Source organism: Schistocerca cancellata, chromosome 4 (genome assembly GCF_023864275.1).
Source record: "Schistocerca cancellata isolate TAMUIC-IGC-003103 chromosome 4, iqSchCanc2.1, whole genome shotgun sequence".
Lineage (NCBI taxonomy): Eukaryota > Metazoa > Arthropoda > Insecta > Orthoptera > Acrididae > Schistocerca > Schistocerca cancellata.
In genome coordinates, this window is record NC_064629.1 from 680,303,968 (window position 1) to 680,448,146 (window position 144,179).

The following is a 144,179-nucleotide window of genomic DNA, read 5'->3' on the forward strand; positions in this document are numbered from 1 at the left end:
CATTGTGTCTAACTTTTGAAGCTTTTGCTGTGTTTGTCTCTGATTTTGTTCCATTTGTTGCATTAGCTGTAATAACAATGCATTGGTGTCTGGAATCTGTTCCTCTACGCTTTTCGGCAGTGCATTTGCACCGGCAACATTCACATTTTGACAAGCTGAAAATGTGTCTTGACTTATTTGAGAAAACGGTGAGGACGCAAAACCTGAATCTACAGTATTTATAAATTGTGTCCTGTCATTTCGGATTCCTGAGGCGAGCTGTTGCCGAGCTATCGATCGATAATGCTTCCCTGTTCACTAATTGTTTCACTGCCTACGCCATTGTTTGCCGCCCGCTCCATTTCCCTATGCACAATTACCAAATTACTACTTGGAATGTCTGTTAATTCACTACACAGTGGTGCTGATAAGCTACGCTCGTCATCACTATTATTTCTAAGTTTACTTTGGAGCCTAGTGTTACGTTTTTCACACGCCATTATTGTGACAATATTTCACATGATAACACAGAAAAACACAATTTGAAGAGCAAAAATAAGAGAACACATTAACATAGCACTGAAAATAATATCTAGTTAATTGCAGCTGCTAAATACTTGGTGCAAATCTACATGCATGCCACAACTGTTTTACTGTACAACAATGAAAGACTGCAACTACAAAGGAGATTTTTTCTACAATTACGCGCTAGCAATAAACAAAAGCTACACTAATTACACAAACTACAAGGAAAAAATCAGAAGATTCCAGTAAGGTATCCTCGGCTAAGGGTCGACGTATGAAACGTCCCCTTTGAACATTTATACACGACTGTGCTTAAACTGACACACAATATTTTTAGCGCAACGCAATCTGACTTTCAGAAATCCCTACAAAAGAATAGCCCTGACTAACATTAACCTATACCTTTCACAAATCACTTACCTCACAAAAATCTTCATTACTCGAACTACTGCAATACAGCGAGCGCCACTACTGCCAGCTAAATAAAAGATTCAAACTACGGAAGGCACTAACTACTGATAGGCATAGTTAGCAAAATGAAAGATTTTGGTAGAGAACAAACAATGTATTTACCTTAATAGTGTTGAAAAATCATAATATACTTAGCAATTCATAATATCCAGTATTACAAATTTCAAAACTCCGCCATCTCTCTCCCCACATCCACCACTGCTGGCGGCTCACCTCCAACTGCGCAACGCTACGCGCTGTTCACATCCAGCTGCCCAACACTACAATGGCAGACAACAATGCAAACTAGCCACAGACTGCACACAGCACAGCCAGTGATTTTCATACCGAGCGGTACGTAACGTTGCCGATAAGAAAACATAAACAGCCTACTTACAACCAAAAGTAGAAAGAGCAATAACAATACTAACTGAGTGGTGCCAACAAGCAAAAATGAAGGTCGCACCGCACAAGTCAACACACCTTCTTCTAAAAGGCAGTCTGATCAGAAACCCCATAGTCAGAATCGATGGAACACCAGTTCTCCAGCGTCGCGAAGCGCGATACCTAGGAGTAATAATTAATGAAAAATGGAGTTACACATCTCACATTGAAACCATATCACTACGAGCCCTAGAAACTCTAAACAATCTCATTAATATAGGTCATAAAAGGTTTCATCTGCTACCCGCACTAATCAAACTCTACCATAACAGTGTCTTATCATTAGTAATAGGATATGGGTGTGGGGTCTGGGCACACAGGCTCACGAGGGTGATGCCAGCCATGGCCGTGAGAAGGGTGCAGAGAAACATGTCTATGCGATCTGTAGGGGCACACAGAACAACTCCCGGGGGGGATTATGTCCACTAGACGTAAATATAAGAGAACAGGCAGCATGGTACTGGGTTTCCAATGGAAAGGTAGACAGGACGAGGGACATCTTAGCGGTTCAGGTAGGAGACAAGCTTACTGTTAAAAGAAAGGGGGAGGAGTTGTGGCAAATATCATGGGAAAACGAAGGAACTGGTAGAAGGGTCTTTCAACTGCTGCCTAACATCAAAGAGCGACTTGAGATAACCTACTTCGAGCCTAGTAGAGGATTACTGCACTTTCTCAAGGGACATGGACCATACCTGACATATCTATGTCGGTTTGGGAAAAGAGCTACATCAGCGTGTGACTGTGGCGCTCAAGACGGTACACCTGAGCACATCATCTATGACTGCTTGTTATACGAAGATGTGGCGCATGACGTAAGACCACAATTACCCAACAACGACACCTATGCCCCAATACGACGTGCTGATACCTTTAGTGTCCTTAACATTCTGGCAAACGAGGTATCCCAGAAGATCTTGAGAGACTTTCTAAGGAACCAAAATGGATAACAACAAACCTGGAATAGACTGAGATGTACCCGCCATACCGCTGAGTGCGGAACTGTCCAGTCGTTTCAAGACTGGAATCCGCCGCACTACTGGACCAGGCCAGTGGGTGCATCACCTCCAAGGCAATGACAATTGCACTCTTACTTAAGAGCTAGAACGTAATAGTAATAGTAGTAGTACATTCGAGCACTAACCAATACTAACAAGTAGGGACTGCAGCGACAAAACAGACTTGGCCAGCCCAGTGCCAGGGGCACGCTCACATGGGTTTAGCTCAGTGAGCAGGCCACATATAGTAGGTTTATACATCAACTGGCACACCTGTAATCGCTGCAGAATAGATCAGTTAGAAGTAGGATAGCTAAACAAACAGATGAACCTTGCTCATAGTTAAGTCAGTTGTAAAAAATGTAATGTAACAATGCTGTAGAATGTGTAGTATAATATGTAGACCCACTAATTATTAAGGTGGTGGTTTGTTTTGTATCTTCATGTTGTATTGATTGTATTGTGTTAGTAAAGATTTAAAAAAAAACTAGAAGCATTGTTGAGAAAGGCTCTAACTTTAGAATTTATTATTTTATTATTATTATTATTTTGAGCTTTTCCTCATTACAGAGGCTTATCTCCAACATAATAATTTACTTGGAAATTACAATACAAACAATAAACGTTCTTAAACAATATTCTCAAAATATTTCTCCAGGTGTTTCGATCTTGTGTGTCTTCTTCCTCTGCGCCCATTCTCCTCATTGTGTGCTGTACATTTTGGAGCCAGGTGGTCATAGGTCGTCCTCTTCTTCTTCTCCCCTCCTGTTCCCACTCCAGCATAAATTTTGGTATTCTGGTTTTCTCCATTCGTCGTACATGCCCGTACCACTGTAATTTCTTCCTATCCATTACGTCATATATTCTTTCTTTTATTTCCATTCTCCTTATTACTTCGGTGTTCCTTATCATTTCTTTCCTGGAGATTCTTGCCGATCTTCTACAAAAGTCCATCTCTAGAGCTTGTAATTTTTTAATGTGCTTCATGTTAACTGTCCAGGTCTCCGTTCCATACAAAACCACACTCTCTAATATGGATTTGTATATTAATTTTTTAGTTCTGCTCATTACATTCCTGCTCCATAAGACTGCGTTAAGCATCCCAATGACCCTCCGTCCGCTACTAATTCTTTTATTGATTTCTGACTCTGATTTTCCCTCGATTTCTAAAATGGATCCCAAATAACAGAAAGTGTTTATCTTTTTAATTTTCTTTCCTTCAATGTATAGCTCATCTGAACCATTAGTCAAGTATTCTGTTTTTTGGTAATTAATCTTCAAACCCCAAGTTTTGTATGCTACTGCTAGTTGATTGCACATATAGTTAGCATCCTCCCCATCTTGTGCTACGACTACTTGATCATCAGCAAATAATAAATGATGTAGGTAAACTCCATCTCTTATTTCTAATCCCATACTATTACATTTACGAGACCATGTTCTAAGGCTAATATCTATATAGATTTTAAATGATGATGGTGACATGGGACAGCCCTGTAAAAGGCCTTTGCTTGTTCTAAATTTCTGTGAAAGTTTATTACCAACTTTCACTTGGCAAATGTTATCTTTATACATCTGTTGTATTATTTTAATCAAGGAAGGGTTTATGTTTGCCATATGTAGTGCTCTCCAAAGTAATTTTCTTGGAACAGTATCATACGCTTTAGAATGATAAGGTAAAGTAAAGAAGTATCTATATAACTAACTACTGAGTGCAACTGAGTTTGCACCCGGAACATTTATGTAATTAAATTGATGGAATACTGTAGAACAGCGGTCATCAAACTTTCTTGATCAAGGGCCAATACTAACATTGTGCGGCGGCACTCCGTACAGCATGTATTAGGATCTTCTTATTAATTGGTAACCTACAAAAATTAGTATATGATGAGACTTCAATAGATTAGCTAAAGTAACGGTGCGGTAATTACGCCGCCTGTCCCCACGTAATGATCGTTAATAGTCGTCGGCACCATTCGGAACACTTCGTGCCGACTTATCTGTTTCAGACTGCTGCCACCCTCAACGATCCCAAAGCTGTGACACAGTAGTTGCCTGATGACGAATAACTGTGTTGTCTGTGTGGGCGGATGATTAATAACAGTAACTGTACTTTTATTTAAATGCATTATGCAGTGTGAGACACGATTACAAACATGTGTTTCATTTTTCTTCTACTCTATGTGATTTATTACAACAGCCTTAATTTAATGTTCATTGCTACACACGAGTAGTGAATTTGACGATGACCCTCTCTGTAATGCGCATTGACGAATCCATGTTGCTTCCGTGTCAACATTTATACAGCAGCAGCTGATCGGTACGATTCGCGCACGCCTGTGGGTTGTCAATACTGGAAGACAAACAATAAAATATTCCCCCTCTCACATCTCCTAACCCCGCAGTGGCCGTGTTGCTTAACCATCTGCCCCTAAGCCAAGACACCCACTTTAATTAAATCACGTCCGAAATCACCAAAGTCAATCAAAATTAAGCACATCTCAGAATATTACGGTCTCTATAAGTACTATTCTTTGTTACTGAGCACAAAGTGTACATCCTTACACCGTCTTCAAACGGACCGTGCACTCATTCCGACAGAGTACAATGTGCAGTGCGCCAACGTTCTACACCAGCCGTGATAGGCCAACAGGTTCTGGCGAGTTGTACGCTGCGTTCTACTAAAGGACTGTCAAAGACGGTGGAATAGTACTCGAGATTGCTGCAGAACACATAGAACAGAAAAAACGGTATCACACGGTCTGCTGCCAAAAAAGAAAGAAAACAGCCAGCTACTGGGATTGGCTGAGATTTCTAGAATGTATAGAAGACAAAAGGAGCACTTTTTCGAATCGTATACAGTACACCGAAAATATAGAAAATTGGCGTAACGCGTCGGCGAGACACATTGATGACCTCTGAAGCAACGCTGACGATAACTGTCCAGAAACAAATGAGTGTGAATCTCTTTCCCACAACACCACTTTTTGCCACATGCCAACGTCCTCCGACTAAAAAGACGAACGAAAGTGATGCCCTTTTCATACATTATATGAGTACAAAGATGGCAGCACCGCTTTAAAACCCTCCTGGAAGAGCTGTAGAAACCACCACCACCACCACAAGAGGATTAGCTAAGAATGTTCTTCAAAAGCATGGCTATGTCAATGTAAAATTTTCGCCCACACCAAGCCATGCAGGCAAAGACTGGAGTTTTCCAAATCTTCACAGAGATGGAAATATTAACAGAGCCAATACGATTCTAGTTCACCAAATGTGGATTATAACAAAAGTCATTCGTCCTCGCAGCGCTCGTAAGCACCGTTCCCACGGTCTACCACTGATACTGTGGTGTCACCGCCAGACACCACACTTGCTAGGTGGAAGCCTTTAAATCGGCCGCGGTCCGCTAGTATACGACGGACCCGCGTGTCGCCACTGTCAGTGATTGCAGACCGAGCGCCGCCACACGGCAGGTCTACAGACACTTCCTAGCACTCGCCCCAGTTGTACAGCCGACTTTGCTAGAGATGGTTCACTGTCAAATTACGCTCTCATTTGCCGAGACGATAGTTAGCATAGCCTTCAGCTACGTCATTTGCTACGACCTAACAAGGCGCCATTATCAATTGCTATTTATCTTGTGATGCCTGTACCGTCAGACCGATGTACACCAATTATGGATTAAAGTTAAGTATTCCCGCAGCAACGTACCTTATTGGCTATATTAATTACATTGTCCTGTTCCAGACCTTACGCCAGCCTGCGTGAGCTTAAATGCGTGCTTTCGGCTACCAATCATAGTGGCTTGGCTGTCTTGCCAAGTCACAACAAATTGGCGACGAGGATTTTGCGTTGGTCTTGTTATTGCCCTAATTTACTTGTGTAATGGCTTCGCCACAATCTCCAGATGTACTGTCCGAATTTTATCGCTTGCAGAATCAGCAGACGCAGGCCTTATTGGATGCCCTTGGACAGCTCGTCCAGGGTCAACGTGCACTGCAAACCGATGCGGCAGCCGCCGCTTCACCCTACCGCAGACACAACACGCAGTTGCACCACCTTTTCGTCCTTTTGATGCAGCACTGGAAAGCTGGACGGAGTGGTCACGCCAATTTGGATTTCATCTCGCCGCCTACAGAATTCAAGGTAACGAGCGGCAGCCTTTTTTGTTCGCATCCGTAGGCGTCCAGACGTACCATGTGATAGTGAAATTATTTCCCCGACGTGACGTAGCAACTCTGTCCTACGAAAAAATTTTGTCTGCATTAGATGCATATTTCAAAGAATCAGTCAATTTAGTTGCAAAAAAGGTATACCTTCTTTCGTACAAAATGTACGGCAGATCAGACTAATAGGGAGTGGGTTGCAACTTTGCAAGGCCTGACTAGGGATTGTGCTTTTGAGTGTGAATGTGGACTCACTTTTTCAGATACTATGGTGCGTGATGCAATTGCACAGAACGTTTCGGATGTTCGTATACGGGAACAGATTTTGAAACTAATCAATCCCTCCCTTCAACAAGTGATGGACATATTGGATTGGCAGGACACACTCGACTTCGCTCAGGAATCATTTGAAACTTCGCCACCTGTGTGTCATGTTAACCGGCCCGCCGGGCGAGCTGCACGGAACAGTAAACAGTCCTCACGCCCGGACGCGCCAATGCCACCTGGCTCTCAGCCACGTGTCCTGCGTCGGCAAACAAATGCAGTGAAATCATGCCCACGGTGTGCTACTAGACATTCGCATAAGAATTGCCCGTCACGCCAGGCTATTAGCTTTTTCTGTAATAAAAAAGGACATGTTCAAAGTGTTTGCCAGAAAAAGCTCTGATCGGACACTCACAACCATTCCTGGCCCTTTGCTTCGTGCTGGAATCAGAATCGAACCAAGGATACTCAGGCTCGTGAAACTTCGCCTATGGAAATTCATGTAGTTCATTCCACTCCGCCCAGTGCTACTCTCTCTAACAGTGACTGTGTTCGTCCCACAAATAGTGTGCGTCGACACTGCCGGAAATCCCGTCATGTCGCAAGTGATTCTGTACCGGTGTCAGTTCACGATGCACGAGACAGTCACTCTTGTCGTCAGCAGGACAATAAACTTTTTGTGGACTTGGACATTAACGGTAAAGTGATACCTTTCCAGCTCGATACCGGAGCTGCAGTTTCGCTACTCAATAACGACACGTACAAACAGCTGGGCACACCTCCGTTGCGTGCCGCAAATGTTAAGCTAACTAGTTATTCCGGACAAGCGATCCCTGTGTTAGGACAGTGCAGCCTCCTTGCAACATACAAGGGACAAACAAAACTTGTGTCATTTTACGTCCTTCGTTCTTCTGCTGCAGTGAACTTGTTTGTTTTCGATTTGTTTCAGTTGTTTAACTTGTCTATAGTCAACCAGGTCCTCTCCGTGAACCAGACTGTGCCTTCAGACAGTGTTTCTCGTCTCTGTGAGGAATTTGCAGACATTTTTGCACCGGGCCTCGGTTGCGCTAAGAACTATAAAGCACATTTGGAACTGAAAGTAAACGCGCAACCGAAATTTTTCAGAGCGCGCAATGTTCCCCACGCATTGCGTGATGACGTCGCTAAAACATTACACGATTTTGAATCACAAGTTGTAATTGAACGTGTGCAGGCTTCTCTCTGGGCATCACCCTTAGTAATTTTGCAAAAACCTTCCGGAAAATTGAGACTTTGTGTGGACTTCAAGGCAACAGTGAATCCACAACTCGTGACTGCAACTTTTCCATTACCCCGCCCGGAAGATCTTTTTGACAAACTGTGCCCGGGTAAATATTTTTCGAAGTTGGACCTAGCAGATGCGTACTTGCAAATACCGGTGGACGACGAATCCCAGCGCGTTTTGGTGGTTAACACGCATCTTGGGTTGTACCGATTCAAACAACTGCCATTCGGGTGTACATCCGCCCCTGCTGTTCCAGCAATATCTACAAACTCTTTGTGTGTCGGTCCCTACTGCAGCAAACTATCTGGACGATATTGTGATCTCCGGAAAGACGGAAGAAGAACATTTAGCCAATCTCAGAACATTATTTCAGGTCTTGCGACAAAATGGTCTTCGCTTGCGGAAGGACAAATGTGTGTTTTTTGCTCGTGATTTACCCTATCTGGGACACGTACTCAATGCCCTTGGCATACATCCCAGTCCAGAGCACCTCCGTGCCATACAAGACTTGCCTCCGCCGCAGAATTTGAAGCAGCTACAGAGTGTGCTGGGAAAAATAAATTACTATCATCGCTATGTGCGCCACGCCTCTTCCATTTCAGCTCCACTTCATCGCTTACGCCGTAAGGGTGTTCCGTTCGTCTGGACGACGGAATGCGAACGCACCTTTCGCCAGTTGAAATCGGCGTGGTTTTCCAATAATTGCCTTACGCCATTCGATCCCCGGAAGCCCCTTTTGTTGATGGTGGATGCATCGGATTTTGGGATCGGTGCTGTGCTTGCGCACAAAGATGGTTCGCACGATCGCCCTATTGCCTTTGCGTCTAAATTGCTCTCATCTGCGCAAAGAAATTATTCACAGATCGAGAAAGAAGCATTGGCTCTCGTATTTGGTGTTACAAACTTTCATGATTTCTTGTATGGTCGTCACTTTACCATCATCACAGACCACAAACCTTTGACATCGCTTTTTCATCCGACCAAGCCTGTACCTCCACGTACAGCGCAGAAATTCATTCGCTGGTCTATTTTCCTCTCGCAGTACCGCTACGATATCTTGTATCGGTCCACTGCTAAGCACGGAAACGCCGATGCGTTGTCCCGTTTGCCTGTTGCTGAGGATAGAGCATTCGATTCCTCCAAACTTGCTTGCATGCTCATTGATTCGGAAACCGATGACGTGGTCGAATCGTTTCCGATTGATTTTCGTCGTGTAGCTACAGCCACAGCTGCCGACTCTGTCCTTGCTACCGTTCTGCGTTTTGTTGCTACGCAATGTCCCTTGTCAAAGTCACGGATCGGGGATCCGTTGGTTCGCCGTTTTTTGCTCACAAGGAGAGAATTTTTGTACGACGTGGTGTTTTGCTGTTGCATTCTGATAATGATCAGTCCAAGGTCGTGGTCCCACGTTCGTTACAGTCCTCTGTCTTACGGCTTCTCCACCAAGGACATTGGGGTATAGTGCGAACGAAACAACTTGCTCGTCAGCACTGTACTTGGTTCGGAATCGATGCTGCGATTACGAATATGTGCTCTTCTTGCATGGCGTGTGCCGAACAACAATCCGCACCACCGCGGAAATTCTTTGCATGGCCAAAAGCCACTTCCCCTTGGCAACGCTTACACATCGATTTTGATGGTCCATTCTGGAATGCTCGATGGTTGGTTGTGGTCGATTCATTCAGTAATATTCCTTTTGTTGTCCGGATGTCTTCCACGACGTCTTCTGCCACCATCCCAGCGTTGTCCGCTATCTTTTGCATTGAAGGTCTTCCACAGACTATTGTTTCCGACAATGGCCCACAATTCGTGTCCGCAGAATTTCGGTCAGGCCAATGGTATTCAACATCTGACGTCCGCGCCGTTTTCGCCACAGTCAAACGGTGCCGCTGAACGATTGGTCAGGACTGTCAAGTCACAGATGTTGAAGCTGAAAGAGTCGCATTCTCGGGAGGACACGTTATTGCTCTTTTTTTCCTCGTATCGCTCTCAGCCCCGAGATGGTCGCTCGCCGGCTGAGTTGCTTCACGGTCGCCCTCATCGAACCTTGATGTCTTTGCTACATCCGCCGCATCAGGTTCCTGTGCAGCGGCAGACACCTGCTTTTGCCCCAGGCGACGTCTATCGCAACTATCGAGGTTCACGGCGTTGGCTTGCAGGGTGCATTCTTCGCTGCCTCGGCCGCGCTATGTATCTGGTTTTGGGGGCCTCTGGTGAGGTGCGTCGGCATCTCAATCAGCTGCGCCTCTGTCGTCGCACGGGATCTGCCGCTCCCCGTCTGCTTTCAGCGACGGTGCCGTCCGGTCAGCGCCCTGGGGACCCATCTACTGGCTCGCCTCAGCCCCAGGTGTTACCGACGCTACCTTCAATTTTGCCCCATGGCGACGCGCCGCCACCGCCGCCGCCGCCGCCTGTTCTCTCGCCGGCGACGCCCGCAGTGGACACGTCGCTGCAACCGCCGGGCGCCTCCCTGGGTCACGCGCCGCCGATCGCTTCCCGTGACCAGTTGTCCTCCGCCATGGAACTCTTGCCCGCTCCGGACCATCTGTCGTCTTCGCCCGTCGGGTGCTCCGACCCGATGGAGGTCGACCCTTCGGCCCCTCCTGTCTCTCTACGGGCGCGTACACCACATGTTGGCGTGCACCCTGGACTAGGTTTTCAGGCGTTTCCTAGCTCCCCTCGGACCGAATGGCAGGGTGCGGGTGGCACAGCCTCACCTGTTGTTAGGCTCCCCACCTCGTCGCATATGGCATCATGTTGTCCTCCCCACGGCGGGCGGAAGCCTTATAACACAACCGTTCGCCGATTTGCGGGAGAGATGGAAATATTAACAGAGCCAATACGATTCTAGTTCACCAAATGTGGATTATAACAAAAGTCATTCGTCCTCACAGCTCTCGTAAGCACCGTTCCCACGGTCTACCACTGATACTGTGGTGTCACCGCCAGACACCACACTTGCTAGGTGGTAGCCTTTAAATCGGCCGCGGTCCGCTAGTATACGACGGACCCGCGTGTCGCCACTGTCAGTGATTGCAGACCGAGCGCCGCCACACGGCAGGTCTACAGACACTTCCTAACACTCGCCCCAGTTGTACAGCCGACTTTGCTAGAGATGGTTCACTGACAAATTACGCTCTCATTTGCCGAGACGATAGTTAGCATAGCCTTCAGCTACGTCATTTGCTACGACCTAGCAAGGCGCCAGTACCGTCAGACCGATGTACACCAATTATGGATTAAAGTTAAGTATTCCCGCAGCAACGTACCTTATTGGCTATATTAATTACATTGTCCTGTTCCAGACCTCACGCCAGCCTGCATGAGCTTAAACGCGTGCTTTCGGCTACCAGTCATAGTGGCTTGGCTGTCTTGCCAAGTCACAACACATACACCTACAACATGTCTTGGGGAAATCACTCAAACAACTGACATTGTCATTCACGCACTCCAGTTTTCACCAAATGATCTTACTGATAGCAGTCCTACGCAACAAATAATAAAGAACAACACAATGTTTTGTATAATGTTCCATACTTTATATAAAACCTCACTGGAAACCTTTTGTGGTTATATGTATATGAGGTTTTTGTTTGATGTTACTGGCATGTAAAATGTTTCTTTTGTCACAGAATTTCTTGCAAATAAAAACAATTTATTCATAATAATAATAAATATGCTTTCACACAAGGTACAGTCGTGGACAAAACGAGCGAGACCCCTCGCCTTTTCGTTATGCTGATCCGCACAGCTTTAAAGTCTGCTACACAGGATAACAGGCAAGGCGACGAAGTGGTACCAGCATACTATGCGCAGGCGTGAAATTGAAAAACCATCCGAACTTTGTCAGACTGTTTTCAATCATGTGTAAGACTATATTAATGCTGATTACTGTGTTAAACACAGCACGTAAATATAAGACATAAATGAAAGAAGAAACGCTAATTAGTATGAACTGTACTAATAAAAATGAATTTCAGCTTATTGAGATAACATAATTGTTTTAGTAAGATAAAGTACGCCAGATCGCTACGAATTAGCAAAATATTATGCGCATTTGGCCGCAAAACGGTCTGTGTCAAAGTTCAGACCAGTCATACTAGATTACTGTTGCTGTCCTACCATCAAAGTGTGCAAATTTACCAATGCGTGGAGATTCATAACGAAATTCAGTTAAAAATCATTCAGTGCCACATTTATGTCAATTCAATTATTGACAGAAGCGGAAAAAGTAGGCAGTAACAAGTATGAAATTCATCAAGTGTTTCATATTGATCCACAGAATAAAGGTTGCTAATGGTTCTAATGGCTCTAAGCACTGTGGGACTTAGCATCTGAGGTCATCAGTCCCCTAGACTTAGAACTACTTGAACCTAACTAACCTAAGGACAGCACATACATCCATGCCCGAGGCAGGATTCGAACCAGCGACAGTAGCAGCAGCGCGGTTCCACACTGAAGCGCCTAGAGCCGCTCGGCCACAACGGCCGGCGTAAAGGTAGCAATAAAACGTACTGGGGGCACGAGAATTTCTTAAAATTGCTTTACTTGTAGTCTATCTGCCTCCATCGATATTAGAACCGGAAACAAAGCAGACCTTCCTTGCAGTAGCAAACACCTTTCACCACGCTAGCAGATAACCCAGGCAAACAGCTCTCTATTATTACCCCAGACATGAAAAAGCCAGCAATTTCGCAATGAAAATGGCAAAATGATCTGCAGTTTCTGTTGCATAGAGCTTTATGGACTCAAAAACATGAATTTTCTACCTTTATGTCACTGCTTATGTGACAATCATTCGGGATGTTTATCGAAATAACAAAATGCTGTTATTAGCGAGTAAATTTAGTTGGATGATTCTGCACCACCCCAGGAAATAAACGGCTACATAGCTGCCAAATGTATTCTACAATTAGACTCGCCACAGCCAGAAAACGTTCATTAGCCGAAGTGTTTTTAAAGCTAGCCATCAATGGGAATGCTCGCACTTCTAAACTGCGGTGGCATTAATACTGGTATCTGAATTACCACGTGTATAGGCAAATGGATTTTATTTGCATTTCTGTAAACGTACTGATGTGTCGACTGCAACTAGAACATTCCGAACAAAGAGTAGCGGGACTTATTTATGCGGTCCTCATCTTCAGTAACTGTCGTAGCTATTGTCGTTGTTAGGATTTCGTCACCTAAATCGGTAAAATTGGGACCCTACTAGTCTCACTTTCTTGACCGTCTATCTTTCTACCAAACCCTTAAAGCCCGTTTACCTCGACTACGGGTAGGCATAACAAGCGGAAATGTATCGCACTTCCTGCAGTATACGGTTCCTTGGTGGTGTAGAAAAGTGAGGTATGTCAACGCAATCTAAAGATACGGCCGTTTATGTAAAGAAAATTTACGCGAAAGGTAAAAAAAAAAAAAGATGGCTCTAAGAACCGTGCAACCAAACTGCTTAGGTCATCAGTCCCCTAGACCTAGAACTACAGGGTTATTACAAATGATTGAAGCGTTTTCACAGCTCTACAATAACTTTATTATTTGAGATATTTTCACAATGCGTTGCACACACATACAAAAACTCAAAAAGTTTTTTTAGGCATTCACAAATGTTCGATATGTGCCCCTTTAGTGATTCGGCAGACATCAAGCTGATAATCAAGTTCCTCCCACACTCGGCGCAGCATGTCCCCATCAATGAGGTCGAAAGCATTGTTGATGCGAGCTCGCGGTTCTGGCACGTTTCTTGGTAGAGGAGGTTTAAACACTGAATCTTTCACATCACTATACGTGAAACTTGCCCGCACGCGTTCAACCGTTTCTTCGCTCACTGCAGGCCGACCTGTTGATTTCCCCTTACAGAGGCATCCAGAAGCTTTAAACTGCGCATACCACCGCCGAATGGAGTTAGCAGTTGGTGGATCTTTGTTGAACTTCGTCCTGAAGTGTCGTTGCACTGTTATGACTGACTGATGTGAGTGCATTTCAAGCACGACATACGCTTTCTCGGCTCCTGTCGCCATTTTGTCTCACTGCGCTCTCGAGAGCTCTGGCGGTAGAAACCTGAAGTGCGGCTTCAGCCGAACAAAACTTTATGAGTTTTTCTACGTATCTGTAGTGTGTCGTGACCACATGTCAATGAATGGAGCTACAGTGAATTTATGAAATCGCTTGAATCATTTGTAATAGCCCTGTACTTAAACCTACCTAACCTATGGGCATCACACACATCCATGCCCGAAGTAGGATTCCAACATGCGACTAAAGCAGCCGCGCGTTTCGTGGCTGATACTCCTAGAACCACTCGGCCACCGCACCCAGCGAAACCCTTTTCACCTCATGTATAATGATAATATATACTGTCTCGTAAGGATAAACTGTATTCGCCAGCAACTCAGATCGTTTTATCACGGAACTTTTACGAAGCTACATTCAAATTTTGTTCGAAGTCGTCTGCAATGTCCACTTATAAACACCCTAGGAACGTCGTATGTGATATCCACTTCTGAAGACGCTGGCAGATACTGCAGTACCATAACAAGTAGTTAAGAATTTATTGTTATTGGTCCATGCATGACACTTTATTTCGGTATCAATTTAATGGACCTAGTGAGATTGTCTATGGCTGAAAATAACGAACAAAAAATAAATAAACAGCAAACAACTTCGTTGTTCAAATCAAATATAACTCACATGTTGTAATTACAACATAATTCGGTTGTTACAGCTACATCACTGCATCTACAGGATTTCTTTGCAATCCAGACTTACGTGCCTGGCAGAGGGTACATCGAACCACCTTCGGACTATTTCTCTACCGTCCTTAACAGCGTACCTGAAAAAGGACCACTTAAATCTTTTCTTACGAGCCCTGAATTACATTATTAGTGTGGTCATTTCTTCGTGTGTGAGTTCCCGAGGAAATAATGTTTTGGCATACAGAACAGATGTTGGTGATTGAAATTTCGTGAAAAGATCTCGCGACAACGAAAAACGCTTTTGTTCTCATGAATGTCACCCCAACTCGCTTATCAAATCTGGGACTCTCTCTCCCCTATTTCGTGACATTACAAATCGTGCTACCGTTCCTTGGACGTTTTTGGTGTGCACCGTCAATCACCTCTGTCAAGGATCCCATACCGCGCAGGAATACTATAGCAGTGGGCGGACAAACGTAGTGTAGTCAGTGTTTTCAGTAGACCTGTTGCGTATTCTTACTGTGCGGCCAATAAAACGCAGTCTTTCGTTTGCCTTCCCCACAAAAGTATGTTTGCGATCGTTCCAGTTTGTTTTACTGGGTACTGAGATGAATTGACAGTCTTTCGACTTGTGTTTTGTCATATAACCGAAAGTTAATTATTGTTACTGGACGCAGCTCGTGTGTTTAATGTATTCCTCATTCAATAGAGTACACTCCTCGTGCACAACACGTAACTGTTTCAAAGTATTAAATTGTTACTGATGTTACCAAGTTGCAGTGGTCATCTAAACTTGCCGTTTTGAAACAAAGGAAAATGTTATAGCGAAATATGGAAACTCAAAAGCGGACTATCCGGATAGACAAACATTTCCGGTTCAAGTCGTTGTAGTAGGTCTACTACAAAGTAACGTAAATTAGGAGCAAAGTCCATTAGTAGATCGTTATCAGGAAAGGCAGCCCTCATAATGTAAACTGCCAGTACAAGAACGAAAGTTTCCAAACATGTCAATGAGTGTTCGAGGAAAGTGGACGCATTCTGTCTACTGAATCGCAACGCACGCCACTTACGAGGGGACCCGCCAAGTGTCATACCCCGATCTTGCCGAAACTTCGCTCAGTGAAAGAGGGGACAAAATAAGCGAACACGTGTCTCGGCTTATCTGCATACACTCGACCGCTTCTGAGAAAACGACGGTCAAAGTTTTCAATGCGCTGTTGCTATAGTGTAGATATCTTTCAGCATGTAAGGATTCAATTGAAGCGGTGGCTCAGCGGCTACCGTCGCGACTTCAGAACTTCGCCTTTTTTTCCCCCCTCACTCTCTGAATTCCAGTTTATGTTGAAACAATGTTTTCGTTATTCGTCAATTAACTTACTGTGTAATGAAAGAAGTTAAAAAAATAAACGAATGAGAAAATGATGTAAAATATTTGTGAATGTCCCTGCAACCTTACTGATTGTAAGAAGGTACAAAAATATTTGACATATTTTCTCATTCGTTTATTTTTTTTTAATTCATTAATTACACAGAAAGTTAATTGACGAATAAAGACAACATTATTTCAACATAAATTGGAAAAAACATTTGTAGATAATTCTGAGAAAAAGTAATAATAAAAAAAACAATATGGTCCCAAAGTTGGAAATCAGAATTAAGAAGGAACGACGGTAGCCACTGAGCCAACGCTTCAATTGCATTCTCGGGCGCAAAAGGTATCTACACTATAGGAACAGCGAGTTGATAACTTTGACCGTCGTTTTCTCGGAAAGGGTCGAGTGTCTGCAGATAAGCCGAAACACGTTATCGCTAATTTTGTACTCTCCTTCATTGAGCTAAGTTTCCAGACAATCAGCGTATGGCACCTGGCGAGTTGCCCTTGTTAGTCGAGTCGCTTCTTACGCCCGGCAAGAACTATGTATGCCTCAGAGTAAACTGCGCCACTTGGAAACACAGCGAGCGAGGATAAACACGTTTTCCTTCTTATAAGGCAACCTTCTACAGCTAAAATTCACGGAGTGGTCTTCAGGTTGCCTCAGATATTTCAGAAATGTTTCTTGCGTTAGGCCTGCCGTATATGCAAAACGTAAACATTTCATTTCATGTAATATTTATCAGGATAAGACATGACAAGAGCGGACCAGTCCCTTCTGAGAAAAATTACAGATTGTAAGTTGCTCCGCTATGTAATGACATGGGTACGGGCTTGCGATCTGTCGTTTATACCATCGAATTCCGTATTACACATACTTGGCCCCTGCGTTGCGGCTGCAGTCGTGGAGGAGGCAGTCTGTTCCCTACTAGCGCTGCTTTCGCAGCAGATATTAACCGTGACGGATCATTCAGTCAACGCTAAATGGCCCATCTGGCTGAGCCAGACAAGGGCGCTATAATAGCACTCCATACAGAGGGATTTTCAAATGGCTATATAGTAAGAACTATGGGTCTTCACAAATCAACGGTAGCCAGGTGGAAGAGGGTGGTAACCTGAATGGAAGCGTCATGGCCGTCGCCGCAAAACAGCAGCAGCTCAGGATCGGCAGATACGCCGTTTCAGTGAGAACCACCCATTTGTCAACGCACGACAAATTCAGCAGACTTTGGGTCTCAATGTTAGAAGTAAGACCGTCAATCGGGAAGGTGCATTGCTAGCAAGAAGCAATGCTGTGAAAGAGAAACTGACTGTTTCACACAGAGAAGCCCGCCTTGCTTTTGCTGCTGAAAATATCGACAAACCTCTCCAGTTTTGGAGGCGAGTGGTTTTCACGGACGAAAAAGTTTTCTCTACGGCATCAACCGGAAGAGTACTTGTTTACCGGCCGAAAGGTGCTAGGTATAATCCAAAATATATTTACAGTTGCCGAAGGAGTAGCAGGGAGACGTTAACGGTATGGGCATGGATATCGGCCGAAGGGTGTGGGCTCCTGTTGGAAGTGGAAAGAAGACTTGATGCGCGCAATTACATATCAGTTCTGCAGAACGTGTTGTTGCCTTCTGTGAGAGCAATATTTGGCGATGATCAGATCATGTTCCCACAAGATCGCTCGCCTGTTCATATGGCACGTGTGGTTAAGAGGTGGTTCGACGACCATAGTAATATTACTGTAATGAAATGGCCACATACAGGAGCTGACATGAATCCCATTGAGAATATTTGGTCAGAGTAATACGGGAAAAGGGACAGTCACCGTCGACTCGCCGACAGCTTTCTGGTGTGATTCATGACGCTTGGAATGAGTTACTTGAATCTCCTAGTTATGTGGCTAGAATTGTGGGCACAATACCCAACAGACTTCGAGCCATCGTGGAAGCCGAAGGAGGCTATAGGCGATACTAAACAGCATCAGCAGAGGTTTTTTTTTTCAACCCTTAACCAATCAGATGCAACAGATGTTTCAAGTTTTTTTTACAGAAGTATATTTTGTATAATTTTAAGGAAACGCAGTAAGTGGAATCTGGGCAAACAAATTAATTCACAACAAGATATAGGCCTATAATATTTAATTTGCTAAGAGAAGGCATACGTTATATATTCATGTAGTCTCTAAAAAATACATGACACACGTGTATATGCAAGAAGGGTAAAAAAATTCAGCACAAATGAAAAGTATTGAGGAGAAGCTCGCCGGTGAAGGCGTAATTGGAGAGCGAAGGTTGGGCTAGAAGGGGAGGTAAGGAGGCCCGAAAAGGAAGAGAAAAATCAAATACCCAATGGACTTCGAGTCGTTGTCGCAGCAGAGAGCGGTTGGTATATGCTACTTGGAGGAACAGCAGAAGAATAGTTTTATTTACTGATTTTTGAGGCTTTATTTTGTGACGACTAAACAGTGCTGCTTCATGAGACCCACTATTTGTCCACATGTGGCTAAACATCAGAGGTGCAAAAAATTTTCAGAGGTGCCGAAGTTCTCTGGAACAGTAATGTGTTTTAGACAAGAAGATGATTTTTAGTTCATTTTATTTTAACCATTCACAGTATGCTTTGAGATTTTAATCTATGATTTCATTTTATTATTATGTATCTTTTCTTCAGTGAAAGTGAACGGTAGTAAGTTTCAAGATATAAAGAATAACTGGAAGCTTTTAATTTGTGGAATAGGGTATTTAACAGTTAATATTTTCAACAAATCTGTAGTTATAGGACATATTAAGAAGCAAGTCAAAAGTGGCATTGTGGAAAGATCAGGTTGGTCTCTAGTTATAGGACATATTAAGAATCAAGTCAAAAATGACATTGTGAAAAGATCAGGTTGGTCTCTAAAGGGTGACGACGGACAAATAGGAAATAGAAAAGTATGAGTAACAACTATTGTTGATGGTGAGGAGCCGTAATCGATATGCCACTATTCTGTAATTGTATTTCTGAAGTTTATCGTCGATCCTAGGACTGAAACCGATACTCTGTTTTTACGTAAAGAATATGACCTTTAAAATGTACGTAGCAGCGCAGAATATTAATACACAGTATATGGATCAGGAACCTAATCCCACTGCCTTTAATTTTATTCTCACGGATGACATTGAGACAGTTCAAATGGTTCAAATGGCTCTGAGCACTATGGGACTTAACATCTATGATCATCAATCCCCTAGAACTTAGAACTACTTAAACCTAACTAACCTAAGGACAGTACACAACACCCAGTCATCACGAGGCAGAGAAAATCCCTGACCCCGCCGGGAATCGAACCCCGGAACCCGGGCGTGGGAAGCGAGAACGCTACCGCACGACCACGAGCTGCGGACAATTGAGACAGTAAATAACAAGAGGAATAACAAAACTCTCAGAATCAATATAGAGAATTCAAGTGTCCAGTGTATTCAAAAGTCTGCTATAATAGCAAATAATTGCTTTCACTGACTCCTTCATGCCTACGTTTCCTCAGTCAGACAAGGTTTGAAACTAGGACTAGCAAGGTAAAACATTTTTCCATAAACTGTCAAACTGGAAGTCGAAGAACAAGTTACATAAATTAGGATGACAACAAACGTTTGTCAAGTAGACTGATCACTGTAGGCATCCAACGCTTTTATTGTGTGTTACATGTGCACAAAGAATGTAAAGTGGCAACACCACCAACACACAATACCACTAAGCTATGAAACAACTGTAGCAAAACAGAGCATCCTCGTTGTCAATGTGATGGATAAGACGACTAATTCGCAATGTAAGTAGCAATTTCTGTTAGAACGTGCTTCCTGGAGCAAATAACATATATTTCCTACGTCTTTGGTGCGAATCATGTAGCAAATGTAATTTAAAGGACATAAAAAATATCGAGTGGATTTACTAACATAGCTATGAACCACTCAAGAACGTAAATCGATGGTCACATAGTTGTCAAACATATTCTACGATGTTACCATTGTCTATTAGACTAGCAGCAGGAAGAAAACGTTCGCTCAGCTGATGTGCTTCGAAGACGCCACAGCATCGTCTGCCACCACTTCGTGGGAAACGAAATACCTCAAACCACTGTGTTGTACTCGCATATCTGTGACTATGACTTGTGGTTTTAGATAGTACGTATGCTCAGATTGCGAATCCCATCATTAACAAAAAGACAAGGCGAAAAGAATTAGGCGTCCTTCCTCTTCCGTAACATCAAATATATTTTAGTTATTCTATCTTAAATGAACTGTGCAGAAAATCATTCACCAGAAGTGAATAACTTTTTAGCAACACCAGATGATATTAAAAGCTTGCCGGCGCGGGTTAGCCGTGTGTTCAACGACGTCATACCGCGGACTGCGCGGCTGCTTGCGCCGTCAGCTCGAAGCCTTCCCAGGGCATGGATGTGAGTTAGGTTACGTAGGTTTTAGTAGTTCTAGGTCTAGGGGATTGATGACCTAAGCAGTTTGGTCGCATAGTTCTTAGAGCCATTTTTTGACCTTTCGCGTAAATTTTCGTTACATAAACGGCCGTATCTTTAGATTGCGTTGACATACCTCACTTTTCTACACCACCAAGGAACCGTATACCGCAGGAAGTGCGATACATTTCCGCTTGAAATGTCTACCCGTACTCGAGGTAAACGGGCTTTAATGGTTTGGTAGAAAGATAGACGGCCAATAAAGTGAGACTAGTAGGGTCCCAATTTTACCGATTTAGGTGACGAAATCCTAACAACGACAATAGCTACGACAGTTACTGAAGATGAGGACCGCATAAATAAGTCCCGCTACTCCTTGTTCGAAATGTTCTAGTTGCAGTCGACACATCAGCTACGCTTTCGATCCAAGTCACATTTACAGAAATGCAAATAAAATCCATTTGCCTATACACGTGGTAATTCAGATCCCAGTATTAATGCCACCGCAGTTTAGAAGTGCGAGCATTCCCATTGATGGCTAGCTTTAGAAACACTACGGCTAATGAACGTTTTCTGGCTGTGGCGAGTCTAATTGTAGAATACATTTGGCAGCTATGTAGCCGTTTGGGATAATAATAAAGGGCTGTTTGCCTGGGTTATCTGCTAGCGTTGTGAAAGGTGTTTGCTACTACAAGAGGGGTCTGCTTTGTTTTCGGTTCTAATCTCGATGGAGGCAGATAGACTACCAGTAAAGCTATTTTAAGAAATTCTCGTGCCCCCGATACGTTTTATTGTTACCTTTATTCTGTACCGGCGCCCTGTGGATGTCAATATGAAACTCTTGTAGAATTTCATACTTGTTACTGCCTACTTTTTCAGCTTCTGTCAATAACTGAATTGACATAAGTGTGGCACTGAATGATTTTTAACTGAATTTCGTTATGAATCTTCACGCATTGGTAAATTTGCACACTTTGATGGTAGGTCAGCAACGGTAATCTAGTATGACTGGTCTAAACGTTGACACAGACCGTTTCGCGGCCGATTGCTTATAATATTTTGCTAATTCGTAACGATCTGGCGTACTTTATCTTACTAAAACAATTATATTATCTCGATAAGGTGAAATTCATTTTCATGAGTACAGTTCATACTAATTAGCGTTTCTTCTTTCATTTATATCTTATATTTATGTGTTGTGTTGTGCTGTGTTTAACACAATCAGCATTAATATAGTCTTACACATGATTGAAAACAGTCTGACAAAGTTCGGATGGTTTTCCAATTTCACACCTGTGCATAGTATGTTGGTAGCACTTCGTCACGTTGCCTGTTATGCTGTGTAGCAGACTTTAAAGCTGTGCGGATCAGCATAACGAAGAGGCGAGGGGTCTCGCTCGTTTTGTCCACGACTGTACTTCCCAGATATCACGTGTGGATTGAATCGTTAATGTGCTTGTAATTTCATTACCTGGGAAAACACAAATGAGCTATATTTTTAAGTTTTGCCTCTCTGTCGACACAAAACTGTTTTGTTCGTTCAGAGCAAAATTCCTGCTTCTAGAAAATCACAGCTTCAACGTGGTATAGGCCTCCGGGATCACAGTGCGCTCCAGGCGCGGATGTCGGCTGTATCTCACTCGTAAATCTCACAGTTTGTTTGCGACATGGACGAGCGTAAAATTCCTACGTTACCTCTATTAAAACGCACATTTCTTCTCTTGTTCGTATGCTGGTCATGTTGTTCTGTCTGTAGTATACATAAAATAAGCTTCAATGCCCATGAACAGGTTACAAGGCAAAAGGAAAGTTCCATGTTCAGTCGGTAAGCGCATTACCTTTTCACAGAATTGATAAGTCATGGGATACCGATATGCACATTTACAGATGGCGCCAGTATCACGTACACAAGGTATAAAAGGGCAGTGCATTGCCGGTGCTGTAATTTGTACTCAGGTGATTCATGTGAAAATGTTTCCGACGTCATTATACCCGCACGACGGAATCAACATACTTTGAATGCAGAGTGGTAACTGGAACTAGAAGCATGGGACATTCCATTTCGGAAATCGTCAGAGAATTCAATATTCCAAGATCCACAATGTCAAGAGTGTGCCGACAATACCAAATTTCAGGTATTACCTCTTAGCGCGGGCAACGCAGTGGCTGACGGCCTTCACTTGGCGAACGAGAGAAACGGCGTTTGCGTAGAGTCGTCAGTGCTACATGTAAGGGCCGTTCAAAAAGAAACGAGCCGGAGGCGTAATTACAGAAACCAGTACCCGTATGTTAAAAGTATTGACCCTGGCTGTTGAGACACTTTTGCCATGGTGACAAGGCGGTGAATGGCTGTGACATAAAATTCCCGGGGCTGCGATGTTAACCAGTTCCGCACGTACAGCTGAACGTCGTCGTCCGAGGCGAATCGTTTGGTCCTCAGAGCCTTTTTAAGGGGACCAAAAACGGCGTGATCAAAGGGAGAGAGGTCCAGACTGTATGGAGGGTGGCCGAGAACCTCCCATTTGAATTTCTGCAGGAGTGTCGCGACTGTGTTGGCCGTACGAGGCTTTGCATTGTCGTGGAGCAGAATGATCCCACAGGTGATTGCCTGGTCATTTTGATTTGATCGCTTGGTGAAGGGTGGTAAAGTTTGAGAGTAATGCTAGGCATTCACTGTTGTCCCTTGCTGCAGGAAGTGAATCAGAAGGGGGCCATCTTGTCAAAGAAGAACGTCAGCATAGCCTATAACCTTTCTTGCACTCGTGTGGGTGACCTTGACTTTTTTTGTGGTGGTGACCCTGGATGGTTCCACTGGAGACTGTCATTTTGATTCTGGTCTGAAGTGTAGACAGGCCGGCCGAAGTGGCCGTGCGGTTAAAGGCGCTGCAGTCTGGAACCGCAAGACCGCTACGGTCGCAGGTTCGAATCCTGCCTCGGGCATGGATGTTTGTGATGTCCTTAGGTTAGTTAGGTTTAACTAGTTCTAAGTTCTAGGGGACTAATGACCTCAGCAGTTGAGTCCCATAGTGCTCAGAGCCATTTGAACCATTTTTTGAAGTGTAGACACCACTTGTGCCAGGAACTCATTCCCTTCCTGAGCATAGCACTGCAGGTGAGCAAGACAGTGGGCCATTCGACATGTTTCCTGGTGTGGTTGAAGACTGTGGGGCATCCATTGGGCACACACTTTGCCATTGTGCAGTCTTTCCTTCATGATGGAGTGAACACTTCCAACACTCAGTCTGACCACGGTGGCTATGGCTTTCACTTTCACTTAGTGGTCCTGGGTAATGAGTGCATCCACCTACTGGATGATGTCATCAGTAATGCAGTGTGGTGCTCCAGATCTTGCATCATTGGATAACGACACCCATCCTTCCCTGCGGCCCTTGTGTATACAGTGTTTGCCATACGCTTGTGACATTCGTCAATGAATGTCCATTCCTCCTCCTCCTCCTCCTTCCACTGTCAGATTACGAACAACACCTCTTTGCTCTTCTTGTGACGCATCCATGTCACTGCAATGCGACTGGCAGCATTGGACAATTGATGCATGCTGATGCTAGCTCTGTATAGTCACCTGATGTGCATGTGTGCCCTCTAGCGACGGGCTGTGAACTTCCACACTCTGGTCGGAACCACACCTAGTTACACACACCACATTACCCACCTGTCACTGGTTTGCACATTCCAGACGCCGGCTCATTTGTTTTTGAACGCCCATTATACAAACAACACTGCGTGAAATAATTGCAGAAATCAATGTAGGAAGTACGATGAACGTACCGTTCGAACAACGTGACGAAATTTGGCGTTGATGGGCTATGGTGGCAGATGACCGATGCAGTTCCTTTGCTCACAGTAATAAAACACGTGCAGCACCTATTCTGCGCTCATGATCATATTGGTTGGACCTTAGGCAACTGGAAAACAGTAGTCAGGTCAGATGAGTTCAGATTTCAGTTGGTAAGAGATGACAGTAGGATTAGAGTGTGGTGCAGACCCCACGAAGCCATGAGGCCAAGCTGTCAACAAGGCACTGTGCAATATGGTGGTGGCTCCATAATTATGTGCTCTGTGTTTACATGGAATGGACTGGGTCTTCTGGACCCCCTGAACTGATCATTGACTTGAAATGGTTATGTTCAGCTACTTGGAGATCATTTGCAGCCATTTGTGGATTTCATGTTCCCAAACATTGATGAAATTTTTATAGATGACTATGCGCCATGTCACCAGGCCACAATTGGTCACGGCTGGTTTGAAGGACATACTAGACAATTCGAGCAAATTATTTGGCCATCCAAACTGCCCAACATGAATCCCATCTAACGTTTATGGGACATAATCGAGAGCTCAGTTCGTGCACAAAATCCCGCACTGGCAACATTTTCGCAATTATGGACGGCTATGGAGGCAGCATGGCTCAATATTTCTGCAGGGGACTTCCAACGACTTCTTGTGTTCATGTCACGTCGAGTTGTTGTATCACGCCAGGCAAAAAGAGGTCCTACACGATTTTATAGATATCCAATGGCATTTGTCACTTGAGCGTAAATGTTCCATAACAAATAGTGCGACAAAAATTATAATAGTCTTTCATGTAACACAAAAATTATTTCATCATTCCCACTTTTTAGTAAACCCCTCTGTTTTTATTCAGTTGCAAAATCTGTAGAGTATGTGAAATAAAAGCCAAAACAAAACAGTACAAAACATTTTCCTGCAAGAAGTGCAAGCTCACTTGTAGGTAAAGCCAACCAAACACTCATTGGTGAGGGTGCACTAATATTTACGTATCATATATTACAGAACAGACTTTTATTAAATTAACAAGAAAGTCTCAGAATGGGCAGTGTGCCGGCCCCGGATCGATCGTCAATGTGTAAGCCAGGCTGGATATGGTTTTTAGGCGTTTTCCCTCATCCCACTAGGTGAATTATGTGCTGATTCCCATGTTCCACCTCATATACACGCTACACAAGCATGGAGAATACTTTGTCCCACTTCCACACAGAATTTACTCTACACAGTGTTTGTACATTGCTTTTGTCATGGGGGGAGGAGGGGTTGATGAGGAGGCTGACGACCTTCGCTATTTAGTCTCCTTCAACAATCAATGCGCATCAGCATCAGAAAACGCCAAGGTAAGTAAAAATATATATAGCTGTAGTGAGATACAAACCTGCAACAATCCATATCTCACTTTGTAACTCTGAGACACTCTTCACTCTTCTTTACGCTACGATACACTTCTGTATCACGTTACCTTGACTTATGTTACTATGTTGCCTTGTATATTACACCTCTTGAGGTCTTCAATCGCAGATACATTATTAACTGACATTTTGAAACGGCATAAGCATAGATTACAATTCAAAAATTCTTGACCACCAATATTATTAGGTCATCACAGTTGATTTAGAAGCTACTGTCTTCACACTGACCAGTCGAGGCATGCCTGCACAGCCTCATGGCCGACTTGTGAACACCTTTTGCAGTCTTGATCGATCCATGGTGGGTGACTATTCTCTGCACGAGAACTGGCAACCTAGTCCACCACTGGCAGACTCCAATTGAGTGCGCAACGGGATGGATCATCGAAAGCACTGAGGTGAGAGCTGTACAACTTCACTGGGAGCATGTATGGTGAGCCCCGTCTGCTTCACCCACTGCCAACATTTCTACAGGCAGCCAAGGCACTGGCCTGCAGCAGCAATGTCACAACACACTGACGAGGTGCCAGGATTCCTCTGCAGCATGTGCGACTGATACCTGGATGCTGCTGCAGTTCTGAAGAAGCTAAAGCCTTTGAAAACTTAAGACTGTTGAGCTTTTCAAGAAGGGAATGACAACAGGTAAACTCCTAAAAGTACCTTGCCAAATAGGATCTTGCTATTAAGCAACCAAAACACTCATTCTTGGACATTTTCTGTGAGGAAATTATGGCTGTCAGGGCCAACCTCGACAAAATCCTCACAAGAGTATGAACAAGTCCAGGAGGCACACTAAGGATGGATGACATTAGGTACACAAGGATAGCATATGAAATGCTGGATATGCTCCCCACCACTCACTTCCCTTAATGCACTGTGTCAGAGAGCACAGACCACCACTCAGTTCCTGTGAAGTAGTAGTTTACAGGTAACCACCAAATGGAGAACTGGAAATCTGCCAGAAAATGTGCTGATTTCAAAGAATCGAGTGGGCACTACGACCATTTCAGCCATTCAAGTCACCAGGTCCAGATGGAATTTTCCCAGCTCTACTGCAACATGCTGGAGAGGGATTAATTAGATGGCTATTCAGACTGTTCAGTCAGGCTGGCAGCAGGAATCATTCCTAATACTTGGAGGACAGTGACAGCTGTTTTCCTTTGTAAGCTAGAGTGAATTGATCATACAATGGCTAAGGACGAGACCGATCGCCATACATCGTCTCGAAAAGAAGTTTTAGAAACTGGTTAATGAGCATGTTATGGAAAGGAGGTTAACTGAGATTACTCTGCATGAAAACCAACACGCATACCGAGCAGGAAAACCATGAGAAACAGTTGTTCAACAAGGTTGGTTGGTTTAAAAGAGGGAGGGGAAGGAAACAAACTGCAAGGTCATTGGTCCCTTGTTCCCAGCAAAATAATTAAACAAGGGAAAGAAGAAGAGAAAGGAGACGTACAGCACAAAAACAGGAGAAAGGAAGAACCAGAAGAACGACAGAACAACAACCACCACTACCATGGACAAAACAGGAAAAGAAAACCACAGAGAGAAGCAAGAAACAGGTAGAAGGGATAAGAACAAGAGAGCAGATGACCGTGGCTGGCAGACCATGAGATTAAAAAGGAAAAGCCAGCCACTCCGTGACACATTAAAACATCCACCCTAAAAGTATTAGAGTGGAGAACACAAAGGGACAAATGACATGCGCTAAAACGTATACAGAATGATAAAACCCACCGTCATGTATAAAACATAAAACTAAATTAGCCGATGAGACGTTTTCAGCTAAAATTAATGGCAACGAGTCTGGTAACTTAAGAGTCTGTCACAGGGCAGCCAAAGGACAGCTCACCAAGATATGGGCCACTGCCATCCGGGTGCCGCACCAACACTGAGTTGGGTCATCACGGCACAGGAGGTAGCCGTGTGTCACCCAAGTGTGGCCAATGCAGAGCCGGCAGAGAACCACAGAGTCCCTGCGAGAGGCCCACATGGAGGACTGCCACACATTCTTAGTCTCCTTAATGGTATGCAGTTTGTTCTGAGAGCTGAAGTTATGCCGTTTCGACTCCTAAAGCCGCAAAACCTTGTGGCGTAGTACTGAACGCAAGTCAGTTGCAGAGAAGCCGATCTCCATAAGCAGTTTCCGCGTAGTCTGCCACTAAGTTCGTAACCTGGGATTCCGACGTGGTCTGGGGTCCAGACACACACCACTGAACGACTGGACCGTTCCAGGGCATAGATGGCCTCCTGGACGCTCGCTACCAACGGATGACGAGGGCAGCACTGGTCGATAGCTTGTAGGCTGCTCAAGGAGTCAGTACACAGAAGAAACGACTCTCCAGAGCATGAACGGATGTGCTCAAGAGCACGAGATATAGCCACCAGCTTGGCAGTGAAGACACTGCACCCGTCAGGCAAGAAATGCTGTTCAATATGTCCTCCATGGACATACGGGAAGCCGACATGAGCATCAGCCGTTGAGCCGTCGGTGTAAACCACTTCATGGCCTCAGTACATGTCACGAACCGAGAGGAAGTGGGTGTGGAGAGCTGCAAAGATAACTGAGTCCTTAGGGCCATGTTAAAGGTCCAGGTGAAGCTGCGGCCTAGGTGTACACCACGGAGGTGTAAGTGAATGGCCCTGAAGTATATGTGGTACAGGCAAGGACTCCAGTTCGGAAAGAAGGGATCAGACATGAACTGCAATTGGAAGCCCTGACCTGGGCCGCCAATGTGAGAGATGAACCACCATGAGTGGGAAAAGGACTGCAATTCGGATGCGCAGAAGAATTATGAACGTGTGCAACATAACTGGCCAGCAGTTGTGCATGCCTTACCTGCAATGGAGGGACTCGCGCCTCCACAAGGACTCTGGTCACCGGACTCTTCCTAAAAGCTCCTGTCGCTAGGTGAACGCCACAGTGGTGCACTGAGTCGAGTAAACGCAACGCTCAGGGCGCCGCCGAAACATAAACCAGACTTCCATAGTCAAGGCGGGATTGAACAAGGGCTCTGTAGAGCTGCAGCAGTGTAGAGCGATCTGCACACCAGTTGGTGTTGCTCAGGCAGCAGAGGGCATTGAGGTGCTGCCAGCACTTCCACTTAAGCTGATGAAGGTGAGGAAGCGTAGTCAGTTGAGCATCAAAAACCAGTCCTCAGAATCGGTACGTCTCCACTACGGTGAGCCAATCATCATTAAGGTAAAGTTCTGGTTCTGGATGAACAGTACGATGCTGACAGAAGTGCGTAACACACGACTTTGCGGCCGAAAACTGGAAACTGTGGGCTAGAGCCCATGACTGCACCTTGCGGATGGCTCCCTGGGGGCTAGGCGCCACTCAGCAACACCAGTACTGGTTGAGCAGTACGAAATGCAAAAGTAGTCTGCATACAGAGAAGGTGACACAGACAGCCCTACAGATGCTGCTACACCATTAATGGCCACTAGAAATAGACATACACTCAATACAGAGCCCTGTGGGACCCCATTCTCCTGGAAATGGGGGGGGGGGGGAGGGGGGGGAGAATACTACGGGAGGCACCAACCTGGATACGGAAAGCATGAAGCGACAGGAAATTTTGCATGAAAATCGAGAACGCGCCTCTGAGACCCCACTCATATAATGTGGCAAGGGTATCGTGTCCCCAGGTGGTGTCATATGCTTTTCGTAAATCAAACAAGATGGCAACCAGGTGTTGGCACCAGCAAATGGCTGTTCAGATGGCAGACTTAAGGGACACAAAGTTATCAGTGGTAGAGCGACCCTGGTAGAAGCTGCCCTGATGTGGAGCCAGTAGGCCTCAAGACTCCAGGACCCAACCCAACCGCTGACACACCATACGTTCCAGCAGCTTACAAAGAACGTTGGTGAGGCTGATGAGCCGATAGCTATCCACATCAAGTGGGTTTTTACCAGGTTTGAGCACCGGATTGATGGTGCTCTCCCGCCATTGCGATGGAAAGACACCACCGCACCAGATCCGGTTGAAGATGACGACATGTCACTTGTAGTCAGATGAGAGATGTTTAATCACCTGACTGTGGATCCGATCTGGCCCAGGAGCTGTGTCAGGTCAATGTGCAAGGGCACTGAGGAGCTCCCATTCTGTAAACGGGGCGTTATAGCATTCACTGTGGCGTGTAGTGAACGAGAGGACTTTCCCTTCCAGCCGCTGTTTGAGTGCGAAAGGTTGGGGGGTAATTCTCTGATGCAGATGCTCGAGCATACTGCTCGGCAATTGCGTTTGCGTCGGTGGATAACACGCCATTTATGTTAACACCAGGAACACCTGTTGGGGTCTGGTACCTGACAACAAGTTTGATCTTTGCCCAGACTTGGGAAGATGACACCCAATGGTCGAGACATCTCTCTCCCAACACTCTTGCTTTTGTCGTTTGATAAGTTGGCGAACTCGAGCATGGAGTAGTTTAAAGGCTATGAGGTGCTCCAGGGAAGGGTGCCGCTTATGCCGCTGTAGAGTTCGCCGACCCTCCTTAATTGCTTCAGCGATTTCTGGCGACCACCAAGGGACTGCCTTTCGCCGAGGGCACCCTAAAGAGCGAGGGATCGTGTTTTCTGCCACAGAATCGATTGTTGTTGTCACCTGCTCAACTATCACATCGATGTTGCCGTGTGGGGGAGATTCAGCGGTGACAGCAGAGGTGAAAGTTTCCCAGACAGCCTTGTTTAAAGCCCGTCTGGGCAGGCGTCCGTGGGCCTGACGCCAGGGCAGTGACAGGAAGATGGGAAAGTGGTCACTACCACACAGGTCATCATGTGCTCTCCAGTGATAGATGGGAGAAGTCCTGGGCTGCAAATTGACAAATCAATGGCTGGGTAACTACCATGAGCCACACTGAAATATGTGGCAGCCCCAGTATTTAAGAGGCAGAGGTCGAACTGAGACAGTCAAGTTTCGACATCTCTGCATCGACCAGTAAGCATGGTGCCACCCCACAAGGCGTTAAAATCTCTCAAAAGTAGGAAAAGTCGAGGGACTTGATCAATCAGTGCAGTTAACACATTCAGGGAAACTGCATCATTTGGAGGAAGATATACATTGCAGATAGTTATTTCCTGTGTTGTCCTTATTCTGACAGCCACAGCTTCAAGAGGGGTTTGAAGGGGCACAGTCATTACAGGCTGAGTTTAGGACATAAACGCGAACTCCACCTGGCACTCGATTATAGTGTCTACGGTTCCTGTAGTATCCCTTATAGCTGCGGAGGGCAGGGGTCCGCATTGCCGGAAACCAGGTTTCCTAGAGGGCAATGCAGAAAGCAGGTGTAAAGCTTAACAGTTGCCATATCTCAGCCAGGGGGTGGAAAAAACCGCCGCAGTTCCACTGGAGGATGATGTCATCGTGAGACTGGGGAGGCATGGAACATTCAATGAGGCAGTTTACGCCTCAGGGTCACCTGCTGCCGCTGACTTTTTGCCTAAGCAGTCTATATCATTGTGTTTGAGGGTCCGGGGAGATCTAGGTACTCAGCGTATGCCAGAATTTCCACCTCATCCGCAGACACTGAGATTGTAACTAGTGGTGGTGTGGGTCCCACCACAATTCCTTGGTCTTGTGGACCTTCTTTTTGGATTTCTCTCGCTGATCCTTGGGCTTCCCTGGCTGGGAGGACTTCACTGATTCAGTCTACAGGACCAAGGATGAGCTTGAAGCCCTACAACCAGCTGCTTTTGGGCTCTTCAGCCACTGGTGGGTGTCATCTTTCCCACTAGCAGAAACCTGGGAAGGGAGTGACTCAAGGGACCCCTTCGTAGCGAGAGTTGCTGAAGAAGACTTACGCTTCTCTGGCTCAGAAGTCGGGACTGATATCCCCAATGGTTGGGAGGATGTTGCTCCCGAAGTAGGTGGTACGGGAGCAACAGGAAGAGAAGTGCCCCCCCCACCATCAAGGGGGCAGGTGTAGTCTTCTGGTTCTGAGAGTCAATAGGAATGCGAGGAACTGATGGGGCAACAACTGTTATCATAGGGGCGGCGGAAGAGGTTGTCATAGCCACAGGATGTAGACGCTCAAATTTCCTCTTAGCCTCAGTGTAGGTCAGTTGGTCCAGGGTCTTATATTCCATGATTTTCCTCTCTTTCTGTAAAATTCTGCATCTGGCAAGCAAGATGAATGATGCTCTCCACAGTTGACACAGATGGGAGGCAGGGCACATGGAGTACTGGGATGTGACGGTTGTCCACAATCGCGACATGTGATGCTGGAAGTACAGCACAAAGGCATGTGGCCAAACTTCCAGCACTTAAAGCACAGCACCGGGGAAGGGATATATGGCTTGACATCACAGCGGTAGACCATCACCTTGACCCTGGGCAATGTGTCACCCTCGAAGGCCAAGATGAAGGCACCAGTGGCAACCTGATTATCCCTCGGACCCCGATGGACGCACCAAATGAAATGAACACCTCGCCACTCTAAATTGGGGTGCAGCTCGCCGTCAGACTGCAAAAGAAGGTCCCTGTGGAATATAATTCCCTGGACCATATTTAAGCTCTTACGGGGCGTGATGGTAACAGAAACATCCCCCACCTTGTCACAAGTGAGTAATGCCCATGACTGGGCAGAGGATGCTGTTTTTATCAAAACTGACACAGAGCATATTTTGGACAAGTCCTCCACCTCCCCAAACTTGTCCTCCAAATGCTCCACAAAAAACTGAGGCTTTATGCACGTGAAAGATTCCCCATCAATTCTCCTACATGTGAGGTTCCGGGGCGAATAAGCTGCACTGTCATCCTTAGCCTGGCATTGCTCCCATGGTGTGGCCAGGGAGGGGAACGATTTGGGTTCATATTTCTTAGCACTGAAGTTAGACTTTGCTCACTTAGAGACTGCTGGTGGCAGACCACCAGCAAGAGATGACGTACTGTTTCATGGCATGTCATCCGCCCTGATGCCACCCACTCCAACCAGGGGTCCTCCCATGGGTGCCACCCAGTCTCTGCAAGGGCCACCTGGCAGGATGGCCATTGCTGCGAGTCCCAATGCCCCAGGGAGATGGGCATCTACTCCATGGCATACACGGGGAGTTAATGGCACAGTCATCAGCAGAGTGATCCCTGTGCTGTCAGGGTACATGGCAGCCCCACCACAACAGACTGGCTACCATTCTGGATATGAGGTTCTAAGTAGCCCATGATCATCGTCAGCTCACAAAGCGACACTGCCTAGATCATGGTGGGAAACACATCCAGGAAGGTGTCCTCGCCCAAGAGATGGAGAATGAGTGGGACTGCAATGTGATGACAAGAAAGTGGGCTAAAGATCTCAATGTACGATGCACCAAATAAGGCGCCCTTCCCCAATTGGCTCACTCTTCAGGAAAATTCAGAGAGATGGAGGTCAAACCCTGCATGGGACCATCACATAAAGGCCAAAACGTGAGAGACTCCTTTTAGTCTCCTCTTATGACAGGCACGAATACCTCGGGCCTATTCTAACCCCCGGACCTGCAGGGGGCAGTTGTTCATTAACTTGTTAGTAAAGCAGAAAAAGCTCTATACTTTCAGGAAATTGCTATATGCATCATCCAAGACACTGAGGGGGCTTTTAGCAATGCAAAATTCGAATCCATGGTTACAGCTGCATAAGAGCATGGCATTAACACCACTATATACATGTACATTAAGACCACGCAGAGTAGGTGAAGGGTAGAAGCCACCATAATGATAGAATGGTCATCAACACCACCAGGGGTTTGTCCACAAGGAAGGGGTTTGTCCCGTCCCTACCTCTGTGAAACTAGTTGTGAATGAGCTAGTCATTGTTAAATACAAGAGGTTAATTTTTACATGGATACACAGACAAATTATAGTAATACCTGGAAAATTTGCAAGTACTGTCATAACAATGCCACATTCTTATGGACATTATGCAAAACCTGTCCAGGAAACAGGATCTCAGGGTCAGTCCCAGAAAAACTGCTATTGTTCCATCCATAAGGAAGCATATCCAGGACACATACCAGAATCTTTATGAAATTCTATCAGCAGAAGGAACTAGTGAAGTACCTAGGAGTAACCTGGATGCAAAACCATCATGGAACTCTGACATAAAGAAGATATGTTCCAAGACCAAAGTTACTCTTATGTGCACAAGGAGGGCCTGCGGTAAAAACTGAGGTCTAAGCCCCAAGGAGTATCCACTGGATTAACACCACTGCAGTAAGATCTATGATAATTTATGGTGTACCATACGGTGAAATAAAGTAGAACAGATGGTGAGCGCTAAGGAGCTTGGGAAGCTACAGAGATTGGCCTGCTTAGCCGTAATAGGCTATTAGTTGCACACCCACTGCTGGGTTGGAAGACCATGCTGGACATGCCTCATTACACTTTAGGATTACAATGGAGACAGTGGCCGGAGCACACCAATATAATGCATATGGCACATACATGAATGGTCCGAGAAATTCCACTTGACTACACAATAACACCTATCTACTTCAATAAACCTTTCAGTGTGAGGACAGATTTAACAAACCTCAACACACACCATTTTTCAAAATGTGTTTTTAATGGATTCTGGTACTTTAACAGGAGCCTCTCACAAAATGTCGAACAGAATATGACAAAACTAAACATTTGCCATTGAAAATTGTGCCTAAATATAGCAAACCATCACAAAACCCGACATCTCCATTTTTCATGATTCCACTAAACTCAACTATCCCTTCTTGTTTGAAACTTAGAACATAAAATTTAAAAGTTACATTTCATAGCCTTTACACTTGCATGTCTTTCCTGTTGGGCAACCACACAACATAAACCAACTCTTTTTTAAGCAACAACAATGTGTATTATCCCACATAATTCTCTTTCATGTTCAACCACTGTTTCACTGTAAGATTAGTAGACATTGCAGAAGGTTCTTGTTGGAGCATCTGTTATTAAGATGCTACAAGATCCAGAATATTCTTAAACAGTCCAGCAGGAATCATCAATGTCAAAAGACTAAGAAGTGTACAACTGCAGTCTCAATGAAGATTTGAATATAGACTGTAACCATATTGAAACAACATGCAAAGCAGGATGTTTGTGTTGCAACAACCTTATTAATTTTAGATATAACCTGTGTATGAATAAGTAAAAATTGAAAGAATAATTTCTTATAACGATACACAAGAGTGAACTTGTCTAAGGGGCACAGAAGGGATGACGATAAAAGGAAAACATTATCTGTGTCAATCTCATACTATGCAAGAGAAGGAAGAGGCAGAGATATTCCTGCAAGAGAGAAATGAAGAGCAGACACAGTTCACTAAGAAGAATATACTGAAGTATAAACACAGATAATTTCATTACTATAAAAATAAAATTAAGCAGTCATTTTCCACCAGGATTAAAACTTAGGAAAATACATGACATGTACAATGCTTCTCAATTTAAACATGGGTTGTTGGGCTACTCTCTTTCAAAGTATAAAAAGATATCCTACAAATGTTTCAACCTGGGCTTTGGAAATCCTTATACTCGTAGCTGATCAACTTGTGACACTTTGCCGCAGAGTTAAAGTCAGCTCAAAATTTAGAATTAAAAATAACAACACTATTGCACAGCTCCATCAGGTATTGTTGTACACTGCACAATCTTAAAATATTCACAAAAGAAAGTGCACCAAGCAGTTAACCAAACATGACTTGAGAAAGACAAATGAAATTACATCTGCTGTGAGAATATTTAAATTTTTCAGAGCAATATCTAATAAAACAAGGTGCAAAAAACCTTAGTCTCACATTATTTTAGCATTGTTGTGTCTCCCAAACAGAAACTTCACAATGATAACAATGTTTATGATTTACAATAAAAGCTCAGGAGTGTTTGCCTCCTGACAGGGTTTTTGGCCTTATTTAAAACGAACTAGAAGATTAAGAGATTTTGGGAGAGTTTGGGGAGATTCAAGCTTCAGATGAAGACTGGTATAGTTACAATGTGAAACTAATCTCCAAAAGTTTAATGAAAGCCAAACTGTCTCATGATATCTGAGGCAACACTATTGCATTATGTAAGAAGACGTAAGACTAGGGCACAATGGCTCTCTCAAAATACTTAGTTTGCATCGTTGATAGATGTTGAAGTATTGACACCTGGAAAGAGAGGTACTTCAATGTTCGAAGCACCTCAAATTTCATCAGTGAATCACAAAAGTAAAAATAAAGCTAATTTGTAAAGTTGTCATCTTATTTTGCAAACGTTTCAAAGGAAAGTAAAGCGTTCTATTTAACAGTTGCATAAGGGGACACTAATGATAGTGAAGACAAAGTTTTGTATTATGAAAAACATGGGGCTGAGGAGGGTGCTGATGGCAGAGGGCATGGGTCACATCTCAGTGGTGCCAGTTGAGTCTATCAGTAGATAGAGTTTCACTAGGCATGGCGTGCCCCTCAATAGGTATGGGAAGGGGAGGCTGGCTAAGCTTATAAGTGACAGTGTAGTGGGTTGTGGTGGTGGTCGTGTCACTCATGGAAAAATTTCTGTAGTAGTTGGTGTTAGAGCTGCAACTTTTTTAGATGGAAGTCAGCTGATAGGAATACCTGCTTAAAGGAAGTGCCTCTAAGGGCTCACCTTCCGAGGATGTAATGTTTCCAAGCAAAGAAGGCATTAGCATATGTCATCAAAATATAAGAGGTATTAGATATAAAGTTAGTGAACTGCTAATAGATGTTGACTCTGAAATTATTGGTATATCAGAGCACCACTTAAATAATTTGACAATTCAGAGGCTTCCTTTACCAGGATACAGATTAGCTGGCTGTTTCTCAAGTTCCTTGCAGGATGGGGGAGTGGCTATGTATGTAAAAAACAGTATTCCATTTGAGTCCATAGATGTATCACAACACTGCACTGAACAGATATTTGAATGTTGTGCAGGGGAAGTTGAATTTAGTGAAACTAAACTTCTAATTGTTGTTGTTTATAGGTCCCCTAACTCCAACTTCAGAGCATTTCTGCTCAAGTTACAGAGGGTTCCTGAATCACTCTGTAGGAAGTACCAGCAATTAGTTATTGTGGGGACTTCTATATTGATTTTGTATATGATGGTGCAAGAAAAAGGATGTTGGTAGATCTCCTAAATTCATATGATCTGATGCAGACTGTGTTTTTTCAACTAGGGTGCAGGGGAACAGTAGCACAGCCACAGACAATATTTTTATTCATTCTTCATTACTAGATGGGCATTCTGCTAGTAAAAGCATAAATGGCCTTTCAGACCATGATGCACAAATTTTAACACTAAAAGGCTTTTGTCCTCAAACCAATGTCATATTTAATTACAACCTATGTAGGAAAGTTAATCCATCAGCAATAGAGTGTTTTTCAAACCTTGTCAAGGAACAAGAGTGGCAGGATGTTTATAGTGCTGATAACATAGATGATAAATATAATGCTTTGCTTAACACATTTCTCAAGCTCTTTGAGAGTTGCTTTCCATTAGAGCATTCTAACCGGTGTATTGGCAGTAATAGGCAGTCCGGGTGGGTGACTAGTGGGATATCGTGTAGAACAAAGCAGGAATTATATCAAAATGTTAGAAGTAGTCACAATCAAGCTACAGTAGCCCATTAAAAACAGAGTTGCAAGGTGCTTAAATATGTTATTAGGAAGGCAATGAGTATGTAGTATCCAAATAGAATATCTAATTCTCAGGATAAAATTAAAACCATATGGTCAGTTATGAAGGAAGTGTCTGTTCAGCAGCAAAAGGTCGACGATATACAGTCAGTTCGAGGTAAAAATATTTCTGTTACTAATAAATCAGATATATGTACAGTATTTAACAATTATTTTCTGAAAATTGCGGGTGAATTAAATAAAAAATTAGTTTCTGCAGGGAATCATATAACACTCTTGGCAAATGCCTTTCCGAGATTCATGTCTCAAATACTCCTCTGTGACACAGGGAGACCGAGTCCATAATTAAATCACTGAAGACTGAGGTCTCTCATGGTTATGATGGAGTGTCTATCATAATATTAGAGTGCTGTGCCGTACATGTTAGTCCAGTATTTAGCCAAATTTGTAATTTATCCTTTAGGGATGGCCAGTTTCCTGAGCGATTAAAGTACTCAGTAGTAAAGCTGCTTTATAAAGAGGGGGAAAGGGGTAATGTAGATAATTTTAGACCTATTTCTATGTCATCAATGTCTGCAAAAGTTACTGAAAAGGCTGTGTATGTAAGGATAAGTGATCATTTCATATCACACAGTTTGCTATCAAATGTACAGTTCGGCTTTAGAAGTCATTTAACAACTGAAAATGCTATATTATCTTTTCTCTGTGAGGTACTGGATGGGCTAAACAAAAGGTTTCAGACGCTCGGCATATTGTTTTGATTTTACTTAGGCATTTGATTGTGTTGATCACAAAATATTGCTCCAGAAGTTGGACCATTACGGAATACGGGGAGTAGCTCACAATTGGTTCACCTCTTACTTTAGCAACAGGCAGCAAAAGGTCATTATTCACAATGTTGATAATGGCTGTGATGTGGGGTCACTCCTGTTCCTTATTTATATCAAGTATTACGGGTAACTCTAAAATATTTCTGTTTGCTGATGACACTAGCTTGGTAGTGAAGGATGTAGTGTGCAACATTGGCTCAGTTTCAAATAATGCAGTATGTGACCTAAGTTCATGGCTTGTAGAAAATGAACTAACACTACATCACAGTGAGACTCAATTTTTTATAGTTTCAACAAAACCTGACGTTTTAATTTCACAGAATGGGCATATGATTAGTAAAAATGAACAGTTCAAATTCCTAGGTGTTCAGATAGATAGTAAGCTGTCATGGAAAGCCCATGTTGAGGATCTTGTTCAAAGACTTAATACTGCTATTTTTACTATTCGAACGATTATCAGGAGTGAGTGATCGTTCAACACGAAAATTAGTATACTTTGCTTATTTTCATTCACTTATGTCGTATGGTATTATTTTTTGGGGGTAACTATTCCCATTCTAAAAGGATATTTTTGGCTCAGGAATGGGCGGTTTGGGCAATAAGTGGTGTAAGTTCATGAACCTCTTGTCAACCCCTGTTCATGAGTCTGGGTATTTTGACGATGGCCTCTCAATATATATATTCCTTACTGTCATTCATTGTTAACAATAGTAACGTATTCCCAAGAATGAGCATCTTTCACTCAGTTAATACTCGGCAGAAATCAAATATGCATTTGGTTCAGACTTCCTTAACTCTTGTGCAAAAAGGTGTGCACTATACTGCTGCATCAATTTTCAATAAGCTACCACTCGAATTCAAAAATCTTAGCAGTAATCCACGCACTTTCAAATCGAAACTGAAGAGTTTCCTCATGGGTCACTCCTATTCCGTCGAGGAATTCCTTGAAAAATTAAGCCAATTCTTATTGTATTGTTGATTGCGTTTACTTACACTTATGAAGCAATTTTTTATGGGTTCATAAGTATTTATTTTTATCTGTTATTACTCTTATGTTGTAATTTCATGTACCGACAGGTTCCATGACCTCTGAGATCCTCTCCTCAATTTTGTCCTACGCATATATGTGTGCAACGACAGTGTTTCAGGTATTGTTATGGAAGTCACACACAATTAAATTTAAACACTGTATTAAAATCTGTAGCATTGCTTTAGTTGACATTTAAATGTATCACTATGGACGTATCATAATATGTTTAACATGTAAGAAAGATATTTTGTTACTGTGGAAACGCCATGTGTTAACCTACAACAAAAATATACATTTACTAACACATTGTTAACTTCTTATCCTGATGCCTAAAAAACATAATATACCTAAGTGAATTTAAATACTTAGAATGTATATTTATAATGCCTAGCTTAATAAATGTAGAAGGAACATGCATGAAAAAGTGGATATGTTGAGTTTTATAAGAATATTTTTATCTCAATAAAGGCAGTTCGTGACGAACTTCAATTATTCCTTCATCAATCACTATCTACATGGATGACGAGTATTAAGCTTATGAAATTTTTTGAACCAACAATACTGAGTACAACTGAAAACACTTCTCCTGTAAAATTTTGTAAATGGCGTTTCTGAATTTTGTTAAAATGGCCCTTAATTGGAAGTAGGGAACAGTGGAAGAATGAACCACAACATAGTGCAGAAGACAGTCTGGTTTACTGATGGATCAAAAACTGATGACAGCGCTAGGGCCAGAGTATATGGCATACAGCCTAGACTAGAGAGAGTGATCTCTCTATGGAAGTTCACCGCAGTATCCCAGGCATAAATACTTGTTATCGGAGTGAGCAGCGGAGAATCTGTGCAGGTACTACAAAGAGCATGGTATCTACAATCATTCAGACAGTCAAGCAGCTCTAAAATCTCCATCAGCCTCAGCACCAAAATTAAAGTTCATTGCAGAATGGCATGAAGCCCTTGTGAGGCTAGGGGAGAGCAACAGGATAAACCTGCTGCCCAGGACAGAAGCGACAAGTCTGTTTGTTGGAACAGAATGACCATGTCCCTGTAAAAATTGAAGTAAATGGATAAATAATTTATCCTGAGAGTCTTTATGAAACACAAACCAAATTATATAAATATCATCATTAGAATTTTTTTTACTACACACACACACACACACACACACACACACACACAAATTATTTAGGGAAGATGCTGGACTTTCATTCAGGAGTACAACAGCTCAAATTTGCATCCAGCCCTTCAGATTTACGTTTTCAGTTTTTTCCCTGAACTGACCCCTTTCAAAGGGCACGGGCAATTTTTTTTTTTCCCCAGCCTTGAGATACAACCCATGCTTATGCTCCATCTCTAATGAAATTATTGTTGATAGGACATTAAACCCTACCCTTTCCTCCCTCATCCATATAATCTCACGACTGGTAATTTAAAGAGTCCCTGGTGTACCAAATTCCTTCAAGTTCAGTGATATGATGTACCTCGTATCACATGACATGTACCTTCTTCAAATCTAGTTCAACCAGACAATTTCTTTGGAATCCAATTTGTTGTACTATACTCATCTTGCTGAAGTTTTAGCTGTATGCCTTAGGCTGTGTATGGACCTCAGCTGAGTAATAATGCGACTAAATTTCGAACATAATTCTCATAGTGCATAGCTGTACATAACTCTGAAGTTATTCCATGAATGTTTGGTCCCATAGTCCTTACCACAAATTTCCAAAATTCCATCAATCTGTACTAAAATTTTATACTTTCTGTGCTTTTCTCTCCCCAAATCAGGAAAGCAACTAAATATTACTAAGGAAGTCCACAGCAATGAATACTGGAGTGATACCTCCTGTGACCAGTGGTCAGGCCAGTCTCAACAACTATGGAGCACAGTTCTCTTCAGTCTCGCTGTAGCAATTGTTCACTACCACGGATTGCCATGTGTGTAGCCCGTAAGTATACCAGTTTTTCAAACATGTTCTACTTTCTACAGGTTTTTACAAGGCAGGCTTGTTCATTATATGCACACATACATGCTATTTATTCCTCATGCTTTCATTTCAACCAGTATTTCATTCAGCTAGATTGCACATAAATTCTCTGAATATTTGGGTTAATAACACAGTGATATTAAGGTACTCTCGACTATGTAACCTCCACCAAACTGCAACAATATATGTAAATCAGGCTGTAATGATGAGTGGTTGCAAACTGTTCTGAATGATGAGGATTCTGCAATTATTTCTTTAGCTGTAGCTCCTTTGTTGCTACAACTGATAAAAGTGATGATGTACAGAACACACACAGCTGCCTGTACCACAAAGAAAATATTTTCCAGTCATGAAAATTTGTAAGAGCTAACCATCACAAATCAATCTACAACTAGAAAACAGTGAGGTGAAAAGGGATGTGATCTGTTTCTGGATGGGTGGTGCTCAGACATTTCACACCTACTGAATTAGTGGTTGGTCCACACGTATGGAGTACATCAGACCATCGTGTAACTAGCATAGCAAGCAAGAGATGACGTACCAAATCAGCTCAGAGTTAATCAACAATAAAAAGAAAATGACAAGAGTTCAGAGAAATAACTCTGCACCATCAGTTTTAAGGCATGCTATAAACAAAGCAGCTTAGTGCCAAGAAGTTAACTGCAAATTAAGTGTAAGTTATAGCCAGATGTTAAAAAAGAAAAACTGAGATCATACATTAGTGAGATATCACAATTAAGTGAAATTAACAAACTCAGATCAGTTTCGATTTTGGAGAAATGTAGAAAAATGTGAGGCAATACCAACCCTATGACTGCTCTCAGAAGACAGGTTAAGGAAAGACAAACCTACATTTGTAGTATCTGTAGACTTCACAGAAAGTTTTGACTGAGGACTGGAACACTCTTTGAAATTCTGAAGGAACAGGGATAAAATACAAGGAAGCAAAGGGCTATTTACAACTTGTATAGAAATGAGACAGCAGTTATAAAGAGCCAATGGGTATGTAAAAGAAGTAGTGGTTGAGAAGGGAGTGAAACAGAGTTGCAGCTTACCCTTGATGTTATTCAATCTGTATATTGAGTAAGCATAAAGGAAATCAAAGAAAACTTTGGAGTAGGAATTAACATTCAGGAAGAAGAAATAAAAACTTGTTGGAAGTTTGCTGATGACATCATAATTCTGTTAAGAGACAGCAAAGGACTCTGAGGAGCAGCTGAATGGAATGGACTGTGTCCTGAAAGGAGGATATAAGACGAACAACAACCTAAGCAAAACAAGGATAATGGAATGTAGTCAAATTACAACAGGTGATTAAGAAAAATTAGTAGATGAGTTTTGCTATTTCGATGGTAAAATAACTGATTATGGCCAAACTACAGGCAATATAAAGTGTACGCTGGCAATGGCAAGAAAAGAGTTCCTGAATAAGCGAAATTTGTACACTGAATACGGATGTGTGTGTCAGGAAGGCTTTCCTGAAGGTATTTGACTGGGCTGTACCCTTGCATGAAAATGAAACGTGCAAGATAAACAGTTCAGCCAAGAAGAGAATAGCTTTTAAAATGTGGTGTTACAGAAGAATGTTGAAGATTACATGGGAAGGTCACGTAACTAATGGGGAGGTACTGAACAGAACCAGTGAGAAAAAAAATTTGTGGCACAACTTGACTCAAAGTAGTTATCAGTTGATGGGACAGGTTTTGAGACATCAATGGCTCACCAACTTAGTATCTGAGGGGAGGGTGAGAGGGAGGAGAGGGGCAAAACATTAATACAGTAAGCAGATTCAGTAGGATGTAGGTTGCAGTAGTTATTTGGAGATGAACAGGCTTGCACAGGATGTAGTAGAATGGAAAACCGCGTCAGGTGAGTTTTCAGAGTGACCACCATGGCCACAAGACTTTCTAGTTGTTCATTATTTTACATAGATGTATTAATGCAGAATTAATTACATCCTCAGAATGATCCAAGGCAGAATCTCAACACTGCGAAATTAGACCTATGTTAGGCACACTGCCCCCTTCAGGCAGATCCAGTTGCACTTGTGATCAAACGAACCTTGTATAAATCATACAGTTTTCTGTTGTACCAGTATGTTTCCCACAATTTCTTTCAAAAATCAAGTATACCACTACTGCATTCTTCCACTGAAGTTTAATTTGTAATCTGTCATCAACACAACACTCATGTAATTTATGGTGTACATTTCACTTTCATTGAAAAACAGAACATTTTAAAATGTTAAGGAAAAACCGTACACACATTATACTGACAGGACTTAATGGACAAAGAAGTTTGCTATGCTTCATGCACTCATACAGTTTCAAATGGCTTTTTACAATTATTCTGCCACACTGTCACCTGTACTTTTCATTTTCATGCATTTTATCAGTAACAGCTTTTTCATTAGACTTTTTTCATAAAAGTGAGCACATGGTGCCCCTCTTGCATGTCTTTTGACAATGAGCAATGCCTTAGCTGTTCAAGTTTCTTTTTCTTTCCACTGATAACAGTGTTACCTAAGGAAACAAATGTGTGTATTCTACAGTTCCTCCACTACCAGCAACAAAAGAAAACTCACTTTTTATATTGCTGGTAAAGTTACGCTTTTGTTTTGGCATGACAGTGACTACATAGATTTAAAAGTGTCAAATATCCACTATGATGTCCTCACACTGCTTACTAGAACAGAAACAAATTCTTGCTATTTAGAAATACCATACATTCCTACAACATAACTACACTGAAGTTGTCACAATTAGGTTACAACAGCTTTGAATTTGTACTACCACCAATGCAAAACATTAACGGCATATAAAAAAGATTGCAAACCATGTTGTACAAGTGGCAGTTCCTAGTGGATGTACTTGTACAGTAAATTAATTATGTGAAATACTTAAACCAAGTGAAATCATAAAAAAGTGGGAGATTTGAGAGTCCTCAAAAAACTTTTGAGGCAGCAGAACGCCCTACTGTAATTTCATGTCAGGTATAGGTACAAAAAGTTATTATTATTACTAAATTTGATTGAGGCTACATTCACATGACTACAGCCTTTCCCATGTTAATACAGAACAAAATCAGTGGAACAGTGCTGAAGAGCTGAACATGTTATCTACGAAGTCACTTAGATGACAGCACCATTATTACAGGATCTAATGCAAAATACATTAGATTCGGTGCCTTTATGTACAAATTCTAGTGAACTCAAAGTGACAAAAGCAATAATTTCTATTTTACACCTTTGCATTTAACAACAAGCTAACTTTAGGATAGTCTTTGATACATAATAATGAAAACAGATTTTAAAATTTTAACCTTCTTACCCATACCAACTACTGCTGCAGTCAACAAGCAACCCAACAGACTGTTTCAGTCTGGTTTTATAGGCAAATGCCAATAGTTATACACAAAGTTTTTCAGAAATACTTTTACAATCTTTGGAACTGGATAGCTCTTTAACATCATGATTAAATACACTACCGGCCATTAAAATTGCTACACCACGAAGATGACATGCTACAGACGCAACATTTAACTGACAGGAAGATGATGCTGCGATATGCATATGATTAGCTTTTCAAAGCATTCACACAAGGTTGGCGCCGGTGGCGACACCTACAACGTGCTGACATGAGGAAAGTTTCCAACCGATTTCTCATACAAAAACAGCAGTTGACCGGCATTGCCTTGTGAAATGTTGTTGTAATGCCTCGTGTAAGGAGGAGAAATGCGTACCATCACGTTTCCGACGTTGATAAAGGTCGGATTGTAGCCTATCGCGATTGCGGTTTATTGTATCGTGACATTGCTGCTTGCGTTGGTCGAGATCCAATGACTGTTAGCAGAATATGGAATCAGTGGGTTCAGGAGGGTAATACAGAACGCCGTGCTAGATCCCAACGGCCTCTTATCACCAGCAGTCGAAATGACAGGCATCTTATCCACACAGCTGTAACGGATTGTGCAGCCATGTCTCGATCCCTGAGTCAACAGATAGGGGACATTTGCAAGACGACTACCATCTGCACGAACAGTTCGACGAGGTTTGCAGCAGCATGGACTATCAGCTCGGAGACCATGGCTGCGGATATCCTTGACGTTGCATCACAGACAGGAGCACCTGCGATGCTGTACACAATGACGAACCTGGCTGCACGAATGGCAAAACGTCATTTTTCCGGATGAATCCAGGTTGTGTTTACAACATCAAGATGGTCGCATCTGTGTTTGGCGACATCGCAGTGAACGCACATTGGAAGCGTGTATTCGTCATCTCCATACTGGCGTATCACCCGGTGTGAAAGTATGGGGGTGCCACGGGTTAAACGTCTTGGTCACCTCTCATTCGCATTGACGGCACTTTGAACAGTGGACATTACATTTCAGATGTGTTACGACCCGTGGCTCTACCCTTCATTCGTTCCCTGCGAAAACCTACATTTCAGCAGGATAATGCATGACCGCATGTTGCATGTCCTGTACGGGCCTTTCTGGATATAGAAGATGTTCGACTGCTGCCCTGGCCAGCACATTCTCCAGATCTGTCACCAATTGAAAACGTCTGGTCAATGGTGGCCGAGCAACTGGCTCATCACAATACGCCAGTCACTACTCTTGATGAACTGTGATATCGTGTTTAAGCTGCATGGGCAGCTGTACCTGTACACACCATCCAAGCTCTGTTTGAGTCAATGCCCAGGCATATCAAGGTCATTATTACGGCCAGAGGTGGTTGTTCTGGATACTGATTTCTCAGGATCTATGCACCCAAATTGGGTGAAAATGTAATCATGTCAGTTCTAGTATAATATATTTGTCCAATGAATACCTGTTTATCATCTGCATTTCTTCTTGGTGTAGCAATTTTAATGGCCAGTAGTGTAGCATGAAAAGCAGAAAATCAAAGATCACAGCACAGTCTGGATTGAATTTTCAATGGTATTTCATGTCACTGCATCCATATCCATGAATTTAATTCAAGATAAACAAGTCCGTAAAAATAAAAATACAGCCAATCATTGAGTTATTAACAGCATGTTCAACACATTTTTCAACACACAAAATTATTAATCAAAAATTGAGTTCTTCGATAATTAACTATTATTATCCATATGAAAGTATGTCACATTCATTGCATCCTTGATGATGATTTGTTTTAAATAAGAGTGGAAATTCTTAAGTGGGTTGTCAGGTAGGTTCACATCTACACATCTTACAGCCGCTATCTAGAAGAACTTCATTCAGAACACTCTGCCTGACTGGATGCAGGATTTGCTACAGAAAATAAGAGAAAGCATACGGTTTATGCATGATGAGTCTCTAGCACACATTCTTCAAAATGTACAAGATAATATTTTGCATAACAGATGAAGAGCTATGGAAGGACCATAACCATGGCCTACACATTCTCTGTGACTTCAGTCCTCTGACTGATGAATTGTTGGGCCATCTGTAACTACTGATTTATGTTACAGACCTCCCTTCATCAGCATGTCATATCAGACTATGAAACTAAATTATTTGTCTTCCGAAAGCACCATCTGAAAGTGTTCCAACAGCCTATGAACTGATGAGTGTGTACATATGAAGAAATGAGAATATGTTCTGAAAATTGTTCCGAGATCTTTTCCTCACGAACCTGCAACATAGTTTACATTAATAATATAAAATATAAGACTTCAAGATATATATTTAAATGGCTCCTTTTTCTTGTTTTGGTGCACGAAAATGCCCTCAAATTATTTCTAATATGCACTGTACAGATGTAATATTTGTGTCTTATTCGAAGCTTGTCTTATTATCTTTTGTACTAGTAATTCTCTCTCTCTCATTTAACTACAGCTTGTCAAGAAAATTTAATTTAACATGTAATGCACCTCCTTGCTTTCTGTAGCAGCTAGCTAATGCAATTATTAAGCTATGTAGTATTTTAGCATCCCTAAATATTTGGTTAGTACAAAATCATCCAAAAACACTTTAAATACTAGATTTGACTGAAGGCCAAAAACCTAAACTTTCTTTTCTGAAAGAATGTTTGCAAATAACTGCACTAGCATTTTCTGAACCAGATATTTACGAATACTAATTTTTTCAATCTCCATAACCATCTATACTGAAAAAGCTTTATATGATCTCTGCATCCACACTATGTAAAAGAGAATCCAGTAGTTCCAGAAGGTCCAAGGCATGTCTTGAGTGGTTTGCTTAACCATTCAACAGAATTCTACAATATTCTCGTATATTTCAAGTAACTTGTTACCTATGTTGATGCACTGCTTCAATTTCACAGCCGGCAAATTTTAACTTTGCTTCGTCATTGAAAGTATTCTTCTCATTTAACAATTTTTGAGCAGCTATCAGACCATAAATCCCACTAAAACTGGCTTTTTAAAAAAAAAAAAAGATATTAACTACACCTGATATGCAGCAGTCTTCATTTTACCAACACAACTTGTTATTAACACAGACCAAAGTAAAAGTTTTCTTCAAACAACTTTAGTGTTAAAATTGTTTATCATTCCACAAATCATTATAAGTGTACAAAAGCAAATGCATCTATGAGTTTTAAAGTTCCTATTTCATGTAAAACTTAAAACATTCTGAGAAGCTGCTGACAATTTAGAATGTACTATGCACACAATGGGAGATAAGTATCCAAACCCTTATTAAGTATATTGAATATTTTTGCGTGATACCAATGACATCACAACAGCAAGTCTTGCAATTTCTGAATGTATTACTTACACAAACCGGTGATAATCCTCTTAATACATTTAAATAGTTAACTCCTGTTATTGGAGTAGTAAATTTTTAAGGACTGTTGAACGGTGAGTTGGCTAAGGTCACATTTTTTGTGGTGAAGTCAAAAATTCAATGAGTCATACACTTGTTTGCCATTGTGGTCTTCTTCACCCCAAAAGACTGGTTTGATGCAGCTCTCTACAGTAGTCTATCCTGTGTGAAGTCTTTTTCTACCTATAAAGTTTTTAGCCCCACATTTCCTTCCACTACCAAAACTGTTAATTCCTTGATACCTTAGCATGTGTACTTGTACACTGATCCCTTCTTTTAGTCAAACTGTGTCAAATTTCTTCTTTCCCCTGTTTGCCTCAGTACCTCATCATTAATTATTGAATCTACACATCTGATTTTCAACATCCTTCTGTAGCATCACATTTCAAAACCTTCCATTCTGTTATTGTCTGAACTGCTTACTGCCCACATTCCACTTCTGTACAACCTTACATTCCATCTCTCTCTCTCTCTCTCTCTCTCTCTCTCTCTCTCTCTCTCTCTCTCACACACACACACACACACACACACACACACACACACACACACACTTACTTTTCATTTATGTTCACAATTCCTCATAACAAGCCTGTGCTTCAGATAAAGTTCATGACAAAATGACATTTCATTTAAGAGTCTTAATTTATTGTAACAGGATCTATAATTATAGGCACCACACACAATTACTGAAATGGTGCACCTTACTATTTTCAAAAGAATCAGCACAAAGTATATATATATATATATATATATATATATATATATATATATATATATATATATATATATATAGGGCTATTACAAATGATTGAAGCGATTTCATAAATTCACTGTAGCTCCATTCATTGACATATGGTCACGACACACTACAGATACGTAGAAAAACTCATAAAGTTTTGTTTGGCTGAAGCCGCTCTGCCGTCAGAGCGCTCGAGAGCGCAGTGAGACAAAATGCCGACAGGAGCCGAGAAAGCGTATGTCGTGCTTGAAATGCACTCACATCAGTCAGTCATAACAGTGCAACGACACTTCAGGACGAAGTTCAACAAAGATCCACCAACTGCTAACTCCATTCGGCGATGGTATGCGCAGTTTAAAGCTTCTGGATGCCTCTGTAAGGGGAAATCAACCTGCAGTGAGCGAAGAAACAGTTGAACGCGTGCGGGCAAGTTTCACACGTAGCCCACGGAAAATTGGCTCATGCCACAACTGGAGACCGACTTCATCTTTCAACAGGATGGTGCTCCACCGCACTTCCATCATGATGTTCGGCATTTCTTAAAACAGGAGATTGGAAAACCGATGGATCAGTCGTGGTGGAGATCATGATCAGCAATTCATGTCATGGCCTCCACGCTCTCCCGACTTAACCCCATGTGATTTCTTTCTGTGGGGTTATGTGAAAGATTCAGTGTTTAAACCTCCTCTACCAAGAAACGTGCCAGAACTGCGAGCTTGCATCAATGATGCTTTCGAACTCATTGATGGGGACATGCTGCGCCGAGTGTGGGAGGAACTTGATTATCAGCTTGATGTCTGCCGAATCACTAAAGGGGCACATATCAAACATTTGTGAATGCCTAAAAAAACTTTTTGAGTTCTTGTATGTGTGTGCAAACCATTTTGAAAGTATCTCAAATAATAAAGTTATTGTAGAGCTGTGAAATCACTTCAATCATTTGTAATAACCCTGTGTATATATATACCTCCTGGTAAACGTTATTTGTTTACAGCTGATTCTTGGGACTCAATACATATTTATTAACCCATATTTCTACAGGAAAATAATTATTTACTTTGCTAGAACTCAGGTTAAATCATTAAAGAAAAGCAGATTGAAGTACTTTTGTTTTTCTTTATCAAAAAATTTTCATAAGTACATGAATTTGAAATCATGCCTATCACAACGCTGATAGTTCACTTAAAAATTTTTAAAAATATTCTTAGCCTACGTTTCCCGTTCACTATGAAATACCGAAAAAAATTTAAGACTAAGACAGGAAGAAGTTTTCCACCTCAATTATTTTTAATTGAATTTCAGTCTTACTGCAGTAATGCTCAGCAAGGTGTGTACAGCTAAGTGGAATGCAACCATCACTGGCCCTGCACATCAGATCAAAAAAACTAAACAGGCCATAAAGACTCTCAAACAGGCAATGTAGGTACACAATTTTTCTCAGAGGTTTACCACTTTTGATTACATTCAACAGCATACTTACCTATTTTCACACAGACAGCACATGTTGCTAGATTTTTCAACATTCTATGTGGAACTACTGATAAAACATTTCAGATCACATTAAAAAAGATCAGAAGACACAGTGAAACAAATACCATACAGTATTTTAAATGATCTCTCATATTCGAATTACAGCTCACTGAAATACTTGTGCAGAAGATTGGCAACTGACTTTTCTGCGAGTTTTGACTTGTTATATAAAGAGTTACTTTATTACATGTAGGGTTTAAAGCTACTATAATCATCACGATAGTAAAGTAATGTAGAATTTTGTATAGCTTCCATAATAGTACACTTCAACACACTGTACAACTAATACTGGGAAAGCTGCGACTGGCACAGGAAATTGGCACAGAAATGTGTAAGGGTGGGGTGTGGGGAATATTGTGAGCACTCCCCACCCCAACAACACACACACACACACACACACACACACACACACACACACACACACACACACACACACACAGAGAGAGAGAGAGAGAGAGAGAGAGAGAGAGAGAGAGAGAGAGAGAGAGAGAGAGGGGGGGGGGGAAGGGGGGGATGGTATCACACTTCCATTTGATGAATATATGGAGTAATTTTTTTTTTTTTTCAAAAAAAAATAAAATAAAAAATAAATAAGTTACATTTTTCCATTCTGCTCATGGATAGTTTTTATACATAAACAACTTATTAGTGAGTCAAATAAAGCATTCCAAAATAAAGTGAAGGTACACAGTACATTTTGATTTTCTTTTTCTTAAAAAATCTGTATATCATATTTTACATTGTGCATACAGAACAGATTTACAGAACTCATGAACTCACTATGCAGAAAATTACAACTAGACTATTACCTAATATCTTCAATACCTTACAGTTACTACATCTTTTGGGAACACTGATTTCAACATTTACTATTATTATAGGGTATCAAAATTATTTATTTAAAAATACAGTTAATAAATTTCCTGAAACTGATAGCAACTAAAGTACAGATGGCTACCTCTGCATCTGAATTTGGAGAAATGTAGTACTTCTGAAATGCCACAAATTTCTTTTCAACCTTTCAGAGGAATGTACTTCAACAGTGAAAGTTATTACCATGTTTGTCATTTCACAGGCCTTCCACAGTTTCAATCTTCACAAATGTGAAGAGTAAACTTAATGCTCAGATAAAGAATACATATAATACTTTGGCAGCAATATCTGTAACTTCACTTTTAACAGAATGTAAATGCTCAACATAATGGAAACATTTTGCACATGCTCTTCTTTTCCTTCTACCATAAAGCACATTTGCCTATTCACTTCCAAATAAACATCAATCATAACAATATGGGAACTTACAAGAAAGTAGTTTCATCACAAATTGTTATCCTTAACCATGTTAAGTTGCTATTCTTCAAACAAAATCAAGGAACAACTGCAACGGCAAAAAATTAAAACCACCACATATTCACACAGGGGAGAAAAATCCACAAGAGAACAAATCCAAATGTCTCAACTAATTGAGAACCTGAAAGTTTAACAATACTGTAGCAGTACCAAAATGGCACTTGTCAATATAATCTTTTAACATGTTTACTGTTGAAGAGAAGTGATGTGAAGCCAGTGTGTTTATAGTTGTTGGTAACTCACTGTGCAGTATACTTCCATATGATACTAACAAATTTTATAAAATTATGTAAACATTTACAGATTTTTAGTAACAAACTGATTACTTTTGTGAAAGTTTAAGACAAATGTTTTCAATGGCAACCATCTTACGGTGAAAAATCAATATAACTACAACAATTACAAAGACTATTAGTTGTGTATGTTCATAGCAACCTGACTCCCTTTTGAAGTCATGGGGATTGTGATGGAATCCTAAATACAAAACACTTCATTAATGATAAGGGTAGAAGAACAACTATAACAGCTTTTTAAGTTTGCTATTCTTTTTAGAAATAAAATTTAAAACAAAGTATCCTTGGAAATCAGTTTTAATGCCACACACCGCATCTGAAAAACAAATGCATGGCACAAAACATTGGCTATAGTTTATCTAACCATGCAAGTTTTCTACAAAGAACAGTAGAAAGCTTAAAATTATACTGCTTTAAATACAAGGAAAGTGAGGAAAAAGATGTTGTGCTTTCAGAGAGGATTTAGGTAATGAATATACACAATTTTAATGTATTTTAAATAAAAAAGTATAGTGAAAACCAACCCTGTAATATATTAGAACAGTGTGAAAAATGTTTCCCATCAAACGCTATGAAGCATTATTTTCAAAAGCTAGACACTTGCCACAAATGTGGAGTGAAAACCATTTTACTTCTTTGCAAGTAACTGATAGCCACCAAATAAATTCATTAAGAATGAATTATATGGGACCACAGAAGTGTAAAAAATTAAAAAAATGGATGGCAAAACATTGTATGTTTTGCAAAGTCACTAAGAGGGAAGAAAGTTACACAAAAGGCAGAAACGCCTTCCACAGGTGTGGAATTTATACACTTCACTTCTTTGCAAGTAACTGATCTCCACAAAATAAATCCATTAGAACGGGTCCTTATGGGACCACAGAAATGTAAAAAATTAAAAATAGATGATAGAACACCATTTCTTTTTCAAGCAGCGGCAGAACACACACACATAAACGACTGTTGTGATTGAAGAGCTTTCAGGGCTATCCAGTTAAATAATGTTATCAATAATTGATTGCTTTCGTTGTCATATTTGTTTTTCAAAGTACCAAAAATATGAGTAAATTTAAAGGAGAAAGAATAGAAAATTAATCTGGATTGAAGTATCTAAATGAGAACAGTTGGAAAATAGGTAGTGTCCAACATATGTTTTAATGGAAAATATTGGAACTATCCTAAATTTTATCTACTTGCCAAAAAACACATTTGACAATAAAAATAGTGGAATGGTAATAATATTACCTTTCATCTTTAATAAATGGGGATAAAACCATTAATTGGACAAAATCAAGTACAAAAACAACATGAACAGTCAAATTTTACTCTTGGTAAGTTTCAGTGGTGGTGGGCGGATAAATAAACTCTTGAATCTACTGTCAGAACACATTTTCAGTGACTGAACAACATGTTCATAATACTTACTTCAAACAAAATAAAACACCATGATCTGTAGAACTAATTTCAAACATAATATATTACTGAACTGTTATTTTAGGCGAAAATAATATATTAACATTATACTATATTTCCACAATTATTTTTTCATTCACCAACAAAAATTTAACATAGACAAGGGGGCAAGGGATGGTGGGGAGGGAGGAAGGGATAAACAATAGTATTAAGTAAGACCACAGTGACAACTAATGAACAAACAACAGTTGGTAGGTGGAAAAGTGGGTGGAGGGTGGGGACTGAGGAGAATGGTAGTGAGAGACTGTCTGACAACATTTCCATCTGGCATGCAAAATGTGCCCCTTACCTCTACCTTTTCATTGATCATGTAGGTGCCATTTTCTGCAGCACGATGGTCTGATTTTATAAAACAGGTTATAAATTAAAATTGTGATATATCAGGCAGTTGCAAAGAGGCGTGGCACACAAACAGTTTAAAATATATCTCTACAACATAAAATGCAGGATCAGTACACCCAACATTAAGTTTATGAGCATTATTTAAGATCAGTCACTCACTCACGTCAAGAAAATGACTACTACAGCAGCGCATCTTTCACATTATGTCCGATCACTTCAGTTTTTAATAATAATTTACAATTGTTATTACACATTAATGCCTCACTGCCAGGGACTGTGCTGGTTTGGAATCCTCCACAATTGTCCATCACTGATTTTCAGTACACACTTTCAGTCACTGAAACCCGTAAAACGCTCACTCATCGCCACCTTCAACCTCCTCTGAAAAAAAAGAAGTATATTCATACACTCCACAACTTTTACTTTATCTACTTTCTAGGTAACACACACTCTTCAGACAACACACACGTATCCCATGCAGGCATGCTAATATTTTACCTTCCTCACCCACTTCTTCAGTTTCCTCTTCATCATCATCATCATCTTCATCATCTTCCTCTTCCTCTTCCACCAAAACATCGCAATCATCATCTCCCTCACCTTCTGCCTCTGCTTCCTCATCTTCTTCTTCCATGTCTTCCACAACAACCACAGAGTCATCTCCTTCATCTTCACTAGCAGCAGCATACATACTGAGGATTATTACATAATTTAGGACATGCATCAGTAACTTTATCACGTCTGCCCATTATTACATATAACTAAACAATATCTTATAGAACTGATAATGTGAAAGGTAAAAGTTAAAAAAAAAAATAAAGAGGATTGTCAGCATAAGAGAATAGCCTCCACAAACATTAAAAGCATATTTAAAGAAATCTGAAGAGGTATCTATTAACTAGCAAAGGTCATGTTAATTCATATCATACACATTAACTGTAAAAATCACAGATGTAAATAACAATATTGATTTTAGTGAGTTTTACTTATCTTCATTGCAAGTTTGTTACAAGATGAAACAATTATAAAAAAATAATACAGTATTTTAAACACTGTGTTGAGATGAGAACATGTGTAACAATAGTCAAATCAAGTTTCCTGGAATGAGGATCTCTCTGCCTGTCAGTGGTAGGTACAGTTGCCTTCTGACCCTACATGCACCATAACTAACGACATAATTAGGTTGCGGTCCCAGAATATGAGGTGACTAATATTCGAAAGAAAGGAAAGAAGGAAGTAAAAGATAATGAAAAATTAAGATATAAACAAAAAGTAGCTAAGTACAAAATATGAGATGCATCAACGTAAGTTCATGATGTCCATTATGTGTTGGTAGTTAACAGCTATGTTCCACAACTAGTACTTTGGGTATGAGCTAAATTACTGACTTTTTTTACAGTTCATCATTATAATTACCTATAATTTTTCAATATGAAAGAGTCATACCAAAGTGATGTGAAAAAAACACAGCGAGAAGGAACGAAAAGAAAGGCATGGAAAAATTCTACCTCATGATTAATATGGCTGAATCAACCAACCAGGCAGTATGACAAGGATCAGCATTATTACATCCACAGGTAAGAATAATTTTCAACACTGTGCTGTTACAAACACGGGCTCTGTTAAACAGAGTTAATAGACATCAGTGACATTCCATAAACCGATGGATTATGCCACTTTGATATAAAAATGAAAGCTGTCCTTACAATCCCTTGTGTTACTCTTTGTTTGACATGTTAACATGGCATCATATATTTAGTAGTTTGTAGATTAGACATTTTGTTTAGTGCATGGCGTTCAATGAACAAGACCTATGAGTAGTATAGTAAATACAACATCGTGGCTTAACTTGGGTGTTCTATTTTCAGCTCATGAATTGCATTCCAAACATATCAGAATTATGTAAACAACAATGAACTTACATACAAAAAGGAGAGTTAATTTAACTAGTATGACACGTGAGACCTGAGTTTCTCCTGGCGTATACAACTTTCAAATAACTTCCGGGAATTCAGCCAGGTAACACTTTCAGCGACCGCCGATATTTCGGCGGAAGAACACCCCGCCATTTTCAAGGCAAACTGCAACGGACAGGCGGCGTACACGCAAATTTAATACCTCGGTTCTTGGACCGAAGCAGGAAAGATGACACACACACACACACACACACACACACACACACACACACACACACACACACACACTGAACACTAGTGCCACCAAAGATGACCAAAGTCAGAGCTATCGATAGTGAGACTATGAATTCGCAGGTGAGGCAGCATTGACTCTGTTCCTCTGTTATTTGGCAAGGGAGAGAGCCGGATTCCAAACAGAGTTTAAACAGAAACCTCCATCCCTGTTAACGAGGTTGCTCGCTAATTTAATCTCAACTGCCTCCCGAATCACACTGTCCCAATAGCTGGACGTGCATGCCAATATCTCGGTGTTATTATATAACATGGGGTGACCAGTATCCAAGCAATGTTCGGCAATAGCAGATCTATTTGGCTGCTGTAATCGTGTGTGCCGTTTATGCTCAGTACATCTGTCCTCCACGGTCCTGATAGTTTGACCAATATATGCCATGCCATGTCAACACATGCCTAAAGAGATTAGTTGTTGATGTCCACTTACTTTTTATTTAATGACCAGTATTACGAGCAGACAGATGGAGTTGCGATGAGTAGTCCGTTGTCTCCTGTGATCGCAAATTTGTTTATGGAAGACTTCGAGGAACGTGCATTGAAGTCGGCGCCTTTAAAACCCGCCTGTTTCTATAGATACGTTGACGATACCTTCGTTGTTTGGCCTCACGGCAGGGAGAATTTGAATGTCTTTCTAGAACATCTGAACTCGATCCACCCGAACATTCGTTTTACGATGGAGGTGGAAGAGGATGGTTGCCTTCTGCCTTCCCTTTCTCGACGTGTTGGTTAGGAGGAAGGATGATGGATCATTGGGACATGCTGTCTACAGGAAACGTACTCACACCGACTTGTACTTACAAGCTAATAGTTGTCACCATTCGGCTCAGCGTGAAGGGGTACTTCGTACCTTGGTACACAGGGCACATGTCGTTTCTGACGCTGAGACTTTGCCAGCTGAGCTGTCCCATCTTGAAGTTACATTTTGTCAAAATGGTTACAGTGATAGACAGATTGAACGTGCGTTGCGCTATCGACCAACTGTACATCAGGTGATTGATGATAATTCTGAGTCAATACCTAAGTCTACTGCCTTCTTGCCTTACGTAGGAAAGACGTCCAATAAGATCAGTCGTATTTTACGGAAATACGATGTGAAATGTGTTTTCCGACCTCCATCTAAAATTAGAGCGCTTTTGAGTTCCGTTAAGGATGATCCTGGACTGCGTAAGGCGGGTGTATACCGTGTCCCTTGTAGCTGCAGCATGGCATATACTGGTCAAACTATCAGGACCGTGGAGGACAGATGTACTGAGCATAAACGGCACACACGATTACAGCAGCCAAATAGATCTGCTATTGCCGAACATTGCTTGGATACTGGTCACCCCATGTTATATAATAACACCGAGATATTGGCATGCAAGTCCAGCTATTGGGACAGTGTGATTCGGGATGCAGTTGAGATTAAATTAGCGAGCAACCTCGTTAACAGGGATGGAGGTTTCTGTTTAAACTCTGTTTGGAATCCGGCTCTCTCCCTTGTCAAAAAACAGAGGAACAGAGTCAATGCTGCCTCACCTGCGAATTCATAGTCTCACTATCGATAGCTCTGACTTTGGTCATCTTTGGTGGCACTAGTGTTCAGTGTGTGTGTGTGTGTGTGTGTGTGTGTGTGTGTGTGTGTGTGTGTTTTTTTTTTCTCTTTCCTGCTTAGGTCCGAGAACCGAGGTATTAAATTTGCATGTACGCCTGTCCGTTGCAGTTTGCCTTGAAAATGGCGGGGTGTTCTCCCGCCGAAATATCGGCGGTCGCTGAAAGTGTTACCTGGCTGAATTCCCGAAAGTTATTTGATAGTATGACACGATTTACTATCATCAGTCAAAAACCGATTGTCAGTAAAACCTATTAATACAATGATTAATCCTGGCAGCACTCATGTGTTCGTGCTTCGGGTGGGAAAGGTTCATCCTATGGTTAGTCTGTTTCAACTGATCTGTGGAACAAATGCTCCAGTTAAAATGTTGGTCCAGTTCCATCTCCGTTCAGCTACTTTACGACTCTGTGTTTCTACGATGCGTATCTTACACAGGGTGTCTTAGAAATATGACTAACTTCTAGGGGAGGTTATGCACATCATGCATAGCAACCCATGGTGTACGCAACAACGTAGGTGGGGCTGTACACTAGAGTACTGGAAGAGAGTTCCGCTAGGTGTGAGTACTGGAGGGGAATGTGAGGGTTTCCTCATTCAAGCACTAACCAGCATGTAAGAAGCACGGAATGAAATACGAAATGTGAACTTTCAGATGCACACATAATGTATGGAATAGCTGAGGGCAATGGACAAGCCACTAGATGCATTTATCAACAATGTTTCTCAGACATAAACTGCATCACAGTTTGTGCAAGTATGGGTGATTAAGGTGTGGCAGGGCTAGTGAGGGCTGGTCAGAATTGGTATATTTAGTCATTAGGGAGGAAAATGTGTTGGATTTTGTGGAGACTAATCCAAGCACCAGCATACGTGCCATTACCTCAGGCTTAAGAATGTCTCATAACAGTGTGCAGTGTGTCTTGAATGCCGAGTCCTAACACATCTTTCATCCCCAAATAAATAGTGCAGTTTTTGCACAGTGGTTTCTGCAAGAAAATGGCCAAGTGGTGAGATGTGTATTTCACAGCATAGGTATTGTTTGCTGATGAGGCCACATTTACTAGGTATGGCATAGTCAATCACCACAATGAGCATTTTTGAGCACCAGGAAGCCCCACATGGCATGTGGCACCACATGACACAACATCACTTCAATTGGGCAATACCTTTTACCTTTCTGCTTTACCACCATGAATTATCAGACATTTCTGGAACAGGTTCTTCCCAGCATGCCATAGGATGTTACCAGTAAATGTGAGAGGCAGCATGTGGTTTGAACATGATGTGCCTGCTCACAGGCATTTGAACAGACCACTGCCGCATCGATGGACTGGGCATGGTGGATGGGTTCCTTGGCCCCCACACTTACCAGATTTATCAAGCCATTATTTCTTTCTGTGCTAAGCTATGATATCTCTCAAATATAGCGATCCTGTGGCATCTGAAATGTATCTTGTTGCAAGAATCATTTGCCCAGCTGCTACAATCAAAGAAACTTCTAGTGTGTGTCCGTCCAGCAGTCAATTCTCTGCAGGTGTCAGGCACACATGGTGTTTGATGGTGCAAACTCCAAACATACTTGTAACATTAGAGCTGTATCAATGAGTACACATGGTGTATTAAATGATGTCCAGTAAGTGTTTCCAATGAATCACACTCTTGTTTCCTTTCCGATCTTCATCTCTGCTACCACTTACCCCTGATGTTTGTGGTCATTGGTTGCTAAGCTATTTTAAAACCTTAATGATGTGCCCCATCTCACCTAGAAGTTTGTCAAATGATTTCTGGGACACCCTGTATACATTTTCAAAGGTAATCTGTTTTATTGAGTTTTATTATTTTATGTAGTTGTGTTCTATTTAATGTTGGAAATATATAAGTGAAAATTGTTTGTTTGTTTGTCACTGGGTAGTCCGACTGGTTGTGGCTGTGGACATTTGAAATCACAACTCAGAGCCGAAAACAGCGACAGTTTACATTCCACATAACTTGACCATGTAACAGCCCATCACCAGTACCCAACAGAGACAAAGAATTAATAGAATCCTGCTACAACATATACAAAAAGCTCCCCATTCCACATGCAATGGGCACTGCAGAAGGATCATGAGTGACATATGCAATGGTGTAAAAATCTGAGATATTAACAGCTCATGTGTGTCTCATACACCGCAAATTACTGTTTAAATTTTGTCGAAGGGAATGCAGAGGCTAATAATAAAAAGACAGCCTTGTTTTATAAAAGAGTTGAGAACATTAACAATTTTATGGTGTCAGCATGCTATGATGCAGCATTTAGAAACTTGTTCCTGGAGTGCTGGGCTGGGAGGTACGACACTACCTATGCATTCAAGAAGGGTTTTTTAGACTTTTTGAAGATTCTACCAAACATAATTGTTATGATCAAGAAATGTAATGAACAAAATGTAGCGATAACAAATGGAAGGCCCCCAACATGGACAACTGATTCGGCTTGTAGTTGGCAAGTTGCTTGTATGCAACCAGACACAAAGATTTTTGGCTCAACAACCCCTATGTTTTTGTATAACTACCACTGAAGATCATGATGTGCAATCAACTAAAAATTGATGAGATCGATAGATAATGGAAAACTGGACAGTTTTGAACATATATGGCATCCACAAATGCATATTTTCCCACAAATCAAGAAAAGAAACTTTGTCGACTGCTGCTTACGTAACCGGAAGCCATGCGCTGCTGGTCTAGCAACCATGGCATCTGACTCTGAAGCAGGGAACCTGTGTTCAATTCCCAGTTGTACTATGCAGTTTCTTTCCATTTTTCTTTTTTTTTCTTTCTCATTTGTGTTTTTTCTGCATCAAAATTGGTAGGAACAGTAGGTTTAACACAGTAAGTGAATCAATTAGGAATAACAACAAAGTAGGCCAATAAATTTCTCAAATAACTTGAATTAATAATGAAATACAATTTTAAGCCTCTCATTGTATGAAAACAATTCCGAGTAAGATTGCTGTAATGACGAGGATTCGGTGCACGTTACTGCATAAGGGAGCGACACTAACCTTTGTCACAGTTGGCTGTGTACATAAAATAACGCACTCACAGACAGTGCAATATCCATCACAGCATCTGGAAAATTGTAGCCTAACGTTTTCCTGTGCTAATAAGAAATTAATGATTAATTTGGTCCCCGGGGTAGAGAAGAGGTGAATCGATTAACCAACTCTTTAAAAAAATGTTTATTCCACAGGCTCCAAATCCGGGAAACAGAATATTCAATTTACAAAACCTAGCTTAAGAAAATTTTAAAGTCATTACATTGCTGATACATTTTGAAAAGGATAAATTGTACTCACCATAAAGATGACAAGTTGAGTTACAGACAGGCACAATGAAAAGACTGTTACAAATAATCTTTCTTCAGGAAAGAGAAACACACAAACATTCACACATGCAAGCACCCCCCGTCTGTCTCTGTCACGCACACGCACACGCACACGCACACACACACACACACACACACACACACACACACACACACACACAGGTATGGGCGGGGGTAGAGGAACACAGCCTTACAGAGCATGCATTAACTGGAGATGGCAGGACAGAGCTGAGAGAGAGAGAGAGAGAGAGAGAGAGAGAGAGAGAGAGATAGCATTGAGAGACTGTGGGGAGGGGGGGAGGGGGAGAGGGGAGCAGGAGGGGAAAAACACAGAGCAGAAAGGAGAAGAACAGGGAAGAGGAAAAGACTGGTGGATCTGTTGGCAGACAGCAATGCACGGTAGGCAAATTGTGAGGTGACAATACAGAGGAGCCAGAAACAATTGGGGTAGGGTGTGGGGACAGTCAGTTCCTGTAGATTGAGGCCCGGATGATTTTGGGAGCGGAGAATTTGTTGTGAGGGTAATTCCCAGCTGCGCAGTTCAAATAAGCTGGTGGTAGAGGGTAAGATCAAGAGTTGTGAAGTAGCCATTGAAATCAAGTGCCACATGTTATGTACAGCTCCACATTTTGACACAGAATGGTCCACTCTGCTCTTGTCCACAGTTTGGTGGTGGCCACACCAATATAAAAAGCTGAACAATGATTGCAGCAGAGCTAGTATGTAGCATGGCAGCTTTCACATGTCACCTAGCCTTTGATGTGGTAGGATAAGCCAATGACAAAACTTCCTTGTGTTGGGTGAGTGGATTGTGCAGGTCTTGAAACTGGGACTTCCACATTGTCCCTGTGGCAAGGGGTTGGAACTGGGGGTGCCATAGGGATGGACTAGGATGTTGTGGAGGTTGTGTGGGCAATGGAGCACCACCTTACGAAGGGCTGGGAGCGAGCTTGGGTAGGATATATGTCATTCCAGGGCATGATGATAGACAATCAAAGTCCTGATGAAGGAGGTGGTTCTGTTGTTCCAGTTCAGGTTGGTATTGGGTGACAAAGGGGGGCTCTCCTATGAAGATGGTTCTTGGGAGTTAGTGAGGATGAGGCAGTGTACGGTGATCTGGCACCAGATATCTGTTGCAAAGTAGGTCTGGGGTATAGAGTACAGGGTATAGGATATCCATGAAGGCCTTTGTGAGACTTTCAACATACCAGGCAAGGGATCTCTAGTCACTGAAGATTTGCCGTCCCTGGATGGCCAAGCTGTATGGGAGGGATTTTTCGGTGTGGAAAGGACAACAGCTGTCAAAATGCAAGTACTGTTGGTGGTTGTTGAGTTTAATGTGGACAGATGTGTGGATGGAGCCATCAGAGGGGGTGGTCAGCACCCAAGAAGGTGGCATGAGGGGTTGAGGAGGACCAAGTAAAGTGGATGGGAGAGCTGTCCACAAGGATGAATGGCTACTGCTAAACTGTGGCCGAGAGCAAAGTGGACTACCCTGTGACACAACACAAGCTGTACATAAAATACTCTATTTCTGTGGCTGCTTCATAATCCCGGCATCTGCATCCTTCCCTCCACTGACAGCTTTTCCGAACTGCGCAGATGGGAGTGATTCTTACAACATATTCTCCATTCCCAAAATCATCCCAGCCCCAACCTATGGTAATCTACTTACACCCCCCCCCCCATCCTCAATCCAACTGTTTCCGGCCCCTCTGTTCTGTCAACTTTTCACACTTTGCCTCTCCTCACCTTCACTGCACACTGCTTTCTGCCAGCGCATCCACGCGCCTTTCCCCCTTCTATGCTCCTCTCCTTTCCACTCACTAATTTTTCCCCTGCTCTCCCTTCCCCACAGCCTCCCAACGTTGTTCCTGTCAGCCCTGTCTTGCGACTTTTAGTCCCTGCATGCTCTGCCAGGCAGTGCAGACGCCTCTTCCCCTCCCGTACCCTGTTATCCCTCCCCTTCTCCATCCTGTTTCAGATTGTTGCTACCATTCAACACATTTCTGTTCCAGTCTGGCCAGAGCGACTGAATGTAGCAGTCGTGTGTGTGAGGTGTGTTTGCTTGTGCGAATGTGAGTGCATTTCTTTTCTGAAGAAGGCTTTGTCCAAAAGCTTATTTGTAACAATCTTTTCATTGTGCAACTCAACATGTCATCTTTACAGTGAGTAGCAATCTATCCTTTTCATAATATTGTTGACATTCCAGCCTGCACTTTCCAATGTTTAAAAACAAGTTTTGTCTGATACTGGATTTCTAGGGATGGACAAACTAACACATTCATGTATGACAGGATGTTTATAGATGAGGAGGGGGCAATCGACTTGCACAGTACACATATCATCATCAAACTTCCCACCTGTGTGCTAGCAAACTAAATTTTGTTTTTACCACGAAGTTAAAAACTTTATTTAGAGGTTACAAAATTACAGCCTGCTTCTGGAAAAGAAGTGGGAATTGCACAGCCAAGCAGAGGTAATAATGGTTTACAGCATAAACCACGGCCACGGCCAATTTTCAGCACTGATTTTTCAACGTTATCATATGCGTGGTGCGCATCAAAATTCCTGTAAAACAAATATTTTTAAATGTTAACCAAGTTTGTTTCCCTCTGAATCTTCTGAAGGAACGATGCAGTTGTATTCATAAGTGATGCTCCAAGTATATTTACTTCAAATGTTTATGACAAGTACCATCCACCTATCTGTTTGAAGGAAATTTAGGACATTAAACAGAGTGAGGACAATTTCGAAATGGAAAAAAAATATGAATAAAAAACCTTCAGAATACAACTAGGAACTGAACAAAGTCTCTCTGCTCTGCAATCAGATGCCTTGGTCACTACACCAGTGACACTTTTGTTCAACAGCTCTTACCTTATGGATACATAAGCAGCAGTCAAAAGAAGTGTCTTTCCTTGATTTCTAAGAAAATACCTGTGAATGGACCCTGTATACATTGAGAAAAAATGCTTAATTTTCGATTATCTATCGATCCTGTCAATTCTGAGTTGATTGGACATTATGCTCTTTTAGGATAGCTTTCTCAAAAAATGAGGTGGTAGAGTCAAAATTTCTTAAGAGTTCTTTCATTTTAGGTTCTACAGAAGTAACCTGCTAAATATGAGCTGAATTGGTTGGCTATGTCTGAGGCCTCCCCCATGTTTAAGTCATGGGGAAATTCACCAGCCTTAAAACTTTTGTGCCCTTTTAGTAGCTCAATGGAAAAAAAGAAGGGAGAAAAATCACTTAAGACCACACAATATGAGATTATGGACTTATAGTTACATGTCACCGTTTAGGAATGGGACTAACAGAAATGCTTTTAAAGGACTACTGCTTGACAAAGCTTTCAGTATCAGTGAAAGATGGGGTATAAAGTGTGAATTACCTCACACATGAATGAAAACAGCAAAGACCACCTACAATGAGATTTCCAAGGACGAGAGGCTGAAAGAGCCAGTGACTAAATTTAGAGTTCAACTTTTTAAAAAAGGTGACTTATATTATTTATTTGCAACAAAATTTGCAGCGTCAAGACATGAAGCATTACAGACACTTTCAGAGCAGCTTAGTTTTTGTTCTAATCTACCACCTGTGACCAACACCTTACGAAAGAAGCACTTTTAGACCAGTATTTTCTAATGACATTTCCACTGTATTACTAGCACAGTTGATGTTGGTAAGAACTTTACTTAATGTGCAAATATCAAAACTTTCTGGTGTGCGAGACATAGTAGTGCTACTAGTAAAACAGCTCGCTGGTACAGAGTTGACCTACCGTCTAGGGAGCAGTTTTGATGTATCTAATGGTGCCTTTGAATACTGCAAAAGCTGAGCACTGTTTTTCAAACTGAAAATAATTACTACTGTTCCATAACAAGTCAGAAAAAGTTATTGGTTTGGTAATACCATCAACTGAAAATAAAGGAGCACAAAATATTGATGTTTCTAGAACATTACACCATTTTGCAGACAAAAACTGAGCTAAATTATTTAAGGAAGAGAGTAAGTTAGGCCAGTTAATACAAACATTTCTTTAATAGCTTATATTTAATGCTGATATATTTTTCTACTCCTTTAAAACTAACTTCCCATTTGTGTTTCATGCTACAATACTGAATTAGATATTACAGTAGAGCAGAAGTCAACCGAACTGTTACTCATTCACGTCTTCCCCCCTTACCCCCCCCCCCCCCCCCCACTTTGATCTTTGTGGTTCAGTCCTCCATACACCCTCCCTCCTCTCTCACCCCCAAATGCCTAGTTGCCAATAACAGTAACTATCTGCACTCTTATGATCACTTGTGTCAACCGTGCCGCGTAAAGTATACTTGTGATATAAAATGCCTAAACCTAAACGTGTTGTCCTTTCTATGAGAGCTAAGAAGGAGATTAATAAAAGGTTAAAGGAATTTGAATCTGCAACCAAGTTATCTAATGAGTACAAGGTTGTTCAGTCAGCAATTACAGATATACACACAACTATACTATTCTGTTTACTAGTGGCAAACACAGGAACAAATTTTAAAGCAAGCACTGGCCGATTAAATGCTTTATGTCAAGGCATGGCATTTTTGAGATTCAAGTACAAGAAAAAAAAAACTTGTCTGCTAATTCTTTCAAAATCAAACAAGCAGCCGTATTGAGAAAAGAAGATTGTGCTCTTGAAAACACGTATCATGCTGACGAAACTGGGTTCAATTGGAAAGCTTTGCCATGAAAAACTCTTGCTTCATGTTGTGAATTAGATGCACCTCATCCTAAAATAAGCAAAGATCGTATTATTGCTTTAGCCTGTACTGATGTTACTGATAGCCACCAACTGCCTATGCTCATCACTGGTAAAAGTTAGAAGTCACATTGTTCCTAACACATTAATGTGTCTGGGATGCCTACTGTTTACAACTCACAAAAGAGGGCACTGACGGGTAGTACGATTTTCATGGAATAGTTTCTGGAAGTTTTTGCACCCTCTGTAAAAACTCACCAGTTAAAGGATGGCAAAAGGGAGAAAACATTATTGCACCCACACATCCACCCCATGATATCTTCAACCGAAAGAATAAGTTTCAAAAAGTGTTTTTTTTATACACCTAACATGATCTCCTTATGACAGCATATGGATCAAGTCGTTATCAAAACCTTCAAACTGTGTTACAAAAATAATTATTATGTAAGTTATTGTTAGAAGGAGAAGAGCAGGGAGAAGAAAGTCTTAAGAAACCATAAAAATATTTACTTATTTGAAAGATGCATCCTAGATGATTGGAGCCGCATGGGACAGTGTAAAGGAACAGAATATTTATTATTTATATTATAATAAATAAATAAATAAACGAACATGAAATAAAAAAGCTTCAATAAAATTTTAAGAATGGCAGAAAGTTCTCAAAGTCTAATTGAAAATGATGCACAGAATTCAATTGCCATTAATGTGATGAAGACATTCAAGAATGGATGAGCGTTTATGATACAGATCCAGGGCACCAAATCCTGGGATAGCAAAACTATAAACCTTGTCACTGACAATGCTGACACTACCTGCATCTCATTAACTAGTGATCCAGAAAATGAAGCTGAAAATATACTGGCTCCTTCTGAAGCATTTACATTGTAGATTCTGCCTTGTGATGGTTTGAAGCAAGATGAAGGTGACCACTGTCAGATAACTGCCCTGAAGAAAGTGGGTAGGCCTGCTTAGACAGACCAAAATTAAGGATTTTTAAGAGTGAAGCCTGTAAATAATTACTATACATTCAAAATGCATATGTACTACATATTTTTTGTTCCCTAGATTGTACTACATACATTCCTACTGCACTTGCCTTTGTAACACCAAAACATTCATATTATAAACACATGTAGTTTTTATTGGTGAATAAATGTATCTAGTTTGATTATCTGAATAAACCAGTTTCCCTAACACCAATGTTCCCCCAGTTCAGATAATCAACACTCTACTGCATTTCACTCACTTGTGATATTATTCCTTGTCACAGTCAATTTGTATTAGTCTTATTTTTAATATAAAGTGGTTTGCTTATTGTCTGAAGCACAATTTTTTGTGAAAAACTATTTTGTTAAAATTTACCTTGAGAACTGTGCAATATTTATTATGTGTGTAGCTTTTTCAAGTACTAACCTACCAGAAAAAATATTTACAGTAATATTTTGTTTGTTTTATTAGCATGTGTGTTCTTCCTTCAACGATCATTCATTTTTACAGAGGCTGGCTGCTATATTTCCTAGCAACATACTTCATCTGGGAGAAAACAGTTTGACCATCATATTTCACTGCTTTTTGACTCTCATATCCAAATAATTGTTCTTGCAGTTTCCTATCTTCCTTGGATTACTTGGTTCATTACTGCTTCATCTTTTTTGTCTGTACTTTGTTATCTTTGCCAAGTGTTTTTCGTCCACACAAAAAAACTAATTCATAATTCAGTTTTTTGTGCATCATGAAATTTCTTTACCCTCACAGACTCATCCCCAACATAATTGTTTCTTGTATTTTCCCAATAAAGCTAATTCAGTTTGCTCGGTACCTGACCTAGGAGAACCACAAATGACTATCATGTGTCTGATGTGTGCGTCATACCTCTGTGCTAAAACTACTTTATTCCTTGTATTGAATATATTGGGTACATAGATACTTACACAGGAAACAAGCTGTGAAAAACAGTTTGTAGAAAAGTGGACATTGTTAGCATAAAATGAAAGTGTTTGGGTTCATTATTTTCTGTGTGTGGCTATTTCTTCCACAAACCCTAAACATCTATTCAGTGTTTAAGCCTCGAAGTTGAGTTTTTTTTTTTTTCCTCCAGGCAGCTACCACTCGAACAAAAATCCCCAAAATGTTTTGTTAAAAACTGTCAAACTAGGAGTCATCATATTACTGCATCCTGGCAGGACAACAGAACACTGGCTGTTGGAATAAGATGTTCTCTCTCATTATCCTAACACCCATCACCTAGACTGTGATATGATACAAAAGGGTTTATTACACATGTCCAGAACCAAAATAAATTATTTGGCAGACTTAATGTGCAGAAAATTAAGAAAACTTCTGATCAACTACCTTTACAAACAAGAACTTGCACTGATCTAGCAACCGCGTACTAGGATCACAAATGTAACAGGAGTACTTGGACCTCCAGTGCTTCTATCATGACCAAGCACAAAACTGGGCCAATGGCACTACTACGTATCTCATCAAATATTAATGCCACATCCAAGAATGTGGGCCACTGGAAACTCGGACGAGGTGGAGGGAGGAAGGGAAGGAAGGAGGGAGGGACTACAATTCAGTGATCCCAAACACTAACAGTACTTCAGGACATGGCACACCAATGTTCTATATGTGGTCTCCTTTACAGATGAACCACACTTTCCAAAAATTCTCCCAATAAACTGAATTCTACCATTTGCTACCCTACTAACATACAACCTTACATGCTCATTTCATTTCACTTTGGAGGAACATTATACCCAGATATTTAATCGGTGCGAATGTGTCAAGCAGTACACTGCTAATGCTTTTGAACATTATGGGATTGTTTTTCCTACTTGTCTGTATAAACTTACTTTTTTTTTTGCAGCTAGCTGTCATTCATTGCACTAACTAAAAATTTTGTTTAAGTCATCTTGAATCCTCCAACAGTCACTCAATGATGACACCTTCCCGTACACCACACATCAAAATGGTTCAAATTGCTCTAAGCACTATGGGACTTAACATCTGAGGTCATCAGTCCCCTAGAACTCAGAACTACTTAAACCTAACTAACCTAAGGACATCACACACATCCATGCCCGAGGCAGGATTCGAACCTGCGACCGTAGCAGCAGCGCAGTAACGGACTGAAGCGCCTAGAACCAGCCGGCCCACCACACATCACCAGAAAACAGTTACAGATTGCTGCTCACCCTGTATGTCAGATTGTTTATGTATACACAGAAAAATAGCAGACCTCTCACACTTCCATTGCACACTCCTGACAATTTTCTTGTCCCTCACGTGAGAAAGCAACAACCTGAATTTCCCCATGAGCGATGATTTCTAAATCTGTGCTGATTTGTGGACAGCTCTTCCACCTCAACGAAATTCATTATACAGGGTGATTCGAAAAGAATACCACAACTTTAGGAATTTAAAACTCTGCAACGACAAAAGGCAGAGCTAAGCACCATCTGTCGGCGAATTAAGGGAGCTATAAAGTTTCATTTAGTTGTACATTTGTTCGCTTGAGGCGCTGTTGACTAGGCGTCAGCGTCAGTTAATGCTAAGATGGCGACCGCTCAACATAAAGCTTTTTGTGTTATTGAGTATGGCAGAAGTGAATCGACGACAGTTGTTCAGCGTGCATTTCGAACGAAGTATGGCGTTAAACCTCCTGATAGGTGGTGTATTAAACGTTGGTATAAACAGTTTACAGAGAATGGGTGTTTGTGCAAAGGGAAAAGTTCTGGACGGCCGAGAACGAGTGATGAAAATGTAGCACGCATCCAGCAAGCATTTGTTCGCAGCCCAGGAAAATCGACTCGCAGAGCTAGCAGAGAGCTGCAAATTCCACAATCAACTGTATGGAGAGTCCTACAAAAAAGGTTAGTTATGAAACCTGAACGTCAACTACCCGAAGCGATGGATCGGCCGCCAGGCAGCCCGTGACAGAGACTTCATCACTGGCCTCCAAGAAGCCCTGATCTTACCCCCTGCGATTTTTTCTTATGGGGGTATGTTAAGGATATGGCGTTTCGGCCACCTCTCCCAGCCACCATTGATGATTTGAAATGAGAAATAACAGCAACTATCCAAACTGTTACGCCTGATATGCTACAGAGAGTGTGGAACGAGTTGGAGTATCGGGTTGATATTGCTCGAGTGTCTGGAGGGGGCCATATTGAATATCTCTGAACTTGTTTTTGAGTGAAAAAAAACCTTTTTAAATACTCTTTGTAATGATGTATAAAAGAAGGTTATATTATGTTTCTTTCATTAAATACACATTTTTAAAGTTGTGGTATTCTTTTTGAATCACCCTGTATTCTGACAGACAAAATGTTCCAGAATTCCGCAGGCAAGCTTTTAAGGATATTGGTCTATAATTTTTTGGTTCCATTCTTTTACTCTTCTTATATACAGGAGTTGTCAGAACTTTTTTTCCAGTAGTTGGGGGACTTTGCACTAGGCATGATATCTCTGATAAATGCAAGCTAAGGGGCCAATGCAGCAGAGTACTGCAAAAGCATACTGGGATCACACAAGGGGGTTAGTGAATTATTTGTTTTCAATTCTTTCAGTTGCTTCTCTGCACCAGGGATGCCTATGTCCTCCATAGGGGTGTCTGCGCAACGGCCATATGACAGTACATCTGTACGATCCCCTTTGTCAACAATTTGTTCAAATAATAAATTTATAAATTTAAGACTTCATCTTTTCTTTGGCTGTTTTCTACTGTCACAACAGTGACTGGACAGAAGCCTTCGATGCACTTAGCGATTTTATGCAGGACCAGAATTTTCTTGGGTTCTTTGCAAGATCCTTTGCTAAGGTATGACATTGATAGTAATTACATGCTTCACACATTGCTCTTTTTATAGAAGCACTAATCTCTACTAACGTTTTCCTGCCATCATTTTCACGTTCTTTTAACAGAGTGCAACATTCTCTGCTTCCTCAGCAATTTCTGAATTTGGTTATTAAACAATGTTGCGTCTTTCCCACCCTTAATCACTTACTCAGCACATACTTCTCGAGAGCACAATTTACAATCCATTTGAACTATGCCCATAATTTCTGTATGTCCATCATACTGCAACTAAATTATGTTCATTCATCAACGTGTGGTGCCACCAACTGCTTATCGGCTACTGAGCATAAACTTTCCTTTAGTAGTTGTGAAACTATCCCGACGGAATTAGGTGGCCAGTAATAAATGCGATAATTAACTCGAGCTCATGTGGAACAGTTACACGCATCCACGTAACTTCAGTCAGACTCAATTTCAATTTTTGTCGAGAGCAACTAACAGCCCCTCCTATAGTGTCTAATATATCTTTTCAATACACATTCCGTACCTCACTAAGTATTTCAAAGCTTTCTGCTTCGGGTTTTAGCCATTCAGTTCTGAGAAAAAATTTCCTGAAGGGCAGTAAATGCAGGAACTTTTTTATGAATACTTTGACAATTTACTACTAAAATTTGGACAGTTAAAGTGGCTTTACTTTATATGCTGTCTGATTTCACTTTCTGCACACTGACTGGTGGGCGTTCATGAACGCCCAGCCTTAAACAAATTCCCTTTGCACTCCACAAGTATTCTGCTACATGATTAGTTGGTTCCTTTGTGAAGTGCATCCCTGACCTGGGTCAAGGGTAGTCCTACAACTCCCCACAATGCAGTTCCAGAAATCTGCAGCCAAGATCATCACAGAATCAACGAAGCTTTTGGTTGAGACCCTCCACTCAATTCCAAACCAAAGGGCCCCAATCAATTCTAGTAATGATGCTGCAAACTGTGAGCGCTGTTTGCAGCTCGCACATGAGGCCAGCAGTCTCTACCACTTTTGCCAGGCACTCTTCTAAACTGAGAATGGCCTCAGAACCCAAACAAATAGACATCATTGGTGTCAACGTGAGAGACAACTTCCACACAACTGCACCCTGCACTTGATAGCCACAGGCAGGGCTTCTTCCACATCTCAAATGTGGCTACCATACCAAGCGCACTTCTTTCCAGCCCTGGATACTTTCCGTAACATGTCTAACATCGGAGCTCCCAATAATGACTAGACTCCCATCCCTGGTGTGCCTGCTACAGACCCTGCTCAAGGGGTTCCAGAAATCTGGGGTTCCAGAAATCCTGTCCACTCGGGGCGAATGGGTGAGGCTAGACAGCCAGCCTCCACGTTGGCTCTCTTCACTTTGAGTGATGCAAAAGCATTACCACCCACCCTGCAGTAAGGGCAGATCCACCACGCTGGATACACAGAAAGGTGCCTCGGCATTAGATCCCATGGGCGAAACAAATGACACCTGAGGCATACCATGTGACACGCCAGATACTCCACCTACGCTGCACCCCCAGGCAGCGGCCTGAAAATGGATTACCATGGCCAAAAGTATTTTCAGCTGTTCATGAATTGCAACCAGCTCCTCCTGTGTCCACACATAGCATGCATACATCCTATCCATCTTAGTACTACTAACTTAAGAATTAATTGTAAAAGCACTCACAGAAAGCTCAATAAGTAACTTGCTACCTTACTCAAGTGTCACCAATGGAGGCCGACACCTTATTGAGCTGTGTAGCTGGTCATTCAAAATAAATGAGAACTGTGCTACACACTGTGCCAGTCTGCCCTTTACAGTTACCTACAACATGAGATTACATCTCTTAAATACAAAAATAGGTTCGGTATTTAAAAATTAAACTATGCAATAACACAGAAAAATCTAAATATGTAACTTGCTGCTCCATAACAGGTGGCAGTTGGAAACTAACTCGCCCCTGATAATGAATAACTACAAAATATGATGTTTTCCATCAAGGGTACAATCCACTGCGCATAGCCAGTACCATGTGAATGTAGTCAGAGGAAAATTTTCCACCGATACCATGGCCTCAGATTTACAACATAATGACCACTTCCAATACCTATGAGAACTTTAGCTAAGATTTCACTTATAACCTGCATAAAGTGTTACCCAGCTAAATACATATTGTGCTGCTAGTTGTAAAGTTGATACAGCTCAGTCTACATGTTAGACCTAAGCACACCACCAACAGGAACAATGTAGATCCTTTGTTCACCAACACCAGCAGTCAAACAGAAAAGTTTACATTTCTCTCAAACCACATTCCCAATTGGTAAAGTTTTATATCACACACAAAATAATTTTTACTTAATAGTATTATTGTAAATACCAGAAGTCCCCGAGTGACATAAGCTACAGGTGGAATACATACACAAAATTTGACAGAAGGGACATGTTAATCATCTGCCTCAGTACATTTTACTCTTTAGGTCCTCTTCGAGTTATGAGAACAATTTCCTTCTTCTAATTCTTTCCTGGGCCCATGACAAATTTCTGCTTCCAGTTGCATGTAAATCAACAAATGTGCCACACCTGTATCTTAGTAGGAAACTTTTAATAGCAAAGAACTTCTTTGATGTCAGGTTCTGAGATCTTGTAACTTCATTGATACTAAGCTCTTGGAACTACAACATATTTCTCTCTTTACTCTGCTAGCCAAACCAAACACTTGTTCACAGAAGTAAAACGCCTGAAGAATGGTGCAGTATGAACAGGAATGTGATGCCACAAAACAATGGGCATCTTATCTGTCTTTTTTTCCCATTCTATTCCAAGTTCCAACATTGCTACACCAAAGAAATGTGTAACTACTATATGGCCCCATTATGAAGAGACATTTCTATAGATTATTTGACAACAGCATCCTGGTAAAGACTTCGGTTTATAGAACTATTATCAAACAAAATAAAACATGATGAATTTTCAATTCCTCTACACTAGCCCACACTGTCTCATTTTCAGCTATGAGGTAGTTTAGACAGAAAGAATAGGGAGGAAAAGGAACCACAACATCATACAACTGGAAGTTCTTAACATTTTCCTTAAAAATTGAGGAATATAAGGGTACAAAACATTATCTTGGCTGTAATTTTACTTTGTCAATAAGCGAAAGAGATCTGTTGTACCAACTCATGAAGAAAGCTGCTACTCAAAATGGTTTTCTGCCTGTCAGCTTGGATTAACATTCAAATACTACCAAACAATATTGATAGTATGCAAATGTCGACACAGTAGTCACGGAGTAAATACATTAGGCATTTGATAAGTAATGACACTTTTTTTCTGAAATTAAGTTAATTTTATTCACCGTTCCAACACACCATATTATTCCCCACTCTTTTGGCTGCAAAATCATATTTTTCAACACAATTTCTATTCAATGCGACAGCCTTATGCCTGTACACCCACATGGCACTGCTCTACCGGTTAAGTCAGAGCCAACATCTCACTGTATCAATAACCTTCCCATCATCCATGCACTGCTAAACGGAGCGCATCCTTCATTGGGCCAAGCGGATGAAAGTGCGAGATTCTGACTGTATGGTGGACCAGGAAGAACATTCCAATGAAGTTTTGTGAGCTCATTTGGGAGTGCAGACATATGTGATGCATTGTGTTGTCATAGAGAAGGAGAAGTTCATTTGCATTTTTGTGGCAATGAACACACTGTAGTTCATTTCTTCAGTTATCAAGTCGCAGCTGTGTGTGGGCAGCTGGCAGGAGATAAGACAGGTTCGCACGACCTGGTTGCAATGATGACAGATGCCTTATCTATAGACGCTCCATGCTTTTGTTCACTGCGTCAGGTCTGCGCAGACATTCTGCAAGCATCAATAAATATCTACGATGGTCTGGTTTCCTGATAAAAGATACTCACTAACACCCCTCTGCCTGAAACACACTTCCATTTCAGATGCTATTTTGAAGGCTACTTATAATGCCGCCACCTATTGGAACTACATGAAAGTACAGGGACTCACACCCCCCCCCCCCCCCCCCGGGGACACCACCTTGAAGTAGCATTTAATGTACGGGTGGGGAGGCTTGTGTGATTGCGGGAAGCTGAGGGCTATGCTGGCTGTGGGAACCTATGGTCGGTAACGTCTTGGCTGATGGACCAGACTAAGTGTCTCCCACAACAATCTGTCATCCCACAGCCATTCCTTAACATTTCCTAACTCCTCAATACCCAACCCAAGGTGTGAATACCCAACCCAAGGTGTGATGCGATCCATGCCGAGGGGTGCGTGGCACATGGAAAGATGTGCCGTGAATGGAGCCTCAGGGATACCGGGCGATCTCTCTGAGTAATTAGCCTTCTGCTGCGTGGGGTTTCTGTGGTGTGGACCAATTAGATTCCCAACTCTTGGAAGACCAAAATGGACACTAAAGAAAATAGTAATAGTGAGGGGCAAGTTGAGACCGCAGACACCCAAACATCGGGGCTGGAACCGATGGAAAACATCCCCTCAGCTGAACAGGGGGACAGACCAGTTCAAGAAGTAAGAATGGTTACTGAGATGTTGGGCCAGATTAAGATCAAAGACTTGTCTGGGGCTCAGAGGAGGAAACTTCTTAGAGAACAAAAGCTAAAGGAAAGAAAAGAGTGGCTTCCTAAACAAAAGTGGAGGGAAATAAAAGGACCTGAGCCCAAGACCTCCAAGAAAGACTGTCCCAGTGTGAAGGGGGTGTACAAACCCCTTCTACATCGAGGGCAGGCAGCAAGAGAACAAGGGAGGAATCTAAGACTCCCACTTCTCAGGATAAGCATATCCACAAAAAATCAAGGCAAGAAATAGGGAAATAGACCTATAGTACTGTAGTCTGGGTTTTTAGGATGGCGGGTATCCAGCAAAGCTATCCACTGGTCAAGATCACCTCGCAGCAGCAGCATCTCATGCTCTTTGAGAAGATTTGGGGGGGGGGGGGGGGCAATGGTCCAGGACCCAAATTCACGAGAGAGTATCTGGATCACAGTGGTCATCTTTGTCTGTGAGGGGGTGGGTACAGCGGACTGGCTTAAGGAAAAGTTGCCCCAAATGTCACCATGGGAGGATGCGAAGCACCTGAGCTCTTCAAGACCGCAAAGATATTAACCTGGGTGCCAAATCTTAAGGATACCTCTCCAGAGACACTGATTCAGAAAATAGGTTTTCAAAACCTGAAAGTCTCAACAGAAGATTGGAAGGTAATCAACGGGAAGGTTGCACCGAAGGGCCAAACCCTTGTGGTGGAAGTTGGAGAGAAGTCCCTGAGGACAATGCGGGAACAGGACCTGAGACTACTCTTGAGTTTCTCAAAGGTTGCTGTCAGGGTAATCAAAGACATCAGAAGTGACAATGGCGGCAAGATGAAGACCGACTGTGCTGCAGATAAATCTGCAACACAGTAAAGGGGCCACTGATGGCCTGAGCCATCTTCTGAAAGGACAGGAAGTGGACTTGACCCCGATTCAGGAACCCTATTAATATAAAGGGGGTATCGGGCCTCGGCGGCACTGGCGGTAAGCTGGTTCACGCTAGGAATATAAGAAACTCCAAAATGTGCATTTATATAAAAGAATGGAACCCCTTCATGCCGATGGCAGACTTTTGTTGTAGGGACTAGTGACCGTCAGGATGCAACAACGTGAGGAAGGTTCATTGTACATGGTGGCAGCCAGTCAAGGAATATTTTAGGGAATTGGTTTAAAAAAAATTATTTCAAAGGCCCAGTCAAATCTTTACAAGTCTACTCCCAGAGCAACTTACACTGTGCCTACGTGACAAGTTGCTTGTCTTTCAAAACCGAGGCAGTTCTGTCCAGTTAAAACTGCTGACAAGAAACTCCTTGAGTCCTCTGCTGAAACTTTTAGCGAATTCACGCCATTGGTTTTAGCCAATAGCGTGCACGGGATACTGATCATGTGTGTGGACAATGGAGTGTTCTGCAGTGCAGAACACAATTGCTTCTCTCTCTTGTAATCCAGACTTTGAGCAGAACAGACATATTCTTGGAAGGCAGAGCCTCTGGCTCTGCTTTTCACGACTGGCCACCAACATAAGTTAACATGAACCGCTTCCTCTTCCGTTACCCATTTCAATTGATTGTTCGACCTCCTAGACTGGCCTAAACCTGGTAACTTCCAACCCTAGGTGCACCCCTTGTACACCGTACATTGAAATACATTCTCTTTATTGTACCTAATTTCCTGTTTTGTCATTTAACAGCAGCCCTGGATGGCCACCCACTCTCTAATTCTGACTGCTCGACCTCCTGCACCCTGTCATCACGAGGCATATGTAACAACCGCCTCCTCCCTTTCCCAAACCCTGTATACATTTACATTGTAATGGCCTTGGCATACCTTCCTTACGAGGACAGTGCTCCTCCTCCTGAGGAGACTGACAGAAGCCTGTGCACAACAGGGCGACCAACGTTTGGCTGGATGCGATGCTAATGCCCACAACTTAGTGTGGGACAGCAGCGACACCAACAGTACAGGTGGGAACCTTCTAGAATTTCTTCTAGCTAATAATTTAAGAGATCCTCAATAGGGACAAAGAACCTCCATTTAGGAATACAAGAAGGGAAGAGATAATTGACATAACCTTCAGTTCCACTTTGATGGGTAGTTATGTCAAACAATGGCATGTGGCTTTAGAGCCATCCTCATCAGACCAGATGTATATATTGAGTTCAAGGTTGAAATTGGCATTAGACAGAACATGTCCTATATGAACCTCAGGAGAATGGACTGGGAGGCATATAGTAGGGACCTCGACTCAAGCCTATTGGAAGTCAGTACTTCGATAAGCAATCCAGTAGAGTTTGAGGGGATAGCAGAGGCAGTGACCTCTGCCTCCATGACAACTGTTCAATCACCAAGAAGTGCACAAATAGGAATGTATCTTGGTGGAAGAACAACCTTGAATCACAGAGGAAACAGGTACAAAGACTTTTTAACCTTGCGAGAAGGAAAGGACAATGGGCAGACAATCGGGAGGCCCTTGTCAAATACAATCTTGCAATTAAGCAAGCAAAGCAGGTGCCCTGGAAGGTATTCTGTAAGGAGGTAGAGGGTACGGCTGCTCAGGCCAGACTTCACAAAATCCTCACTAGGATACCAACTAATCCAGGAAGAACTTTATTTGAACATAGTAAAATCCAATGGGCGGTGCGAACATTCCAACCGTTCAAGTCACCTGGACCAGATGGAGTTTTTACAGCACTCCTGCAACAAGCAGGAGTGAACTTAATAAGATTCCTGTGCAGGTTATTTAGGGTTGGCCTAGCAGCAGGAATCATTCCTAATGTCTAGAGGGCAGTGAAGGTTGTCTTCATTCCAAAGCCAGGGAGAAGTGATCATGCCAACGCCAAGGTTATGAGACCAATCAGTCTGTCCTTTCTTCTTAAAACATTAGAAAAAACTGGTCAATGTGCATGTTAGGGAGAGGACATTAACTAGGGTCCCTCTACACATAAACCAACATGCACACCGACCAAGAAAATCGTGTGAAACTGCACTCCTCCAACTTGTTGGGAAGGTGAAGAAAGTACTACACTTTCAGGAAATAGCCCTATGCATCTTCTTGGACATTGAAGGGGCTTTTAGCAACACGACCTTTGAATCCATGGTTAAGGCAGCAGAGGTACATGGCTTTGAGACCACCATTTGCAGATGGATTAGGGCCATGCTTAGTGGTAAAAAGTTAGAAGTCAACATTATGCAAGAGAAAATGGTAATCAACACCACCAGACGCTGTCCACAAAGAGGAGTCCTGTCCCCTCTACTGTGGAACCTTGTGGTGAATGAACTCTTTGTAGAATTAAACTCTAGACAGTACTTTTGACAGGGATACGCAGATGATCTTGTCATAGTAATACTTGGCAAATTTTCAAGTACACTCAGAGCTATGGCACAAGGAGCACTGAACATTGTGCAAAATTGGTGCAAGGAACAGGACCTAAGGGTCGGTCCCGAGAAGACTGTTGTGTTACTATTAAGAGGAAGCAGATCCAACACACATATTGGAATCTCAAGCTTCTCGATGAACTCTTATCAGTGAAGGGGATAGTGAAATATCTAGGGATAACCCTGGAAGAGAAACTATTATGTACCCCTCACATAAGGAGTACCTGTACCAAGGTGAAAGGTACTACAATGAGTACTAGGGGAGTTTGTGGTAAAAACTGGGGCTTAAGCCTAAAGAGTATGTACTGGATATACACCACGGTAGTAAGATCTATGATCACTTATGGGGCTACAGTGTGGTGGAAAAAGGCAGAACAGCAGATAGCTGCTAAGCAGCTTTGTTAAGGGATAGGCCTGCTTAGCCATTACAGGCGGAATTAGCAGCACACCCACTGCTGGGATGGAAACCATGCTGGACATGCCCCCATTACACCTATGAGTAAAGATGGAGGCAGCAGCTGGAACACACAGGTTAAAGACTGGCAGAAACTGGAACTCACTGGGGTATCAAGGATCTCTCACTAAAATACTGAGTGAGGCAGACATAGGTATGTTTGGGGAAATGCCAGCTGACTATATAACAACTCCCAGCTGCTTTCAATGTAGTAATTGGAAGTAGAGAGCTCTGGGAGAACAAATTTAGACACCGTACTGGGGACATAGTCCGCTTCACTGACTGTTTGTAAACAGACCAAGGTGTTGGGGCCAGGGTATATGGAGTGCAGCCAAGGCTGGAGAGTGCAATCTCTCTCGGGAAGATGACCAATGTGTTTCAAGCAGAAATATCTGCCATCACCATATGCGAGGAGGAGAATTTGCGGAGGTGCTACAAAGATCACAATATTATCATTTATTCAGACAGCCAAGCAGTCCTGAAAGCACTGGGAGCCTCTGCAACAAGATCAAAGATCGTGGCAGAATGCCACAAAGTCCTTGTGGAGCTCTGGGAAAGCAATAGGGTAAACCTATTGTGGGTCCCTGGTCACTCAGGGATTAGTGATAATGAGCAAGCCGATAGATTAGCCAGGATAGGGACGACGACACCATTTATTGGACTGGAATCTGTCCTGACAATCAACAAGACGATGATAAAAATAAAGATACGAGACTGGACAAGGAGACAGCATGTAGAATATTGGGCTAATGTCCATAAGCAAAAACATGGCAAGGTGATGCCAAAGCCATGTTCTAAGAGAAGCCTCTCAATCCTGGGCTTGAACAGGAGAGAAATGAAACTCATGGTTGGACTATTGACAGGACATGGGAACTTCAAAAGACACCTACATACAATGGGGATAATAGAAGAAGACCCTAAATGCAGGATGTGAGGTGGGAGCGAGGAAACCGCATCATATTTAATCTTCGAATGCAAGGCATTGGAGATTAAAAGGCACGGAATATTCAGGTCAACTAGACCTGAAGAAATTGTGTCTAGAAAAGCACTAGTAAAGGGTCTTCTTGCACTGTTCAAGGGCATTGGTTGGCTTTACTACAGACACAAGGAACGATACCACACAATAAACTCTGTGTCGGTGCGGCAAGCAGCGGGCTTGACCAATGCTGTTTGTGTGTATCCTGATAAAATCAATCAAATCAAATCAAATCAATAGGGGTTGAAGTGGGAATATTCCATGATGTCTCACAACAAATCCAGCATTTTTTTAGTCGACATTGGCAGAGGAAAAAAAATGTGTTGCATTACTTACTGAAAGCCCCTCTTATATATAGGTATATTTAACTCAGTACTTTTTATTAAACTAAAATACTGTGCACTATTTTACCTTAAGATATACAAAGCAAGGCAGGAAAGGAAGAAATATTTTTCATGTTTTGTGAATAGTAACGGCATTACAACCACAGCATGAAATATATCATAGGTGGCTGAGGAAAGGGACTGGATACGCTCTTACTGAAGGAACCATTGTGGCATTTGTATGAAGGAGCTCAAGGATTTCACAAATAACCAAATCGGAATGACTGACTGTGTACGGGGATTTAAGATTCACTTATCATTGGGGACTTTATAATGCAGCATCTAATTTTGTCAAAAATCAGCAAGTATTTTTTCTTAAACGTTTAGACAGCAAATTTAAAAGGTTGCCACTCTATTTGCCTGAAGACTAAACCTCAGTGGTTTTGGGGGAAATATGTAACTGAAGATATAACAACAGAAAAGAACAAATAGTTTAAATTCTCCATAGTCAAAGCTTTTGAACTCTAATATATGCTTCTGCAAAAATTTCAACAGTTTTTCTTTCCAAAATAGTTAATAATATCCCCACATATCCCAGTTAAAAAATGTACTTTTTCCCAGGTGAAAACACACTTTTCCTGTGTTAAGTGACAGTAGGATTTCCAATGATTTTCCCTCAGAACTGTAAAACATATCAATCCATTGAATGGTTAATGTTTTATACACCAGCGCAGAATTTCCCGGCACTTTATGGGAAAAAGTTTTGGAAAGACCTTTGATATGCAGCAACATATATGCTGTATATTTTCATATTACGAAAGAATACATTTGAATTCCACCGAACACAGCACACTACTTTCCGGAGTATTGAAATCGAGATTACAATGCCATTTAGTAAGCCAATCATAGCTCATGTCACACGATCTCGCTAGTCGATGACAGTAGATATTTAGGGCATAGGACATGTGTTGTAGTCAGCCAATAGCAGCAAGATCACTTATGTAGCGCGAACACACAAAGAGGAAAAGTTAATTGTTTATATTAATATACAGAGTGTAGCTACAACAAAGGCTAGGCTTTCACATATAATATGGTCTCAAAGATTAATAAGCTACAAGGAAGCTAAGCTTTCACATGCATGTGGTACAGTTTCGGAAACATCATCACAAGAGTGCACGTAAAATTTAAAATAATGAGATAAATGTCCAGTCATCTGTGCTCAAAATTCTTCGAAGTGGCTGGTCCTCAAAGTGTTAAGTTTTAGACGACAGTCAAACGCTCTGTGATTTAAGAAATTCATCCCACATCCTCACATGTAACATAATTCAACTTGCGTAAAAGGAAATTTACTTCAAAAGTAATGCTTTTCAAACCACTATTCGTAATATTTTCCCAAAGACTGTTTGAAATAGGTTTGTTTCAGCAGTTACCAGAGAGTGCCAGAAAACATGTGTTACTGCACTTGCAAAACTACGATAGCATATGACACTCGTATGTTCATAAGTATAAAGCATGAATATATCTTACATTATGTCAGAAACAGGACATCAGAGGATACTCTAAGAGCATCGTAAGTTTGTAAAACGTACTGAATTGTGTAAATCAGCTTGAAGTGCACATTCGTATGTCCTAATTCACAATGAAAAAGGCCCCAACTTGATATTAAGCTTTTCGGTGCCGTTTCTGGGATGTACATTTTCTTGGAGTACCGGTACTGTACATAGAAGAATCCTGGAGATACTAGAAGTTATCAGATAGATTATATAATGGTAAGACAGAGCTTTAGGAACCAGGTTTTAAATTGTAAAACATTTCCAGGGGCAGATGTGGACTCTGACCACAATCTATTGGTTAAGAACTGTAGATTAAAACTGAACAAACTGCAAAAAGGTGGGAATTTAAGGAGATGGGACCTGGATAAACTGACTAAACCAGAGGTTGTACAGAGTTTCAGGGAGTGCATAAGGGAACAATTGACAGGAATGGGGGAAAGAAATACAGTAGAAGAAGAATGGGTAACTCTGAGGGATGTAGTAGTGAAGGCAGCAGAGGATCAAGTAGGTAAAAAGACAAGGGCTAGTAGAAATCCTTGGGTAACAGAAGAAATATTGAATTTAATTGATGAAAGGAGAAAATATAAAAATGCAGTAAATGAAGCAGGCAAAAAGGAATACAAACGTCTCAAAAATGAGATCGACAGGAAGTGCAAAATGGCTAAGCAGGGATGGCTAGAGGAAAAATGTAAGGATGTAAAGGCATAGCTCACTAGGGGACAGATAGATCCTGCCTACATGAAAATTAAAGAGACCTTTGGAGAAAAGAGAACCACTTGTATGAATATCAAGAGCTCAGATGGAAACCCAGTTCTAAGCAAAGAAGGGAAAGCAGAAAGGTGGAAGGAGTATATGTTGTTGTTGTGGTCTTCAGTCCTGAGACTGGTTTGATGCAGCTCTCCATGCTACTCTATCCTGTGCAAGCTTCTTCATCTCCCAGTACCTACTGCAACCTACATCCTTCTGAATCTGCTTAGTGTATTGATCTCTTGGTCTCCCTCTACGATTTTTACCCTCCACGCTGCCCTCCAATGCTAAATTTGTGATCCCTTGATGCCTCAAAACATGTCCTACCAACCGATCCCTTCTTCTAGTCAAGTTGTGCCACAAACTTCTCTTTTCCCCAATCCTATTCAATACCTCCTCATTAGTTACGTGATCTACCCACCTTATCTTCAGCATTCTTCTGTAGCACCACATTTCGAAAGCTTCTATTCTCTTCTTGTCCATACTAGTTATCGTCCAAAAGGAGTATGTAGAGGGTCTATACAAGGGCAATGTACTTGAGGACAATATTATGGAAATGAAAGAGGATGTAGATGAAGATGGAATGGGAGATACGATACTGCGTGAAGAGTTTGACAGAGCACTGAAAGACCTCAGTCGAAACAAGGCCCAGGGAGTAGACAACATTCCATTAGAACTACTGACGGCCTTGGGAGAGCCAGTCATGACAAAACTCTACCATCTGGTGAGCAAGATGTATGAGACAGGCGAAATGCCCTCACATTTCAAGAAGAATATAATAATTCCAATCCCAAAGAAAGCAGGTGTTGACAGATGTGAAAATTACCGAACTATCAGTTTAATAAGTCACAGCTGCAAAATACTAACACAAATTCTTTACAGATGAATGTAAAGACTGGTATAAGAAGCTGACCTTGGGGGAGATCAGTTTGGAATCCGTAGAAATGTTGGAACACTTGAGACAATACTGACCTTACGACTTATCTTAGAAGAAAGATTAAGGAAAGGCAAACCTACGTTTCTAGCATTTGTGGACTTAGAGGAAGCTTTTGACAATGTTGACTGGAATACTCTCTTTCAAATTCTAAAGGTGGCAGGGGTAAAATACAGGGAGCGAAAGGCTATTTACAATTTGTACAGAAACCAGATGGCAGTTATAAGAGTCGAGGGGTATGAAAGGGAAGCAGCGGTTGGGAAGGGAGTAAGACAGGGTTATAGCCTCTCCCCGATGTTATTCAATCTGTATATTGAGCAAGCAGTAAAGGAAACAAAAGAAAAATTTTGAGTACGCACTAAAATCCATGGAGAAGAAATAAAAACTTTGAGGTTCCCCGATGACATTGTAATTCTGCCAGAGACAGCAAAGAACTTGGAAGAGCAGTTGAATGGAATGGACAGTGTCTTGAAGGGAGGATATAAGATGAACATCAACAAAAGCAAAACAAGGATAATGGAATGTAGTCGAATTAAGTCTGGTGAAGCTGAGGGAATTAGATTAGGAAATGAGAGAATTAAAGTAGTAAATGAGTTTTGCTATTTGGGGAGCAAAATAACTGATGATGTTCGAAGTAGAGAGGATATATAATGTAGACTGGCAATGGCAAGGAAAGTGTTTCTGAAGAAGAGAAATTTGTTAACATCGAGTATAGATTTAAGTGTCAGGAAGCTGTTTCTGAAAGTATTTGTATGGAGTGTAGCCATGTATATAAGTGAAACACGGACTATAAATAGCTTAGACAAAAAGAGAATAGAAGCTTTCGAAATGTGGTGCTACAGAAGAATGCTGAAGATTAGATGGGTAGATCACATAACTAAAGAGGAGGTATTGAATAGAATTGAGGAGAAGAGGAGTTTGTTGCACAACTTGACAAGAAGAAGGAACCTGTTGGTAGGACGTGTTCTGAGGCATCAAGGGATCACAAATTTAGCACTGGAGGGCAGCGTGGAGAGTAAAAATCGTAGAGGGAGACCAAGAGATGAATACACTAAGCAGATTCAGAAGGATGTAGGTTGCAGTAAGTACTGGGAGATGAAGATGCTTGCACGGGATAGAGTAGCATGGAGAGCTGCGTCAAACCAGTCTCAGGACTGAAGACCACCACAACAACAACTATCTCATGTTTGGCTCTTTATAATGGCGTAATGCCATACATCCCAGAAGATGAAAATGTGCACTTGAAATTCAGCGAACAATTGGAACTAGCCAATACTGTGGAATGAAACACTTCGTTTCAAATAAATTGATTGCCTCAGCAGCAAAGATTAATTAAAGCTAAATTTCTTTAGAAAACCTACAAAAATTAACTTCATTGTTCTGCAAAGTGATTAATGTTTGAGTATCAAAAACGCGGAAATAAAATAATATCAGAAAACTGAAACTAATAAAATATTTTTGCCTTCCGGAATTTTATGAATGTATTTTAATTCAAGTGATAGCTCCCAGACACAGAAATCCATTTTGTTCTCATTTGATGTGGAAGCTGTAAATGAAGAAACGAAGAGGAAACAGTGTAATCACTAAACGTAAACACGGGTCACGCAGAGACTACCCCCTCCCCACTACAACTCGGACAACTCTGCGCATACATGAAACTGGCAGCTAGGGCCCGCCAGAAAAATTTTTCTTGTTAGCATCTGGCTGCCTGCTGCTACTGCCGATACAGCTAACAGCCACACTTTGAGTAGCCAAAAGCGGGAGAAGGTACTGCTCATACGTGACCCAGCTGTGCATGGGCCCGCTGGCAACTGCCCAAATTAACCTAATGTAAAACAGTTTTGACATCACGTTCACGTTCATAGACAGTAGTTTATTATCACGAAGTATTGCATGGTCTTTGTCCTAAGGCCTTTGACATATTTTGCTGTTGCCAGACGCTTATGCGTGCACAGTGTTTTGTTGTTTTAAATGGCACATTTCTTCTGTAACTGAAGTTTTATTTTGATTTTTGGCTCTCGTTTATGTTTTATTGCTACAGTATTATTGTCCAGTAGCAGGATACAGTAATATTCTTTTTTGCAGTGTCAGTTCTTACCAGTCAAAATTACAAAAATTTAACTGAGAACTAAAACAATGAAAAATTCTCAGAATTTTGAAAAATTCCAGAGTTTTTCCCGGATCAAAAAATTCTCTGGTTTTTCCCGCATTTTCCGGTTGTCCCGGGGTGTATACACCCTGAATATACAACAAGCTGAACTAGTTCCTTTGCAGATAACATAGCATAATCAATCCAAGCATGTGTACAGCAACACATAATACGGTAAACAATGTTCTTGAAAGTATCAGAAAAGTCATGTTTTTCTGCAAATGATCAGTTTCAAACCGACAACATATTCAGTTCTGCACATCTGGCAGTACTATATCAGTGATAACTGTAACAGATGGTAAGGAAATAATAAACGGAGTGGAAACTTCAGAATTTTTAAGTGTCCGTATTGATGAGAGTCTTAACTGGAGAAAGCACATTTTGGAACTCTTAAAACTAGTTAGTTCAGCCACACTTCACTTTGAATCACTGCAAATATTGGGGAGAGAAATCTATAAGCTGACATATAGTCATAAAAAATAATTTTCTCAGGTCACTCATCTTTAAGAAAGAGCATCTTCACTGCTCAAAAGCAACCTCCTGTAGCACAAAAAGGGGTGCGCAATGCTGGACCTAAAATTTTTCATCACTTAGACAGCAAAGCAGGAAGTTCTCTCACAACTCCTCCTATTCCATACAAGAATTTCTTTTACTGTAATGTGTAAAAGTGATGGGTAGGAACAATTAACTAACATTCATATATCTTCATTCAAAAAATAAAAACAGTTGTAAATTTTTAGCATATAAAATGACTCACTCCAAATCATTACTATTTATAAAAAAAAAAATGATCCGTTGAACAGCTATCAACCATTTAGCTTTTGTATCCAGTTTATGGCCAAGTTTACATTATTTAAAAATGTTTGTAATGAATGAAACTGATCTTATTTACAGTAGTACCTCAACTTTTCCTGTACTGTCAAAAGAAAACACCAGAAAGTTTTATTTTAAACATAAGTTCCAACTAATGCTGATAATTGTAATATTGTCGCAAGAGTAATATTGCAGACCCCAATGAAATTATAAACATTATAATTGTGTAAGGGTGGAACTACTTTCTAAAATGCAAATTCTTAGAATATCAAAATTTAAGTGTTCTTTACCACTGAAAGAGAACAGTCCATTTTAAATGTTAACAAAGCAACACACAAAAAATTACCTGCCATCTTCACCCTCAACACCGTTTTCAACTTCAATATCTGGAACCAAGTAATACTGCAAAGGATTTGGCCACATATCATCCTTTATAACCTGCCAACCAAGAAAGTTCATTTGTATATATATCAGTGCTAGCAATAAAACTACATCACAACCAATAATACACAGAAATCTCCATTTAAAATTTTAGGTGTTTTTTCTAGTGAATTAACCTGTAATTTCTGTTCGGTTTCCAGGAGTTTGTTAATTGATTTTCCATATTGAACATATAGTTACCAATTTTGATGTTTTAGTGAACGCTGAAAACTGTATATACATGAAAAATTAAGCTAGAGTGAGCATTATAAAAGTGATTTTAAGGGGAGGTAGGATGCCACATGGGCAGCAAAATTTTCCAAATCTATTAACTATAAAATTTGAGTTTTTTCTGAACATGAAGTTTAAACTGCAACAGCTCATTCAATTTTTCATAAATTAAATCAATTCTAGAGTCTCTTTCACTTTTAAGTATGGTTTGTATGCTGTCCAAAAATCATTGAAGAATCTCTTACTTATGCAGAAAAATGTACCTATAGCAACAAATGCAGCCAATAGTAAGTCAAAACATGGTGAAATTTCACATGTAAAAAAAAAAAAAATAAATAAATAATTGTTATGTTTCCGAACTTCCACTGCTATGAGTGTGAATCCTGAATCCTTCCTTATATGAATTTATTTGTAAAAGTATAGACAGTGGAAATTAAAATGTCCTGTGGTGCCCCTCTTGCTCCAAGTCAGCCCGTTTGACGTCCTACCCCCTCTTAAGAGCAATTAAAACAGAATAATATAAATGAAGCACAAATACTCAGATGATTAATGAAAACTTTGAAAGCTTGTAACTTTAATCAACTGAGAGTTTAGAAGCACCTCAGTGCACATATGAGATCTCACCTATTAAGATGATGATACCATTGACGAACGGAAAAATTTGACACGTATTTTCTTCAGTTGTGGAAAGGAAAAAAGATCCATTTTAAAATTGGAAATTTATGGTAAGGACAATGGGACCAAACTGCTGAGGTAATCGGCCCCTAGGCTTACACACTAATTAAACTACCAATGAAAATATTAACACAGCACAAAACCCCATCAGCACACTAACAGATAATTTGGGATGTCTTTATAATAAAATGAACAACAGACTGAATTAAATATCTTAAAAATCCTGTATTTACTCTATGACACGTTATCCTAAGAAAAATCAAAAACATTACGAAAAAGTTACGGACATAATTACAGATTCCTGTAAGAGCATGTTTGACATCCCTTGATGTAAGTAATCTGTAGACTGAAGTGCCAAAACAAGAAGCATTTAATAATAGCACACACAACTTTCTCCACAATAATAAATTAAGCACAGAAAAAAATACTGAACAGAATACACCAACAGAAAGTAAGGTTCAAAATCCACAATGGTTTGGCAGCAATTACTGCAAACATTACCATCAAACACATCAAGACAATATATTTGTTTTGTAAATAAAACCACCTTTTCTTGGTACACTGTAATTTATTCCTCCCAGGCACATTTCACCTTTTTGCTATACTCTAAGACATCTTCTGTGGGACCTAGAACAATACAGTCTCATTTTGATGTGTGTTAATATAGAGTATCAAAAAGTTCACAACGCATTTTTTTATGTAAATAAGTAATTACAGTCTGTTGGCATCTGCGTTCCCTCTCGTCTAGTCTGGAGGTCGCGCCACCACTTTATTTCCAAAACATACGCATATTTTTATATTCCGAACTGTTTCTTCACACTGTTCACCATGTTTACCTTTATTTTTGTGGCGGTAACATGGTGAACAGCGAAAAATTCGTCCAGAATATAAGAATGTGCTTATGTTTCAGAAATGAAGTAGTAGTGGAACCTCCAGACCAGATGAGAGGAAACAAAAATGCCAACAAACTGTAAGTAATTACTTAATTACATAAAAAAACCGATGTGAGCCGTTTGATAATGTAAAAATAACACATTTCAAAATAAAACTATCATTCTATATCCCACTGAAGGTGCCTTCGAGTAGAAAAATGAAAAATAATTAATTAAATAAAATGTTATAGTCCTGAAAGAAAAGGTGATTTTATTTATAAAACAAATAGTTTCGCACTTCCTGCAGAGAATGACTACACAAATGAACTCGACATAGAGACAATATTAGTATGTAGGAAAATGAATATTACATTACAAACTATATGCTAGTGGCAACAGCAATGGTTTTATGAGGGTGATTACACAATTATTTTAGAGCAAAGCAATATGAATTTGAAAATTAAATTTATTGTGAAGCACGAGGAATTTCAGTCCTGAACTTTTCTGATGGTGAGACGTAAAGGAACTCAAACTACATAAAAACTGAAATGAAAAGAAAACACAATATCTAGAATGAAGTGTCAAAGGCCAATGTAATGAATGTATTCAAAATGTGCTGAAGGAAATTGAAGCTGGAATTTGGAAAAATAAAAGTCCAACTGCAGTAATTCCCCAATTGAACAAACCCACTTTTATAGAAGTCCCGCATTTATCGAATATTTCTGTCGGTCCCAGCAAAACTCTAATAACATTATTCCACCCTGCTTTAATTAAAAACATAATGTGAAACACTCTGCAGATTAAAATCCAGTTTTTACACAACTGATAACATGTCCGAGTGTTTCTGATTTCTTTCAGTTTCACACATCTTTTGTATGTGTAACAGCAGTGTATGGTAATTGATTCTTTTGGTTGATACATATCTAGAGTCATCGAGGGGAGATCGGGGGGGGGGGGGGGGGGGACACAATTTCCGCCTTGCCTACAATGCTAACCTAGTCAAATGAACTGACATCACAGTTACTGTGTTACGAAGTGTGAGACACAGAGTGTTGTCATTTTACTGTTGAATTTATCAGTTGCACTTATGTGGAGTTATGGCCTGCGAACACAGATAGCTTATGATTCATCAAAAGCTGACGATCATCCACGACATTGAAGACAATTGCAACATAAAACTTTTTTTGACATTGTGAAGAAGTGTTTGGCACTGTCTTCATTGTGAGGCACTCTCAAAAACAAGAAAGTGTTATTAAATGTTGGAGCTAGAGATTCCTCTGCAACAGGAAGAACATTCAGATGTCAACATTTAGCAATACAGGAACAATTCTTTTAAAAAGATCACAAAGAATGAAGTTGCAGCATTCCTATAAGTGGAAACACATAGCAACAGAACAATCAGGAAATTGCCCAGTATGTCAAATGGATGGTTGGATAGTTTTTAAGGGGTGGGGGGGGGGGGGGGGTTCAGTCTCTGACTTCAGAGTGTAAGTGGAGAGAGTGGACATAGAAAGTGCAAATCATTGGAAGAAATTATTAATACACTATTACGGGCCCACAGCATTTATAACACAGATGAAACTGGCATCTTTCACAATTTATTAGGTTGCTGAATACGTCCATATTATTTCTGCTTTGCACATCTGTATTCCAGTTATTATGGGTTTATTTGTCAATTGCCATTTTTTATTTGTAGTTCACTGTTGCTATTTTAGTTTACATACTGCCATTTTGACATTTGGTGAAACTGAGTACATTTGTGGATCTTAGAAAATGAAGTACAAAGTGGAGAAATTTGAACTTTTCCAACATGTTCTCCTGTTTATGTTCAGTACCAGGTGACAGCAGCAGAGGCAACCAGAAACATTTGCGCTGTGTATTGGGATAATGCCACTAGGCAGGACACAGCAAGCAAATGGTTTTCTCATTTTAAAGAGGATCATTTTGACATTAGTGACTGTCCACATTGAGGAAGACCTTCACAATTTGATGAGCATCATTCGAACACATTAATCCACAATGATCCACATCAGTATACTCAAGAACTGGCAAATGTGATGAACTGTGATCATTCCATCATCGTGCAAAACCACACAAATCTGCGGGTGGAAATATGTGCATCTGTTTGCTTGTCATCAATTAGCTCATGAACAACACTGCTCATTTCTGTCCCGCATTGTTACTGGTGGTGAGAAATGGTGTCTTTACATTAACATTAGGAACAGAAATGAATGGCTGAGCCCAAATAAAGCAGCAACTCCCCATACAAAGACATGCACGTGCACACAAAAGATAATGTTATGCATCTGATGAAAGAACGACAGTGTGGTGTACTACGAATTGCTTCCCTGAGGTGTAAAAAACACTGCCGACTTTTATAGCCGGCAACTGAGATATCTTGCAAACACAATCCAAAAACGATGACCAGGAAGACACTGAAGTGACACTACTCCATGGTAACACCTGCCTGCATTCTGCTAGACTGACAAAAAAACACCATACAGGAGTTGGTTTGGGAAGTTATTCCACACCCACCTTCTCCCCGTATCTTGCGCCTTGTTTTTTCACCTTTTCCACTCTACCTAAAAACCTTCAAAGACCTTCCTTTCCGTATGAAAACGTACTCCGAACATGGCTCGACGAGTTCTTCACCTCAAAACCATTACATTTCTACAGTTGGGGAATTGAAAAGTACCCCAGCATTGGCACACTGTTGTAAATAGTGAAGGAGAATTTATTACCGATGACTAAGATCTACGTTGTGTGTAGCTGTTGTGTTTAATAAACATATGGCAAAACACTACAAACTTATGGACCAACCTAATACCTACTGCAAAAATGTATTCTGTTAAGGGAGAAAAATGCTGTGGTATTTAAAAAAGCAAAGAATGAATGACTACTATATTGTGGGTAAATAGTGATGGAAGTGAGAAATTGCCTCCACTGATGCAGGGAACTTTAAATCTCTTATGTTTTAAAAATATAGGAACACTACCTTATACTTATTAGTACAACAGCAATGCCTAGAAGACATCTGATATCTTCACAAGATTTTTCACGCATTTAAATGCTAAGATGGGTGCAGCAGGCAGGAAAAATAGTGCTTATTATCAACCGATGCCCTGCACAGCCAAAGGAAACACCATTTCTGAGGAATGTAAACAACACCTCTACCAAACTGCACACCTATCTGCAGTTCTGGACCTGGGCATAAAACTCTCTCTTACATACAGAAACAGAGCAGCAGTTGTCTCGAAGTCAATTACATAGCTTGAGAGGAGGAAGTGATGAGACTCGACATTCTACACACTATGCATATGTTTGTTGCTTCCTGGAATAGTGCATACCAACATATTTTGGTAAATTTTTTCACAAAGGCTGGTTGTGGTACATCAGCTGCTGTTGAAGTTGGTGTTGTTCCAGAAGAAGAATGGGCTAGCATCACAAATGTTTCTGAAAATGTGACAATCCAGGGCTTTTTTTCTTATGATGATTACATTCTGACATCCACAATAAAGATGAATGACAGAAATTGTAGTGGAAGAACACAGAGAGTTGATAATGATGAAGGAGGAGGTGGCTGTTTTTGTAACTGCTGTGCAAGAAACTGACACTGTCAGGAACTACTATTCCTCTTTTAACCCTTTCGCTGCTGCCTGATGTGTACACACATCCTCCTACGCCATTCCCTAAGTGTTGTGAACATGTTTATGTGCGCATTTTCCTAGTGCTATGGACATCTGAATGTGTTCTGAGCCACTGACCTCTTACTGCTGCAGACAAGTTACTTCCATACCTAGGTGAATAAAAAAGTTCTGAGTACTTATCACACAACATCTATGTCTCCTTACATGCAGTCTTCAATCACTTATGCGCTATGATGATTGTTATGACCAAATCATTCACAATGTGAAAAGATGTGATTGGGCACATCGCATGCGACTGTCCTTCAGATATAAAACCCTATACTGTAGTACAAATCAAGATACCCATCTACTCTCAATTTTAAATAAAATTTTGATATATCTAACAATTTGTAACTATAGCATATAACGAAAAGTAATTCAGTTCTTTACCGAGTAACAATATCAGAAAGTAAGGTGTGCGAAAATCAAGTATTTTCCTCTAATAATTTAAACAAAAATTGGATAGGTGTTTCATATTGGCCAGAACACCATCTCTCAGCAAAGGCACCAGCATGAGGCGAGCAGTACAGACATAACAAACCCGCCTCGGCACGGAATGTGAAGAACACATCTGTAGCAGCGAAAGAGTTAATGTGAGTGAGTCAATTCTAAGAAACGTCAAAAAACTGGAGTGACACTTTCAGTCAAGATAATACACAGGAAGGACAGAACAAATAAATAACAGGAAACAATTATGGTGGTGACTAAGAAAAGCGCATCACACTGTGAATGATTTCAAGACAGTTGTGCTTGTACAATCAAGTGGTTAAGCATGTCATCTTGAAATATCACAATAAAAACTCAAGATAAGCTGACTGAATTGCTCTCTCTCCTAGGTGCAATAATACTGTACTCAAGTAATACTGTACTTAAATCTGTAGCCGATTACTGGCGAGTTTGTAATTAAATATGATTCTGAGTCACTCCTTCCACCTAACTAGGAAAACCCACCAATTAAGGAAAACTCTAGAGATGGAAGAAATATTTGGGTCCTCAGCGAGTCACTGAAAAGGAGTTTTACTGTAGCATTCTTAATGAACAAGAGGAGTATAATCATTTTTTTCAGTTCTCCCGTTAAATCACAGGCAATTTTTCTTGCATACCTAGTCACAGAGCCATTCTTGAACATTTATGCTTTTCTAGGCACTTGTGACTGGAGTATATTGATTATTCATTATCACGTGTTGGTTGCTAAACATGCCGAGCATCTGGCATGAAGCTGTTGCAGGTGAAAGAAACAGTAACTCATACTCTACAGTCAAGTTTTTATCTAAAACTAGTAGAATGTCTTGTACGGAAACAAATATTTTGGGGGAAAAAATACCTGGTTGTTAATTTTAATTATGAGCTACGTCAAAAACTAAGAAGCTAATTTTCTTAAACTGAAGCCAATGATCTGTAAATGGTCAGCATTTAGTCTTTCAAACTAACAAGTCATGCAGAAGTGGCCCGTAACTTTATTTTGTCCACATTATTTTAACAAAAATTATAGAACATGGAATTAATTAATATAACAGGCTCTACCTTTAAATGCAATGCTTCTAGTTCTGCAGTTATTTTATCAATGTGCTGTAAGTAATGAACTGAATATACCATTTCACTTACATAAACATTAGAAAGGTGCTGCTCATATGTGTAGGAGTGTCTACATACACCAGCCTATACTGTGCAAGTTTAGCTGCCAACTGAAGGGTCTATCTCTACTAATATTTATTATCGCATCTGATGGATTTTGTATGTAACTTGTGGATCACAAGGAAGTCTATCACTGTCTTTTTATGGCGATTATATTCCAAACTTTTATCCACCCTAAAACAACATGTGTTTCTCTTATATGTTCTACGATAAATAGTTGCAAATTAAAATGACTAAGTAGTGCCACACAATTTCTCTCGTTCTTTTAGACTGCTTGAACACGTCAGGTCGAAATCAATAATAGCAGTGGACAATACATTGTAATTTATGTATTCGATGTTACCAAATCTGTATTTTTCAAAAATACTTTTCTTGTTATTCCCAATATGTATTTTATATCCCCTTTACTACCGTCATCGCTAGTTATTTATCGTTTGCTTTCTTTACTGTTTGCTCAATGTGCCATATTGAAGAACACTGGTGACAGACTACAAAACTCTCACTCCTTCCTCAACTACTGCCTCCCTTTCTAGTCTTTCAACTCTTAAAACTGCAGTCCAGTTTCCATACAAGTTGTATGGTGACCTTTCCCTCCCTGTAGTTTTCCCCCGGTAACTTCAGAATTTCAAATTGCGTATTCCAGTTAACAGCGTCTAAAGCTTTTTAATAATCTAATAATGCTATAAATGAAGTGAAACTATATAGTTCCAGAGACCATGACAAGCTTCAAACATCTATAATGTATATATGCAGACTAAAGCAACGAATGAAAATTTGTACCAAGGCCGGGATTCAATCCTGGGTCTCACACTCACATGAGAGATGCACTAACCACTATGCCACCCTTCCACAGAGGCTTTGCACAACTGCACATACTACAATAGCGTGCCTCCCTCCTCTATCCAAATTCCCATTCACCCCTCAAGCCCACTTTGTTATGCCCCTAAACGCTTTACATAATTGCAGAGGCTCTCCAACTGTACTGAAATAGCACCTCAGTATCGAATGAAATGGGGCTCCTGCCTGAAACCCACGTACAGGTGCTTTAATCAAATGAAACTATATGGCTCCCTGGACCTTTTCATTCACTGTTGCAGTTTGCATATAAACATTATAAATGAAGGTTTGCTTTTTTAAAATCTCTCCCCTAAGAGAAGTTGTACAGTCCGTATTGCCTTGTGTTCCTTCATTTCTCTGGAACACAAACAGGTCTTCCCTGAGGTTGGCATCTGCCAGTCTTCTGTAAGTAACACCTGTTAGCCACTGCCTTCCATGGAACTTTGATTATTACATACTTCTTGATCTCTCTCTTATCTTCCATACTAGGTGGAACAGTTTTGTCATGGTCAGTCCTCCAGAAGATCCTAAAAATTCTAAGAAAATCTTATGAATGATGAAATTACATCTTCCATTGCTGTAGCAAATTCTTCACACAATATCATTTCTCCCTTCACATTTTTATCTACTCCCTCTTCCCTTCCCATAGTTTAGTCTTCAAGTTTGATTCCTTAGTATAGCTCTTCTATACACTCCTATCTTTCAACTTTCCTTTCTTTACTTTGCACTGGGTTGCCACACTGGGTTGTCACCTGGATTCTATCATTTTCATTTATTTGTTTAATTTTCCTTTATGTGGCATCAGTCTATCCTATGGTCACGCATGCTTCAACAGCTTTGCATTTCTTCTCTAGCCAGTCATGGTTTGCCATTCTGCACGTTCTGTCAACCTGATTTTTCAGATGTTTGTTTTCGTTTTTGGCTGCATCATTTGTTGCTTCTTTATATAGACTCATTTTGTCAATCATGTTCAATACCTCATGTTATCAAAGGCTTTCTGCTAGGCCTGCTCTTTTTGCTTATTCGACTATCTGCTAACTTCACTGTATCATCTCTCAAAGCTACCATCTCATCTAATATTTTATTTCTTTCCCTGTATCAGTCATCACACATGTTCACTTTTAAACTTTCAACATCTACTTCAGTTTCTCCTAGTACCAACTCCTTAATTTCCAACCTTCCTGCAATTTCTTCAGCTTTAATCTGCTGTCCATAATTCACCCCTGCCTCTCAAAACAATGACAAGTATGAGTCTGAAAGTACAGAGGATCACTTCTGTATGATATTTTTCAGAAAGACAAGTGCAGTTTCTCTATTAACAGTGTACATAGCACCCGTGTAGAGAACAGATTGAAAATATCACAAAATAAATCAAATTGGTTGAAGTCAGTCCTCTGGATAAGATCCATTATGAAGTGTATCAGTGAATATTCATTCCCTTTCAGAGGACACTTGTGTTCACTATATTTACTGTTTCATGTTACATACATAGCGAAGCAGTATTCCTTAATCTGTATAAAAAGATGTAGCATGTCATTAGTGCTACTAGTTTCACAAAATTTGTGCACTGTAATGAATATAAAGATCCTTCTCCCTCCTTTCACTTAGTTAAAGACATGAAACTCTTAAATTTTATGTATATAATTTGATCACTCAACATTTGATTACTGAATTTCACTAACCACTTGTCTCTGACATTACACATACGATCTTCGGTTCAGAGTACCCGGCACAGTCTTAAGATATTTGGTTGTCAAATGTCACACATGCTGCATACACAGTGATAACTAAGAGCACAGTATTGACATGAATTTGATACAAACTATTACAATATAAGTAATGTGTGTGTGATATGATGAGTGAATGCTTAAATACTTGGTTGGGATAATGTTCTTGTTTTTATGAAAGTGCTATGTCCTTTTATATAGATTACGAGGAAATCTGTTCTATTACACATATAATACTTGATAAGTAAATATGATTGGTGCAAGGGCAATAACCTCCTCCAACAGGAATGAATATGTAACAGGAATGAATATGTAACAGCATACTTCATAGAGAGGTAGGAAGTGATCACACTTTAAAAAGAAAGAAAGAGAAAGGGAGAAGCAATATTTGAGAACAATGTATACCTGAAATATTTCTTTATTTTAATTTTTGGCAATTGTATTTTGTTGCAGCACAACAGCAAAAGCCATGATCAAGGACGAATTATCAGCACTCCAGAAGATAGCAGTTATTTTTTTAAAAACAAATCCTTCCTACTTGCATACATTTGAAATTTTATTAACAAATTAAAAATGTATATAACAACTGATTTCATTATAGAATTAAATAGTGTACAAAAGAGTGCTGGTAGCACTTGCATTTGACAGACTGTAACCTTCATTCCATTTACTGCTTTAGATTTTTCTCTATCACCTGTTATGTACCAATAGCTTTATCTGTCTTTCCCTAATGTAATTTTAATTCTGACTCCTAATTCCAGATTTTAGCACTGAATGAGTCCTATGCCATCAAGTTTCAGGAAGATTCTATCACAGACTTCAGAAGCGAGAATAAATTTTGTATTGGAAATTTGTGTACAACGCTCGGTTACCTTGTATATATACAACAAACATGAGCTGGATGTAACTTTACTGTAAGCTTTCTCTCTTGACCATGTCTTTAAGAAAGGCTGCTTCAATACACACATGCTTTAACATTCAAGTATACTCCCAGAAACAAAGCATTTTTTGTTCTCCATTATTCACTTATATACAACATTTGAAGGTGGGGTCGCACTATCTTTCAGTCAGGCAGTAAGCAATACTTCATTACCAACTAACTCTGAACCAAAGATTAATTTTTATATAGATTAGTGTTCTTTTTTTATTAGATCCCTGCAAGACTGTGTATTTTCTTTTGTAGAAAATTCATCATACACAACACAAAGAACTAACAGCTAGTCATAGAGCTGATTTGTACAGATGTGCATAAACACAATGTGTGATTAACCAGTTTCTATCTAGAGATGCATTTGAATACGAGCACTTTGCTACAAAGATCCCAATCTCTGCTGTTGCCAACACCATGCCCCTCACCCTCCAGTATAATCACTACGCAATATAAATCTGAAACACAGTGGGGCCAAATAGTCACCACTAACTAAATACGGGCATGGGAAATGGGCAGGCAACTGTCACCATAAAAAGTAGAATACAGCCTGGGGTATCATATAACTGATTATCATTCAAACTAAAATTGATTATATGTAGCTTTTTATTATCACATATGATGGCTTCTCCAACCTGGTGGATAGGAAATGCAGCAACGGGATTTCTTTCTCTCGCATCAAATTATTTCACTACAAAGACTTGTAAAACAATTAACACTGAAATTTTCTGTTAAAGAGTCCACTCATTCATTCCCATCAGTGGCTACATGGACTTCAACAGGAGAGGCATGTCTCACTGGCTCAGACACTTTCAGTGCAGACAATACCCCAAATGTGTTCAAAACACATGTATAAAGACACCTGCAACAATGGTCTTTCAATTACAGTACTGCTTAACACACACCTCACCACCACACAGTTCCTCGATCTTGATCATACAAATGGCAAAGTGAAGAAATTTCAACTAATTACAGATATTTTGAAAAATCTATAAAGAAAGGGTAAAATAAAGCCTTGAAATTGCCCAGTGAATTGTGAAACTACATACATATTAAATCAAAAAGTGGAATGTTTGACCCTGTTGGCTTGGCAGCTTCACCAAGAAAATGTTCTCTAAATGCAGTTAGTTTATTTATGAATCTTCCCACCCACTTTCAGCACTCTCATAGCTGGTTGTATAACTCTTCACATATGAGCAGCTAACATTTGGATGTTACTACCATGATTTTCTAAAGAGACAAATGTGCCACACTGACTCAGATCAGTTTTCAGCAGCAGGCAACATGTCGTATCAGTATTAGACACAGAGGTCCCTAACTATTACCTTCCTTCCTTAGCAGGTGCAGTTGCTGAACAGAAAACTCTTGTTTTCCTCAGATAGTTGCAGTGAGAAACACCTCTACTTTTTGAAACCAACACTAACAGTAAATAATGAGATATCCTTAACTAATGTTAAATGATGTTGAAGTTTTTAGTAAGCACTGACATACTGTCTCATAAGATAAAAAAAAAACTGTTTATTATACTTAGCAAATTATTTCACTGGAGACCGCAATGTCTCAGAGTGCTTAGCATTATGAAGATGCATAAAAAATGTTTACAAAAAGCATACTGCATTTCTCTTCTTTTACTCAGACTACTTTGAATATGTGTGTGTGTGTGTGTGTGTGTGTGTGTGTGTGTGTGTGTGTGTGTGTGTGTGAGAGAGAGAGAGAGAGAGAGAGAGAGAGAGAGAGATTAAACATTGTAGAGATGACTATTAAAAACAATACAAAATACATAATCTTTTAATAACACACAGTATTTGTTTTTATATATTTTGCAAGAGTATTTACAAGTGGTTTTAATATTGTTTTATTAGACTTGGGAGTTGACATCAAAAACTGCAACTACTACACAATAATAAATTGATAATTGAATAGCAGAACCAACTGACCAAGGTAATCAGTTATTGAGAACCTGCTTTCATTATAAATCACAGCTACTGCTACATCATCAGTCAATATTTTAAGCATAACAGTGTGTGTCCAGGCAGAAAATGAAAGTCACAGGTTCTTTATAATTATCCAACAAAAACAACAAACCTGTGTCACTATTGTGAAATAGCAAAGTACTGCATACAGAATAATTAATTCTAATGGCCTGTCACAGCACTTGCTAAGCTGCTGTCATGCTATACATAAGTTGTTATAACACAGTTCCATAATTCCACTGAAAGAGTTGCTGAACAGAATTTTGATCCTTCACCACATGGTGAATGATAATAGCTAAAATTTTAAGCTGGCAACATTTCTCTAGAGATACCATAATCAGTCTTGATCACAAACTTTTATTACTAATTTGCAATCAAGACATTTCAAATTACCTAATCACATCACTGCTTGTTCCAATAATGTTTTCAAAAATTACCTCTCTAATGGCCTACAGCAATCAGAGGAGTGATAGCGAAGATACAGCAACTTTCCAAAGACAATCCATATTAACTGTTCTACAGTCTGCTAGCTGTGGAAGAAATTCAAGCTACAGCAAAATCTCTCAGTGACTGGTGTGAATGGATGAATGTGGATGCATTATACACAGATAAAAAAGTGCTGCAGTACATCACCACCAATGCACTCTTTCATCTCTTTTCATCACTTACACATCCCAACTGTTTCAGTTTCTCTCCACTGGCAACCACGAATGCTGTGGCATGTTCTGCATAGGAATTCTCTCTACCCCCTCACCCCCACCTTAAACAATTTATGGGCATGAAATACTATTTGTTTTGTTTACTGTGAAACAAACATCATGTTTCCTTCAAGATAGGTAGGGGTAGCATCTTGAATTGGACTATGATAGTACATAGTACCCACAGTAATGAGAAACAGCTCCGCAAGATCACTAATTTGATACTGGGAGGGGGGGGGGGGGGGGAGGAGGCAGGGTGGCAATGCCCAGCAGGTGAAAAACTGAAAGAGTTATAATGGGATCTATAATAAGGAGGAAGCTGGCTACAGTAGCACCAACATGATATAAAGTGAACAACGTGCTTCAGAAGATGAATCCTGTACGATACACAATGTGCATATTTAGATTTTTTTTTAAATGGAAAAGAGTGTATTCATTTGTGTCTACACTCTGGCATGTCATGTCACATACTTCAGTTTCTGTATGGTTCTTTCCAGATAAAAATTACGAGACACAACAGAAGACTACTGAGAGTCTGAACACACAAAATACAATAATTACATCACTGGGGAGGCAATATTTAGTCTTCCTTTACATGATTGTGCAAAAGATTTTTCCAGCTAGTAAGTGTGCTACTAAGAAAATCTAAAAATCAGAAGAAAACATTTTTCAATACATTGATTTTTAAATGTTCTCTAATTATTGTCAAGGCTATTACTTCTGCCACACTATGCAACTACAATTTACCTCCGCAATGTCATCAGCAGCTGGATCTCCATGATCTATGAACCAATGGAAAAACGTTTTCTGATCAAGATCTCTTTTCCTTCCTTTGGCTGCAGTCTTCTCTTTTGCTTTCTTTGTTAAGTCATGGCCATCTTTCCACCTAATCTGAGTACTCTGTGATGCTGGATCCCCTGAAAATGGCAATATATTGTCAACATCTTAAAAATTACATGCTAATAGCTGTTCTTTCTGGTTAGGCCAAAACAGTTCTGCCATGCAGTGACTACAAGGTATCTACCAATGAAAGGCAGTTTATAGTTTTCATTTCTGCTCTCTAAATGTAGTGCAGACAGCAAACTATCACAGTTCGCTGCTATACAAAGTAAATGACTGGTTGCACTACAGTAATTACTGGCCAAATTTAAGAAGTATATCAGTATTTGTATTGTATTTATTGGTCCTGTTGTCTACAAAGCAGTTTATTCATAAGGCATTGTACAAGTCAAATTATAAGTATACAGCTAGAAGTCATTTCTAGGCACACTTATTTAAGGTCACAATAATACACTTTGTACGTAGGTATCTGTGTAACACACTTCATAAATTTAAATATTCTTCAATGGAGTAAAACCAGTGATGCTGTAAATATGACTTAAGAGATTTTCCAAAGGTACTGACCTAAGTAATAGCTTTTATGTCTTCAGGAAGTTTGTTAGAAAGCTTAACTCCCATATGAAAAGTACCTTTTTGGCATACAGCTGTGCTGATTTGGGTTAAATGTAAGTGTCTGTTTTGTCTGGTAGAGTGATCATGTATATTGCAGTTTTTTTTCCAGTCTGAAGTCTTTACCTATTACATTTATTTTAAAGAATAAAAGGGTTTCCATAATGTACACACATGCTAATGGAGGAATGCCAGAGTTTTTAAACAGAGGTTTCCAAGAATTTCTAAGCTTGCACCCAAACAAGATTCTAATGGCCTTTTTTGTAATTTAAAAGTGCTTTTAGCTGTTTTAGTTTCCCTACAAACTTACCCCATATACAAGATGAGAATGAAAGTAGGCATGATATAAATTTATTAATGTTTTATCACTACAGCATGACTTCAGTGAGCAAAGAAGGTAAAATGTTTTGCTCAGTTCTGCATTGGGATATTCAACATGCTTATCCCCTTTTACATTGCTCAGCAGCCAAAGTTCTAATAATTTGGTTTCAGTACTGTTCCCAACTGGTTCGTTATCGATAGAGACCAATGGGATAAACATGTCCTTGTTAGGAGCATTGTGGAATTTTAGTGCAATGTTTCTTTTAATGTTTAATACAAGCTGATTATTCTGTGCCCAGCTGCTAAGTTGTATTGTGACCATTTTTACAGACTGCTGTAACTGTTCATTGCTGTCTCCTTTTAGCAGAATTGTGGTGTCATCTGCAAATATGATTGTTTTACGTGCATCAACATTTAAGTTTAGATCATTTATGTACAGAAGGACCAGAGGGAGTACCATTACTAATCCTTGGGTACACCACATTTAATTTGTTTATAGTCAGATAAGCGTTATATTTGTTGCACTGTTCTGCTGATTCAAAACATGTTCTTGACATTCTCAATTGTTTAAAATCACTTGCATGCATGCTGCATATCTAAGGGTAGTCACTTTATGCAGATTATGTGGTAGTGCACTGACAGAATAATTCAGAAAATAGTGTGTCTATTCTACTGATTGACATATACTGTCCAGAAATTCTGGAATAAGTAAATGATCTGTGAGTCTCAAAGTAATCCCACTAACAGACAAAGATTACATACAGAACTGAGATGTATCTCTTCTGTTACAGCGGCACTTCATAAGTATCACTGCAAGAAGCATTCAAACAACTATCGAACACGAACACTTCACTTAAACGGTAAAAATTTTAAGGAGAGATTTTCCACATATATAACAAGTTTTTAAATTTTGTAACAAACATCGCTTTATCCTGCAAAAAAATAAAAGACTACATACAACTACAGAGTTAGCCTGAAGGTACACTGTACATTTGTTAACCACAAATGTAAACAGTATATTGAAAGGAATGAAATGCTCTTCTACAAAATTATTATAATAAAGTAAATTAAGCAGTATCTGTGAATCACCACAACAAAAAACTTACGAAATTAAGAGAACAAGCAACTGCTTTACCTGCAAGTCCTCTTCTATGACTTACCAGTGGTTCCCAAGTGAAATTCTTTGGTGAGCACAGCATTTTCAAAGTAGGGATTCTCTTCAAAATGAAAATTTATCCTGAAAATTAAAAGAATTATTATGGTCAGAAAATACCTCAAATTAAAACACAAAAGCTGATTGCAGTTTAATTTAAGAATACATCTGGTGTAAGCCAAGATACTTTTTGAATTGCATAGAGACTGGTAAAGCATCAGATAACCAATGAAAAGAAATGAAAACAGGTGGTGTAATTTCAGTCACAACTTTAAGAGTTTACTATTGCCCAGTACACAGCATAGCTCAAGAGTTTGGTTAATTTACTACACAAGAGAAGTTTCAATTCATTGCTACAAAACATGTTATCTGACTTATTGCCTACTTGAAACCAATAGTCAACACAACACCTTGCATTCCCACCACACCATCATTGTCGTCACTACCAACAATCCTGTGCAAACTCATGTAACACAACTAGTCCTATTCTAAAGCCTTCCAATAATATACCACTAACATTCATAGACAAAACCCACTAAAATGGCAAAGGACATAATTAAAATTGCAAGAATTAACATCCTGAATGTGTGTACCTTTAAAATTTATTTGCTACTCTAATTCAAAAGCCAACAGGTATGTGGAATTGTTTTAGGGCTGTATTTTACAGCAGTACTACAAATGGGAACTTCTGACAAAATGAAGTATGAGCTGTTACACAGTCCAGTACCTGTAACCTGATTTGATGTCTTCAAATTCTTCAACTTCCAACTTTGTAAGGTAGTGAAGACAGTCCTCCTCCTCTTCTTCCAATATTGCTGCAATTTGAGGGTGGTTGACAAACTGGTATAAGTTCAGGAAACTATACCTTTTCAGCTTCAACACGCGCATGCACGCGCCTGACCACCCACCCACACATGCACGCGTAACCCCCCCCCCCCCCCCCCCCCCTTACACACACAACAAACAAACCTAGGACACACTTTTACCATCTACTGCACTTATATGTGCAGCATGAATGAATTTAGTATTTATTTAGAACTTTCTGACGACATGGATTCTGTATCAGTAGTGTATTTGCTAACAACATAAAGCCAATTTAAAAAGGAAGAAGGAAGGTTAGAGTTTTTGAAATACCTTGGACAGCATTGTCATTAGAAAAACACCACAAGCTCAGATTACAAAAGGATGGGGAAGGGAACTTGTCATGTCCTTTCACAAAGGGACCATCCCGGCATTTGCCTGGAGTGATTTAGGGAGTTCACGGAAAACCTGAATCTGGATGGCTGGAAGGTGATTCAAATTGCTGTCATCCTGAATGTGAATCCATTGTGCTAACCACTGTGCTACCTCATCTGGTACCAATGGAAATAATCACATCAGACGAATATGTGACAGGAATTTAATGAGTGGCTGAAGTAGGTCAAATGACATGTCAGTATGCCCCAGTGTTGGTTATGTTAAGCTACTGGACAATATGCTCTATGACATACATTATTTTTGTCTGTCTTATTTCACTTAACACCTAATAATGGACAAATGAAGCAATTCACGAGTGAGCGGTACTTCTCAGTTGCACATTTTCACTGTTACTTGGGATTATTTAGAGGGACTTCATTTTATATAAATCTGGCAACTACATGTTATAATAAACACAACCAAAAGGAAGGAGATTTTTAACAGCTGTTTCATTTAACATCACAGTTCTTTACTTAGCATGGTTCTATGGGAGTGGCAAGCATTTGTTTCATTCCTCTGACCTCAGAAATGGCTTAGCCAGCCACTTATAGGATGACTCATGGAACACTGTAGTCTAATTCATGGAACAATTTAGCTCTTTCTTCCAAATGAAGAACATTACCAGAGGTGAAACCACATTCATGATAGAATTTTTTCTATTACCAAACAGGAAACACAGTCTTATCTGTAATCTTACACTTGCTTACAAAGTAGCCAAGAAATAGCTACAATAAAAAAAAAACATATGTACATACTTGGGTCCTGAAAAAATATATCAATGGGACAAAAAGCCACAGTTTCACATATTCATAATATGATAATCATTCACATATTTAATAAGAGAACACCGTGAGTGCTTCTGTGAGAGTACAATGTGTTTCCAAATAATAATATGCTATTGATGTTTGCTAATCAGTGGTAATAACTAAACATATAACTACTCTGAAAACATTTCATAAAATACCTTGTTTGCATATGACAATAACAGGGCACAGTACAGTTGGAGATACGAAGTGTCAAGATGTGGATGCAGTACAAATGACATACTGAGCATGAAAATGTCAGTCCGTATCAATTTTATATAATTTGCTGAAAGAGTTGTCTGTTGTTTTGAGGATGAGCTTCAATAGCCCAGATAGTCTTTCTGGAGGACTGCCCAATGGGAGACCTGATGTTTCCACTGTGTGTCAACATTGGTACCAGTAACCCAAGGATAGTGAACATATTTGTTGTCATGGTTCTTGGTAGCAGCGGCACAGAGTGTCATGTGTGGTCTTCTGCATGTGACTACACTGCTGATTACATATTGTCAATAGCACAAATTAATATCATCAATGTGGCACCAGAAGAGTTAGCTAGGGCCATCAGCAACCATGTGCTTGAACCAAGGAGACCACTGACCGGTCAGGATTCCTCCCACATATTACCACCATGCATGCACCCAATCTCTGATGATGTGGAAGACAACTCTTGGTATGAGGTGATACGAACAGATCCAACCTTTTTGTCAGCAATGGTCATATGAGAATGTGGCAGCTACCAGAGTACATTAGGCACAGAAATCCCAGGTTGATCAAACTATAGAAAATGTGCACCTAAATATTCAGTCCCCTTTTGGAAAAATATCAAATTTTACACAGCTTTTTGAGAAATAGTACCTATGGCTCAAATGCAGTTGGAAGAAAAACTAGAAATAGTCAAAGGATAAAATTGGTGAACTAGTTGTTAAAACTTTACGAAGGACCGGCAGGGAAATCTAAGATGGCGGAACAGCTGAATTGTGAATCTATGTTTCATATGATTTGTTTCTTTTTAATGAAACCCTGAGGCTAGGGAGGTGGATGGGTGAAGAGAAGTGATCAGTTTTTATTGTTTAAAAACATATTCGCTCTTAATCATACACACCTGCGCATGAGTGGCCCATTGTAAACTTAAGCCAACTAGTTTTTTCTGTTGGCGAGTCAAGATTAGTAGTACAGAAATGGTTAATGGAGGTAGCTGCACATTTATAAGAAAATACTGTAAATTAAAAACCAGACATTAACAAATTTTTATTCAGAGCAGCTTGTTGACACGCATGTAAGAACTGAATTTTCTTACAAAATCCCTTATAATAGTATCCGTATACCAAACACCTGCTGTTAATTTTAACCCGTACATAAACATCTTTAAGCATTACTCATCTACTTAACAATAAAGATCAAGAAAACAGTAGCTGCAAGTGGTTTCAATAAAGCTTTCTTTAAAAACTCTCAAAATAAACATTTATTGCAGGCAGTAACTTTGTCATTCAATGTAATTTTTATAGTAAAAATTTCAAATGCGATAAATGCTGTCAGAAGTCCACTGATAATTACCCACAAGAACTACTTTGATGCATCACCCAGCTGAATACCCAAAAACATTTCGAAAAATTATGTGACTGATTGATGTCAATGGGAGGAATAGGGTAGAGGTGCTGGTTGCCAGCTGCCAACAATATAACCTACTCTGTAAATGGCTCTGCTCCCTTCACAATAAGCATCCTGGCTCACTGGGCAAGGATATGCATGTACATACAAAATAGGCAATATAAGGAGCTAAAAACTGACCCCTACCACTCAACCGTTATAGCATTGGTGTTTGGAACAACATATGCCTGTGAGCAAACATTCTCAAAAATAAGATGTGTTATGTCAGCACATCGAACGAGATTGGCTGATGAACACTGGAATGCAATTTTCTTGATTAGATGCAAACTAAACATTGATGATATCTTGAAATCCAAACAATTTCACAAATCTTACAAACATTTTTTTTTTTTGCTGCTTAATTATTGAGAGTCATATGTGCACACTAGGTCTGATGTACCTTTTTTCCTAACATCACTTTCTTTGATAACTTTTTTAGTAAATAAATAAATAAATCAGTTGTACTTGTTTTTTGTGCACTGCATGCTATTTACTCATGGTTAATATGCAATGCTGAATTTAGTTTTTCATCTTCCTTCCCACAGAATTATTTATGGCTTGCACATATATTACAGAATGGTGATGCCCGCTCTGCATTTGTCATTTTGTCAGTTATCTGGCCTGTTGTGACAAATGTTTGGTGACCACTGACATTTTCAGATGTGGGAAACTGACAAAAAATATATCCAGGATGTTCAGCATGACGGGTGGAGTCGATCTGGGTCTGGTGCACCTTCCCAAATTATGTAAGTAGTATGCTAATATGTGTAGCTATTCATGCCAGTCCTCAACTATTTGACCACCTAGACCTATCTCATTCCATTCCATTACTTCTATTCCATTCATAAGTTTCCAACTTAATCCTAACCTAACACTACGCTGTCTACCACCACAACCAAAATGAATGAGGAAGAGGAGTACCACCACACTCTTGCCTATAAGTTAACTACACGTATTCATTATAATCAGGGCTCAAAAATTGAGTATGTCACAATACTTCCATAATCTGGAAGCTGGAAAGATGAATAAGTGTTAATGACATAAATGACAATTATATCTTATTAGCAAACAGTATTATTACCATGTTTGATAAATGTCCCTGTTCCCTTGACCCAAATTTAACTCAGATTAAACATACCTACAAGTAGGGTTTATATACATATTTTTAAAGCACAAGCAAACTGCTATCAAAAAAGTCTAACAAAAAACTGACAATTGAATCCTAGGTCTCTGGATTTGTAGTCTGACATCCACTTCCTCAAAGAGCAAGTGTTAGCAGCCAGCAACTCCTCTTTATAATCATGCCGCAGTTAAGACTAAATACAAGAAAGATGACAAAAATATCCTTATACTACCATTCTATTTTACTTCTATGTATTTTTCAATTTGTAGTTTGAATCACTGAAGGGTTTCATTACTGAAAAAGTTTTTTTTTTATACAATAATTTATATAAATCTTTAAATAATTACATGCTACTACAAATGTCCATGGTTTGTTAAAGACATCTGCTTGTGGAAATCAATCTTGCTTTTGAGTAAATTAAGAGTACAGTATTACAACAACACAGGAAATGCTCAAAACTGGTTCAAACCTTATCTGACAAGAAATGTGTGTCAACATGAAAGACCCCACGAAATATTACCAGTTGCTAAGTTTGTTTTATTTACATGTGATAAATAGCAAGTTAAATGCAATTTTAGTAGAGGGCAGGAAGTTTAATTTAATCAAAGTATAAATCCACAGGGATGCAGACTTTAATGGAAATGCATTTTTCTGCAAGAGGAATATTTAATACCAGTCATCTTATCCTCTATGAGAAGCACATTCCATATTGCAACACCAGAAAGCTCACCACACAGTACCTCCCCAAAGCCATTAGCAGTTTGGGTCATAGTTAAGTCAGGCACAATAAATTAATGCCAACAACTGTGGAGAAGAAATAGATAAAAAGGTGAAATTTGCAATTCTACATTTACATGCTCCTTCACCAACTACAAACACTTTAATGTTACAATGTGGCTGCAAAGACAAGTCTCATAGGTATCAGTACTAGAGCTGTTGAAAATGCAGCTGAAATCACTAAAAGGCAGCTAGGGTGTGCTATTACCGACAGACTGATCCATAGCATGGCCCAAGGGCCAAGTTAGAGTGGAAGGTGGCAACCTGAGTGAAGTGGAAAAATCAAAGAGTGCAAAAATGACAAAAGTTGTGGTAATACACTGTTTTGTAGCACAGGCAAATGTCCATGTTTACTCCATATGTGTTTATTTATTTACTTACATGTCAAGTTCTGTAGGACCAAATAACTGAGTAAATCTCCAAGGTCATGGAATGTGTCAGTACATGAAATTACAACATAAAAGTAATAACAAATAAAAATAAATGTTGACAATACAATAAGAATCAGCTTAATTTTCCACGGAACTCTTTGACAGAATAGAACAAGTGACCCATGAGAAAACTCTTCAGTTTCGATTTGAAAGCGCCTGTATTACTGCTAAGATTTTTGAATTTGAGTGGTAGCTTATTGAAAATTGATGCAGCAGTATACTGCACACCTTTTCGCACAAGAGTTAAAGAAGTCCGATCCAAATGCAGGTTTGATTTCTGCAGAGTATTAATCGAGTGAAAGCTGTTTATTCTTGGGAATAAGTTAATATTGTAGATAAGAAAAGGCCAATGTCAAAATACCCAGATTCGTGAACAGGGGTCAACAAGAGGTTCGTGAATTTACCCCACTTACTGCCCGTTCCTGAGCCAAAAATATCCTTTTAGAATGGGAATGGTTACCCCAAAAAATACCATACGACATAAGTGAATGAAAATAAGCAAAGTAGACTAACTTTTGTGTTGAATGATCACTCACTTCTGATACCGTTCGAATAGTAGAAATAGCAGTATTAAGTCTTTGAACAAGATCCTCAACGTGGGCTTTCCACGACAGCTTACTATCTATCTGAACATGTAGGTATTTGAACTGTTCATTTTCCACTAATCATATGCCCATTCTGTGAAATTAAAACGTCAGGTTTTGTTGAAACTATAAAAAATTGAGTCTCACTGTGATGTAGTGTTAGTTTATTTTCCACAAGCCATGAACTTAGGTCACATACTGCATTATTTGAAATTGAGCCAATGTTGCACACTACATCCTTCACTACTAAGCTAGTGTCATCAGCAAACAGAAATATTTTAGAGTTACCCGTAATACTTTATATAAATAAGGAACAGGAGTGACCCCACATCACAGCCATTATCAACATTGTGAATAATGACCTTTTGCTGCCTGTTGCTAAAGTAAGAGGTGAACCAATTGTGAGCTACTCCCCGTATTCCGTAATGGTCCAACTTCTGGAGCAATATTTTGTGATCAACACAATCAAATGCCTAAGTAAAATCAAAACAATATGCCGAGCATCTGAAACCTTTTGTTTAGCCCATCCAGTACCTCACAGAGAAAAGATAATATAGCATTTTCAGTTGTTAAATGACTTCTAAAGCCGAACTGTACATTTGATAGCAAACTGTGTGATATGAAATGATCAGTTATCCTTACATACACAGCCTTTTCAGTAACTTTTGCAGACATTGATGACATAGAAATAGGTCTAAAATTATCTACATTACCCCTTTCCCCCTCTTTATAAAGCAGCTTTACTACTGAGTACTTTAATCGCTCAGGAAACTTCTAATATTAGAAGAAGAAATACGCCGGGAAAATTTCAGAGCTCAGGAAACTGGTCATCCCTAAAGGATAAATTACAAATATGGCTAAATACTGGACTAACATGTACGGCACAGCACTCTAATATTATGATAGACACTCCATCATAACCATGAGAGACCTCAGTCTTCAGTGATTTAATTATTGACTCGGTCTCCCTGTGTCACAGAGGAGTATTTGAGACATGAATCTCGGAAAGGCATTTGCCAAGAGTGTTATATGATTCCCTGCAGAAACTAATTTTTTATTTAATTCACCCGCAATTCTCAGAAAATAATTGTTAAATACTGTACATATATCTGATTTATTAGTAACAGAAATATTTTTACCACGAACTGACTGTATATCGTCGACCTTTTGCTGCTGAACAGACACTTCCTTCATAACTGACCATATGGTTTTAATTTTATCCCGAGAATTAGATATTCTATTTGGATACTACATACTCATTGCCTTCCTAATAACATATTTAAGCACCTTGCAACTCTGTTTTTAATGGGCTACTGTAGCTTGATTGTGACTACTTCTAACATTTTGATATAATTCCTGCTTTGTTCTACACCGATATCCCACTAGTCAGCCACCCGGACTGCCTATTACTGCTAGCACCCCGTTTAGAATGTTCTAATGGAAAGCAACTCTCAAAGAGCATGAGAAATGCGTTAAGGAAAGCATTATATTTATCATCTATGTTATCGGCACACTAAACATCCTGCCGCTCTTGTTCCTTGACAAGGTTTAAAAAACTCTCTATTGCTGTTGGATTAACTTTCCTACATAGTTTGTAATTAACATGCTTATTACTGTAACATTTAAGTTATGTACGAATAACATATTTTAACTATGAAGAAAGCAAGGGGGTTAGGAGAGGCGAGAGAAAGGGGGGGGGGGGGGGGGAGAAGGGGGAGTACTCACTATGTTAACTCCTACCTTAAAACTCAATACAGGTCCAGGACTCAAAGGTCCACAATGGAATTTCAGATTATAGCAGAACTCCACACATATCTAAGGGTTAAAATGACATACAATGAAATAAGTTTGGATTCTGAAAATATCAATCATGTGGACCAAAGCTGAATCTTTTGCATGGAGTATTTAAGGGCCATGGATAAGGCTAATTGGGGGACATTTGTGTCTCAAGTTCTGAAATACTTTTGCATCGTTTCCACACCAATGCCAGTTAGTGAACAGATGAAGCTACCTTTTAACCTACAGAAAGTGAAGTTGTATTCTTTACGAAAGTTAAGAAAATAGTAGCCTTTGATTCCACATGCGATGAGTCACAACAGGAGTGTCCAACCATACAAAGATTCGAGAGTAATAATTCAGAGATTTGACATTGGGAACAATTTATTAAATAAGCTCTTTTGCTGGAGAAGCAAATATCAGGCTTCAATATAGGCCTATTGGTAGAGAATTGAAACACTGGTTTATTTATAAAAGAGGCTGCTCTCTAAACACTTTTACAGTGCATACTGGAATAACATAAGCGCGTGTGAGCTCTATATCATAGGTTAATTGACATGGATATACAAAAAGCACTGGCATAAAATATACTTAGCCTACCTAAAGAATGGAAAGTTGCACAAGTCACACAAATATTCACGAAAGGAAATAGGAGTAATCGACTGAATTACAGACCCATCTCATTGATTTTTATTTGCAGTAGTATTTTGGAACATATAACAGATTTGAACATTATCAATTACCTCTATGCAAACAATCTATTGACACATAGTCAGAACGGATTCAGAAAATACTGATCTTTATACACATGAAATAATAACTGAGCGAGGGGGCGCATTGGTTAGCACACTTGGCTCGCATTCAGGTGGATGACAGTCCAAACCCATGCCTGCATCCTGATTTAGGTCTTTTGTGATTTCCCTAACTTGCTTCAGGCAAATGCTGGGATGGTTCCTTTGAAAGGGCATGACCGACTTACTTCCCCATCCTTCCCTAATCCGATGGGACCAATGACCTCACTGTCTGGCCCCCTCCCCACCCAACCAACCAATGGTAATGAGTGCTATCAACAGGGAATCTCAAATTGATTTCATATATCTAGATTTCCAGAAGCCTTTCGATACAGTTTCTGAAAAATTGTGTGCCTGTGGCGTATAGCTGCACGCATGCTACTTGAATGTACAGTTGCACGTGTGCTACTGGAATCACTATTTCCTGTACCAATGGTCAAAGTCTATAGTAACTGACAAATTCATCGAGTAAAACAGAAATGACATCTAGCATTCCCAAGGAATACAGGGTTTCGTATGAGGAAAGGTCAGTATTTATGGATATAACTGTAATGATCATTCAAAGCAAGAATAAGTCTAGTCAACATGGGTTCTAAAATGTGCATACCTTAAGGGCCGTGAGCACTTGTTCAGTAGAAGAGATGTGTCTTATAATAGTGAAGATGAACATGTACTCCTAACTTGTCAGGTATGCTTTTTAGAGGCCATTTTTGTTAGACATTTTTGCTTCAAATGATTGTTTCCATTATATTGACCATTTCTGCTTCAAAAGCCTGTTTAAATGATTCAGGGGACAATCTAAGAAGAATCTTGTTTTCAGATGATGCTTTCATTTACTGTCTAATAAAGTAATGAGAAGATGGTGTGAAAAGCTGCAACTGAGAAAAAAAAAGTGCAAGGTCGTCAACATTACTACTAAAATGAATTCATTAAATTTTGATTACACAATAACTCACCTACTTATAAAGCCTGTCAATTCAGCTAAATACAAAAGGATTACAGTTACACGCAATTTAAATTGGAACGATGACATAAATATTGTTGGGAATGCAAAACAAAGACAGTTTTACATACGAACTAAAAAAACTGTTCAGAGAACAGCATGTTTTGTATGATCATGAGGAAGACATCAAAAAAGTTCAAAGGAGAACAGCATATTTTGTATAATCGTGAAAGAGGAGAGTGTGTGTCCCTGATATGACATGTAAGCTGGGTTGTCAATCATTAAAACAAATGCGTTTTTCATTGCAATGACATCTTTTTGCGAAATTTCAAGCCCCAACTTCCCCCTCCAAATGAGAAAATATTTTGCTGATGGCCACTACATAGGGAGAAATGATGATCGTAATAAAAAAGAGAAATCAGAGGTCCCACAGAAAGGCTTGCTTTACCTCACACGTCAATCAGGATAGGAATGACAGACAGTGTGAACTGCACAGTAGTCTTGTAGATGTAGAGTGGTTCCCACACTCTGTGACTACCCCAAGTCATCTGACTGATAGTGCTGAATCTATGAATATTCAGTCACCAATATCGTTATTATTATAAAAATAACTGCTTAGAGGCTTGCAAAAACACTACCGTATCTGGATATGGAACAGAAAGGAGCTTTAAAGTACAGAACAGTACATTAGGCCCATAAAAAAAATCCATAGTTATTCACACACTAGACATATGTATGAGTGAAACACCCGTGTACACTTTTGTTTTATTCAAAGAGTTTATCATACCTGTCAATTTCTTCAGATGTTACGACTGTCAGCCCTATCGCCATATTGAGTATGTGTGAGATGACATCCGGTATATCATCATAAAACACTGCCAGACAGCTTTTAACAAAAGGAAGGAAAATTATAGTTCATCATCCTGGCAACGACATCATTAGACAGAGCCCAAGTTTGAAATGATGAAAGATTGGGAATGAAATTGGCATTAACATTTTTAAAGGTAACAGGATGGTTATTTCCTTAACAGGTTTAGGGAAACCATGGGAGACCTACATCTCTATGACTCTCCTCCAAAGCCAAGTGCATAGTATTACCACAGTGTCTTCTCACACACTATTTTAATAATAGGTGGAAGTACGCTGAAACAATACTTTTCCAACATATCACCCAATGTCCATCTCTCTGAACAATAGCAAATTTGTATTGTGGAGAAAGAAAACTATTCAAGATGATAAACTGTCTATAGATGTGATCATACTCAGTGTATAATATGTGAACAGTATTTCAGTCCTCTCAGACAACATCATCAGGATGTTTAATATACATTTTTGAGTTATGTACTGCAAGTTTTGAGATATATGGGCAATAGCGATACCAACTAAAGACAGATACTCCGACGAAGTGTTTAGCATTACACTGTGTCAAGAATTATAAAACAAAGCTTTCCTTAGTTCACAACGAAGCGGATTTACGGTGGATATTATTTCAGAGCAACGAGAACACTCACACTCCACATATCAATGCTTGCCTTATACGAACATTTACTTACTACCTTCAAAAAGAATGCTGTACTGGCAAGTCTACATTATTTCCAATTTCAAAAGCCTGTCAATTACAACAGGTGGTACTGTAGGTTCACTTTGTCTTATCACACTGAATAACTACGCATACAACAGTGAAGACATTACGTGACTCAGTGATGGTAGCAGGAACATGGGCTATTGTGCTAGTACGCATACATTAGGATCTGCGCTCACAGGAAATGTTGGTGAAAAGTGTTTTTTAAAACTAAAATTTCCTCAAAAAGCCTTGCAAATGATTGTGGCGGGAGAATGACATAGGGTTTCATTTGTTCATCCGGCATTTACACAACTTGTACATCCTACTTTAAAAGAGTATTTACACTCTTCTATGAGTTATGGAGCTAAACTAGACACGCCGATTAAATAAAATTATCGAATCCGTAGCTGGAAAATCGAAAAAAATCCTTCACTTCCCTTAAAAACTAAAATATTACACACGCTAAAAACACAAACAAACATGGCGCACAAGGCCAAACACGTTATGATACACTATAACCAACATCCATGTTACGTGTCCTTAATAACACTGTACTAAAAGGATACAGCAGTTACCCAAAAGTTGGGTATCCTTTTGATGATTTCATTCCTTTTCTCGAAATATGGTTTTCGCAGTTTGTTGTACTTCTGTTCAACTTTCAGGATTTCCTCGCTAGCTTTCTCATTCAAAGCATCGATTTCATTCTGACATGCGTCTATCTCCTCCAATGCTTTTTGTGTCTCGTTGTCATAGTCCCTGTCTTCTTCCGTTTCTGCAGATCCTTCCGATTTCCTCTGTTTCTTCGGAGTCACACCAGTTGAAGACATCTTTAAATTGACAAACGAATCAACCACACAGCTTTGCAGCGACTCGGAGTACTGTTCAAACACCACACTGATCACGAATAAGCAGTATCCTACGCGCTTACAGAGCTACGTCAGGAATGGTTGTTTCTGAGGGAATATGGCGACTTAGGACCAATAGCAAATACAGGCGCTGGAAAACCATCCAATAGTGTAATTCGTTATAAAATATTGAAATCCGACATAGAGTGGGGAGTGTTTTTTCATCTTGTTTAACATGGCATCCGAGAGATGTGGACGTACCGTGTCAAGTGAGCAATATAATGTAAATACAAACAAAACTGATGTTTATGACAGTGCAGTTAGTGAATCGGCCATCACAGAAAGTGACTTGCAAAAAGAAAAATCAGTTAAAAACGTCGAAAGATGCGGACAAAATAGCTGCCGGAATTTAAGTGGGTTACTGGCCACGGCGTCATCAGTGAATGTTTCTGAAGAATTGTGTAGCAGTGCGAAGGAACTAAACGACGTCAAGTTATCGTCGCAGCAGGAAACAAGTTCTCTTCATGGGAAGAGGAAACGGGTGCATCACGATTACAAGAAACTGTCGAAATCTGGTTATGTTGATGATGCAACGGGTAGGCATTATTCTTCGAGTACATCGAGTGCAAGTGAAAGTGATACATCCCCAAAAACGAAAAGGTTAAATACTGGTGAAACATATGGGCGGCCAGAAACTTCGAACAGTGACGGCAACAGTGGAACAAGAATACTGGGTATGTGCTGTTGATAAATTACTATGGCAATATCCACGTGAATCGTAAGGTGGTTATTTCATTTGTTTGGTGTCGCGTAGTAGCGCTTTCCTTATATATATATACTTTTTTTAACACGTGACACTATCACTAATAGTTTGTGATGCATCTTTTATATGTAATCGAACCTTTGTTTACAACACTTGCATGTATATACGGCCAACTAAATTTAGATTTCCGTGTAGGTGTATGTAAAAGTGCCTGCGATAATCAACACCTCGTTTAATGCATCAAGATTGTGACCGGTATAATGTATGTCAGTTTTTATAATACAGCAATAATATAAGGATATATACACCGCGAGTTAATAACGATAGCTCAGTTACTTAAATTTAAATCTGCAAGTTGTTGTTCGTGCCTAGTCCATATAATGCACAAGTAAACAACTCGCCATGAAAAAGTGCAGTTTGTGAGTAGTGATACAGTAATTTGTCTAGTTTCTTTAAACTTTTGACGTTCCAAAATTTAACACGTTTAGCTAGGATTAACCTCATGATCACTGAATTACTGCACGTTCGTGTTTTCCTAATAATAAAATAAATATTTAATAACTTCGCCATGCGAAAAACAATTTCTACTTTCGCATTTTTCCAGTACGTGTTTCATTGCCATTACCCCATCATCAGTGAGTTGCTTTTTATTTTATTGTAAAGTTGTACGTTTTACAGTAAAAAGTAAAGAAACCCATTAGTGATTGTGTAACACAAGAAAATATTTACAAGAGAAAATGATTTAAAATAAGTTTTATTTCGCTGTTGTTAGTTTCTCAAAATATATTTAGTAGCCTCTTGGTTGGGTGACAAAATGAGAATGTGATTAAACTCGCAATGTCCCATAGGAAGAAACCTAGAAGACTTATCTCTCCCATTAATCCCTTAGTCGGATACAGAAGACTAAATGTTTGTTAGGTTTTCTATGTGAAATAAAATGGCATAATAGTGGCAGTGGCATAACTAGCTTTGATTCCTTTATGTATATTCTTGTGCTGTTGAATTATGTTAACAGAGACTGTTATAGTAAAAAATAAAAACTGTAGCATGAGTTAAGTCGTCATACATATTTTTATCTATGGGAATTACACACAGTTGAAGAGCTGTAGGATAACACCAAGGCAAAATATCACTTTACATAGACTGCCCACATAAAACTGCAATAGTAGGTATAAGGATGTAATAATATTCGTCATTTGTTTTTGACAGCTTAAAGTTCTTCGTACAATTAAAAGCAAATATGGCCATGTCATGTTTTATAGCATTACTACTTGGAGCTATCATCAGGACACCAGTAAAATGTTGACTTGATTTGGTGATGAATACAAAGGTTTCCATTTCTGTGTGAACAATGATTCTGTTTTCTATGTGTAGTATTCAGAGTTTTTCAGACAGGACAACACCCTTTCTGGAACTTTTGTTGACACAACATGGAAATTTTTCAGGAAGCATTTGCAGTTTCTTTATTATAGAATCCTTAACAGTAGAGGAAATGTAAATACGTTTGGTAAATTTTTGTTTTTTGTCAAGCGAGAAAAGTCAGTTTCTGTATATATGAGTTGGTACTTCGAAAAGTATACTGCAACTAGGTTAGTACTGTTTATTGGCATGTACATGAAAGTATGCACGAGCTGAAGAGTCAAACAGAATTAAAAGCTATTACTGCAGAGGTTCAGCTTGAGTGGCATTGTTCTACCCTGCCCCCCCCCCCCCCCCCCCCCGCCCCCCACCCCCCAGGGTGCAATAATATTGTGGTCGACCAATAAATCCTGTTTTGTGACTGATGTAGCAATTTATACTTGGAACAAGAATCTGTGACAGTCAGCTTTCACTCCATATTTAACACTCATTTCTGTATAAACAACTAATAATATACATTTAGAAATGGTGTATTACAGAATAGAGAACTCTCTGGTGAGTATTACCGTGGATATTATGTCCTTATACTGTTCATCAGTTGTGCAATTTTCAAGTTGGGGAGGGGGGTTATTGTAATCCAGAGTTATAGAATATGATAAAAGATTGAACCTTGAACTTTCGCTTACAGCTTCTTTAATCTACCACAGGTTATATTCATTATATTTGAAACAATAATGCCTCTCACAACCAAAACTGATTTCAAGGCTATTGGTAGCCACACCTATAAGATAGTGGTCTCCTGTTTGCGGACAGGACATTTTATTTTAGCTAGCCTGCTTTAGGTTTTCCTTGATTGTAATTGATATCTTCTGGCAAATTCAAATATTTTTGTTTTCTAGAACAGGCCTTTGGCTAATGCCTGTTACTAGTGATTGTATGGCTTACCTGCTTCTGTTAACCTGGATTAAAACTGTGACAGGCATAAAAGAAGAAAAGAGAGTTGATGCTGAGACTGATGCACACTTTCAGTTCGATTTTCTAGTATCACAGGCCTGATATTCTTATGGGAGACTGGAGAAAACAGGAAAAAGTTTGTTCACTAGGATTGAATAATATTTAAAATATAAAAATAAATTCACTCTTGAAGGTCGGAGGAGTGTTTGCACCTCAACTCTTATTGCTTGATTTCCAAGAATTCATATTTATTGAATGTTGGCTCTGCAGTCCACTCTCAAGTGCTAATAGTGTCAAAATCGTGACACCATTTAGGCATGCTCATATCATAGGTGTTAATATCCACCACAGCAGGTGGAAACATGAACAAGTGCTATAGATATCAAATGTCCTCCTCTCAGTAGGCATACTCATATCATACCTCTAAATATCCACTGTGGCTAGTGGAAGCATGAACAGCAATATATCTGATTATAAGTAAAGGATATATTTGTTTTGAAAGTGAGAGCATACTCATGTAAGCGTCAACTTTAAAACAATAGTCACTGGAATACAGCAATGGTCATTGCGAGTTTCTGGAATGAAATTTTCACTCTGCAGCAGAGTGTGCACCGATATGAAACTTTCTGATTAAAACTGTGTCCTGGACTGAGACTCAAACTCTGGACCATTGCCTTTTGCAGGCAAGTGCTTTACCGACCGAGCTATTTGAGCACAACTCAAGACCCGTCCTCACAGCTTTACTTCTGCCAGTACCTCATCTCCTACATTCCAAACATAATAGAAGTTCTCTTGTGAAGCTTGCAAGACTAGCACTCCTTCCAGTAAAGCTGTGAGGATGGGTCACGAGTTGCGCTCGGATAGCTCAGCTGGTAGAGCACTTACCTGCAAAAGACAAAGGTGCGGAGTTCAAGTTTCAGTCCATCAGATAGTTTTAATCTGTCAGGAAGCTTCATCGTGATTTTGTTTCTCGGTTTTCAGTAACTAGTGTTATAAAGTTGAGTATGCTCATTAACTTCTGAAATGACAATGTTCGTTACTTATAATGAGATACAATGTTGTCTATTCTTCCATCTGCCATAGTGGATATTGGGAACCATGATATGAGGATGCCTAAATGGTGTATGTTTTGGTACTTGTAGCACTCAACAGTGGCCTGGCCGAAATTGGTCAACTGTGTAAAATGCAGTAAATAAACATATGAAAGAAATAATGATTCACTTGTCAACATTTCTACAAATTAAGTTAACTCATGAGTGTAAGTAGCTGCAGAAAACATAGTGTGTTTTGGTAGCAGTTATGTGACATGAGGAGGAGGCTGCTCAATAAAAATGAAAGATGTTGCATGTTGCTGTAGATCACCTTTTCGCACTTACATTCTTTGTCAGGTGCGCATACATACGATTAAGAAAGAAGAAAAGCCTTCTCAGCTGCACACAAAGGTACATTGGGGTTCAGGGAAAGGTCGGGGTAAGGGCAGCATGACAGGCGTCTGCTGAGAAGGCAGTGTGGTTTTGTCTGTACACCTACAAACCTAACAAAAGTGGGTGGCAGGAAAAAAGGTTAGAAGAGTGTTGCAATAGGTGGAGGACAGAGATTGATAGAGACAGATGTCAGGAAGACAGTGCCAGTAAATGGTATTACGGTTACATGACATGATCATTCAGTGCAGGAGGTGATCGATAATTTTGTGTTTTAGTCTTCTTTTGATAACCAATTTATTTGTCAAGATCATTTTGGTAACGCAATTAACAGACTACTAGTTTTGGCGGTATGTATTTCCATCCTCATATCCATAAAACTGGGCAGTGGTATTTATGTCATACAATGCTTACACCACTCTGTCACATAAGAACTAGACAATGTGCATACAAAATTCGAGGTGTTACAATGGCGTGTCAGGTGTTCTGTCATAAAGTATGGAAAACTTCGAGTACGCATGGCTAAAACAAGACAGATAAATGCCATACATTGCCGCTTGTGGTATAAAGACATGTTGGCTGTGAGTAAGTTGCTGACGACCTTCTCTCAGAAACTGTCACAGCCAACATGGCTTTATATCACGAAGGCAAGATGTGGCATGTATCTTCCAAATGTCATGAATAAAATTAGAACCATTGCAGATAGGCAGTTTTGGCTTTCCTTGAAAACAATCAGACTATATCAAGACTCTATATTAGCATCAGTTGTAGGATATGGTATGAGTTTTTGGGCTCATAGATTGCAGTTTGTGAAGCCAGCCTCATTAGTGAGAAGAAATAAACGGTGAGTGCTTCTTTTGATAACCAATTTATTTGTCAAGATCGCTTTGTTAACAAAATTAACGGACTACTAGTTTCGGCAGTATGTATTGCCATCCTCATATCCATAAAACTGGGCAGTAGTATTAATGGGTGCCTACTGCACTACCCTGAATGATGCTTTGTTAGTAATTCTAGGAATATTCTCACTGGAGTGGGAAATCAGGAAAAGGGGAGCCTTTTACTGTGTAAAGAAAGGCAACCAAATGGAATTATAAAGGGTGCTTTTGACTGAGGCCAATTCGAAAAAGGCAGTAAAAGATTGTATATTATGACTGTGGCAAAATGAATGGGCACTGCAAGCACATAAGAATTTCTCCCTAACATCAGGGAGCAATTAAAAATGAGATTTCTTAACACCTCGAGTGGATTGATATATGACTTGATTAGACATGGTCCTTATGCTATTTATCTATACTGGATTAAGAGACAGATGAATGACTGCTGCATCTGCGGCAGTGGGCACACCAGAACAGACATTGTGGACTGCACACCCCGTGAAGATGTGGCAGGTAATAGACATCAGGTATTAAGGCTGTTGGATTCCACAGCAGCACTAAGGAGCAAGTCAACGTGGTGCATCTTGGAGGATACTGCAGTTACAGTATCCAGAAAGGCCAAGGAAGGCTTCTGCAACAATAAGTCAGGATGCAGCCATCCATGTTAGTCAACATACTCTGCAGATGGCAAGAAGATAACTGAGGTTGGCGACCAGCAAATGAAATAGTGTCCCAAGGATCTACATTGTGTTGGTGCAAATGATCATGGAAGTGTGGACTTTAAGACATGACAGTGATGGGGTGAAATTACTTGCTATATTGGAAGTGCTGCTGATGTGCTGCCCAGTGCCCAGCGAATCCAGCAGGCAATGACGGCTGATTGAGGCAGAATAGTGGCGGATCTAGTAGTGGAAATAACCATCTAGAATAGTTGTGTTCATAGTTGAGTAACTGTTTTAAGGGTTTTGTTGTAGTTTTGTAGTAGTAGAAATAGTTGTAGTATTTTAAAAATTACATATTAGAAATAAATATTTAATACAAAATTTATTACTCTCCGAGGAAATGTGATTTTTATGACCTATTTTTGCTTTTCAGATAATAGCTGTAACTGTGAAGAATAAATAAATAATATCTGTCTTGTTCATGCCATGCTGCTCAAAGTTATGCATACCTTATCATAAAACACATCTGGCATGTCATTGTAATGCTTCAATCTTTTTTATGTATATTGTATAGTCCTCATGTGACAGAGTAGTAGAGTAGTGTAAGCATTGTATGATGTAACTGTAACCACCACTGCCCAGTTTTATAAATATGAGGATGGCAGTACATATTGCCGAAACTAGTAATCCAATAATGCTTTGTGAAAACTACAGAACAGGAAAACGTCACCTCATCAGTCTGAATACAAGCCAAATGTGTTAACCAATGCACCACCTTGCTGTGTGCCTTGTCCTTTTCTGCACTATTTGGTTTCATATCACATTCATATAACATAATGGTGTGGTTTCAACAGTTCGTGGAATATGGGTGATGAATGTTAAATTGGGCAGAACCAAAAGAACTTGTAACTTAAACCCTCATATTTGACTTTGTATCTATCTGTCTATCCACATAAAAACACCTTCAAGAGATAATGTTCCCTTTTTGTTGTAAGTTTTCTTAAATGTGCTGGTTATCCAACATATTATGGAAAACCGTTGAACCGTATTGGAAAGCTATCAGATAATGTATTTGACAATACGTGTTGGGAATGCTCTGTCATTCCACCTCTGTGTATCTCATAAGTATGAATTAAGGGTACCCCAACATCTAAATTTGTTCTCAGTATTGCCAGTACTAAATAACCATCTCCTTTTTTTTTTTTTAAAAAAAAAAAAAAAAAAAGGAGTAGATCAAAGACTGCTGTGGGAGCTTTGAGACATTTGCTCAAATAGATATTTTTCACTGAGGGAAACAGGTAGATTCTCTCATTTTATATGTTCAAAAGGATTACCGACTGTTGCAAATTGTCAACTCGTTTTCTCTCTCTGCATGTTATTGGCTAAAAGAGTATTTTACATATGAGTGCTAGTACATAATCTTCAGCAATGGTCGCCCACCTGAAACAAAATTACTGTAGGTTGTGGCCCCGGGAAACATCACAAGGCTTGCAAGTTTTTCAAATAATCTAATCAGTTTTATCAGTTGGAGTGAATAAAACCCAAAGATTATTATCTGCAGGAAAACATTGTTAGAAAGTTGCGAGGAATACCAGAGGAATTTAAGGCAGCATTGCCGCATTTTGTAGTGGTCGCCAGCTTATTTTAAATGTAGATAGATGCAAGATAATCTGTAGAAACAGGAGGAGGGATGTCATAATATCAGACAACAGAATTAGTGATAAATTGGTGTTTTTTGTCACATGTAGTTACTTTTGAGCTGATGCGAAGTGGAACAGTCTCTAAAAACTAGTATGGTTTTGGGAAAGGGTGAAGGGAAGTGGCAGCACTGAATGAAAGGCTTTTTTGTTGGAGAATTTTGCAAAAATGCAATGCACCAGCAAATCTAAATGGCCTACAGCTTTCACAAGTGACTACCCTTGAAAACTGATTGTTGGGGTCCATAATATGTTACCTAAAGGAAGAAAAACGAGATGTGAGAGTTATAAGTATAATAAAAAAAAAGCCTTCTCACAAAATTTGTTGCTTGATTTTTTATGAGTAGTTGTTTATGATAGATTGTGAAGTGGAATACTGCAGTCGTGATAGGTTCAGTAAGATCAATAAGAGTTAGATAAGAAAATTAAGATACATATAGGGAAGAAGTGGGAGTCATGAATAATTATGGAAACTACATCTTCTGATACACAATGAATTGTGGCATAGAGATGTAGAAATATAAATACGTCAGTGAAAGTATCTACATGTATGTGCTACACAGTTAAGTTTAGCTTATGCAAGTGAAAACTTTATCAAACGAAGACATTCTTATAGTTCACCAACATGCTTAACAATTTTCATTTTTGTGTGCAGTACAGGCCTCTATGCACATCTTCACCTGGTGCTTTAAGTAAAGGTCTTAGATGTGGGATATGTATAAACTGCAACCTGTTTGTATATAGAATAATGAGCTTGCTTATGTTCATAGTTGTCTTATCCAAATACCTGTGCTACAGCCTCACCGGACGTTTTGAGCAGAAGAATGATGCATCTGCTTTTCTATGGCAGTGAAGATAAGCTCTGTACAAGGATATTATTTTATGGATGATCATGTTATATTTCCTGCTGATCCCCCTGGTGCTTTATAACCATGCCTCATTAGCTCTAGTAGACATTCAACGTGTCTGAATAAAAAGAAGGAAGAATACTGATGTGTAACTTCTTGTCTACAGTAAGTTCAGTAAATGTAGAGCACTTTTTCAGTAGAACTAGGTTTAAGAAAGAATATGGCGTGTGACATGTTGCTGAAACCATTCACAAGTATCGAGAGAAATCTTAAATCAGATTGACCAGAGAAATATATGAACTCTGTTCGATTGTAAAAAAATGACTGTTTCACTTTCAGTGCCAGTAGGGAGTAAGTAATAATCGCTGTAGTTTTAAATTCTTTGAAGAGAAAATTAGGTGTGTAGATTTTAACCATTTTTTTATCTTTTTTTACTGTACCAGTCTTCTGGATAGGCACTATTTTGCAGAAATTGGTTATGCTATACTTTTTATGATAACCATGTATGTTTGCTGCAGTTGAAAGACCTGAAGCCACTGAGATCAAAATTAGCATAACTACAGTTCGTGAGAGGATATCAGACAGAATATGTGTTTCCTAGTTTCACTAAGCTTTCACGTCGACACATTTTTGTGAGTGCGTGGTATTCTGAAATTTTTCGGCAAGGTGAAATTTATTCTTCATGAATGGGTTCAAGTGAACTCGCTAAAGTAAACGTTAAGTTAATAACTTTTGCAAACTCACAAATGTGATAAGTGCTTACAAGATTTTTTGATAATCAGTTACCGTAATTTAATAAAATCACGTGATACTGAGACTCATAGCTTGGAAACTATTCAAAGCAAAATTAATACTACCAGGAAGCAAAAAGTAGCCTGAAAGCAATAGAAATTGCCATTTCAATGGATTTTTAGGAAAGTTACTCAATTTTCATTGAGGGTGAGGTCTCCGGATTTTGCTGAAATAACCGCCAGGCCATGCTACATCCTTTGCTGTTTATGACAAGGGTGATGGTTCTATCAACTGTGTGTCATTCGTTGCAATTTCCGATTGTTTGAAGCACGATACAGTCGCATTTCTCTTGTTTCAGGGATGTAATAAAAATTCTTCAAATATAAATTTCAAAATTTGGCTCAAACAATTTACTTTACTAATGGTGCTTCATCTCAATATAAAAATCAGAAAACTTTCTCCAAATTTATGTAGTCATCTAGAAGACTTTGGTGTATGTGCAGAGTGGCACTTTTTTGCAACATCTCCATGCGATGGGGTTGGGGGAACTGTCAGAAGAGTAGAGCTCGAGCAAGCCAAAGGTGAAACCACATAACCACACCTAATGAATTGTGTCAGTGGGCAGTATCAAGTGTGATAACTGTGACATTCTGCTATGTTCTGAATGATTAGTACCGAGTTTAAGTGCTTTGTCCTGGATTCCAACATGCACAGGTAGTTCCAGGGACTCTAACAATATATGTGTACAATACACTTTCAGGCTCAAAAATGTTGACAAGTCATATTTACATGCAACAGAGGGTGAGGAGATAACGATATGTAAGCAGACGCAGCCAATCAGTCCTTAAGGCCTGCTGGTGACCTTTGACTAGTTGCGGGGCCTCTCCCCAAGTTCAGTAGCAGGCGGCATCCCATCGCAACCAGGACTGGAATACACGTGAGAGTTTTTTGCTCTCAGACTGTTTGGTACTCTCAGATAATACTGGCAGTGTTGTTTATACTAGGGGCGACATTTCGCTGATAGTTACTTGTGAGTACTTTCTGTGTCTGAGAGTCTTGGAGAGCAGATGTCGGAAGCGTTTACACACAGCTGAGTGAGAGTGACTGTGAGAGCAGAGAGATCACTCTCTGCGATATTTCCGTGTCATAGTTCTAAATGTCTGGTGACAGCTGTACTTTCAGTGGAAAAGATAAACGTAAACCGAGAGTCTTCGTGTTGGATAAGACAGTGGATTAGGCGGTGGGAGGATTTTGGAGCATGCATGAATCTCATTGTAGACCTTGAGATGAAAAACCCACATCAGTATCGAAATACTATGAGAATGTCAGTGATGGACAAAATATTCATTATAATTGGACCCAAGATTGCCAGTCTAGATACTGTTATGCGTCAGTTCAGTATTGTTAAAGACAGACTGCTTGTGACACTAATATTTCTACCCTCAGCCACATTTTTTTCTCTTTAATATTTGGTAAGGTAATGATTACAATGAAACAACTTTACACTAATTTAAGCTTGATACCCATAGACTTTCTAAAGGCATATAGGGAGGACATGTGATAAATGAAGCATTTTCGGAGGTCATTTATTTCAGTGTTTATACTTATATTGAATTTGAGGAGCCACCCGCAAATGCCTTAAGGTTTGTTCTTCAACATTCAGTATAATAATATAATCCATAAATTTTGAAGATAATGTTCACACCAGATGCACTTGTCTGTTTATTTAGAACCACGACTGGTTTCGGCCCCCATGACCAATGTCTAGTGTTATATGTCAGATGTCATGACGAGGTACAGGACGACCAAAACCGGTCATGGTTGTAAATAAAAAGAGAAGTGCAACTAGTGAGAACACATTCTTCAAAATCATCATCACCGTTGCAGAATCATCACCAAGATGTTCCACTTGCTGGACAAGAAATAAACAATAAATATCACGTCATATAAAATTATAGATACAGCTGTATTACTTGAAGTTAGATGGTCATTTTCTGAGTTCCAAAGCGATCAATTTCGAACATAACTTCCTTTGTTTCTCTAAATTAACTAATGTATGTTGTAAAACTACTTTGCCTGATTGTGGATATTCTGGTTGTTTTCCTCTGTGCATGTGTTAAATCTGTAGTAGTCATTTCAGCCAACAAACTTTGCTTCTTATCTCAATTCCTGTGGTCCAGTAACTATACATTTCGGAATGCTGACTTCTCCTCATATAAACTAATTAATTGCCCAGCTTCGTGCTGAGTCCACTTCCTGGCAGCGTTCTTGATTACTTTTTTTGCTGACACATTGCTAACATTCACTCACAGTGCATATCCATAGCGACAGTAGTCTCAGCTGTCCCGACAATGCCGGTACAAGATAGTTGTGTTTATGTGGCACAGTGGATAACGCACTAGTCTCTCTTCATATTTTCATGTTAGCTTAAGATCGAGTCTTCTCAGTGACCTTTTTTTTTTTTTTTTTCCTTTTATTAATTCTGTATATGTCTGTGGTGTTGCTGCCTTACACTGAATGTTCGATATTGACTAACTACTCGTGCTGGTCGTTTAGGGTAAAACGGGCGATTTCTTCGCTCAGAAACATGACACAGCCACATACTATGGCTCAGAACATGTAGTTTCGTGGTTACTTTTACTTAATGTGTGCGTGAGCACAGCAAAATATATTACCACGATGTGGTTGTGTACAAACTGTTAAATACAGCATAAATCTGGGACGTAATATGGCCACTCAGCACTCTCCGATCGCTCTCAGCTTTCTGATAGTGCTGGAAAAATATTAATGATTTTAAATAATATGAGATCAATTTAATCATTTTTCTTCAGATTTAAGATGGAGTAGCCTATTAACAAATATTCACGTTTATATGGCTCATTAAAAAAAGTTTTGAAAACTGCAGTGTTCCATTAAAAAGAGACTAATTGCTTTAATGGTTTGGGAGATAAAAAAAATTGGGAGCATGTCCCTCTGCAAACTGCTTAATACTTCTGTATTATCTCGTGTCAGAATCCACGTGGTAACTAAATTGTGTGGTTAACAGTTTAGGTGACTCACACTATATGTGTAGAAGTAATATCTTCATTGTCTTCCGTACAGAGTTTTTTTTTATAATTTTAGGAACAGCTCTCCACATGGTGCACAACCGGCTTTCTCTGTTGTTTCCCTCTGGAGTTCATTGAACAATCTGTAATCGTCTTTTGCTATTTTAACATGTTGATGGATGTTTTGGCGCCAGGCCAGTCCATGGCATCAGGTGCAATGGTGCCCCCAGGTTTTCATTTCAATAGTGGCAAAACATTTCTCCCCGTACGTGTGATTAAGAAATGTTGAGGACATTGTTATGCACTTATTTTCTCATATAGTTTTCTACAGTACACTATTACTACCTGGTCAATATAGACAAGCTAACAGTACAATTACATTCCTAGATTTTACTTTTTCCCACAATTTACCTAATTTTCTATTGGTCCCATTGTAAGACTTATTCCCTCTATTAATCGCTTTCCTGTAGTTAAAAATTTCATGTGGTTAACGTTTCCCACATTTTGCATTTTTGAACCACTACCACAAGCTTCAACATCAGTTCTACTTGGATAAATCATTCGCACTCACTACACATCATAATTGTATAACACTGTTGTTAAATGTGTTCAACACACTGCAATAAGTCTGATCAACTTTGCAGAGTTTATTGAATGTAATGACATTTTTTTGAATTAAATTCAATTGCATGATATCACCCCATTTTGGAGTACACCTGTCCTGTGTGTGCTTACGCTGCTTCAGACAAGATGCAAAAGCTGCAAGTGCAGCAGAACAAAGTATTAAATTTCTCAAGGATTATGTCATTTTTGAGGTTTTACTTCATTTTTTACTTGTTTGTGTTTAACCCCTAATTATGACACAATGATTCATTCTATCAGTGTTGGTAAGAACGAGCAATGCTCTAGGAGAAACACAACAGTGTTGCTCGAGAATATTGCAGTAGCCCTAAGATGTTGTTGTTGTTGTTGTTGTTGTTGTGGTATTCAGTCCTGAGACTGGTTTGATGCAGCTCTTCATCCTACTCTATCCAGTGCAAGCTTCTTCATCTCCCAGTACCTACTGCAACCTACATCCTTCTAAATATGCATAGTGTATTCATCTCTTGGTCTCCCTCTACGATTTTTACCCTCCATACTGCCCTCCAATACCAAATTGGTGAGCACTTGATGTCTCAGAACATGTCATACCAACCGATCCCTTCTTCTAGTCCAGCTGTGCCAAAAAATTCCTCTTCTCCCCAATTCTGTTCAATACTTCCTCATTAGTTACATGATCTACCCATCTAATCTTCAGCATTTTTCTGTACTAAGATGGTTATACAGCAATTTTCGTACATGTTAAAAGAAGTAGATTTTGCTATCATTTTTGTAATTTCAGTTACAACCTCGTGTAAAGTTTTTCATTAATGTAGTTTATTTTGTAACTTTTTTAGATATGTTTTATATCATTTTAGTATTAATTTCCCGGGTATTTTTGGTCATAAATTCGGCCCCTACAGGTTCTTTTTCATATTCGTAAACCAAATGAAATCCCTCTGGAGGGGGGAGGGTCTGACCCCAATGCGCCACTCTTCCCCACAGCCTCCCCTGCTTGCACCCATAGTCAGGTGTGAGACCCGATGTGGCCATCGGCGGGCACACATCAGGTGTAAGGGTAGGCTCAGAAAGAAAGCGGGCTACCTGCGCGTGGGGGACCTAGCGAGGTGGCTTGACCCAGCGCAGAAAATATCCCCTTGTTATCTAATGAGGCAGCTCACAATGGCAGCCGGGTGTCCGCGCCGACTAGCGCGGCCCGACGCCTGCCGGCGAGCCGGAATAAAATGACACATTCTTTGCCCGCTTTCGGCGACGCGCTGTGCAAAATGGTTTTACAGAAACTAATCCGAAAACCTTACCTATAGCTTTGTATGTCAGCTTCATGGTGAAGTGCCCAGAATTTCAATAATGGTCATATTGTGATACTCGCATTTAACTACGACGCTCAACAAAATTCGAAAACTTTCCAAAGTCGCTATGATTTTGCGTTTGGTGCATATCACGCCTAATATTGCTGCGAATGAAATTAAGCTAAGATATTGACCTTTTTCTTTGGACTGGGGAGGAAGTCACTATTTGTCTCCAGTCTCGAGAAGATGGAATTTATGTAGCACGTTCGCTTCCGACCGCACGCGGGCTAGAATGAAATATTCACAACATTCCTTATACATCTTAAACTGTTCGAGGTATCGAGACAAGATTTTGTCAAGTGATAGTTCGGAAAGAGGAGAGTATTTTGCTATATGGTTAACGTGCGGAACTTTCTTATCTACGTTGATATAGAAGAAGCTATGGTTTTTATTTTATTTTTCAATTCATTACTGTGATTTTTAAGAGTCTTCGACAGCCATTGAAAAGAGAATTTGGTAGTATGAAAATAAACATGTAATTTCTTCTCGTATGTTACTGCAAATCGAGACAATAAGCTATTGACGTCCCTGGTCGCCAGTTGCTTGTTTAATATTACACTATTTCAAAATTATGTCGCAATAGGTACTTCAAGGCGAGTTTGTCAAAATTATTATGTGTTTTGGTCAAAGAAGCAAAATTAACTCTTTTAACAAGAGAAACGTAGCCGCCATTCATAACTGATGATGCTTCTCAAGTGAGAAAAAGGTAAACAATTCAGACAAAAATAGCTCGCCAATTCTGTTGCAATTTTGACAAAATCCCCCAACCCATCGTATTTTTAATAGTGAACAACTGAAATGGGAACTTACCAAAGGACTTTCTCCCTATTCTTCATTTAGTGTACCATCGTTTTGATTCCTATTCCCATTCAGAGTGAAGTAGTGATCATGGATTATGTACCCTACTGGCCATTAAAATTGCTACACCACGAAGATAACGTGCTACAGACGCGAAATTTAACATACAGGAAGAAGATGCTGTGAGATGCAAATGATTAGCTTTTCAGAGCATTCACACAAGGTTGGCACCGGTGGCGACACATACAGTGTGCTGACATGAGGAAAGTTTCCAACCGATTTCTCATACATAAACAGCAGTTGACCGGCGTTGCCTAGTGAAACGTTGTTGTGATGCCTCGTGTAAAGAGGAGAAATGCGTACCACCACGTTTCCGACTTTGATGAAGGTCGAATTGTAGCCTATCGCAATTGCGGTTTATCGTATCGCGACATTGCTGCTCGCGTTGGCCGAGATCCAATGACTGTTAGCAGAATATGGAATCGGTGGGTTCAGGAGGGTAATACGGAACGCCGTGCTGGATCCCAACGGCCTCGTATCACTAGCAGTCGAGATGACAGGCATCTTATCCGCATGACTGTAACGGATCGTGCAGCCACGTCTCGATCCCTGAGTCAACAGATGGGGACGTCTGCAAGACAACAACCTTCTGCACGAACAGTTCGACGACGTTTGCAGCAGCATGGACTATCAGCTCGCAGACCATGGCTGCGGTTACCCTTGACGCTGCATCACAACAAACAGGAGCGCCTGCGATGGTATACTCAACGACGAACCTGGGTGCACGAATGGCAAAAAGTCATTTTTTCCGATGAATCCAGGATCTGTTTACAGCATCATGATAGTCGCATCCGTGTTTGGCGACATCGCGGTGAACGCATATTGGAAGCGTGTATTCGTCATCGCCATACTATCGTATCACCCGGCGTGATGTTATGGGGTGCCATTGGTTACACGTCTCTGTCAACTCTTGTTCGCATTGACGACAGTTTGAACCGTGGACGTTTCATTTCAGATGTGTTACGACCCGTGGCTCTACCCTTCATTCGATCCCTGCGAAACCCTACATTTCAGCAGGATAATGCACGGACTGCATGTTACAGGTCCTGTACGGGCCTTTCTGGATACAGAAAATGTTCGACTGCTGCCCTGGCCAGCACATTCTCCAGATCTCTCACCAACTGAAAACGTCTGGTCAGTGGTGGCCTAGCAACTGGCTCGTCCCAATGCGCCAGTCGCTACTCTTGATGAACTGTGGTATCGTGTTGAAGCTGCATGGGCAGCTGTACCTGTACACGCCATCCAAGCTCTGTTTGACTCAATGCCCAGGCGTATCAAGGCCGTTATTACGGCCAGAGGTGGTTGTTCTGGGTACTGATTTCTCAGGATGTATGCACCCAAATTGCGTGAAAATGTAATCACATGTCAGTTCTAGTATAATATATTTGTCCAATGAATGCCCGTTTATCATCTGCATTTCTTCTTGGTGTAGCAATTTTAATGGCCAGTAGTGTATATTTATAATGTATTTTAAACTTAATGAGTAGTTTCAAGAGGTTTATAAAGTATTGAATATCATGTTTCTATAACCTGGTTATCCACAGATACACAGGCGCCAAATTTGTCATTAACTAATAAAACAATGCTGCGCTTTTGAAGCAGAGTAGAACTGACACAATGAAATTATTTTGTAGCTCTGAAGCTGTGACCACATTGACGACATGCAGCTATTCGTCAAAGTCAGTATCACTGATGAATTAAAAGACATTCGTAACGAAAAGATTCACACCCGCACTCTGTGCAGGGATAGGGACGAACGATAGTACGTAGTTTGTCGCACGTTATCATATGTCAAATATAAATGACGCGTAGAAAAAAATATCCTTCGGTAAGTATTAGCCCCAGCTATTCATTATTAAAGATACACTGGCTTACAGGATTGTCTTGAAATTGCAACGTAATTGGCGATTTATTTTCATCTGGGTTGTTAAACTTTCTTTCTTTAGACAAGTGTCATCAGTGACAAGTTTTGAGTAACGCATACATTTGTCTAATTGCCTCGTTAAGCCGGCCGGTGTGACCGTGCGGTTCTAGGCGCTTCAGTCTGGAACCGCGTGACCGCTGCGGTCGCAGGTTCGAATCCTGCCTCGGGCGTGGATGTGTGTGATATTCTTAGGTTAGTTAGGTTTGAGTAATTCTAAGTTCTAGGGTACTGATGACCACAGATGTTAAGTCCCCTGGTGCTCAGAGCCATTTTTTTTTGCCTCGTTAAATTTTGCTATTTTTTTCAAAACACAGTATAAATTGCACAAACTGACCTTGTAACAGCTATTGCGTCAGAATCTTGAAACAGATAGTCTTATTAAACAAGCGTCAATACCTTAATAAAAACCTCATTGTATCGGTTTGTAGTAACATAAGAATAGAAATTTAGCGTTATTTTCATACTAGCGCATTCTATTTCCACTGTTGTAACTGCTTAAAAATTACAGTACTGGATTGAAAAAAAATTAAAGTAGAACTGTAGCTGCTGCTACATTGACGTAGGTAAGAAGGTTCCGTATGTTAACCATATGGCAAAACACACTCTTCGTTGAGTGCTATCATTTGCCAAAATCTCGTTTAGACATTTCGACCAGCAGGCTGGCTAACTAGCGTTCTCTGTGTGCACCGGTGGGCGCGTATAGCTGAGCTGGACAGCGCGGCGAGTCGGCAAGCAAACTACCAGCTTTCTAAGGCTCTGGTGTATCCAGCGGCGGCCTCGTGGCAGTCTTTATTCGTTTCTCCTTTGTAATAATGGATACCTCTAGCGGTGTTGATTTGAGGGGAAAATGACTTTCAGAACTGAAAAATTCGCAACTTTTCCACTATATTTGACGTCTGCTGAGGGAGATGAAAGGAGAAAATTTAAAAATGCAGCAAATGAAGCAGGTGAAAGGGAAAACAAACATCAAGAAGTGCAAAATTCCTAAGCAGAAATGGCTAGAGGATAAATGTAAGAATTTAGAAACATATATCACTGTGGGAAAGATAGATTCAGCCTACAGAAAAATAAGAGGCACTTGGATAAAAGAGATGCAGCTGTATGAATATCAAGAGATCAGATGGAAACCCAGTGCTAAACAAAGAGGGGGAAGGTGGAAGGAGTATGTAGAGGGCGTATACAAAGGAGATGAACTTGTAGGCAATATCATAGAAGGGGAAGATAACAGAGACGAAGATGAGGTGGGAGATATGATACTAATAATAATTTGACAGAGCGCTGGAAGACCTAAGTCGTAACAAGGCCCCTGATGTAGACGATATTCCGTCAGAACTACTGATAGCCTTGGGAGAGACATTCATGACAAAACTATTCCAACTAGTGTGCAAGATGTGTGAGACAGGCGACATATCCTCAAACTTCAAGAAGAATGTAATAATTCTAAACTCAAAGAAAGCAGGTGAAAACAGGTGTGAATATTACTGAACTAACAGTTACTAAATGAGGGTTGCAAAATATTAACAAGAATTCTTTACAGGCGAATGGAAAAACTGGTAGAAGCTGACCTCAGAAAAGGCAGATTAAGGAAAATCAAAACCACATTTATAGAATTTGTAGATGTAGAGAAAGCTTTTGATATGTTGACTGGTATACTCCCTTTGAAGGTCTGAAGGGCAGGGGTAAAGACAGGGAACAAGGGCTATTTACAGCTTGTACAAAACCAGATAGCAGTTACATGAGTCTAGCAGTGTGAAGGGGAAGTAGTGATTGAGAAGGTTGTGAGACAGGTTTGTAGCCTATCCCCGATGTTATTCAATCTGTACATTGAGCAAGCAGTAAAGGGAATAAATAAAAAAAGGAATAAGAATTGAAGTCCAGCAAGAAAGATAAAAACTTCGAGGTTTGACAATAACTCTAGAATTATGTTGGAGGCATCAAACGACTTGGAGCAGCAGTTGAATGGAATGGAGAGTATCTTGAAAATATAATATGAATCTCAACAATAGTATAACAATCATAATGGAATACTGTCGAATTAATTCAGATGATACTGAGGAATTACATTTGGAAACAAGACACTTAAAGTAGTAGACCAGTTTTGCAATTTGGGCATTAAAATAACTCATGATGTCCGAAGTAGAGAGGATGTAATATGGAGACTGGCAATGGCAAGAAAATAGTTTCTGAAGAAGAGAAATATGTTAACATCGAAGATAGATTTAAGTGTTTTCATAAAGTTTTTGTCTAGAGTGTTGCCACGTATGGAAGTGAAATATGTATGGTAAACAGTTTAGACTGAAAGAGAACAGAAGCTTTTGAAATGTTGTGCTACAGGAGACTGGTGAAGATTAGATTTGTAACTAATGAGGAAGTATTGAATAAAGTTGGAGAGAAAAGATATTTGTGACACAACTTGACCGAAAGTAGGGATCGTATAGAGATGACCTTGACCTTCGTTTCAATGGTACAGACTTTCCAGAAAGAATTTTCTCTCTGCAGCGGTATATTATCCAATTTGAAACTTGCTGCAGATTAGAATAGTGTGTCAGACCAGGACTCGAACACAGAACTTTTGCCTTTCACGCCAAATTCTGTAGTGACTAAGCTATCCAAATACGTTTCAGTTCCTCCGTCACAGCTTTGCATCCGCCAGTACCTCTTCTCCTACCTTCAAAAGTTTAAAAAGTTTCACCTACATACGTTGTTGAAATAGCACACTTGTAGGAAAGGATATTGCGGAAAATTGGCTTAGCCACAGCTTGGGGGGTTGTTTCCAGAATAGGTTTTAAGTCTACAGCGATGTATGCACTCATTTGAAGCTTCCTGGCAGATTAAAACTGTGTGCCAGACTGGACAGACTTGTTCCCTTACTTCCTTCTTACTGTGCATCCCAGATTTTTCTATATATAAAGCTGTCTGTTATGATTTTCAAATAGCAGGTTCATTACAACCAGTTGAGATCTGTCTGAGAACTGCAAAATACTTTTTGTTCACATATTTCTCCCTCCTGTTCCATATTCTCAAATATGCCTGCTGTTCATTGTGCCTCGACTACAGTGTCCCTTTTCCCCCCCCCCTCCAAGACTAAACGATTTTCGTCCCTTTTCACATATTTTACCAATTCTTCAGATTCCTCATCTGTTAATTATTGTTCCACAGCGTTGTAATACGGTTATGGTAGTAGTAACGGATTTATTAGAATTCAGACATGACATGCTCGTAGTAATTCATTCTGTTATGTACATGGCGCTTCATAACAATGGCAGTAACTGTTATTACCCCATTGCTGCCTGGTCAGAAGTCTTTGTCCTGTTTCCATCACTTCAATAACTGCCATGAAGTCCACCTTCAGCCAAACACTGAGCACATACACTCCTGGAAATTGAAATAAGAACACCGTGAATTCATTGTCCCAGGAAGGGGAAACTTTATTGACACATTCCTGGGGTCAGATACATCACATGATCACACTGACAGAACCACAGGCACATAGACACAGGCAACAGAGCATGCACAATGTCGGCACTAGTACAGTGTGTATCCACCTTTCGCAGCAATGCAGGCTGCTATTCTCCCATGGAGACGATCGTAGAGATGCTGGATGTAGTCCTGTGGAACGGCTTGCCATGCCATTTCCACCTGGCGCCTCAGTTGGACCAGCGTTCGTGCTGGACGTGCAGACCGCGTGAGACGACGCTTCATCCAGTCCCAAACATGCTCAATGGGGGACAGATCCGGAGATCTTGCTGGCCAGGGTAGTTGACTTACACCTTCTAGAGCACGTTGGGTGGCACGGGATACATGCGGACGTGCATTGTCCTGTTGGAACAGCAAGTTCCCTTGCCGGTCTAGGAATGGTAGAACGATGGGTTCGATGACGGTTTGGATGTACCGTGCACTATTCAGTGTCCCCTCGACGATCACCAGTGGTGTACGGCCAGTGTAGGAGATCGCTCCCCACACCATGATGCCGGGTGTTGGCCCTGTGTGCCTCGGTCGTATGCAGTCCTGATTGTGGCGCTCACCTGCACGGCGCCAAACACGCATACTACCATCATTGGCACCAAGGCAGAAGCGACTCTCATCGCTGAAGACGACACGTCTCCATTCGTCCCTCTATTCACGCCTGTCGCGACACCACTGGAGGCGGGCTGCACGATGTTGGGGCGTGAGCGGAAGACGGCCTAACGGTGTGCGGGACCGTAGCCCAGCTTCATGGAGACGGTTGCGAATGGTCCTCGCCGATACCCCAGGAGCAACAGTGTCCCTAATTTGCTGGGAAGTGGCGGTGCGGTCCCCTACGGCACTGCGTAGGATCCTACGGTCTTGGCGTGCATCCGTGCGTCGCTGCGGTCCGGTCCCAGGTCGACGGGCACGTGCACCTTCCGCCGACCACTGGCGACAACATCGATGTACTGTGGAGACCTCACGCCCCACGTGTTGAGCAATTCGGCGGTACGTCCACCCGGCCTCCCGCATGCCCACTATACGCCCTCGCTCAAAGTCCGTCAACTGCACATACGGTTCACGTCCACGCTGTCGCGGCATGCTACCAGTGTTAAAGACTGCGATGGAGCTCCGTATGCCACGGCAAACTGGCTGACACTGACGGCGGCGGTGCACAAATGCTGCGCAGCTAGCGCCATTCGACGGCCAACACCGCGGTTCCCTGTGGTTCCGCTGTGCCGTGCGTGTGATCATTGCTTGTACAGCCCTCTCGCAGTGTCCGGAGCAAGTATGGTGGGTCTGACACACCGGTGTCAATGTGTTCTTTTTTCAATTTCCAGGAGTGTATTTGGGAGGAATGTTATCCAAATTGCCATGTGTCCTTCCTAATTTACGTGTTCTATAGGTTCGTTAAATTGCTTCAGAAGAATACTAGGATAATTCCTTCATTAGACCCGTGCATATTTTCATCTCTAACAATCTCCAACCCCTTTGCCATAGACGGTTCTGATTACCTTGACCGAATTGAACCATTAAAATTCGGTTTTCTTTCTATTGTCGGATCTCCTTCCTTCCACCAATCCGTCTCAGATGCGCCCATTATAAAATTTAGAAGACTTCATATCCCGTAAATAATCTGTAATGTAGAAATTTGACATTTTTTGGAATCCTGTGTTGGTGGTTAATGCTTACCTCAGACTTAGATGCAGTTTAGCATTCCCGTGTGAAGAAGGTATTGCCTTCTATCAGCAAGGTTTGACAAGTGCGTTAGTCTACCTCACACGAAATTGAAAAACCAGTCAGCAGAACGCCTTGCTGTGTAAACTACAAGGTGAGGACTCCGTTAACTTGGAAGTACGCCTCTCGAGGTTGAGAACCAGTGGAGCCATTTCAGTTAGAATCGAAAAACACCCATAAGAAGAAAATACAGGGAACAGAGACACACAATAAAACTGTAAAACTACTTCAAAGAAGCGTCAAAAACAAAACGCTGCACAGACCTAAGCAGGATACCGGTAAGACTGTTAAGAAAAACATCAGGCTGCCAGCCAAAAGGCTTCCTCACGCCCAGATCTCCGCGAAAACAAACAAAATGAAACATTGCCAACAAAAACGAAAGAGATCAAGGTGTATCCAGCGAGCGTACAGGCACATACACGTGTAACAATAACGGATCAGTAGATGAGCACACGACAGACAAGGCCCAAGTAATAAGACATATACACAGCTAGCCATTCAAATTGCATTTCTATGACATCGAAGCAATTCAGGGGCGGGCCGCTAGATGTGTTACCGGTAGGCTCGGTCAGCACACTAGTATTACGGAGATGCTTCTTGAACTTGAGTAGGAATCCCTGTAGGGAAGATGACGTTCATTTTGAGAAACAATATTGAGAAAAGTTAGAGAACCGGCATCTGAAGCTGACTGCAGAACGATTGTACCGTCCCCGCCGTACATTTCGCCTAAGGAACACGAAGATAAGGTAAGAAAATGACGAGATTGGTCTTTGCGGTGGGTGGAGACGTGTGAGAGGAAATTCTGATGTAATCGGCATTGGGCACTACCAACAGAAGCTGCAACGTTTAGCTTCACCACGTAATTTTGACACTACAACTGCTAAGTCACTGGCGTTGGCAGAAATGAAAAAACAGGAAAGTCGATTTGAAGTGTTCCGGACAAATATGGTATATGACAAAACAGAACGACGGATCCATCGGAGCCCTTTTATTGTGCCACTTACATAGAGTTACCATTGTTAGCAAAGTGGTTATCGCCAAGCGTTAACATTCATCGTTTTCCTTTTAATTCTTACTGTAAGGGGGATATGCAGTCTGCTAGCTTATTGATGTACCCGAATGTCTAATAATAAATCAGTATTTAAATATACAGCTCTAAAACAGGCATTATATTTACTGTGTGCAGCCGATATTTTTATAGGCAGTTACGTGCATGTGTATCCCGTTAGCATATCGATACTTTTTTCGATATATCAGTAGCCGATGGTGTTTTCTTAAATATCGGTGTATCGGATTCCCGATAATTTGAAAAATATCAGAGGTAAAATAGTCTCCCATTCGGATATCCGGGCGGGGACTACTCAAGAGGACGTCGTTATCAGGAAAAAGAAAACTGGCGTTCTACGGATCGAAGCGTGGAATGTCAGATCCCTTAACCTGGCAGGTAGATTAGAAAATTTAAAAAGGGAAATGGATAGGTTAAATTTAGATATAGTGGGAATTAGTGAAGTTCGGTGGCAGGAGGAACAAGACTTCTGGTCAGGTGAATACAGGGTTATAAATACAAAATCAAATAGGGGTAATGGAGGAGTAGGTTTAATAATGAATAAAAATAGGTGTATGGGTAAGCTACTACAAACAGCATAGTGAACGCATTATTGTGGCCAAGATAGATACGCAGCCCACACCTACTACAGTAGTACAAGTTTATATGCCAATTAGCTCTGCAGATGACGAAGAAATTGAAGAAATGTATGATGAAATAAAAGGAATTATTCAGATAGTGAAGGCAGACGAAAATTTAATAGTCATGGGTGACTGGAATTCGACAGTAGGAAAAGGGAGAGAAGGAAACATAGTAGGTGAATATGGATTGGGGCTAAGAAATGAAAGAGGAAGCCGCCTGGTAGAATTTTGCGCAGAGCATAACTTAATCATAGCTAATACTTGGTTTAAGAATCATCAAAGAAGGTTGTATACATGGAAGAACCCTGGAGATACTAAAAGGTATCAGATAGATTATATAATGGTAAGACAGAGATTTAGGAACCAGGTTTTAAATTGTAAGACATTTCCAGGGGCAGATTTGGACTCTGACCACAATCTATTGGTTATGAACTGTAGATTAAAACTGAACAAACTGGAAAAAGGTGGGAATTTAAGGAGATGGGACCTGGATAAACTGAAAGAACCAGAGATTGTACAGAGTTTCAGGGAGAGCATAAGGGAACAATTGACAGGAATGGGGGAAAGAAATACAGTAGAAGAAGAATGGGTAGCTTTGAGAGATGAAATAGTGAAGGCAGCAGAGAATCAAATAGGGAAAAAGACGAGGGCTAGTAGAAACCCTTGGGTAACAGAAGTAATATTGAATTTAATTGATGAAAGGAGAAAATATAAAAACGCAGTAAATGAAGCAGGCAAAAAGCAATACAAACGTCTCAAAAATGAGATCGACAGGAAGTGCTAAGCAGGGATCGCTAGAGGACAAATGTAAGGATGTAGGGGCTTATCTCACGAGGGATAAGATAGATACTGCCTACAGGAAAATTAAAGAGACCTTTGGAGAAAGGAGAACCACTTGCATGAATATCAAGAGCTTTGATGGAAATCCAGTTCTAAGGAAAGAAGAGAAAGCAGAAAGGTGGAAGGAGTATATAGAGGTCCTATAAAAGGGCGATGTACTTGAGGACAATATTGTGGAAATGGAAGAGGATGTAGATGAAGATGAAATGGGAGATATGATACTGCGTGAAGAGTTTGACAGAGCACTGAAAGACCTGAGTCGAAACAAAGCCCCCGGAGTAGACAACATTCCATTAGAACTACTGACAACCTTGGGAGAGCCAGTCCTGACAAAACTCTACCATCTGGTGAGCAAGATGTATGAGACAGGCGAAATACCCTCAGACTTCAGAGAAGAATATAATAATCCCAATCCGAAAGGAAGCAGGTGTTGACAGATGTGAAAATTACCGAACTCAGAAATGGTTCAAATGGCTCTGAGCACTATGGGACTTAACATCTGAGGTCATCAGTCCCCTAGAACTTAGAACTACTTAAACCTAACTAACCTAAGGACATCACACACATCCATGCCCGAGGAAGGATTCGAACCTGCGACCGTAGCGGTCACGCGGTTCCAAACTGAAGCGGTTAGAACCGCACGGCCACACTGGCCGGCAATTACCGAACTATCAGTTTAAGAAGTCACAGCTGCAAAATACTAACGCGAATTCTTTACAGACGAATGGGAAAACTGATAGAAGCCGACCTCGGGGAAGATCAGTTTGGATTCCGTATAAATGTTGGAACACGTGAGGCAATACTGACCCTACGACTTATCTTAGAAGAAAGATTAAGGAAAGGCAAACCTACGTTTCTAGCATTTGTAGACTTAGAGAAAGCGTTTGACAATGTTGATTGGAATACTCTCTTTCAAATTGTGAAGGTGGCAGGGTTAAAATACAGAGAGCGAAAGGCTATTTACAATTTGTGCAGAAAGCAGATGGCAGTTATAAGAGTTGAGGGGCATGAAAGGGAAGTAGTGGTTGGGAAGGAAGTGAGACACTTAAAGTAGTTTTGCTATTTGGGGAGCAAAATAACTGATGATGATCGAAGTAGAGAGGACATAAAATGTAGACTGGCAATGGCAAGGAAAGCGTTTCTGAAGAAGAAAAATTTGTTAACATCGAGTATAGATTTAAATGTCAGGAAGTCGTTTCTGAAAGTATTTGTATGGAGTGTAGCCGTGTATGGAAGTGAAACGTGGACGATAAATAGCTTAGACAAGAAGAGAATAGAAACTTTCGAAATGTGGTGCTACAGAAGAATGCTGAAGATTAGATGGGTTGATCACACACCTAATGAGGAGGTTTTGAATAGAATTGGGGAGAAGAGGAGCTTGTGGCACTACTTGACTAGAAGAAGGGATCGGTTGGTAGGACTTGTTCTGAGACATCGAGGGATCACCAATTTAGTATTGGAGGGCAGCGTGGAGGGTAAAAATCGTAGAGGGAGACCAAGAGATGAATACACTAAACAGATTCAGCAGGATGTAGGTTGCAGTAGGTACTGGGAGATGAAAAAGCTTGCACAGGATAGAGTAGCATGGAGAGCTGCATCAAACCAGTCTCAGGACTGAAGACCACAACAACAACAACTGAAAAGTACCGGTTACTGTAATAGCAATTGGCGCCATCTGTTTACCGAAGTGTGTACTACGCTTTTCCATTGTGTGAGATCAGACCACGGACAAATGAACAGCGCAACTGGCCTTCTGTAAGGTATTCTATAGCTCATGGAAATAACTGTCAGTTTGCACTCTTATCTGTTTGCTGAAGTGTGTACTGCGGAGAGTGTCCATAAGGCATTCGTGCGAGTATGGGAATAATCGTCAGTAGATGAATATAGCTGTGTTATTTCTCTGTGGCAGTTCTCGCTCAAAGTTCTTTTTCTCTGGTAGCTACAGGCTACCACTTCAGCTAACCTGGAAGTAGATAAGTGCCCCGAACTCCAGTTGGTCGTAGCAGACGATGATACATCCAGAGGGCAGATATGGGAGTTACACAAGTATTTTCGTACTTCTACGAAAATAACCATTGGCCATCACGGGGTTCCACACAGTTGATTTTAAATTAACTTCCCACTGAGCTAGAGACCTGAAACTTTCATCATAGCTCAGGAGGGGGGAGGACATTTCGATATTAATTCGCCTTCTTGTCTGGTGTTTGGCGGATGGTACTTAAGTTTTTCAGTATGTCTGATGTTCAGTAGACATTGATTTGAAGCTAACTTCCCGACGAACTGGAGACTTGAAAGTTGAAATGTAAACGGATGACAGTGCAATATTAATTCACTTTCTTCTCTGGTGTTTGACGACAGGTACCTTGTTCACCACTACTATTTCCCCCTTTTCCTGTTCCAATCGTGAATGTTTCACGGTAACAACGACTGTTGGTAAATCTCCGTATAACTTACCTCCACGGTATTTTCACAATGCTATAGATGTGTGTTAGGATACAGTACAGTAGTCGAATCAGATGAAGAGAAACTGAAATAAATCTGAAATTTTCCAAATGTCTCTGTTGTAATGTCGTCATGTCATCAGAATGTTCGAAATTGACTGAAAAATTTCACACACACAAGACCAAAAAGCAGAGAATAAACATTTAAATAAAAACTTGTTTACATGACACCTTTTTAAAACCGACTAAAAAGTATAAAATAATGTCTCCTAGAGCCAGACAGCGTCCAAATCTGTTACTGATAGTCCTGAAAATCTGCGCTTGTGAATTTTTGATAACTATGACAGTACTTGTAAAATTTCAAACGCGAAAAATGTGAGACGCAGTAGATAATAGCAAGGAGCGTAGAGAGTAGTTGTCATTGAGAAAAAGGACACAATAGTTGATATCATATGCCGTGTAATAAAATTGTTAGTGAGTTGGGTGAACTATTCATGCATCAATTATCTGTTACATATGCCCCACGTTTTTCTTTTAGTTTAACAAGTATTGTCATACCTATTAAAAATTTGCAGAACAAATTTTAGGTACTGCCTGTATAGTGTAAGGAATGTGTATGGCTCTAAGAGAAATTGTTTTATACTTTTTTGGTTGGTTGATATGGGGGAAGGACCAAACAGCGAGGTCATCGTCTGTTTAATAATGTGTTCTAAATAATGCTAAATGTAAGAGATACGTAACACTCTAAAGGCTTGGAAAAATGTAATTAGTCATTTTCACATTAAAGAATTAAGACCCTGTCGGTAGCTGAAGAAATTAGCAGAAATCGAGGAGTTCTCATATCTCACGTACAACTTGATTACCATGCTCTCAGGTTCCTCAAATGGAATATCTGGCACTGGACAAAACGAGTCTTATCTGGTTACGTTTCTTTTGTGTTTTGTTTCATGGCCCTACATTTATTGCACCATAAATTAAGCCTAATTTTGTCTAAAGTATTCAGCTTACGCATTAGTTCATACTTGCAAGGGGTCTTTAACATTTCACTTTTTATTTGTGTGTGGCAGAAGTTTATATACACATCAAAAAAAGTTTTGCATCATCCCGGTTCCTAGAACTCCTGCAGATAGACGTTGACTGTGGATATTGTGTCACAAACACAGTCCCTTTGTTCAGAGATGTCACTAAACCCGCCCAAAGATGTAAACAACCATGCATGAGCAGCACCTGTTAGACGGAGGGGGTCCGACAGCCGATCAGTTCCAGTTATTCCACCACATAGGAGGTACTCGGCTCGTGTTGTCTGTAGTTCAACGATGCCTAGAAGGTCAATACCGCGGTGCGATCGCGTCCGCATTGTTACTTTGTGCCAGGAAGGGCTCTCAACAAGGGGGTTGTCCAGGCTTCTCGGA

At 40.3% G+C, this 144,179-nt stretch overlaps 1 protein-coding gene across 3 annotated transcripts; it reads right to left on the reverse strand.

Moving 5' to 3' along the window:
• Positions 1 to 50,903: 50,903 nt before the first annotated feature.
• On the reverse strand, positions 50,904 to 115,590 carry LOC126183501 (protein SET). 3 transcript variants are annotated; one of them, XM_049925543.1, is made up of 7 exons: positions 115,246 to 115,590; positions 103,732 to 103,844; positions 103,012 to 103,088; positions 100,829 to 100,998; positions 86,746 to 86,837; positions 54,280 to 54,455; positions 50,904 to 54,162 (listed from the first exon to the last, which is right to left on the reverse strand). In XM_049925543.1, the coding sequence occupies exons 1-7, from the start codon at positions 115,504 to 115,506 to the stop codon at positions 54,137 to 54,139; spliced, it is 915 nt and encodes a 304-aa protein (XP_049781500.1). In that variant the 5' UTR covers positions 115,507 to 115,590; the 3' UTR covers positions 50,904 to 54,136. The 3 variants fall into 3 exon arrangements, with proteins under 3 accessions (XP_049781500.1, XP_049781499.1, XP_049781498.1); XM_049925542.1 differs by having other exon boundaries at positions 54,289 to 54,473; XM_049925541.1 differs by having other exon boundaries at positions 54,280 to 54,473; positions 115,246 to 115,589.
• Positions 115,591 to 144,179: the final 28,589 nt, after the last annotated feature.

What these genes read in the sequence shown, in the direction of transcription:
- LOC126183501 (XM_049925541.1), bottom strand. Translation starts at nt 115,506, where the DNA reads ATGTCTTCAACTGGTGTGACTCCGAAGAAACAGAGGAAATCGGAAGGA. An exon ending in GACATCAAATCAGGTTACAG is followed by an intron (nt 103,089 to 103,731) that starts GTACTGGACTGT and finishes TTTAATTTTCAG; the next exon opens with GATAAATTTTCATTTTGAAG. An exon ending in ATTTCACTTGGGAACCACTG is followed by an intron (nt 100,999 to 103,011) that starts GTAAGTCATAGA and finishes TGCCATTTTCAG; the next exon opens with GGGATCCAGCATCACAGAGT.